The sequence below is a fragment of the Pseudopipra pipra genome, chromosome 12 (genome assembly GCF_036250125.1).
Source record: "Pseudopipra pipra isolate bDixPip1 chromosome 12, bDixPip1.hap1, whole genome shotgun sequence".
In the NCBI taxonomy this organism is placed as follows: domain Eukaryota; kingdom Metazoa; phylum Chordata; class Aves; order Passeriformes; family Pipridae; genus Pseudopipra; species Pseudopipra pipra.
This window is the reverse complement of record NC_087560.1, coordinates 12,772,133-12,893,422: the sequence shown is the minus strand read 5'-3', so window position 1 is coordinate 12,893,422 and position 121,290 is coordinate 12,772,133. Positions and strand designations below refer to the sequence as shown.

The following is a 121,290-nucleotide window of genomic DNA, read 5'->3' as shown; positions in this document are numbered from 1 at the left end:
TCAGAGTTGATGAGAAGGCAAGCCCAGCCCTAAAAAACCCCTTGAGTTTGGCAAAGGCATGTGCTCTGAGGGGATGCGGGAAGCTACAGTATTGTATTTCAGGATGAGGGGAAAAAGAGCAAAGTGTTCCTGAGGAAAGCAGATGATGTGAATGGAAAGGCATGCAGACAGCCCCAACTGTCCATGAGATCAGGGAATGTCTTTTCTCCAAACGCATTTTGCATTTGGATCTTGCCAATGAAACTTTTGGGCAACCGACTGCTATTAAATTCTGGCTTCTGTGTTCATTTTGGAGGTGGTTTTGACTTGAAAAGAGATAATCATAGGCTGAAGGGTAGTTTGTGTGGTGCAGTTTTGACTTTGACAACATAGGGGTGAGAACTTGAGGTGGTTGTGGCAAGAGACTGGAACTACTGAGAGCCCTGAACAGCATCTGAGGAGAGGGATGTGGGAAGAGAGTGGTTTAGCTGCCTCTTGGGCGTACTGAAGAAAAAGGAAACTGAGACCTGGAGACCACAAACAAATCCCAGTCCCAGCTATCCCAGACTGTACCAGGAGAGAGGCTGGGAATTCACAACTCTGATATAGGTTATGAGATAAAGCCAGGACAGGCGACTGGTCTCTTATTGCTCTTCTGTGATGGTTATTTATTGAGCAGCAGTGAGAGATAATGAAGTTCCTTTCCCATTTGAACATTGTTAATTCTACCCATCAAACCTCCTTTGCTATTGAAAATTTAGAGGAATAAAACAAATAATTTTTATGTAGCCAGTTCCCAAAAGCCTCCAAGAGAATGAAAGTTGAACGAGATCTTCTGAGAAATATTTTTTTCTCTTTCTCCTGTGTCTTTGGGGAAATGTGTGATCTGGTGAGCTCCTTATCTGTGCATCTTTATTCTTATTCTCTTCAGAGCTAAAGTCAAACACTCAAAAGGCTGGGTCAAAAGAATTGCAGTAGTGGAGAAAGCAATCTGGCTGAAAATGAAGGATTTAGCAAAATGGGTCTTTTATGCAGCCAGTTTCTACAAAGAGAAAGGTGAGTGCTGTGCCCATTACTGTTCTCCTGACTTAATTTAGTCGGGAGCTGGGATGAGAAAGGAATTTGGCTCTGTGGGTCCATAATGCTCTCCAAGGCTGTCTGACATGGGTAGTTGTGGTTCTTGTGTAAGTAATGCTTTAAAGAATCTACTAAGAAATGTTTAGAAGCGGCACCTGTGAGTTATTTTTGTAGCCCAGAGTTGCTTCAGGAAAGAAATGGATTGCTCCCTGTCTTTACAGTTTGCCTGTGATGGAGCTGAGCACAGAGTTAACAAGCCCTCCTGACAGTAGGGAGATCTTGTTACTTCTCAGAAACTGTGCTCAGTCTCTTGGTGGAACTGAGTCAAAACGAGTGTGGTTCCTACTCTTGGAGGTTGGTGACCTGGGACTTACACAAAGTTACAGTGATGGAAAGGAGTCGTCTGTCATTTCAGATGATGTCTGAGGGCAGACCCAGACTATTAGAATTTCTTTCAACATACGAATTTTAGCTTATTAGCTAATGTCTGGATACATCAAGTGGTTAATAGTTGGGTGTGAATCTGCTCTTAATGCTTTGTATTAAGCAACAACTTAAAACTTGTGAATTAAGATGTCTAGGGAACAAAACTAAATCAAAAAATAATTACAGCAAGTTAGGCCTTCTTAAGAGATGGGAACACTCTCCAACCAAAAATAGGTTATTAAAGGATGGATCATAAGACTGTGGGTAATAGGATCATACATTACAGCAGGCTCCCTTCAAGTGTTTGCCATTGTGCATGGCATGTATCCCTTGGAACAGCATGCAGGTAAAATATGCATCATATCTGGAATGTGTAAGTCATAGATGAGGAATAACAGCTATGAACGATCTCATTCAGTTGGGTGTAATTTTCAGATTATGTTGTTGTTACTCAACATCACAAGACATTTATGACTGGGAGAACCAAAATGAAAATACGGACTTGGAACAAAAAATGGTTCATCATGCCAAATTAAAGTAACTTTTTTGTTTTGTTTGGTTTTGGTTTAGTTTTTTTTGTTAGAGAGCAAGTCATGCATTCCTGCTGTGGATGCTTTGGGGTTTCTGTGCAGGAAATAGGCATCTTGCTGCAGTTCAGAGAGCTGCAGGGAAAATATCTTCAAAGAACATAAACCTTCCAGTATGTCCTATTGCCAAAGGGAATATATATAGGCATGTTGAGTTGAGAAATGGTCTGAAAACCTCTCAAAAAAATCCCTAAAAGTCAGACTGTTGCTCCCTTTATCTCAGCATGAAGTGAGGAAGAAAAGAATTATTTGCTAGGGTGTGGATTAAGAAAAGATTGAAAATGTCTGAGAGATGTTACGATTCCCTTTCTTACATAGATAACATTCCTTAAGAAGTGGTGAGAATGTGACATTAGTCATATAAATTGATGTCTATTGGAAAATGTTCTTCTGTCTCCATTCAAAATTACCTTCAAAAAAGATTTGTGTTCATGTTTTTTACACACCTGGTCTTCATCACAAGGGAGAAGAAATTCCCACCTGCACACAGTCCCCTCCTGAGGTTTTGATTGATGTTTAGGAGCAAACACTATATAAATGATAACCAGTCCTCAAGACCCCAGATTTCCTTTGCTGATGTAAAAAGCACACCTAGGATCCAAATGGAGAAATCATAACCCCCAAACTGACTGGTTGTTTTGGAATTGCCCTTTCTGGAGGGGCAATGAAGCCAGGAACTGGCCTTGAGTTAGTGAGCTGAGAGGTGAAGGGTCTTGGGTGGGACATGTCTGTTTTGCTGTCATAGTCCTGTTCCTTCTGTAGAGCATATTTTGGCCCTATGAAAGGCAGCTTTTGCATGCTTAGAATTTTTTTCATCAGACAAAATAATTTTCCAGGCTTACCCTCTGTGATTTCCAAGGGGTGCTGTAAAACAGTATGCCAAGCCCAATTTAGACAAGAACTATTATCTCTGAGTTTTCTAGCTGATGTGCTTGGTAAGATGGTAGTTAAATTGCACCTGTGGGCTTATTATTCAGCCACACCACAGACCTCACTGTGAGCCTGAGATGAAGCTGCATGAGTAGGATTTTTATTTCACTCTTGTACCTGTTATATATTAGTCTGTTCTGTAAGTCAGTGCTTGATTTGGCACAGATGATCAGCTCTGATTAAAGCTCCAGATGTAGAAGGAAGAGCAAAGTTACCCCTAGATCTTGATTTATCTACTACATGTATCTTCTTATAAAACATTATGGCCTTAAAAATTACCAGGCAGTGTAGGGAAAAGCTGCATTAAGATAATGAGTTTTCTGAGAGATGCAGCTCATGCTTTAGGACTTCACCCATTGCACTGTCATAGCAAACGATGCAAGAAAACTTTCAGTTACTAGTTCAAATAAAATCAGCTCAGCTTGGTGACAAAATAAATCAACCTCAGGCCTCGGGCATATGATGAACAAGAATTCCAGTTGAGACCTCCATTTCTTTCTGATGAGACTGTCAAACATTATTAAAAAATCATGAACACAATTTTTTTCTGTAAACAAAGAACACTTCATTATAATATCTGCCAGCTGATCTTCTATGCCCAGCATATATCAGCAATGAAAATTAAATGCCTTTCCTTGAAAAATAAAATAGAAGGTGGAAGTAACTGAATGTAGGGGGGTTTTTACATACACGGAAGGTCCTGGTTACAAAGCCTGTACATTTATTCTGCTGCAAGCATCTTTTTTAATCAAAATAAATCTCTGTTTCTCAGCTGTTAAGGCAAAAAGCTCTACTCCAGTAAAACTGAGCTCAATTATAACAGTTCATTACAGCAAACAAAAAGCTCAGTTCCCTAGAGAAGAATAACATTAAGAATGACGAGTTGTTTGCTGTTTTATTACCAAGTGTCTGTGAATGGCTCAGTACTGAACAAATTTCTTTTAATTTTTGCTCATATTAGGATTATCTGTCCTTTACTAAAATAGATTTTAGATCTCTGCCACAAATTGAAAGACCAGAAAACAATCCTTCTAGATCTCAGCCTTGTTATTGTAACACAATGTCTTCTAGGGTTTTGAGTTTTTGGTTTTTTAGTGACCTGCAACTTCTTTTGACATTTGAAAATATAATCAGCATTTGTTACTTATTTAGTGCAGCTAAATATTTCAGTATAAAGAAAATACAGAAAAAAACCCTCCTCTCAGTTGAGTGTGAGAGTGTAGCCAACCCAACTGATGGAAATTTTCATGGAAATCCCTTTGCAGACTTTCTCATTCGCTATTCAGCTAAAAAGGGAATCAGAGTTCATTCTGACATTTTCTGAAGAGCCTTTCACACCAGTAATAACAACTTTTCTTTCTTTCTGCTACTCATTCCACACTGATGGATTTTTTTCACCAACTGCCAGGGGAAAAGAGAATTAATTCCTCTCAATGAGTCCCACTGTCTGGGATAATCCGAAGACATAGGACTGAGTTTTCCTCAAGGGTATCCCAAAATCCATTTCCACATCCTATGCCAAATGTTGCTCAAGGGAAAGCCTTCAAAGGCTGGAAGAAGACTTTTCCCTGCCATAGCATCAGTGCACAGATACTGTCCTGAAGCTCTGTAAGTGCTGTAGTTCTCATCCACATCTTTTGCATCAGGAGAGCCACGTTTCATTCCTTCTGCCACAGGACAGCCACACTTCATTCCTCCTACTGCCGCTGTGCTCAGACGTTCACACCGTCTCTCGCACTCACCCACTCACTCTTCAGTGGATTAACAATGACATTCTTCTTGGAAAGAATGTGTTCTCCAGAAGCTCATGACTGCAATGTGTGGCTCTTTATAAATATCAGCATGTTGAATGGTTTTCCTGCATTGCAAAGGGACATTTCCTAATTCTGCAATGGGATACTGCATTTTATCCAGCAGTCGGATGTTTTGTCTGGGTGGATTTTGCAGTGGTTCCAAAAGTTTCTTACAAAGTACCACAAAACCTCCTGCTGTTGCAATTCCACCTCAATGCTAAATCAGAAGAAAACTGTTGCCCTTGCACCAAGTATGAGGAGAGCCCCAGACTTTAGTGGAAGTTGACTCCAGATGGATCCAGGCTACTTTAGGAAGGGCTTCTCTTAATGTTTCACCTTGTTAGCAGTGATTGGGGACACAGGCATATTCAAGGTTGCAAAAGACATAAAAGATTTTAATAGAGTGTTATGTGGGCCTGAATAGAATAGAATTGGTGACAGCTGTTGCAGCCCTATCTCCTCTTTTGTTCCCACTGCAGCTTTCTGTAGCATTGTGTCCTAAGTGTTCAACATCCAGCTTTGCTGTTGGTACATGACAGCTGCTAAATCTGACATGCACACTGATAAAAGCTAAATTTTCCCAGAAAACTGGAAATGCATTTGTAAGTTATTTTTCCTCTTCCAGGTACTTATGCTTATTTTCTTAGGTTTTCAGTGTATGTCAGTAAGTAGCAGAAGTGTGGAATTAGGCAAAGAAGTAAGATGCAGTGTTTTCTGTTTTCAGTGCATTGCTCTACCCACAAATAGTATATTTTAGGAAGCCTTGAAAAATATTTTTCCATTTTCTGCTAGAAGGGTTCTCTTTTATTCAGTTCCCGCCATTTTTAAAAAGGAATCAAAAAAAGTAAGAAACCTCGGGCTATAGTGGAAAAATATTCTTAGTACAAAATGGTTTATAAAAAGAAATGGTATGAAAATACGAGTTGGAGGGGACAAGAAAAGAAAGATAACTAGAAAATATTAAACAAAGGGAAAATTTTAACAACTGAATATGCCAGACATGAAAGCTCTGGCTGCTAGGAATTTTTGGAATGAAGATGCTTGTTTATACAATACCTCAGGACAACTCACCTACTCCCTCACCTCCCTATTCATATGAATAGCTGAGAAGACCTATGAAGGAAAGCAAATTCAAGAGCTGGACACAGCTCTTCTGTGGCACAGAAGCCTTTACCACCACTGATCTAACCCATAAATCTGGGAATTGTTTGTATAATGTTCTAGATAACTGATCTTAACTCCTGTGGTTTGGCGAACCAGGGGAATTAAGTGTACTGCTTTCATGAAGAGTTTATAGGCTTCAGCCTGTGCATGTGAAGATTATTTATAGAGTTAAGTCCAAAAAAGCTGTTTAGTCTGGGAGAAGATGGAAACCAATGGTCAACAGAACAGTGATCAAGACATGATACCTGGGGTAAACAACTTCAAGGGAGTTAAAATAACAATAACTCAATAATCAGTCGGGAAAATGCTATTTTGCAGGCCCCGGGCAGTTACACAGCTGGCTTGCCAAGTCTGAGAGCCTGGAGATCAAAAAGAATATGAATCTTAAAAGGACTGTGTTGGAACTGGAAAGGAGGGAGTGGGCTGTGAGCAACTGCCTGGGGATGAGAGGAAGACTCTGAAAAAGGAAGGGAATGCAGCCGAGCCCAAAGATGGAGATAACTGAACAGACTGGGAAAATGTGGGCTGAAACTCACCCCTGCACAGGGCTTATTTCAGCAGTAGGTGGAAGTAAGTCCTGGTGCACCTGGGCATATTGTAACTAGAGATATCTGATTACCGTAAGGATTTGCACTGATAGTCTTTTGATAGACTTTGGTTTTCAGTGGACGAGGAAGAGGGCAAATTAAAACTGCATTTTGGAGCTGATATTCCCTTACAGTTTGGATTTCATCTTTTTCTGTGCTAATATTTCCCTGCATTAGCCAGACTGTACTTTCTACGCAGTGGAGAAATTTCTTGTCAGTTCTACTTAAAAGGATCTGTAGAGTGCTAATGTCTTTGTTCAGCAAGTAATGTTCATCAAGCTACCACGTGCTTACCAGCTGCAGTAATACCTGGTGTTTCTGTCCACTATTGGCTGGTGGAAAAAGAAAAGTCTTCAAGATATGCTTAAATTCTAAATGAAATAATATATTTCATTCAAATTGTCTGGTAAGTAAGTGCCTTTAGGTTGAACTTTCCTGAAAAACTCATTTTGTTTGAACATGATTGTGACATACTTTGCTTTCCCTTCCATTTTTTCCTCTTTTTCTTTCTTTCTTTCCTCTAACACTGCTCCTGAGCCATACAGGCTAAGACAAGCCATACTCAGCCCTTTGGTAAATTGTAATCATCCACATGCAGCACTTCTCTGCAGTCAACATCACGTCTCCAAACTCATCTCTTGGCAATTATATTCAAAACCAAGAAGGTTTTATACTGAAAACAGAAGATTGTTGAGACAACAGCATGTAAGTACAAGCACTGTCTATGTGGGATGAGAGTTTATGTTTGGAATGACTCTTTTCTCTTTGAAGCCTTGAAAACCTTAATAAATATTTTGGAAGCTGTTTCTCTGGCTGGGGTTTGTTTGAGATTTTTTTGAAATCTCATTGTGCCTGCCTCCCACCCCATCCCACAGATCTGTGTTGTCTATCTGCTATGGCTCGTCAGCCGAAGGCTCCATGGAGCAAGGATTGTCATTATCTTCATGTTTCAGTGAGTTGGCCAACACATGCTACAGAAATATTTGCTCTAAAACAATAACAACAGCTCATCCAAGCGGCATTCACCTAAGTACTGAATTATTGCTTTTGAATTTGGAATTTCTTGTTCAGATCTTCAGGAAAATACTACTTTTTCTGAGAGGAAATCCCTCTGCAGTACCAGAGCCATAGCCCACAGCAGAACAGGGACCATTAGATAGTGACTTCCATGTTGGAGTATGTGCAGTTGGAAAACAAAACCCTAAATATGCTTCTATCCAGTTTGCTGTGCAGTAGCCTACAGACCTTATGGTGTAGTTGGGTCCATTCCCTCTCTCCTCAATAAAATGGATGTTGTGTTACAGGCACAAATCTGCCCCAGTCTGTGCCAATGTGGGCTCAATGTCCAGGTCCACCCACAGACTAGTGTTAGCACGGAGCACTGAGCAATGCAGGAGCTTGGGTTTTTCCATCTCTGCAGAGAACTAGCTTAATGTACCCATTGAAGATAAAGCTGTGCTGCTCAGGGCAGCAGGGGATTATAAAGTCTATCAGAAATACTGTGCCACAGAGTTTTCAGAGTGATGTATTATCCTTGTTCATCTACCTCCTCGAAATTAACATCCACCTGAGCAACTCTCTGCATCTTGGCTAAAGGCCAACCATGTTCTCAGCCCAGGGCAGGGAAAAGGAAGGCTCAGGACTGCTCCCAAGAAACTGCCATCACAATGGAGGCACTGACAGCCTCCTGAAACCCATGGGAATGCCAGGTCTTAAATCGTCACAGATTTACAGCTTTGATTTGTTACTCACCAGGATCCTTGCTGGAAGAAACATGTGGACTTGGAAAAAGTGAGTCTTGAAGGGTGACTTAAAAAAAAGATGGTATTAGTGGTTCTGGCTCTGCATGGTACTCAGAGAGAGCCTACTCTGACCCCCTGCCCAGTGTGCTCAGTGAGTGGGTAGGGCTGGGAGTCGCTCATGAGTGTGATATTTTAATATTCAAATGCCCTGAACCAGCCATAAACCTCAGTGACTTTTCCTCACAAATGAAGACATTTGTGTAGGGGCTGCAGACATGGGAACAGTATCTTTTGCAGCACCAGTGGATGTCAGGTCAGGGGTGTGAGAACTGGGAGCAGCATATCTGGTTTCAGGGAAGTTCACTGTGTTCTATGAATAGTTATTTTCAGGCTTTCTGCTGCAATTTTGCTTTGTCTCCATCTACAGCTCTTGACCGTTTCCCATGAATTCTCTTGCTTTTTTTCTACTCTTATACAGCATAACAGGAGCAAGCATTGTGTTTGGTTTTCAAATGTAACAAATTGTTTGAACTCATCACCTTCTCCCTTGGGAAAAAAGGGATTACAAATAAATAAAGAAACATTTTTAATTATCAAAAGTCCTCAGCATCTCTGACTGATGTCATTTGGAGTCTTCCCATTGACACTGATGTCAGTTATAGCTGGATAAAGGACAGGAAGTTATGCATAATGGTTAAATATACATTTTTTTAAAATCTGTGACTTGTTTAAAAGTGACATAGAACATGAGAGACAGAGATAAGGGTTAAATAAATATCTAAACAGATAAATCAATGCTAATATGCTTAAATAGGTAGGATGAGTTATCAGGAACTTCATAACAGCTTGCTGAAAGTATTTAAGACTCTCAATCCACTTGTAAATGTAATTTCAAATTTTGACAAGAGGAACAATATTGTCTATTACCAGGAGACAGTACCTGAGTAGGATTGGGGTGTTTCTTTCACAGTACCTCACTGAACATAGCACCTTGATATGTATGAAACAAAAATGTCTTCATTTTGATCTATAATTTTACTGTGGGATAGAGGGAAGGTTTTCCTAGCTCCAATAAAATTCTAAAATATCTTTTTACACAGCTATCCAATACCACTCACACTCGCTGAACATCAGGGTAAAATTGTATTTGCTCTGTCTTCTGACAGCTACTCTCAAAGAAGGTACTCACAGAAAGAAATAATTTTCATCCACTTAAACCATTTTGACAATCTGGCTCCCTGTTTTATCCCCAAATTGTTCTAATATGATCCATAGGATACAAATGCAGTGTCTCTGTCTCTGTCCTTGCATTTTCTTCTTCCAGCACATATTCCAGTAATCTTGTGTCATAAATAAATAAATCCAACAATGTATGTTATTACCTCTCACTGTTCTGTGTCTGCTATTCAACATTACTTCATAACCCACTGAGTTTATTAGGGGATTTTTAGAAGGCATTTCTGGAAATGCTGGTCAAATGTAATTCCACTGAACTAAAGAAAATATTTTTTGACTTTGTGCTGTTCTGTGTCACAGCCAAATTCATGTCTGGGTAGATATTATTTCTTACTTTTGCCAGATAAGACAGTGATACAACAATACCACTGTCTCCGCATTCCTCATATTTAGGGATCACTGGTTCAGCAAGCTCTTACTAACATGCTATTAGTTGTCTCTAAGAAACATGTCAGAGGTGAGATAACCATTGCCAGGATTCACTTTTGTGGATCTTAAACTCTTTTTCATTACAAACATGATTGGTGATTAGTCAGAAGTCTTTATTACTGTATTTACCTCCGCATCTTAGGGGGTTCATCTGCTTCTCAGATTTCCTATTTCCATCCAAATGATGGTTTCCCTCATATGAATTGGTATGGAGATGTTCTGTATATCCAAAGTTAAGATTCTTATTTGTCTAGATGGTATTAAATAATTCTTTCTCTGCAGGGAAACTGGATTCATGGACTGCAGCTACTGAAAAATTATTATTGACAATAAACTAATCGAGATCTTATTTCTCACATCACTCTGTTACTCATAAATGGAGCAGACTCAGAGGAAAATTAATTACATTGTCCTAAGCTCTGCAACTACGTTGACAGACACGGTCTTCCTTCGTTAACTCAGAGGGGCAACTCCATCCCCCTCTGCTGCTCTGCCTCTGTAGCCTGGACTCTGTGAAGCTAAAGGTTACTTGTATCAGTCAGACTTTGAAGGCCAAATGTCTTCCTAGCTGCAAGCAGTGTCTTTAATGGAAATGAAGAATGCAAAATGCAAGTCTTGATAGGTAGAATACTTCAATACAGCACATTTAGCAGCCAAATATACTGTGGGTGTTTATGGTGTCGGATCAGAGATGCAAAATTATTGAAGCAAATAAGCTTAACAGTTAATTTACATTATGCTTTTTTAAATGTTTTGTTCAGTTTTGGTGCTTTTTCTGTGGCTCGTTCAGCACAAGTCGTGTGCACTATCTAGAGTTGCTCTCTTGGTGATTTAAATGATATTCAGCACCTCTCATTTTACTGCTCATTAATACTCATTCCTTGCAATGAGAAGGTCTCACATTTGCACACTTCTTTACAGCTCTCACACTAATGAGCACTTGCTCATTATGCAAGAACTGCAGAATTCCATTCAATACTAACATGAGGTAGAGAAGATGCTTTAAGATGTGCAATGTGAGATCCTCACAGATGTAAAACTTTTTTAATAAAAGTAATCTTAAATGGCAAGGTTTTTTACATGGTGCATCAGTTCCATATCATGCCTGTTCATTGCTTCCTCTTGATTTAAAGCTTTGCAAGTACTCAAGCACCATGCTGACAGTGAAAAACTGATGTCATAGGTATCTGTGGGACAATTTGGTTCTCTCAGAACTCCTGGAGGTCCAAAGCAACTGATCCTGCAGACCTACTTGTTCACATGACTGAGGGACTTGGAGGCTAGTGCTTCTAGGAACTCCATTTCCATCCTGCTGCTGTCCACAGGTGAGTGTGAACTTTGGAAGAGCCATATCCCAGCCTGTCATGCTGCAGCTTGGCATTTCATCCTTACATTTTATTTTTAATGAAAATATTTCAGGGCATGTGATCCTGCAAGCACTTGCATTAACCTGCTTTAAAACTGGTCTATGAAGTCTAAGCAATTTTCTGCATCCTATTTCTTCTACTTCAGCACTTACACCTCGTATTCAGAGTAATACCTTGAGTCCAGTGCTCAGCTGACAGTCCAACCCACACCATGAAAGCAGAATCTGGGCATTCATCTACATCTTTGTGACATCTGTATAATTTAAATAACCTCCCACGACCCTTGTGTGAATGCTAGTGTTCATGTAATTACTGACAAAAATTATCTTGCCCATAAACTGGGTGAACTGTGTATAAATCCTTGATGCCAGGGAGTAGGATTCTGAAATGTGAGTTATATTCAGAAGGAATATAAAATGCAGAAGAAATTACTCTTGCCAGAAAAGAGATTGATTCACTGAGTTCTATTTAGCTTTTAATTTATAACAAACTTGCCTAATCTCAGTTTCTGTAGCTTCTGTTAAAATATTAAACAACATTATATCAAGTACATCTCCTGTGACATTAAAGGGAATGGAAAGCTTAGGCACACATTAATTGCATTCCAAAATGTGGCATAGACCTTAATAAACCTAATTTAAAGAACCTTAGAACAATGACATTTATGCTTTAATTAGAGCAAAGGAAAGCTGGGCCACACACTTTTAAACAAACAATTTTTCTTGCGGGACTCAGCCTTTCTGACAAGGTGCACATTTCCCTGCACTGTGCCACACATCAGTCTTCTTCCACAGGCAAAATTGGCTTCCTGGAGGTGGACATTGCCAAACCAAAACACAAGAATGAAAAGCATTATGAGAACCAAGCAGACAGTATAGGCAGCCTTAAAACAAGGCTTTCTCAAAAACCGACTGGACTTTCCCAGGAAAATGAAGTAATTTATTTCTCTTTAAGGAGGACACATTAAAATAACCAGATACGTTCCAAACCCAACAATAACAGTTTAAGATGAAAAATGTTATTTTAATGATCCCTATCACTCTGGTATTCTAATCACAGCACATACGTTTAAAATGGAAAACATCCAAATCTGCAAAGAAACAATTGACATGAGACAAAAACCCCTTTCAAATCAGATAGATTAATAGATCTAATTTATTTTAAAGATATTCACAAACTGTTACAAAAAACAGATTGGTCATAAGACTCTAAGTTGTTACCATATGCATCTCACAGATTCTGTGTTATGTTCCTTATGCTGGCAAACTGACTAATGATTTCAAGACTGTACCCCAGACAAGAACATGACAATTTGTGTGCTCTGCATTAAAGCACTTTGTGCTCTGCAGCAGAATGAAACATAAATTTTTGTGGAAGAATTTAGATGTTCTTTCACAATCTGGTCTGGTAAAAAGGAAATTGTGTAGCAGCTTAATATATATTTAAAACTGACAATCTCTCTGAATGTAGATGAATGATGTAATATGTAAATACTGCACTTGTATTTACTTTCATTTTGCTTTTTTAATCTTTTAATGCTGTAGTCACAATCTCAGTATTTCATTATCTTGCAGGTTTTCACAGCAGATCCTTTGGCTGTTGTTTTTCTGCAATTTGACAGAGTTTGGAGGCACTTGGGACCATTGGATAAGCAGAGCAGCCAGGTAGACTTGTTGAAAATATCAGCAATTTTATTGTTTACTCTGAAACCTAGTGACACTAATTAAAAATGTCAATATTGCCAACAATTCAATAGCATTTTCAATGAAAAGTATGGGTATTTGGAAATACAGCAAAAATATTATTTTTAAAAAGCTGGTCATAAAATAAATTTGCAGTTTCTTAGGGAATTCTAGTATCTCTAGGACTTTCTTCAGTATGAGTTTAAAACCTCTAACTTTTAGGTGGAGGGTTGGTGTGGCAACAATGCATTCAAGCCCAGAAAGCTGTGATGACTTGCTTCATTTAATGGGACAGAAGTATTTGATTCTGACTTTTGCAATTTATCCTATTTTGATTTCTGTACTAAAGTGTTATTATAATATATTGCAAAAGGCTAAGCCAGATACATGAGGATGGTTGACAAAAAACTCAATTTTTTTTTCTGGTTGAAATTAGTGATTTTGATATGCCCGAAAGAAAATTTGTAAGTAAAATCTTTTTTTGGGAAAAAGAAAACAAAAACAAACAAACAAAAAAACCCCCTCAAACCCCATGTTCCAAACTCTGATAAAACTGCAGATTCTGGAAAAAGTTGTTTCACTCAAGAAACATCATCAACCCCTATCTTGGGGCTCATTCAGGCAATTTAGTGCACACAAAGCTAACACTTGCAATCAAGAAGGACAAGCCATACATTTTTAAAAGGGAACTTCATTTTGGAAAACTCCAGAATTGTAACACTGTGGGAAGTCTGTGGCATCAGGCCAAGTACTTGATATTAGCTGTTAATTGGAACTCAAATTCTTACTCTTTTTTGTGAGCATGAAAAGTGATGAACCCAGGGCAGCTATAAGCAGGACTGGATGCTACAGGAATCCCTTAAAACCATTGCTATAAATGGTTACACCTCATTAGCAAGAGGCTCATGCCTAATGTCCAAATCCTGGTAGAACAGAAAGTCAGAGTTCATTTATCTTAGACTTTAACAGCCCCGAGCATTAGCAGAAAGCCCAGGTGGGTAGAGGACATGTTCCTGTGCTCCTCTGAACAAAAATGATGATGCTGATGAGCTATGCAATGGATGTCAGGTGATCTGGGAGTGAATCTCCAGCCCCATGTGATCCCGTGATGAGGCAAAGACATGAATTTATTGAGTATAATTTCTTCTTCCTGGCAGTGAAGACAGGAATAAATGAGCAGTTACGGCTGAGTTCTTCTCCTCTATTTAAATCCTCAGACTTGCCCCTCAGCATCACACTTGAGAATTTAAAAACACTGAATCACACCATTTAATTGTGGGTACTTAAACCTCCATTTGACTGCGGCAGAGTTTTGTTTTTGAAGATACAATACAGAAAACCAGAAAATTTAGAGTTAATCTGTACATAAAAATATGGGGTAAATATAGCATGAGCACCAGAAAAATCATTGGTATTTTAAGAAATTCTTTTTCTTCCCTATTACCACTATGCTGTCATAGCACAATTCAGCAGAGTTGGCCTGGTATGTGTGGCTCTGTGTTCCAAGTGATGGTTAGATGATTAGTAATTCAACATGACCTTGAATTCCATCACCCTCAGACTGGTAATCACACAGCTTATGTCTATTTTGCTATTGCTTTGGGTAAGAGAAGATAGAAGGATTTGCCTTCTTTGTGAATACTTGAGCAGCAGGGGCTAATCTGACTCCATATGGTATTAATAGAACTTCACCTTTTTTTATTTTTTTTTTATTTTATACTATTCGAATAATGTCCAAGAACAGCACTTGATATTAGTCATGGTAGTATGAAAACATTGTGTCAATATTTTTTCCACGAAACATACTGCGAGAAAAGATGCATTTTGCAGCTGCTACTCTTTGGGACACATTCCTACTATTCACTCACCTGTGCTTAGGGGTAAGGCAGCAAGAAGCAAAAAAATACCTCAAACACATACTGAAGAATGTGTTCAATGGGAATAAGAATAATAAACTGTTCTAACTTGGGAAAGCACAGAGTACTCAATCCTATTTTTCATAACTATAGGTCATTTCAAGATGAGATTCTCAAAGGTCTGGTTTGCTCAGGCCTTTTGAAGATCCTAAATTTAGTGGGGTGGCTGAGGGTAAATAGGGGGATGCAGAACTTACCCAATTCACATTTTGGCACTGGACAGTGTCAAAACTGTGCACACATTTCTCATTTCCAGACCGTGACTGTTCCAGAGGTGACTCCACCCACACGATCCAGTTTTCAGGCAGCTGGATCATGACGAGGAAAACTTGCTGTTCTCTATGGAAATCATCTGTTTCAGGCAACAGGAGCAGCAGAGGAAACATTAGACTGCTGCTGAGCATGATTAAAGGCAAATTTAGACAAGGATCAGCTGCGTCCAGCACCACTGCAGGAAGCGCTGCTGGAAGTACTTTCCTATTATCCCATATTGTTACTTATGCTCTGAGTTAACCACATTTCACGCAGCTCCTGCCTGCACTTGCTCAGTGCTCTGGTCTGTCTCCATCATGCACAGTCACTGCCATAGACAGTTGGGATGTAATTGTAACATGGGGGAAAATGTGTAGCCTTGTCCAGACAGATACACCTGCACGGTCTTGACATCCTCCCTCCTTGGGGTTGGGAATCAGCATAATCTCTGTGGTCCTCTATAGCTTCAGTGCACCAAGGGCATTTCTCGAAAATCCTGTTCTCAGATTTTGCCTTCCATCACCGTTCAATACTCTAATTGATAGATGGTAACTTTGAGGTGAAGCACAACGTGCTCAGAATGGGAAATACCTGACAAAACCTGTAAACATCACATTACAAAAAGATAACTCAGGCTCTGAAGAATCAGTTACCAACCCACATTTCTCCTTTTGGTCTCTCTGGCTTTGTCTGTCTTTCTGCCTCACACCAACAGACAGAATAAAATACAGCATGAAAGAGGCAGTATGAAAAGACAGTGTCCTGCTTACACCCCACCAACAAAGCTTTTAAGGTATTTCCTCTCCAAGTTAGCTGTGAGCATGTTGTCCTGGAGTGAATTCCATGGACTCAGGAAAAAATGATGCTCTGGAGTGGCAGCCAGTAAGTGGCTCTTCCAGAAGTGCGAACTGGCGCACAGGGCAAACAGGAGAAGCCCAACATATCATCCCAGCCCTCATCACATTCCATTTTGCAATATGGTGACAATTGTGAAACAGCTAACTACTTTTTGTTCATGTTTTCTTATAAAAAGATGAGCGGGAAAAGGAAGATGGTGGTTTTCCAGCTTCCAAACCCCCACAATTCATTTGCCTAATATTATCTGGGAGTCTTATCTTCAACAAAACTCTGTGCGTGTGAAACACTCAGATACAGTGAATTGAGATAAGATGAGCAGAGTAAAAATGCATTTCAGTCTCTGGATATCCAGGATATTTTGTGACAAATTTCTTCATGATTTTGTCCAGTCCAAAGAAGGTATTTGTTTTGCTTCTTGCTGCCTTACCCCTAAGCACAGGTGAGTGAATAGTAGGAATGTGTCCCAAAGAGTAGCAGCTGCAAAGTGCATCTTTTCTCGCAGTATTTTTCGTGGACAAAATATTGACACAATGTTTTCATACTACCATACACTGTAGGCATTGCTATTCCACAGTCTTTTCTTTATAAGCATTCATCTCAGCTGCCTTGCAGTGCTATTTCCACTGTACCATTATCTCCTACCCCAAAAGATGCAACCACCAAACAGGAATCTGGGTGCCAACTCCATCACTCCACTGTTTAAAATCCTGACACTCAGCCTTCTGTTTGAGAGGATCAATACATGATCTGGCCTGGATGGATAGAAATTAATTGATGTGACATTTTACAATTAATTCACAACACTGGGGTAATGCTAAGAGTGGTTTTAATGATGCAGATGAAACGTTCTACCGCATGAATTCCCCCAGCAGCAGTTTGCTGGAAGCTGCAAGAGTACACCAGAGGGAAGTATAACTCAGCATTTGCCTTGTCTTTACCTTCCTTCCTCAATCATTGCAGAGTTAGTGGACATTGTCAGACACAAAATGCTCAGCCAGGTGGATCTTTGGACTGATTAGTTGTTATGTGTTGGCAACTGTTTTTAATATAAGTATACTACTACACTTTTTTATATGTTAGCAGATACGGTAAAAGAATTTTATTATATTTGAGGTGATCTGGAAGAATGGATAAGAAAGAAAAATTATCTATGGCTGTATATTCATCTGTTCAAGATGGTTGTTCCTTCTTTGTTAATACAAATGTGAGAACTATAAAGCATATGGTAAGGGATGGTCCATCACTTTTAAAGCACACTTTTGCTAATGTAGAAATAAATTATGATGCATTCCATAATTCAGGGATTAGATTTCTGAACATAATTAAGCATGTACTGCCTGGTCTTTGAGACATGGGTACATGTGTTCAGTTTGTCTATTTCAGAAATAAAATCAAGTAGGAATATTTTGTGCAAGCTCTTTAAATAAAAGGGTCTGCTGAGAATTTGCATAAAATCTTACTCATGAAAAGTAAAATGTGTCATAAATCATAATTCAATTTATAAGACAATTAAATGCATGTGTTTCTGTTCTCTTTTATGGTTCTTGGAAATTGTTATCTTGCATAGCTGGAGAAAGAGAGGCTAAAGAAAGCAGAGAAGAATTAGAATAGAATTAGCATTAGAACAGAGGGCAAATATCAGACAGTCACTTCCTTCACATATTTGTTTTTTCTAGCTGTCCTGTGCTCAACTGAAATAGCACAGCATATTTCAAATTCCTCATAATTTCTTATTTTCCTTAGGACACAGATTGCCTCCTATGTCTCACGGGATTCAGATGGTTTTGTTGCAATTAACCGTGAGAGATTTTCTGCCATTTTAGTCTCTGTAGCTTATGATACCAGTAAATCTCTCTGATGAGATAAAGAAAACTCTGTAAAGGGGATAGAATGTTGTTTATGAAACTTATCAAAGTACTCTTCGTAAATTCTCACTGCAAACAAGGCAAAGGCCTCCCTCAAGTTGGCAGCAGTATTTTTATAATATGCCATGTTCTTAAAGTATGCTTTTCAAACTGCATTGCCATAAATGTAAACATGTCCTGGTCCTATTGTATGTTTTATTGTAGGCCCAAGCACATCAATCTTTCGTTGATTACGAATAGATCAATTCTAGAAATATTGTAAAACTAGAAATCATGAACCGAGAAATTAAATGCTTTTGTCAAGATGTGTGGTGTGGATGTTGTATTACTTGAATCTTTATATTTTATTACACTCATAGACTTTGTAATAGAGCAGATGGGGCAGCAGGAATCTGGGAAATCGGCAGTTTGGTCTCACGCTGAGCAGTGAGTGAAAAAGGCCCTTTTCCCTGCAAAAGACCAGCTCTGGTTTTACTGTTCATTTTTACTAAACTGACTAATCTTTTACTCCAGCTACTATCATAGGACTAGTGAGTTGGGGGGATGCCACACAGTGGCAAAATTTTAACAAAAAGTCTTCACCTTCCTGGAGCTACTTGTGATGTGCATGTTTGTTTCAGCAGAATTTAGCTCGGGACCTTATTTCTGAAGGTGGAAAGGGATAAATATGTTCAGGACTCTCTACTGACTTGGAACTCCATTCCTATTTCTTCAACCCAACAGGTCTCATTTGCTTCATGCTTTAAATAATAATATCCCAACCAAAATAGATCACAAACACATCCCTTCAAAAGAAAAAGCTCTTGGTTCAATATAAGATATATTGCATTTTGGAAAAAAAGACTTGACTTGCATAGTTCTTGGTGTCAGTTTGCTGATTCAGGCCCAAGTGCTATTTCTGGGATCTGTCTTTTTGTTCATGTCTTGGGTTTATGTAAGTAGACCAGTATTGTTTATATGGTTTTGGGGTTTTACCCATTTGCTTCACAGAATGATTTCAGGGATATAATTAGGTATGCACTGTGGAAACTATATTCCCAGATGCCCTGTGGTCAGTTCTACCTGAGGTAACCACCAACAGCCTCTATCAGCTTAATGATGTCTATTGTTGGCAGTACTTCTGTCAGAGAGCGAGGTTAATATCAAGAGCGAGGTTAAATAAAATAAAATCTGCTTAGTAAACATTGTGAAGAAAACAGGTTATGTGTTAATGTGCTTGCACCAGCTACTCCTCTCTTAGGCTTTATAATCAAGTTTCAATGTTTAAATTTTGGTTGTTAATACATGGTTAAACTTATACAAACTTTGAAGCAGGTTGAAATGTTAGAGCTGAAGTTAAGAGATAAAAGGTATCTGTCAGGTGTTTGGCTCCCAGTCCAGATTTCTACTAGCATAGGAACACTTGTCTGATCTCGGTTACATTTCTTAGGTAACAGACATCTGCCACAGACATTTCACCTTTAGAAGGGTTTCTGTAATACTCAATGTCATTTTCCCTACAGGAAAACCACGACAGAATTTAACAGCAATAGCTATAGAGAACATCATAGAAATTACATTTCTATACCTCCAGGACCGAATAGACATTAATACAACTTACACATTCCTATCAAGGTCTTTTATTGCATTTTATAGGAAGAATACAATTTTCTCTCACATTATATGGGATAGTTTAAAGAACAAGGTTGTAATTTCCTTAACAAATGCTTTTAAGACCTTCCTATGATAGTTCACATTTTAAATTTTATCATTTTCTCTATAGCTTATTTAGGCAAGTGTGGTCACCCATATGTGACGAAACAAATTAAAAAGGGCACATAATGTTCCAGTTCCAAGTACTTGGGTGGATGGGGTTGCTTAATATACATATATCATACTCTTCCAAAATATCAAAGACTTTTGGATGAATTGAATGCAATATATTAACTCAATTACAATGGAAACACAGATCAAAGAATGTAGCTGGGAGGTCTTATTAAAGTATGAGACTTTATTAAAATGTCACTGGTTTTGATTATACTGTATTAAATTGTCTGAAATTTCATTTCATGTCCCCAGAAAAGAAAATTCTACTAGGGAACTGTAGGTTCAAGGTTTCAGACCTTGTTTTTCAATGTTGCTATTAGAGAGGACTTGTACTGGTAAAAAACACCAAAGATCTTTTTTAAACCATTTTTGACACTGAAGATATGATCTCATTTGCTTCAATTTATTGCCTTTTTCTTTTGTGATTTTTGTTTCTGGACTTTACTCATTCACATCCATCTTGGAAAGACTTCAGTTTTTCAAAGGAAGTAATAACCCCTTTTCTACACTTCGTCTATTAAAAAATATTAGAAATTATTTGTTCATGGCATGGAAAAGTACCACGTCCAAGTATTCCAACTGGCAGGGCAGTGCTGAGCTTTCAAAGGAAAGTTGTTAATGGAGAGCATTTTCAGTGAGCTGCAGTGCTCAACTGATCTATTTCTGCTTCTGAAGCCAACAGCAGAATACACATGTATGCTGAGCACTGCTATCAGTGGTAATAGCCCTCTAAATTGGAAACAATCATTGTAAAGACATCTAACAGACATTCTCCGGTACATAATAACAAGATTGAGGTAAAAATCACTTTTCTTAATTCGTTTACTTTCCTGTTGCTACACATCATGTCAACACTTGTTTGTAATTATATTAAAATGGTGACGCACCCCCTGTTGTGAGGCAGGAACAGTGTAAAGTTTGCATATTGCTGTCTTGCATAACCATCCTATTTTGTGCTTGGTATTGATACAGCACTGTTCAGTCTCTCTGCAAGCGCAAAGGTAAAGTCCAGCACTGTCCCTGCTTTTGTTGTGAGGAGCCCCATTCCACAGGAGTTAGGCTTTCAACGTACATAGCTTGGCATGAAACTTGGAGAAACATGAATTCATCAACTAAATTGATTTCTTGCTTTACTCTGTACATGTTCTTTGCATTACAGTGACAGTAAAACACAGAGCATGCATCTCCACCATGGCTAGAACATGATTTTAAGAGCAGCGATGGTTTCTCTCTCCAGTGACCAACGTTACAGATCTTAACCAGAGGTATGGAAAGGCTCAGGACGAGATAACAAGGAAGCAGTTTATTACAGATAAACAGAGAATAATTCCATTACATTTATGGATTGTTTCAGGGATTCTGAAAGACTCTGCTAATACTGCCTATTAAGATAGAGAAGATGGGGAGGAGAAAAAAATCAATTTGTTTCTTAATCTATTTAAGTGAACAAAGAATTGCGAGTGAAACTGAACAGAGAGAGTCAACAAAGCTCACAGCAAACAAAAAAGAAAAAAAGCTTTATTTTTGCATAATTATGTCTGAACCACAGTAGATTTGACAGAACCTGTTCCATGCTAAGCCCTAAGGTCTTATTTAGGCGGAGCACAACATCAAATACCCTGGCTGTAATGTGCTCTTTCTGGGCTAATCTAATATCTCATGGGATATCACGCATGGGGACAGCACAGGCAGTTGAATGGTTTTGTTGGTTTATATTCAGTCATTGTAGGACTTATCCCATATGTTTGTTGAAAGCTATGATAGCACACTGTCAGATCTGGGGTTTTTTTTGAGGGGGGGGGTGGCTTCCTTATCTCTAAAATAGAAATGAAATAAGAAATATTAGTGCTTTTCTGGCAGGAGAGAGATAAGGTTTAACCCCTAAATACTTGTAAATGCCTTCAGAGGACACTTCAGAAGTGCCTAATGCTATAAGTTATGGTTTTATAAGGCCTTTTACTGTCATTATAGTGTTAGGGGTTTGATCCTTTAACCTTTATGCATGTATGTAACTTGACATAATGGAGGCTCATTGAAAAGCTTTCATGAGCAGCACTAGCCATGCAATCTGAACACCAGATTTGATAGGAACCTAAAGGAATTGAGCTCTGACCCTGCACCAGGGTAAGTCACTCCAAATGTTGCTTTGTTCAAATCACAACGTTTTATCTGAATGGAAATAGCTGTATTTACAGAATTGCTGATATTAACACAGTCTTCCTGTATTAGCAGGGTAAATGCCTCAAGATAAGAATTAAGATTGCCTGCTGAGCATCCAAAACTCTACAGCATCAGGAGGCACTAAAGCAGTTAAGTTGCTCAGAAAAACAGCTCCACATCTGATAGACAAAAGCACAATAAATCAAAGATAAAGTAAACTTTCTAGATAACCAGGAGCGTTTAACGCTATTCTGATTAAACTCCTCCATAGGAAATCAGTAAACACAGCCTCCATGCTTTCCTCATTTTTCTGCCAATTTGCATCTTAATGGATAAACTGGTTCAGGTTACTCATTCAGCAAAGCAAGGGATTGATTTGCAACTTTTCATTTTGAGTGCTCCCATCAACTACTGCAGGGCTGTTCAGGGCAACTGAGCACAGCCATGGGCAGGCATTTAAAGATTAACAGGCCTTTGTGGTATTCTGGGGAGATGACAAAGCCATCAAAATTCATTAATTTTTTTCCAGTATTACACACATGCTGCACGTGACTGCTACAGTTATTACACCAGTGGCTTTTCAGAAATCTTGTGGTTTAAATCTGTGATACTCATTTTTTTTTCCCTTAAAGACCTGAGTTATGAGATTATGAGAAAAATCTCCAATTCCATTGAAAGTGTATTTTTCGTCCTTGTGTTTGCAATGGAAAGGCTTGAAATGTGAGAAGAGTTACAAAGGCTCAGTTGTGCTACTTAGCGTGAATGTGAGTGCAGTGTGACGCAAAATACGGTTTTTAGAGGAATATGATACAATTCATATGCTCCACCTGGAGAGGCATAGAAGGTCTCTGAACTCCTGGATATTTTTTTAAAGAACTCCAGGAGTTATTACACTTTCCTCTGTAATTCCAGGAAATCAGTATTATTAACAAAGAACTAAGATGTTTCTGTACAAGGTGTTGGAGGTGTATGGACTCACAGGGCTCTGTTCCCCTTCCACCTCCCAGAGGACATCGCCACCTCAGGGGTGAAGGGATGTCATTGTCTGGGGACAACAGAGGTGGCAGTGACATTGTCCAACAGCTTCCCTTCTTCACCACTTAAGTGGGTAAGCTCTACCACAATCACTACCCCTCAGTTTTGGGGACAGCAGGAGTGGCCCAAGATTCCCCCTTGGTTTGGGGGGTGGTGGACAGCACCCCTACCTTCCACTCGTTTAGAGGGTGATGGACAGCACCTCACAGCTTGCCTTGGTTTTGAGGGCAGCAGGCAGCACCTCAACATTTCCCCTCAGTTTTGGAGGTGATGGACAGCCCCTCAAACACTTCTTCTTGGTTTTGGGTGCAGCGGGCAGGACCCCAACCTTCCACCTCCGCTTAGATGGTAATGGACAGCACCCACAGCTCGCCTCGGTTCTGGGGTGGTGGGCAGCACCCCAGCCTTCCCCTTCAGTGTCAGAGGTGATGGACAGCACTCCAAGCACCCTCCTTGGTTTTAGGGGTTGTGGGCAGTACCCCGACTTTCACCCTGAGTTTCGGAGGTGATGGAGAGCACACCAACCCTTCCCCTCAGTTTCAGAGGTGATGGACAGCGCCCCACAGCTGCCCCTGGTTTCGGGGGTGTTGCGCAGCCCCCCGCCCTTCCCCTAATTTAGGGTGGTGGGCAGTTCCCCCCACCCCGCGCCCTCACCGCCGCCACCGGCGGCCCCTCCCTCGGGGGAGTTCGCGCCCCGGGGGTCGCGGGTTCGAGCCCCGCCGGAGCCGGGGCCGCTGCGGGGCCGTGTCCCGGGGCGCCCTGGCCGGTTCTTGCGGGGGGTCCCGGGCGGGCACCCGCGGCCCGCGGGCCCAGCGCACATGTGCGGCCGCCCGGCACATGCTCACTGAGCGCGGCGCATGAGCAGAGGCGGCGCGGGGCCATCGGACATCTTGGGCCGCCCCGCTCGGAGCGCGGAGCGGGACCCGGGGCGGGAGGAGCAGCCGCCGCCCCCGCGCCGCCCGGCCCGCCCGCCCCGCCGCCTTCCCCCTCCCGCGCCTCCCCCCCGGGCTGCTCAGAGCATCCCTCCGCCCCTCTTGCATTTGTGTTAATTCTTCTCAGAGACAAGATGGCAACGCCGGCGGCGGTAAACCCTCCCGGTGAGTAGCTGCCGCCTCGCCCCCCAAGTGGCACAACACGCCCCCGCCGCAGGCTCGCACCCGCCCGGCTCGGCGCGGCCCCGCAGCCCTCGGGCCGGGCGGTCCCCGCCGCTCCTCCCGCCGCCCCCGCTGCGGGAGAGCCGGGCCAGGAGCCCCCCAGAGCCGGGAGCCCTGGGCGGGTTCCTCGAGAATGAACAGTTTCGCATAAGCATCGCGGGCACAGGGCAGGAGAGCAGCAGGGTCGGGCAGCGGGGCACCGCGCGGACCTGTGCGTGCCCCGCTACGAGCGGCAGGTTTATTGTCGGGCGTGCGAAGCCAAAACAGGGTGTTGAAACTGACCAAGGGCACCTCGGCGTGTGCCGTGTGTTTATTTGTTTCCCAAAGGATGCAGTAAATATTTTGTGTTAGTGCTACAGTTACTAAGAGAAGAAACTTACAAAAAATTTTCCCTTTGAATTTTTGCGTGAGGGAAGACATTCCCTGACGTTTCGTTATGTGTCTGTAGGATGCAACATCTATTTTGTTGGGTACTTGATGAAATAAAGTGAGTTTGGATGAAATGACATATTTGGATGAAACGACATATTTTGGAGATGTACTTGGGTCAACTTAGTGTGAATCAACAGGTGTCTGACACTAAAAATAAGTGAGACAAGGGATCTTGCACTGAGCTCAATACTAATGAAAAGTGTTGTTATCAAAGGTTGATTCCTGGTTTACTTGTTTTAGTATGTGCTTGCATTGTGTCACTTTTTGGAGAGCCAGGTTCAGTTCTGACAATTAAGGGCTTGCTTGAGTAAATGCCAACTAATGTGTAAAGCCTGTTCATTAGATTAAATCCTTCTGTAGTTGGTAGTGTAGCTGTCATGCTGAAAGTAAATATTGTGATATAAACAATTAATTTGGTTCAGTAAGTGCCAATAAATTAAGCAGGAACTGATATTTGTCAATCAGATTAAGTTTTAATGTCAGAATTCTACATATTAAATAAAAATCAATATTTAATGGAAGGTTATTAAATTAATATTATTTAGTTTCCAGGATACCATGTTGCACATGATAACAGAGAGTTTCACAGTGTGCACTCACAGCTACAATTCAGTGAGTGGTGTTGCAGACAGAGGAGGATACAAATAGCCTTTTTTGACATGGGTTTGGTTTGCCATTCTCCCATCTGCTCCTCCGAGCTACACGCTGAAGGAACAGCCCTGGCTGCTTAGAGGTCAGTGCTGAAACTGCTGAATTATAGCAGAGCCTGGTGCCCCTTTTGCACCAGCCCTCTCCTCTTTCTATTTCTACCTGCCTGCAGCTGAAGCCACAGAAAGATGTGGTTGCAGGAGGTACAGTGTGCATGGATTCCTTAGCCTTGGAGTAGGGCTTTACCATTGTTCCCCTGTGACTGCTTTGGGAAATGAGAGAGCATTATGGGATTATGGAAGAAACTTAAAAAAAAAGAGGGGAAGAAGAGCCAGGTGTGTTGTCTGTGTGCATCTCTGTGCATATGATATGGTGAAAGTTGACTTGCACAGTGTGGTCCTCAAACTCTCTGAAGCACAGATTGATGGTCTGCCGGAAGGATGAGGAAATGTGTTGGTTTCCTGAAGTGAACCAACATCTTCTGTAAGGCTGAGGTTACAGAGCATCATTTCACTCCTCGTCTGCGCAGTTGGGATAGATCTGAGCTGAAAGACAAACTCGCTGGCTGTTAATGATCCTCCCACCTTTTCTGTGTATAAGCATTGTCAGACGCAGCTGTGCATGGACAAAGTCAAAATGAGGGGTTTTTGGGCTGTGAGGGGACCTTTGATCTGTAGCATAGTACTGCATTTGCTCTACCACGGACAGCAGAAGACAGAGCTGTGTGAAATACCTTGATTTGTGCTGTGGTTTTTTCAAGTCATAATTTGTTGCTTCCGCTATTTTTTTGCCTTAACTGTGAAGTGGTGCAGAGAAACAGTCAAAATCTGTAGCGAAATTATTTTAATCCTGCTGTTTTCTCTTGGGGACAGATCCTCAGCTGAAGGACCATGAAAGTAGCCCTGTTAGTGGTAGCGAAGCTGTGCTGCCTTGTGCCAGTTGACTTTCTGATCCGCAGTGTTAGGGGAGCACAATAGAGAGATTAACTTGTTAAGCATCTTTAATGATGATTAGAAATTACAATATGATTAAATTTTTATTAAGCAATTGTCTGGGGTTCTAATAACAGTTGATAATTTAGGCAGGACATTAACTTGCAGCTACCACAATACAAATACATGTGATTTTAGTCATATTCTAGGCAGTGGAATGGGGATTAGGCGAGACAGAAAAGCTGGGTGTTCTGTAACTCTGGAACGTCTTTAAGTGTGGGATCTCTTGGTTCAGAACCATGCACTGCTCTGCAGTAGCATCTTCTCTCTCGCATTAGATGCAGATTTATCCATTTTCCCACTGTTCTTTTTTCAATGGCGAGTTTGAGTTGGAGAAGTTCATGGGAGTGGGGGCAGTTGGCAGCCTCTCCAGGCTGGGGCTCATGGGAACTGCAGTGTCAGGGACTGAAGTGTGGTGGAGGTCACACCACCTCTCTGAGCTTCCTGGGCTGTGTTAGATCTAAACATATAGTTCTTTTTGGTGAAGGTGTTTGTCCATAGCTGCAGCTGGACATTGCACTGACAAAAATGGGGGCTCTGTGAGATAGGCTTCTTCCTCTTCCTTCATGCTTAGCTTTGGGAACAGATCTGGTTAGAAGTACTTTGTTCGTTTGTCGTAATCTGGATGACTGACTGGAGTGTGAAACACAATACAGGTGTGTGGGAAGCTCATCTGCATTGGCACAAAGCATCAGAGTTAATTTATTTCCTCCTGAAATAAGATTGGCATATTAAATGGGATTTAAGAACAAAAAAATTGTGGAGGTGTAACAAGCATTTCATAAATTATTGCTTGCAGCAAAGTAACTTAGTGCCATGTATGTTTTAAATGTGTGTATTTTTGGAATGCAAACTTTGTCCACAACTGTTGCTACTTTGGGGTCAAACTTTGGTTAACTTGTGTGCAGTATGTGACGTGGTGGTTTGTGTATTAGCTAAGTTGGATTGAAAACATAAAACTCTTAATGAATGTAGGACTTTTTTTTTTTTTCCTGAGACATTGCTTGGTCTTGGGTAATGAGTTCCAGTCTGGCTCAGTCCAATGTGTGAGCAGCAACTTTCTGCTGTGGTCAGGTGATGGGAAATGAACTGTTTGTATCCTTTCAGTTCCTCCTGGTGAGGTATCCCTATGGATTGCCAAAATGCCACAAATTCAAAAGTCAAGTTAGGAGAAATCATGAGATTTTTGAGTTGATCTATAGTTACCTTAGAGGGAAGATCCCTTAGGATGCATTTTTGGCTATGTTTTAAGGTTTTGTGAATCCTTAGGGGTATATCCTTATATTTAATTGAAAAAAAATCCCAAGCCTGGGTTGTTCATGTAATCCCTAAAGCTCCTTTTAACATTTTCTTTTTAAGCAGAGAGCCCAAAATCTAAAGGGTATGGAGAACAGCATGTCCTCAAAAGGGCATCTACTAGAGATTGTCTTGAGGTGATGGGACATGAGAAAAAAGAGTTACTGGGGCTTAAGTGTGATCATTACAACCACAGCAGCTCACAAGGGGTACTTCTAGCCAATGGCTAATTCAAGATGTGAAAAAACTGGGGTTGTAACTTGAAGAAAGATGATTAAATAAGCTCTCTTTGCTTCCAGTTTGTAATTTTATGTCATATCAGTGAAAGCTTGTAACTCAGCCCTGCATCTGAGCTCTTGTTCTAGGCAAGTGCACTGGGTTCTGGGAGTTGGTTTTGGTTTGGTTTTGTTTGTTCAGCTTGGGAGTTTAGTGGAGATAAATCATTCTCCTGTTTCAGCCAGACATTCTGAGAACCAAATAATTTGTTACCCAGTTTTACATTTGCACTCAAGTTACTGAGATATTAAGTGCTGTGGATGAATTTTCTTGATGCTACCCATTCCATATTCCCATAAGGAACTGGCTTTCTAAAGCTGACAATCTGGCCATTCTCCAGCTTTCACACAGCTTTGAAAGTGATCATTAAAAAAAAAAAAGGATCTACTTCAGTGTATTAGATTTTGAATTGTCTGTTCAACTCATAGCCCAAAAGTTGTTGTGTTTTATTGTTGCAGTTCTGCCCTTCATTCCAATGCAGCCGATCCAGTAAACCAGGAAATCAGTTTCACAGCATCCTGGGAAGTAAATGGAGTGTTCTAGTGATGGAGGTTTTAATGAGTTCTGATGTTTCTGGGATGCAAAAAAGGAGTCTTCATTCTAAGATAAAGTTGAAAAAAAAGATCTCAAAAATAGAACACTCATTAGCTAATGGGAGGTTTACATTGCAGATCTTTTTGTTCTCTTGTTTTCATAGGGTTTTTTGCTGCAGAGTTGGTCCATAATTCAGTCAAACTATGAGTTGCTAGTGCCTCTTGAATTGTTCTGTGATAATGTTTTGTCCTTCAGGACTGTGTACTGAACATAAACTGTCACTGATGAAATCTCTTTTTTTTTTAATAATTCTAATATATTGGTATAACAAAAGATTTCATTATGGGATATCTCTTCTATCACAGAATAGTTATTTAAAATTTGCATAAGTAGCTTGTGGTTAGTTCCAAATGTTTTTTCCAAGTAGAATAATGTTTCCCCATGCCTCTAATAAAAACGCAAAATAAAAGAGAGATTGCTGATTTCTGTAATACCATATGGTGTTGCTGATTTTTCTTACCAGTAAGGAAAATTGCAACAGAGATTAGGTAGCAAAGGGAAAAAAATAGGCTTTTCAAAGCAGGCAAAATAACTCTGTTGATGTAGTGATTATTGTTATTAAGAGGACAGAAATGGGGCTGTCATTATGAAGATGTATTCAGAGATTATGCTTAAATGGTTGTGAAGATCAGATATGTGTGTCGTTTAGAGTAATTTTGGGGGGCTTACTGCTTCATAACTGACAAGCAAGAATGGAAAATGTGTTAATTCAGTGCTACCTGCAGAAATCACAATGTTATTAAAATATGCAGTAGAAAAGGGAAAGAGAGGTCTTTGAGTTTAAGAGATGGGAATTTAGTTCTTGGATCTTGTAGATCTGTGGAAGATTTTCCAGTCTATCTATAGCAAAGTGTCTTTGGCTGGCCAGCAGTGTCTAGAGATGGATGAATCAGCTCAGGATGAGCTGTTCTGTCTGGCCAGCTCTGTGGAGTGCAGAGATGCTGCCTTGGATGCAGAAGTGTGCACCCACCGACATAAGCTACAGTCTTTTCTGACTGTGAGAGTGTTCTCAGTAAAGGTTATGTGGGAAAGAAATCTCCAAAGACAGAGGTGCTACTTTACTATTCTGTAACATAATCTGTGCAAAAACTTAGATTTGCTGGACGATACAGGCAAAAAATTTGACATTCCAGAAATCGTGGGTGGGCACTTGCTGTACAAACCATTGGTACAGTTTACTTCTTGCTAACAGTATTTTCTTTGTTCAGCTGTAAAGCATTTCCTGTCACCCCATCTGTATCAATCATTCTGTCAAGTGAGGAAAAGAAAAATTTTGTGAAGCTGCCTTTGTACATTTAAGTTACCTTCTGATTATAATCTGAATAAGATAGATGCACATTGTTAGCAAAGCAAAAACTTAAAAAAAATTCTTTGCCTTCCATTGTTTAAAAAAAAATACATGTGAAAATTAATGGATTGAATAAAGCCACGTGGACCAAATATCCACTTTTTGACTGCTCCAGAAAGAACTACTTTGTCACAAAATATTACAGGATTCCAGCAAAATCTGGCCTTTAAAGTGCAGAAATTACGTGGTTTGAAACTGCAAGGAGAAACAGAATTTTTTAGTGAGGGCTGGTTCAAACTTTAGTTTGGGTAGTCAGAATTTCAAATGGATCTCGGTTTTATTGTTTACATGGATTAATGTCTGTAGTCATGCGATCAGCAGTGAATTAGAAGCTGTTTTCAAGATGGATGTAATTTCCATTTTTTTGTACCCAAAGCACGCTGGTCTTCCTTGAGCAAAGCCATCTGCGCAGGGAGAAAGAGAAATCCTTTGTTTTGGATACTCTACATATTGATGAATGTTTCTAAACTTTCTACTTCCTCTCCTTTTTGTCAGCTTTTTTTCCCATTTTGCCTATCTTTAGTATTTCTGTCCTGTGGTTTCAATCCTGCTTTCCACACTTAGGTGCCTCTACCTTTCTCACAGCTCCTGTAAGTACCATATTTTCTCTGTGGAGCTGTGCTGAGCTTTGTATTGACTTCTCAGTCAGTGTTGTTTAAATGTAAATGAATCCTGGCATTCTACTGGTGCTACTCCCAGGTCTTTCAACAGCTTATAAATTCCGATTCCGTTCTGTAGGGAGCGTCTGAAGTTCCCCTTTAGAGAAAAGTGGTACTTTTCTGTTGTAAGTAGCAACTGTGCTGCCTTCTGTGTAACCCAGCAGGTACTGTAAGGTATAATGAGTTGGCTCAAATTAGGAGCCTCTATTAGCTTGCATCTGCCCTAGATGTGTATGTGTTGCTGTTTTGTTCAAGGACAGCTCATAATATTAATTTCAAATGCTTAGATTTGAGCTGCTGCAGGTTTTTCTCATCTGAATGTCAACTGCATGTGACAAATAGAATAATATAAAATAATTATAATTTTTTTCTCTAATCAACCAAAAGGGGTGTTGAATTGTTTAATTACTGGCTTTGCCAGCATGCAGATGGAAAGGCTTTTCAGGTAAGTTGCTCCTACAAAATGCCTGAAATGGATAGTAATTAACAACTGGCTCTTCATTGGTATGTTAATTATGCTGCCATTTGTCCTGGTGCCTGTCGTTCTTTAAATGTTCAGTTACACTGAACTGAAGCGTTCACTTCCTGGCAAACACAGAATGTATCAGAACAGTTTGACTCTCAGATATATGCAAATATTTTATGGGAAGAGGCATGCCAGTAAATCACTGAGCTGCAAAGAACAAAAACAGTGCATATTTGTATTCTTCAGAGGTAAAAGCAAAACCTGTTTCTGAGGAACATGCAGGCCTGATTTTGAAAAATGGTCTCTAGTACTCTACCAATAACAATCCAGAACACAAGTAGGTCATTTTAGGGGCTTGTTACTGCTGGCTCTTTCTATTAGTAAAGGCAGGTGGACAGCTGGGTACTGTTAAACGCCCTTGAAATGCACATGCTTTAAAACTGCAATATCTGGAATGAAAAATCAAACTGGAATAGAAATACTTTTAAAACTTGGGATAAAACTCATTATTTTGAATGCAAGGAGAATTAAAGTAACTTCTTGTGAATAGATCACATTCTCAAATGTTATTTAATTTAGAGTTTAATTCTTTAGAGAATGCAGATTGTCTTCTGTTTTCCAGACAGTACTTTGCAAAGTGCATCCCCAATCTCCATGTACTACTGCAATAAATAACAGGCTGCATCTGATATGCCTCCAAGTCATTCAGTAATGTCCTGGAGAAGGGCAGGCTGCTGAAGTTATGTGGCTGACCAGCATGTGAGTATGAGTCTAGTTAGTATTTTAATTTGCTAAGCTGCCAGATGCAAAGTGGTTAATCTGCCCAAGGCACGGTGACCCTCAGCAGGTGGCAGAAGTCAACCCCTGAAATGAGGTGCTGATTGTAACAGTAGCTGTGGGAAGTGGATTATAGTAATAAAATTAGCTATAAAATGGCACTGTGTGTCACTGCCCTCTGAGTCATGCTTCATCTTTTAATGGACAAAAAATGTTGTTGCTGTTGGTTCTGCAGAGCTAACATGGGCTTGGGTGAGCTGGATTTCCATTGTGTTGTGTCCAGTGGAGTTGTGAGCAAAGTTCCCAGCTCAGTTTTGAGTTCAGCTTTAAAGACTTAAAAGTGCTGTTAGCTAGAAAAGCTTGGTTTGAAATGCTAAATTCTGACATTTGCAGCCACTGAGAGGCAGCTCATTCAGCATCAGTCTGTGGAGGCTTCCCTGTGAGAATTTGGGAAAAGAGAGGCCAGTCCGATGACTACTCCCGTGAGTCATGTTCATGTAATAGTGTTTGGGGACACCAATGGTTTCCTCAGATTTAGTTTTATTTTTTTTAAAGCATTTTTAAGAGATCCACTGGCTTTCTGCATATTGCTGGCTCACCCTGAAAATGCTCTGCACTTTCTGTAATGCGTAGTGTTTTGACCAGTAAAAAACAAGGCTCTCTAATGAAAACTTCCCTTTATTTTAATGAGATTTTTCAGTGGCCTTAGAAATACGATGTCAAATTATTGGAACTATGTAACGAATTAAGGATTTCTGGGGATAAAGTTTCCTCTGCTAATTTTTTTTGTTTTCATAGGCAATGTTTCTGGTTTATGAGAAAAAAAAAGAAAAATAAGTGTAATTTGCTGTGCAATCAGATTTGTGGGAACAGCAATTGCATCTTAGTTGCAGTGTATTTTTGCTTACCAGTGAAAGTTTGAAGTGTGCATTTTCATTGTTGAAATTAAAGTAAACGAACCATTGCTAAGAAAAATACAGGAGTATTTTCAAACTCTTTTGTGAGGACTGGAAAATAAGAATCCTTTCTAACTGCATGAGGTCGTTAAAAAGGTGCACTCAAGTCCTAATAATTAGTCATCACGTCCTTTCTTGCAGACAACTTAGCAGACCAGAGTTTCTGTGAAAATAACTTTGGGGGTATTCAGCCCTTCATTGGCTGTGAAGCACAGTTTATGTGGCAGAGGTATCTGTCTGTCTGCACTGCAGGAGGATTGATGCCTCCTGCCCACTGGGTTCTGACCATCCATGATCCTGAGCAGGCATGAGGTGTTGAGGACGTGTTCTGTTCTGGCTCTGCAATCATAGCAGGGATCTCCAGGAAAGGGGACAGGGGACTGCTGGGATTAAGAATTTCTTAAGTGAACGTTGACCGTCTTTCCTGAGTGCCACGTGTTGAGGCCTACAGAGTCCAAATTTCCCATTTCCAAAACACCTTAAAATGTGTAATGTCTCTGTAGATTCCCTGCCATCTCTGAGTTAAGGTTGGTCCAAGTGGAGCTATTGTGCTGGAACTGGATTCTCACTAAGAACAAAACATTCTAGATCAGACTTGTGCTACATGGAACTACTGTCCAAAAATATCCCATTACAGACATTTTAGAGTTAAGTATAAAATTTCCATTATGGATACTAACAGAATAAGACAACAATGGAGAATTTTCTTCCTTCTTTGTTGATGGTTGTCACTGTGAAGTACTTGGGTGTATACGAGTCTTTGGGTTCCTTGTAGTTTATTCAAGCTTGAGACTTAGATATTGAATGATCACAGCTGTTGGGTTGGTTTTCTTCTAAGTTAAACCTGAGTGTTTCTGGACTTTCTGTACTCTCTGATGTCTTCTTGATAAACCAAATAAACCTCTGCCTTTCTGAGATACAGTAGCCTTTTGTCTAAATATATGTTGATACTCTTTCACTGTTCAGACAAGCTAACCTACATTTCCTGACTCAAGACTTAATCTTACTTTTTTAATGGTCGTCCTTTCTGCTTCAGAACCTTTTGGTTCTGAACTGTAAATGGGACTGAGGCTTATAATGGTCTCTAACATTTTAGTGAAAGCTGCCAGTGCCAGTATCTTTGCTTTTCCCTTTTGTTACTTGTATTTCTCTCTCCGGGTTCCATGCATGTTTTAAAAAAAAAAGGCACGTAAATATATAAGTAATGTTTGAGGTTAGGCAGCTGTAGGATGGCACTGTAAATGAAATCTTAGCACTGGTGTACAAGAGCTCAGTTAAAAGATGGGTGGTTTTACTTGTTGGCATTTTGGTTGAGTAGAATCAGTTGGAGATGTGTGAGTGGGTGGAAAGAACATTAACGTGAAGTTCATGCTGAATTATGTTTTGCTTGAGGAAAACTATTCATTACTCTCATAGCTGGCACATGCCTCTTTATTCCTTCTCTAAAGTAGTATCTGACGGCTTTGATGAAAAGGTTGATATGACATTGAGGAATTGGTTCTGCCTCATCCACTGATGATGTGCGAAAGCCTTTTTGCCCTTGGCAGAACTGAACAAGCCACAGGCACTGTGCCAGTCCTCACTTTGCTCTAGGAGGGGCATACATGTGGTAAATGGTTCAGGGTGTGAGGAGTCTTGGCTCCATCTCTGTTACCTGTGGAGGTTAATGACGTTGTATTTGAGTTCAGCTCCAGCGCTTGTTGTGTCTCCACCTAAGCCCCTCTGTTGGTACTGGTTTTTCAAGATGGTTTTAAGGACAAAATGTTCTTTCATCATTGCTAAATTTAAAATGAATGTGGTGATTATGAATAAGAATTTCAAAGACCAGTAGATTGTCACTGTGCAGGAAAATTCTTGGCTGTTACAAACTGGCTGCATGTCCCCTGTGTGTCACTGGCTGTCTCGTGTCTGAGAACTGAGCAGGGAAAGAAGGCAGGCTGGTGGTACGGGCACAGGACAGGGCTCAGGTTTACTACAGATTTCCTGCTGAACCTCTGACAAGTAACATTTGCATGCCACAGTTAAGTCATGTGATTTTTGTTTCCATTTCTCTTACCTCCAGTTTGCATGTTCTGTTTATAAGACTGTGTATTCTGGGATGCTTTTTTCATTTGTGTCCGTTATAAAATGACATATTTGTGGGAGAGTGTGAAGTGTCTATCCTGGAGCAAGCAGAGAATATTTTCTTTTTCATTGCAATGTCCTAATTGATAATGTTTTAATAATAGGCTTTTATTGCAACCACATTTATGTTGGATTAGCAGAAATTTTTTCTCCCTTTGGGAAGGAGCAGAGATAAAAAAACAGAATATGTAGCTTCTTTCTCACTGGAAACAGCAGTTACTCTGTATTCCAGGCACATGAATAACCATTAATTTGTATTTTCTTTACAGAGTAGATGTGATATTTGGATAGTGTGCTTTTTAAGTGCCTTAGCAGAATATACACATGACGGATAGTTATTTCACTAACTAGCAACGATCCACCTGGCTTTAAAGTATTAATACAGGTTTTACAACTTATTTCTTGTTGTCTTGACTTATGGTTGTTTTCAACACTTGATTTGCCTTTGAAAACGCATTAATTTGTTCTCATCCAGTTACTGTTTGTATTAAGATTGAGAGCAAAATGTACATTGCTTCATACACCAAAGAAAGGATCAAACTATATAAAAAATACAGTTGCACTGAGTTAAAATTCTGATATAGTTTTCGAGTGTTTATTGTGTGTTTGCAAGTTGAATTTGAAAGTAGGAAAATGCATTATATGGGGGTATTTGGTTAGTGGGTTAACTCAAACTGCTCTTTAATTCAAGGCAATGAGCTGTCACTGGAAGTAAATAAATTTCCAGAAATCAAATCATGATTCTTTCTAATGTTGAAATATAAATCATAAAGTATTGGTAGTGATTTCTTGGTAAACGCATTTGGCTGCTACTGGTTGTTTGCTTTGTTGTGCAGGGTCCCCTGTAGTAGCTGGAACCTCATCGCCCAGCTTGGAATTCAGACTAATCTTGTGTGTCCTGTGTACTTGTCTGGGCTGCTCTTCAGTTAGCAAATAGCAAAGCAAAAACCTTAGTTTGGTCAATATTTACAGACCAATAATAAGCTTGTTTTTTAACAAACATCCAGTTTGTTTGCAGTGAGGCTTTTTTCAGTATCATTCTTCACTTCTGTATTTGATATATCCACAGAACTGTCTGTATACTTTTGGGAGCAAGTGGCTTGTAATGGATGTCAAATCATGTTTAATATGAGTATGGTGACATGGAAAAATAATGCTTTGTTGTTTTATGCTTTCTTTGTTTAGTAGTTCACTGGTAGAACATCCAGTGAATTCTTGTATTCTGTACTTCTGAAAAAGCAGTAAGAGCCTGGCTATTACTGATTGCTTATTGAAAGTCCAGCAGAGCCTACCTGAAAACAGCATTTTCTCTCTTATTTTAAGATTGGTAATTTCAGAAAGCAAAGTATAAAATTCAGTATTATAAAAGCTATTCAGGAAATAGCTCTATGAAGAAGTTAATCATTAAAATTTCGAAAATTCATGAGACATTTTTGGGTGTGTAGTAATCCTAAAGTAACACTAAGAAATCTTAGAGTTATGCAGCAGAGCATAGCATTTTGTATTTTCTATATGCCATAATGATGAGCTGTGCTATTTGGAGCATTTTTGTGGGAATAAAAAATTCTAGAATTTAATGGGAAACAAAAAGGCAAATGCAGCTACCTTTGAGTATCCAAAAGCCTGTGAGCTTTTGTTTTGGATTTTGTTGTTGTATTTTGTTTGTTTGGTTTGGTTTGGGTTTTTTGTTGTTGTTGTTGTTATTTGCAGATATGGAAGATATATGCGAAATGAACCAAAAGGCAAAATGTTCTAAAAAGCATTTAGTGAAGGAGCAGTGAAAGGTGGGAAAATCACTAAGACTTACTTTAATTGTAATTTTGTTTATTTGCAGAAAAATTCACAGTTTGGGAAACTCATCTGCAAAGATGAGGGTAGCTGCTAATAAGGGTTGGTATATCAGAACAGTTAAGACTTCAGAAGAAGTTCTGAAGCTTGTCCTTGGCGGGAGGTTGAACTGAACACATCCAGATCACTGAGAGGTGCCAGATGAGCCTTGTGGGAAGACTGCACTTCTCTTTTTGGGTGGCTTTTCGAGGTTCAGTTTGATTTGAATTGAAATTTTCTTATCCACAGCCCTTTTCCCGTGGTCTGAAGGCTGGACTATAGTGTTTCATAAACTGGGCCTGGGATTTGGAGAAGTGATGGCTTGGAGTAATAGATTACACAAGCAGCCTGTTCACTTGTGCATCTTATTTGAGTCATATAAAGTTTTTGAACCTTGTTGCTACTATGGGAAAGTGAGGTTGGCTGTTTTCTCCCATCTTTAGGGGAAAAAAAAATAAAAGAAACGTTAATCAGAAAATATCCTTTGACCTACTGGAAGTTCAGTCAGGGATAAAATGAACTGAATATTTACTATGCTCAGGCTGAGTTTTTGAAATGGAATTAAGTGTGGGATTTTTTTCCCCTGCAATTTTTAGACAGAGAATGCTACCTTAGAAATTGTGAGGAAAGGAAAAAATACTAAACCACACCCTATTTTTAGAATGTGTTTTGTGATGAATAGTTATTTTCTTTTTAAAGTATTTCACATAAATATTCCTATTCTTAGTAATAAATTGGGGTATGGAAACACCTAAAAGGCCCATTAATTATTGTAACATCAAATAAGCATCATTTGCTTGTTGATCAAGCAGAACTGAAGTCATTAGTGCTATCAATAGAATGCTGTTTAATGAAAACAATAGCATTCTGATTACCTAACAGTGCCCAAGGACACTGTAAATATACTGATAATTAAGTATTTGGTGATGCAAGTTGCTGTTCTGAATGAAATTTCAAATTAACATAGGCTTCTGAGGCACTCTTAAAAATCTTTGTAACAAATAACGAAGGCATTTGAAGGACATGAGTAAGTAATTTTCAATGAGTAATTTAAATCAGAGTGGTTTGCATTTTACATCTTTGTCGTTGGGCCATGCTGTTCCTGAGCTTTCTGCAGCTCATGGAGAGTCAGTGTCTTGGTTTCTGTGGGTGAACCACAAAGAGCTCAGGTCTTTGAGCCCAGCTTGGTCAGTGGCTTGCAGGGCAGCTGGTGGGTCACCACCACAGCAGGTGGTGAGTTTGGTGTGATGTAGTTTGACAGTCACCACTTCCTCAGAAATAGGATGTGCACATCTTTCATGGTCTTCCTTAACAGCCCCTCCATGACTTGGCTCACTAAGGTGACGACCAGAGAAGATTCCTCCTGCTCTGTTGCAGGTCAGGTACGACCACTTCTGTCTCGGTCTGGATTCTTGGATTTTCAGATTTTTAAATTTAGGATAAATTTTAGAAATACTTGCACCTGTGAACTTAGACAATGTTTTCTCAATGAAAATCCATTGAGCCAAGTCATGGAATGAATTCATTCACAAAAACATCTCTGCTCATTACTTCAGAAATATCTTGTCAAAGTTCTTCCAATGTGAACCAAAAGTTATAAATACTGCCTTGAATGCTCATGAAATCCCCTGACTTCTACTGTAGTTAACAGAAAATACGGACAAGTGATGTTGGCAATGACTTTCATGTGAATTTTGTGCATTTCTGGGTAGAGAGAAGAAGTAAAATTGTTGAGAGAAGACATTGGATTCCTTGGAAGGTTAGGCTGCCCCTGATCTGCATTTGGTTAAGATCCGGTTTGTTCAGTGTTGTAGGCAGATTTATTACCAATTAGCTTTATTTCTTTGCATATTTATAGCTATTGAGTAAGTTTTATGTAGTTATTAGGACTTTAAAGCACTGTTGTCTTTTTATGATGTAAACTGGAGAACTACAGTATTGATCTTGGTGGTTTCTTTCTTGTGTATTTTAATAGCAGTTTCAAAACAGTTTCCATAAATTAGTAGTTGAACTTGTACATGAACAAAATAGATTTGTGATCAAGCACTGATACTGTTTGAAATCCAAACCAGCTTCTATTGCTGGAAGGTAGTTGCTAGATAGATAGTAAAAAGCCAGACTTCTTGATAGAAAATCGTAGAAATGTTATTTTAAAATAAATAGTTTGAATATGAATGAATAAAAATGAAAGCTTAAATGATGTTGTAGTGCAGATAAACTATCAAGCAGTTACTATTGTTTTTATTTATTTATCATAAAACAGTTGCATAGGATATTATAAAAGGAAATTCGTTTGCAAACATTTTTTACTTATATTTTGAATTATATAACGGAGAGGAAAAAAGACGAGTTTGGAGAAGGACAGATAACAGTGATGGTATAAAACAAATAATGAGTGATCTAGAGCAAGGGCATACTATGGAAAACACTTGATTTGATTGCTAATAAAATAAATTATAGTGGTAATTGGCTAATTTCTTATATTTGTAGAAGAAACACGCTTAAGGAATATTCATATCCACTGCCCATGAAGTAAAAATGTGCTGTCCTGTCCCAGAAGTAAAAATTTTCAATCCCAGCTTGTCTTTTCCAGAACTGGCCAAAAGCAGGTGCTTGAAGGAGTGTAAAATCAGAAGAAGCATGTGTGGTGCTTCCCTTGGGTACCATCCCACCCTCCAGGCATGTGTGACTCGGAGGCTTCTTGAGACAGGCATGACATTTGATTTGTAGAGCTCAGTGAATTTCCTTTCCACAGTTTTGGACAGGCTCTACTAAAACCCATGTAATTTTCTAGCATCCTCAGGTTCCCATTGCAGAGAGTTTGGGGCGTCCAAAGATAGTCGTGGCTGGTCAGAAAGGCTTGGCAAAAATAGTAAGGGTGTGGAAGATATAAAAGGTGACAAGGGGGAAGTTGTGGGACAGTCTGACTGTAGCTGAAACAGTTTCATGTTGCCCTTGAGGAGAGGACTGGCTTGGGGTGACTCCCAAGAGGGGACAAGCAATGCAGTGGGAGAAGGAATCTAGGTTTACTCTTGTGTTTTATCTTTGTAGTCATGAGGGTGGCCAGCAAGGGATGTGACATTGTGCAAGGCAGGAAATGAGGAGTGGTTGGATGAGAGGGTTTATCTTTCTGTATAGACGAAAGTCCAATCTCAGTAAATCTTCAGAATGCAGAGGGAGATGTGACAGAACATGCCCATAACTGAAATTACAGTAAAGCTGATGTACAGTGGTGTGGGTTATTTTTTTTTTTAACTTGCACTTGAACAAATTGAGAGTTATCCAGTATACTCTGTGTTTACTGAGCAGCACTCATTTTACCAGGACCTTTTAACAATTAGTGATAATCTTGTGGGGCAGGGCTATGTGCAAGTGTTTTGCCTAATTCAGTGTTATTATGCCTGGCTTTAGTGTAGCTTCAGCTGGTCTTGCAGCTTCCACTTTACCTCCTGAAGTTTTACTGGATGAAATACAGCAAGTGTTTGTTTCGAAAAGGGAAAAAATTGTCCTGTACATGAATTTCTAATTGAATGCCAGCTAAAACAAGCTAAATGAAACAGCCTTGTTAAATGAAGAATTAATGGACTGAGTGTGATCTGTCTCTGAGAAACTTGAAAAAAAGTCACTGCAGTTTATTATTTTTTCCTGGTGTTTGTTTGCTCAGGCTGGGCGTGTGCTTTCACAGTTTGTGTGAGTTCATTAATGGGTCAGCTTTGGGCACTTCTGCATAACAGAACAGCCATATATGCTGTTTGCTCAGTCTGATGCTAAGTAAAAAGTATGGAAAATAACATTGAATGTTACCTTCTGTTTCTTGCACACAACTTATAATTATGCAGTTATTTTTGGCAAATACAAAATGTCAGAGAAGGAGAGAGAATCACCATTCATTTCAAATGGAAATGATGCATAGGGAGCTTTGTTTTTTGGTAATTTACTTACTACTTTTGCCATGTGTCAGTAATATCAACCAAAATAATGTCAATAAAACCAGGGCAAATTAATGGAAAAGACAATAAAGTGTAGAATTATGTTTTATCAGTGCATGATCATGTTTATAATGGCCGAAGACTGTCAGGTTCACATTCAGACACCTCAAATGGTCCTGCTACTGTTGACTACAGTTTTACTGTGACCCTTCGTGTAAGGACCTGCCTCCCTTCTTTTAATAATGTTTCCATCAATCCTGAAACAGCCTTTCAAAGCCAGATTTTCATCCTCTCTGAAAACCGGCCTCTTACAGTTGCTGCCCTACTTCCCTGCGCAATTTGCATGTTCAGTTTCCCACTTGTGACTATTTATACCTGAGACACTTGCCAAGTGCTGGAGGCTCAGGTTGTGTTTTCAATGTGAGTCTACCCCAGGTCCTTGGAGTTGTTTCTAGCTCACTTTCCCTCATGCATTTCCAGACCTTGGTTGTAGAAGTGCTTTTCTTCTAATTCATTGGTCCATTGTAATCACGGTCCAGACCTGGGCACTCTTCTGTTTGTCACTTCTGTAGTGAGAAAGATTGTCAAATTTTAGAGGCAGGCCAGGTGCTTAAGTTCAGGTGCATCTTCGAGTTCCTTCTGCAGTGCAGGTACAAACCTTGTTTTAATTCTGAGAGCGCTTATTGTTTTCCAAGACTAGAGACATGCTTTCAGGGCAGGAGCCATTTAAGCCTCTTTTTTAACCTTTCCTCCTTGTTTTGAATTCCAGCAACCTCTTTTGAGGGGAATGGTCACAATTTGGCAGGACTTGTCAGCAGTTGGATGTATTGGCTTATTAGAGGGAGTACAGGGAATAGTTCACCTCAGTCAGAGGCTGAATAGGTCAAGAAGAGATAACAAGGAATTATGAATAAGAAGCGGAAAAATAGCCAGAGAAAAATTCAGGGTCATAGGTGCCATGCCATTTGTCAGGAAGATAGGAGGAATGACAAAGCAGCTACCCCTTCCCTTCTTCCCAGCCTAACTTTAGGTAGCAAAGTGCATTTTCTGTCTATGCCTCAAGTTTAATTTTTAGTCTATAGCATTCCCTGCAGTAGGGGCAGAAGTGTGACTCCAGGTCTTCTTCTGGATCATGCTAAAGGCCATCCTGAGTTAATTCAGTTGTATATGGGTTGTTCTTGGTCATGCAGGCACTGAGCATGGATGTGGTCCCCACCCTTTTCTTATGCCCTGATAGCTGTGAAAATTGTTGTGCCTTGACCACAGGATAGATATTAGATATGGATGGATGGAATTACCAGACATGACTGGAATAAACAGAGTGATTGACATGAAAATAGGAAATAAAAATAAGAATATTTTCAAAATAGCATTCAAAATCACATAGTACTGTATGAAATAGTTTTTTTGTTTAAAGACTCATAAGATTGACATTTTTACAACTGGGTTTTTGGGTACCATGGTTTCTGTATCTAGTTTTGAATGCTTCAGAGGACTCTGATTTTCAGTGTCAGCTGCTCATCCTGCAGAGATCTATCTTGCATTGTCCCTCAAGATGAACACTTGAAGCAAGAATTCCCCTAAAGCAGACCAAATCCCTCTTAGTCAAGGTCTATTTCTAATTCTGTGTCTGCATCCCACCTTCTTTTGCACATCCTTGTGGTGGTGTTGAACTATAGGGCACGCAAAAAAGTATGGATTGTACTGAGGTCCCAGGGCTCCATGAATGGGTTGTGTGAATACAGCAGTCAGGTGTGGAGGCACTGTAGAGTGTTTCACCTCTTTGGCTTCTAATCCTGCTCTCCTGGTCTACTGATGGGGCATATGGTAAATATCTCTTAGATTTGTCACTAACTCTGGCATCTCCTCCAGAGTCACAGCAGAAAAGGCAGTGAGCAAGATGACTGGATTTGGCATCTGGAACACCAGTTAGATCACTCTCTTAAATTGCTGGTCCCTGTCTCTGCTGAACAGCCCCTCAACTGAACAGCTTCATCTCCCCCCCTGCACATCTGCTTAACATTCACCTGTGATGCAGACGGATGATAAAGCTCTGATTTTAATTTTAAAAAAGGGAATGTTTCTCTAGTACTGTTCCAGTAACCAACCATATGCCCTAGTTTTTCTTCAAGATCAGGGGTGAGCCCCCCCCACAGCCCCCAAAACGCAGGACATCGTGGTGGAGGGGGAAGTTTTTAATTAATTAGGGTTTATATATTATTCATAAAAGCCCTTCCTATCTTAGTAGCTATTTCCAGAACCTAAATGGTTAAAGTAGAAAATGTTAGTAATTTTGCTGCAAATAAATTGATCAGTATGCAAGACGGTTGTCACCGGCTGAATCATGGTCCACAGTTAAGGTAAACAGATCTGTGATGACATTTTCTGAGCAGAATACCAATGCTGCTACATTTCTTCCCAGAGGTTTCTGACTCTTCTTATATGCGGATAAAATTTCTCTCCTAGAAGGTTTTGTTCACGAGAGAGAAATAGCATCTTTGTAAGAATCTTCCTTAAAGGTGGGATTTCTTATATTTTGTGATTTATTTGTAATCGTGATTCTGTTGAGAGCATGGAAAGGAATGTTTTTGCTTTTCTGCATATCCTGTCGTACAGTAGATCTTTTTGATGGGGAGTCTATTTAAAGTGTCTGGCAATGGAATACAAGTAAAACAGTATTTAACGGAGTTATCAGGAACAATGAAAATGTTTTATTTTTTATATTCTTTGAGAGTGAGCTCTGTTTTATAATCTCTGTAGTTAACACATAAAAGCAATGACTAAATATACAGCTAGATTTCTAGCATTAGTGTTTCTGTGACATATTTTTGACTACATGATGGCTTCATATTTTAATTGGCATATTCTGAAGTAAGATATATGATAAATTTTATTCTTAAATGTCTCTGTGCTAGGCAGAAAATCCCCTTTGCAATTGACTGCAATCAAAACCTTTTAGCTGAGATGCATCCAACTCCCGTATGACTTCAGGGTAATGAAAAATACAGTTTCCAAAGAAGTTTTTGAAATCTGCTTTCTCAGAATATTTAAAAGAACATTTTAAAATCTCCGTGTATGATGCTGTTGATGGGAGAGGGCACGTTTGTAATTCTGTGTTTAGGCTTAGATCCACATTTACTTGGAGGTGATTGACATCTCAGTCATTCTATGGATTAGTGGCTGGAAATCTGTCGCATTTGTATTGATAAAAACAGAATCTCCTTCGTTCAGTCAGATGCTGGTATCTGACTTTAATCCCATTTATTACAGTAGATGCTGAAGGATAAAAGAGCCCTGTGGAGAGCATGCTCAGTAACAGCAAACCTGGAACTGGTCGTTAAAGTCAATGTCAGGGATTCAAAGTCTCTTGGAGTTGGCAGAAGCATTTCTCCAGTAGACTTTGGATTTAAACCTGGCCCTGTCCGTGTCTGGTGTTTGTAGGCAAGGGGAGTATAGTTTGGGTGCTTGAGTTGCTGAAAACAGTGTAGTTAATAGGACCTTTTGTAAGATGGACTTGGAAAGTCTTGTCATGCACGGCGTCTGGTTGTATTTCAAAGCTGCACAGCAAGATGCATGGCTGTGATTTCTGGAGAGAAGCAGAGCAGAGACCATCAGCCCCGGAGCTGTGTGATGCAAACTGTGAAGACATCTGGCCAAAGAGCTGAACTTCTCTGGGGGATGCCTGAGCAGGTCACAACATTTGTGTCAGAGACAAGTTAAGGCTGCATTTCAGGTGGTGGTTCTGGGGTGGGGTTCAAGATTTAAAGTTTGGCCTTAAGAGCCATGGTTTAATACTTCTCTGCCTGAGAAGTCCGGGTTCATCGTGGTGTATTGCACTGTCCAGTAATTCTTGCTGTGATTGTGGTTCTCATGCACTTTCACAGTATCTTTGTGCAGCATTTAGCTTGCTCTTTGTGTTTTGCTTTGTGAAGAGCACAGTAGCTGTTTCTTGTGCAGATCTATGTAACAGAGTTTGAGATGGACATGGATTTTATTGGGAATAAAACCCTGTGTTTTATCCCTGTATTTTTAATATGTATTTGCAGATTGTTTTTCATTTCAAAAAGATCCCTGATTATTTTGGGGGTGACTTACATGTGGCACTGGAGAAAAGTGTAATATCCAAACTTGGAGTGTTCAGCAGTGAAATTAATTCTGGATGGAAATGGAGGGACTAATTCTGCTGCTTTTACATTGAGCACTGACATTGTCCCTGGATTAATGAGGCCCCTCAGAGATCCCCAAGATGAATATAAGTATTAGGGGCAGGATCAGGCCTGCTTCCAGTGGTAAGACAAGAGCTGTAAGGTGTCATCTAACTGGAAGAATTGTAAGTGAAGATCACTGAAGATTGTGAGTGTTGTGTTTTGTTTTAATAGCATTTCTGTGTTTTTTGGCAGATCTCTAGGTAACTCTGTAACCTTCAAAATTAAATATTGTATACATTTTTTTCAGCAAAAAGTAACTTCTATTTGATGCTAAGGAACATCTTTTAAGTAAAGTTATTCAGAACACTGCCTTGATGCTTGCAGATGATTTTCATGAATGTTCAGCTTGACCTTGTTTTACTTTCTGAGAATTATACCCTTGTGCTCATGTTTTAATTTTGGGTAAAGTAAGCAGCACTTGCTTTATTTCTGTTGGAAGAAGGAAGGTCCACTCTTGGAACATTCAATCTCAAAAAGAGAACAGCTTGTTTCATAACTTTTGTTGCGGCTGAAACATTTCTGTGAACATCAGTGTTAACATGTGTCTGGATGTGGGTTTGCTTATATAAGCCTGGAAACATGATCTTTACGATTGTTGACCTAGCATGTCCTTATATATATATATATAAATATCAATATCAATAACCAACTTGACACCCTTCTGCAGTGCTGGACTTTTATGCTAGTTTATGCTCCAGCAGAGTAACTGGGACTGCCCTCAGTTTACGTTGATGTAACTTCACACAATTGCAGGTTACTCTTATGATTTTTTTATGTTGGTTTTTTTAGCTCTGTGTTCAGTTCACACACTACACCTTTTCTTTGTTTTGTTTATGGTAATAGGCTCCCTGGAATGCCTCTCTACTACAGTATTTCTATCTGAGACTCTAATTTATGGGTGTCTTTTTTCATCTCTCTTGTTTTCTTTCCTGAGCAGGCACAGACAGGTAACTTCTCAGGTGCTTGGTCAGAGAAGCAGCTGATGGTTCCATCAGATTTTGCATCTGGCTCTGCCTTCCCAGGTTGGCCCTCATTTCTGAGATAACATGTCAAAGTTTCTACTTTTCTCACCAGCTGTATTTTATAAATGTAAAAATATCATCTTGTCTTTTTTTATATGCTTGTGAACGAGTAGAGATGAAAGTAATTTGAGAAGTAGTTCATATCCATTCCTTGGTCTCCTCAGTTCTTTCAGCCTTCAGCAGAGAACTGGTCCTTTTGTGAGCCAAGTTTTTACAACCAGAATCCATTGCTTACGTTTCTGCGCGACCACCCAACTTCGATAGGGCTTCCAACACCCTGTTGGCTGCAGCTGAGCACTTGGTCACATTGTCATCTCTGTTCTTGAAGTCCTCCTGTGGTGCTCTGGTGTCACTGTATGCCAAGGCTGTGTGTGAGGTGCTTCACTGCTGCTCTGGCTGCCCTCGCTGGGGCAGGTCAGGTTCAGGTTGTTCCCTTCTCTGTGCTGCTGTTGCTCTTGGAGTTGCCTTCTTTGCTGTATTTCCTGCCTGGCTTGAAAGAGACCCAGCCCTCTTGGTTTCTCCATCTGCAGAGCTCTGATTCTGTTGTGTAAGGGAAGAAATTTTGGAAAGTGACTGCACTTCTTAGCAGTGTGTGTCCACCTTCGAGGGTCTCAGGAAAGCTGCAATAGATGACACAAGGGCTGGTGTCTCTTTGACATGGAAACTCTAAAAGTGTCCTACAAACTGATGTATGTGCAGGTTTGTCATACCTTCAGACTGTTGTATAATGGAAAGTCTTCTGATTTGAAGGGCCTGAACCTTTCCTTCCTCTTATCTGAGCTTTCTTGTGGATTAATGAGAGTGGATCCCCTGATTAATTTTTTTTTTGTCGTGTTTATATTTGGGAAATGGAGGTTTTTGAAGACCTCTTTTTAGAGCAGTCAGCACAATGACCTTGGTTTCATTCTCCCAGGACTGTGAAGATGTACGTGAAGGCTATTTGGTGTAAAGAAGTTACTTTTGGTATTGCACTGTTTTCGATGTCCCATTCTATAGAATCAAGATACTTATATAGTAACTCTTTGGCTTATACCCTTTTACATCAATGATCTATTTGTTGCAGAGTGTTTTATTTCAGGTGTTTTTGGACAGTGACATAACTGAGCCTCTGGTTTGGTAGTTTGGCCATTCCTTTAACCTTTTCTTTTTCTTTTTCCTTATACACAGTTTCTGTTTGTCCTTCCTACTTGAAACCTGCTAGCTACCCTTGTCTCTTTTATCTTCATACATGAAAGGCTGAATGTAAGAGCAGAAAAGCAACTCATTCTGCCTATCCACAACCACTCAAACTGCAGAATGCTCAAAATGTATCTGTCTGGGTCTCCCCAAGTTGACAGTGGTGAGAACAAGTGCCCTATAGAAAGAGGTTTGCTCAACCTGTTTTGGATGTACCACCAAGCATGGGAATGCATATGGGAGTGCAAGGGGACTTTGTTTCCTTTTTAGTGATGTGTAAAGTTGCCTTAAATAGTTAACTTTGGCTTTTAGACTTTTAAGAGTAGATTAATCCAGCCTGTTTTTTCATCACCTTTGTTTTAGATTGAGGAAGATGAGGTTACAAGAATTTCTCATCACAGGAACAAAAACGATATTGTTTTTACTCTCTAAAAATACTGCTCAGAGATGATTGAAATTGTTTTACAACTACTACTTTAAAAAAATCTGATCTCCTTGATGATCTATACTGAAATGTGTTTCTGAGTGACAGGGACACTTTGTAGGTAGATTTATTATGGTTTTTACCATCTGCTTTAATAAATGAGCGAGCAGAGCATTTCAAAATGACCTTCAGTTCTGTCCATGAAATGTGAGTTTGAATGTTCTGAATGAATTATGGGCATTAGACTGCTAAGGGTACTTATTCTGGAAATACTGATTTACTGTTGTTTGGATGCTCATGCTTTTATTTGTATGGAAATATGCTAATGTACATTAATGTTGTGTTTCCAGATAGCTGCAGCTTTAGCCACAGTGGGACTTTCTGTGGTGTGGGGTTGTAGGCAGAGATCTCATTGTTTGGCCTTGTAGACTTTGTTAAAAAATATTGCTCTGTTGCTTTTTAGTTGAAGAGGAGTTAATAAAAGTAAATGTACTAGAAGAAATCCATGAAATCAGTGAACAGATAAAATGTTATTATTTGAAATGCATAATATTGCATAATGGATGTATATAAAGTATGGCAGAGATGGAAGTGCTCTCCAGACATAATGAAAGAACATGGATTCCTGTTTCCATAATTGAAGGTATTTTGTACTTATCTGTTGGGAAAAAAAACCAGGATTTTTTAACAGATTTGCTTTCCATTAGTAATTATATTTAGCTATAGCTCCAGATAACTTGCCAAGATTTTTTAAAAAGAAAAGTTGGAAGGAAGATGCATTTTCTTTCAAGATAATTAAATGTTTTGACTGTAGATTTTACCTCCAGAGTGAATAAAGTATATCTGCATTTAAAAGTTATAATTGCTCATATAGTTTATAAGAGTTACATAGAGGAAAAACATGCTTAATCCATGGGATAGAAGGAAAAGTTATAAATATGTTATATTCCACTTTTCTTTTTTGAAGTGTTATTAATAGGTTTTATAAATACTTGCATTAGTGGTATGAAAACCATTGCATAAGGTGAGCTCTTGCTGTTTCTCGGGTCAAAGTTTAGAGGTTTGAGGAGCCCATTAACTTGTGTCTATACCTTGAGCACTGGCAGGGGGATGAATATCAGCCTGGATTTTGGGCTCGGTTCTGCTCTGCAGGACACCACACAGAAGTGCAGGAAACCTTCAAGCCTTCAGAACATAAATAATAAAAACCAGTGTCATCTGATAATTCATCTCTACTCTAAACTCTTGACCTCTCTGGCAAACTGAGAAGGTGGTTTTTTTTTTATTTTTCTTGAGACCCTGGTACCACAATCCACAGCTTCATTTGTCTTGGGAATTCAGCTCTGCATTTCTGTACAGGGCACTTTAACTGTTGCAGAAAGGTTGTTGGCCTTTATCTGACAGCCCCTTGGAGACATAAAATGAGAACCATTAGGTCACTTGAAATACAGAGGTATTGTCTGTGATTGTCTCCCAGGCACTGGTAATGGCTATTGACACAACTGGGCTTCTTGTAAGGGAGCTGTAAATCTGCTGGGTTTTGGTAGGAGAGTTTTATTTTTCCTTTAGAAATAAAATGGAAAACTTTCTCTGTTTATTTTGGAAAGGGCCTTTATCTAATGTTGTCACCATGGGTTTCTCCTCGAAGGTAATGAATTAAATGATTTCCCCCACCTCTTTCCCTACCTCTGCTTTACAGAAATGGCATCAGATATTCCTGGCTCAGTGGCCTTGCCAGTGGCTCCAATGGCAAGTGGACAAGTGAGGATGGCAGGATCCATGCCTTCCAGAGGGGGAAAGCGTCGCTCTGGGTAAGCCATTTCTTTTTTTTTTTTTTTTTTTTTTGAGGTCTGGAACTGGAAATTACTGGTATTGTAAAACTCAAAATGTACCTATATGTATGTGTACATTTAGTATGTAATGTTTTATGTATCTAAATTACATTATGACATTAGTCACTGATGTTTTGTTTTTCTCTTCAAAATATCTGCTCCTTCTGCAAGATCAAACGTGCTGCTGTGTGGCTTCTTGTTTTGCTTGTTTCAAAAGACTTCCAGGTTTGGCAAAGCATCCAGAAATGGAGCTTGGATCCTGTGACTGTTGTAGATGTAATGAATGCATATTGCCTACATCTGCTTAATCCCAAAATGATTTATCATGTGAATAAAAGCAGCAAGTTTGCACATGCAGACTTATCCAACTTCACCTGAAGGTTGCACTTGGACTCTCTTAAATGGAGGCCTGTTTAAAGATGTTTTCTTTATAGTTCCAGGTACAGAAATACCATGAACAGTCCTCCTTCACAAATCATGGATTATGATATTCTGGGTCTCTCTGGAAGTGCAGCACAGTCTGCTGCTGGGAGAAGGGCCTGAAGCAAATTCAGCCCTTACACAAGTGTGGGGGCTCTGCTAAAGAAGAAGGAGGAGCCAGGGAACTTCAGAGGTTGATGTGGTACAGGGATGGTTTTTCCACACCAGATTGCTCTGTGGCAACTCACAGTAATCCTCTGTGTTAGAAGAAAAGTGTAGCAAGAGCTTCAGAAGAGTAGAAAATTCTTCTCTAGTATTACAGTAAACCCCTGTTTTTATCAGTGGTTGATCACATATAATAATGGTCTTTAGGTGATGCTTTCTCAGAGATACCTGATCTGAGACTGCCTTCAAAAGAGATTGATTTGGTCCTGAATAAGACAATGGTAGGGCTTAACAGGGTTGATAGTGGGAGTAAAACCTTCAATGAGGGGCACCTAAGGAAAAGACATTATTCCTTGTGAGGCTGCTCTAGGGATTGTTTGCCAAGGTACATTGCCAGTTTTAGGTGTCTGCTCAAGTAACAGTGCTGGACTCTCAATCTTGGAGTGAATTAACAAGGGAGAAGGTGGTCTGTGCCTCCAAAGGGGAGCTAAGTTGGTGTGACATGAACACTCCGGCTGTTGTTCCGAGGCAGATTCCTTTGAACAGAACAATCTGGAGATCTGCTCACAGTGAGTGTCCTTCCTTTGCTGAGCTAGCTGTATGAAACTGGTCTGAGAGACTTCTGAAATCTGTCTTTTGACAGGCATCACATTTTTATTTTCAAGCTGCTGAATGAAAAAACCTTTTTAAACTTGCACTCAAAAGAGGAAACAAAGCATTAACATATTTTCATTGCTACCTAACATAGATAAGCTTTTGTGCTTTTGAGTTGCAGGATATTTGATCTCGTTTTTGATCATAAACCATGTCAACTGTGAGTACCAGTTTGCAATTTACTGTTGCCAAGGGTTGGTGCTGCTGACTGTGAAATATTCTGATTATATTAAGTACTGACTTGATATTAATTAAAATGCTTTAACTGTTGTGTTTTAAGTATTGTCATCTATTTGCAAGAAGGTGGAGTGAGGGGAGGGTGAGAGGAACATAAAATCAAATTATTTTAAATGTATTTAACATGCAAATTCAGTGAGTCAGTATAGATTTGCTTTTATACCCAGATGGTGGTATTTCATTTGTGCACCACAGCTCTGAACTAATAGCCCTTCTCCAACCCTGAGCTGAGGGTGCATTTTTTTTTTTTTTTTATGCTCAGTGTGTGTGTATTCAGACCTTGAGGGAAAGAATGCCTGCTGTGTCTGATTCCTCCAAGCCTGTCTTTGAACAAAGTTGCAACTAACACTTAGTCCTTTCATTACTGTCCTGGCGATACATCTTTGTACACCTAAATCCTTGGGCATTTTAGAAATGAATGCTTTGTGTCAGACATAAAGGAATGGAGCTGGTGTACACAGCCAGCTTTCCCAGTTTGGGTTATCTCTGAAAATTGTTTCTTTTCTCATAATTGCTGAGGCAAGCTGGCAGAATAATTGCTGTATGGACTTGAATGTAGATTAGTTTAAACTCATTGGCTACCCAGAAGGTTTCTCTGCCGTGTAGGCATTTGGCTTCATTGACAGCTTGGAAAAATATTTTTCCTTTCTATGAATTACACCAACTGCTTTATGGAAAAGAGTGACAGCATAAGATAATGCATTGCAGTGGTCAATGACTACCTTAGACTAATGCACCCTCAGTTCTTTATTTAATGTGTTTTTAATTTAGGCTGTGCTGTGTTAGAGAATAAGGGGCTCTTTCACCTTCCTGGCTTGTCTGTACTTGGGCAGGGAGGGTTTGGGGGTTTTCTGATTATTTGGTTTCAGTTGCATTGTTTTGTTCTGGTCTTTTCTTTGACCCAGAACTATTAAGATCTGGGGAGGAAGAGACCTCAGCCCACCATTGTACCCCCACAATATTTTACTGAACAAAAGGCTGTAGTACAGATCCCCATCTGCCTCTCAGCTGCATCTGCTCCTGACCATTCCTGCCTGTGCCCTTCCTACACTGTATAATCATGGCAAGCATCTTTTGACATTTCCTGGGAATTTTACATAGTAATTTTGTTGTAGTCTTGAAATTCTCTCCCATCTCAATTTTTTAACCTGTGCAGGTCTACCTTGTTGTAGAGTTTTAGGGGGGTTTTGTATGAAAATAATTGAGAATAATTAAATTTTTAACAATATTTTTATCACTGTATTTATGGTACCCACACATCTTTTAAGGAAAATACATTTTAATAAGTACCTCATACATCAGGCCTTTTCACGATTGATGTGAACAGTATGAAAGACAAAAACAAGATTTATGCTGTCTCTTCAAAACAAGAGAGCATAGTGCAGCTCTTTTTAAAGCCTCTTTTTAATGGGAATTTTAAATGAAGATAAAAGATAGTCTTTCTGAATTTTCTGAAATGATGTCATTTGTCTTCTGGGAGGCTGCTTCTACTGTTTTGCTAATGTGCAGTATATTCTATCTAAACAGAAGATCTTATCTGTCAGGGTATGAGGAGGTTGATGGAATATTATTTTTACGTGTTCTGCTGTGTTCTGCTAAAGGTTACAACTGATTCACTGTCTTCCCCTCTGCCTCACTGTAAAGCAGACACGGTGGATCAAGCAGGACATTGGAATCAATGACTTTATACCTGAGATTTATTTTTTTTAATGTTTCAAAAGGGTTTTTTCATTTTGCACAGGGAAATGTGAAATTAGGAAATGTGTTTATTAACAAAGATGGGACAAAGATACATTTTGCTGTTACATTTTTACAAGTATTGATAATTTTAATGAACTTTATGTTCAATATCTGGATTTTTTTATAATATTGCATTTGGAATAAAGTCAAGGGGTTTGGGTAGTTTAACAGAGCAAAGGCATTATTTAAAGATTTAGGGTACAGACTGATAGTGCACCCTAAGCACTCAGGTTATGCCATGATGAGCCCACTGTCGATGTGGGAGTTGTTACCTATGGTATTAACCCATCTAAGGTGAGAAGCTGATATCCAACCATCTTGATAAGTAGGTGTGTTAGTCCCCCTTACTTCTTCAGAGGTGGGGACACAGCGTGGGCAGCAGGATCAAGCCTTTAACTGTCATCAGCTTCTCTGTAATTCTCTGCATTGTATTCCAGAAATCATAAACTAGACTAAATGCAGTAGAGCTAATTTTTGATTTTGGGGGAAAATCCACTCAGCTGGAGTATTTGGCTGGAAGCTAAGAAAATCATAGAATCATATCTACCAAGGCATGAGATCTCAGTGTACTGGAGAGGAAGGAAAAGAGTTACAAAATTCATCTGTCCCATATTAAAGCAGTGTCTCATAAAATCCCTGAAGAAAGGCTTTTCCCCATAGGTGTATATTTTTTCTGCAGCCCTTTCCCTCCTGGTTTGACACTGGAGGTTTCTCTCAATTGTGTTTCAGTGAAGGACCTGCCAGATGTGATGCTTTTGTGAGAGGTTTCAGGTGGAGCCAGCCCAGTGCTGGTCTGATGTGCCCTCCACTTATGGACCAGCAGTTCTCCTGTAACTTTGACTTTCACATTTTCAGTGTGGGCAGAAACACTGCAATTAGAATAACTCAGAAGTTTGTTCTGGAATGTCACCTGCAGGCACGTTATTATATGTGGGGAAGAAGCAGGTAGGTAAGAGGAGACCTTTGGCTAGGCAATAATATGTAAATGTTAAATTGCTGGGAGTATTGTCTGTGGTAAAAGGGGAATTCAGGCTGCTGGTGTCAGCACTGAAGGCCACATTTTGGGTGACAGCAGCAGCTGGGTCCTGGCTTAGCTGCAGCCCCATGACATGGGTGAGGGCACTGGCCACTGGAGGTCGGTGGTGTTCTGCACAAGGCAGCTGAAAGGTCACAGACTTTGGGACCGGATTTGGTGGTAATTAGATGAGCAAAGATGTAATTTGTAATGAAAATGATGATTACATCAAAGTTAAGCAAGTTAAATACACAGCTTTTCTTACGATTCTTTGGGGAAAATGGTTTTCCCTCTGCTTCCTTCAGAAATGAATAATCACTATAACCATCTGGAAAATATTACTGTGACTTTCCTAATATTGTGTCCAATTCCTGTGCTGATTTGCTGCCCTTGTCCCAGTTGTATGGAGATTGCTGTGACTTGGACACATCTTTTATGGGCCAGTCTGTCTTGGTTATCAGAGTTAGGAAGTGAGGCAATACTGCCTAGCTGGCACTTCTCTATGCTGATGTAGTTCTAGAGAGTGTTTTTACATCATTGTTACCACACCCTAAACATAGAAATCTCAACTTGTAATTGGTAGGAATTCTTTTAATACTGAGATAAATGTCATTGTCGCTTTGCAGGGATTTTGCCTTTAATAGGACTTATATGTGTTGTTAATATGAAGAGTGTTACATATGTAATCTGTAATTGTATGAAGTTTTATTACAATGAAATGTTAGAAAGCCTAGAGTGTCAAAGAAATCTGACAAAGTTGTTTGCAAAACAGATCTATGATTTTCTATCTACACAAATTAAAGTGACTAATCAAGATATGTATATCATACTAATGTATTATCTTACTGAAATAAATACACTAATACAATAATTGTATGTGGTAATTTTATGTCACCTTGGTTCTTACTCTAAAGTAGTGGCAGAGTCACCACCTTGTGATTGGGATATATATATTTGTCCATCTCCTTTTAAAGTATAAAAATGTATAAAATGCTTTGGAAATTATTCTATTGCTTAGCTTTGTAGTGGCTTAATATCAGTGAGAAGGAGACAATCACACTGCCTAACATAGGAAACTAATTTAGATGTCTACTTTAGGAAGTTAATCTTCCCAGTCATTCTGTGTGAGAAGTGAAGATAGAGGTTCCTGCTTTTTGTGGCTCCTCGGAGAAGCCAAACTGGAGGGCTGGGATTTGGCCCAAGGAAGAGCTCATCTCTTCTGCTGACTTAAGAAGGAGGTCTGGGACATAAGTCAGCTAATGAACTGCTTCTAGGTCTGGAGAATATGAGCAAGACTGGAATCTGCATTCGTTAACATCTCTAGTCAAAACACAAAACAAACAAGTTTGAGAACCACTGGCTTGAATGTTCATGGCCCCATTGCCTGTGTCTTGATTACTGATTTGGAAATCTTGCTTTCACAGAATGGACTTCGATGATGAAGATGGGGAGGGGCCCAGCAAATTTTCAAGGTGAGCATTTACAGAAGAGTCAGCCAAATCACTGACTTCTCTCAGTGAAGAAAGACAGCTGTCTCACTGTTGATGTTTTAAAGTCAATATGAATATGGTTGCAGAACTTGCCAACAACTTGACCCAAATTCTAGTTACTGTTTTTATCAGCTTCCTCTGCAAATTAGGCATCTCGATAGAAATCTGCCTAATGTAGTTATTGGTTTATAAAGCTGACAGTGTGTGTGTCATAATTTCACTCTGCAGCTATGTCAAATGAAAAAAATTGTGATTTTTAGCTTATATTTCAAATGCTGTAGATGTACTTTGGCTATTTGACATTGCTGAAGTTGTCTTTCTGCCACTGAAAATGGAATTTTATTTCTAATTTATTTCAGATGTTAACTGCTTGTTAAGACAATTTGACAGATCCTAGAGGTGGATTGAGTTTTTTTAAGATTAGTGAGCTTTACATAATGTACCATTAGGCGTAACTGAATAGTAAAAGTTGACAAAATAAATGTTAATTAACGTGGAATATTCTAAGCTAGAAATAAACAGTAAAGCATCATTGTCATTTTCTCACTTTTCCTTTTCATTTCTGGTCACACTGTTTGTGTTTTTTCATCAGAAACCAAGCAGCTGCAGTGAGGGGTGTAGACACTTTGAGGCTTGTAGGTAACTGCTGATTATCCAAATTGTAATTGCAGCTCTCTAGCAGCAGCCATGTTGAAACACAGCTGTCACTGTAGGGTTTAACAGATCTCCCTAGTCAGTCTGAAAGATAAGTGTGCTGAAGATACGCTGTAACACTCTATCGGAATTTACTGGACAAGACCAGCAGCACCCCTGTTGAGCTGATGTCATTTACAGAAAGGCTACTCCAGTCCTTGCTGTTAAAACTGGCGATCTGAGGGCTTACTCCTAATATTTGCTAGAAGATACATGTTAAGGGAACAAGGTTTTTGATGAATAGGACCTGATTCATGCCTGCATAAGCATCAGGGTTTCTAGGCACACTGGTGCACGTGTTGGTCTTTCTCCATTCTGGCTTCAGGTTTTCAAAGTTTGCTGGTGGGTTGAGCCAATAGTTCCATTAGTTTTATTGGAGAGGTATACTGTGATGTGCTTAGACTCAGTTGATTTTAGATTTCAGATCAAAATCTGGTATTTAAATCTGAAATGCTGTACAGACCTCAGATTATCTCTTTTTAGAGAGTACAGAAAAACAGTGCAGAGACAACCCACAGCTATGTTCAGACATCCTCTTCTAGCTGCGCTCTCTCTCTCTTTATGACTTTTCTCTTCTCCAGGGTGCTCACATGACTGATTCCTAGCTTATCTCAGTCAAAACTATTTGGTTAGCAAAGAACTGCTGTTTAAATGTTTAAGCTAACCCAGCTGGCTTTGACTGAAGTGCCTGAAGGAGCATGTGTGCAGAAAGGTCAGCTGGGAGACTGGAAATAAAAAAGCAGTAGTTGGAGGCAATAACATCTTCAGCCCAGTCAGGCAGAGAAGGATGAGTAGAAAAGCCCCAGGCTTGTGGGAGCAGAGGAGTAGTGGTGTAGTACAGTACTCCACGTGAGTTAACACACTTTGCTTCTCAGGGACTGCCAGGTCAGCTCAGGTATCTCTGCATGGCATCTCATCCTCACACGGAGCCGTCTGCATGTGCTTCCCACATGGTGGCATGTGGCCATTCCTCATGGAATCTGTCTTTTTGTTGGAAATTTTTAGTCTCGGCCTGTTCTCTGGGCACAGTCAAGGGGAATAAAGTGGCATTTTCACTTGAATGTTTTGAAGGTGCTGGTGTTAAACGGAACATAAAGACAGCTCAAGTCTTGCTTAAGCTTTGTCTTCAGTGTTTGAGTCTTAATGAGGAAGGAAAATATGAAACTTCATTAGGAACTTAGTTTTAATTCAAGAAAAAAGAAAAAATTCATTATTAGTTTTTTAGAAGAGAAAAACATGCTTATTTAGTCTGTATTGCTTTGTTAGCTAATACATGGGACCTTCGTATGCTGTCTGTTGTAATAAATTACATCATTTTGGAAAGGTGTAATTCTAATACAAAATCTCACTTAAATATTCTTGAGCAGTAATACCCTTACTTTTAGAAAAGACATTACCTTATTTTTGTACTTTCCAAAACCTGCATTTTCTGTTTTGGAACAAGCAATTTGGTTTCTCCAAAAGTAAGAGCTTTTTCAAACAGATGTGTCTTTTTGTAACTGTGCTAGCAAAATCTAATTTCAAATTATTGGAATGTTTTTTAGGAAAGGGAAAGAGGAGCAGCATGTAATTTTTTGCTGAAATGTCACACTGCTGCCTGTCTTTGGGACAATGGTTCAGAAACAGTGAAACCTTGGTCTCACAGGGCAAAAGTCCCATTGGTTTGGATTTCCTCCATAAAAGTGCTGCCAATACACTGCACATACCTGGCTGGGCATCCAACTTCTGTTGATTTGTGTAGGAACAAAGTACCTGTTTACTTCTAGGGATTTAAGCCGGTTTAAATTTCACTTCTATTTACCGAGCAGTTTCACCTGCCTGCCTGACTTTTGCTGGTCTCCACAACAGCCAGTACAGTGTCTTTACCTCCAAAACTTTTTTCTGAAGGCGTCCTTACATAACACATTGCACTTCAGCCGAGTCTCTGCCCTCCCATGTTATCTGTAGACCATCAGTGCCCTCTGCTGAATGGAGTGAGCTGTGGTTGCAAGCTGGAACAGAGACAGCTCGTTCACTTCCAACACAGCAATGAATATTTCATGGGCTGCTGTCGATAAAAGCTCACTGGTGTTTTCTGTAATGGTGCTGGTTGTCGAGTTTCCCAAGCAATCAGTGTATGTCAAAGTGTTTGCATAAATCCACTGAAACATGTCTTCTACTTTTTTAAATATACAAGTGAAGCTTTTTAATCGGCATGGCTTGGAAGTATCATCAGGCTCTGTGTTTTCTTTGCTGTGTCATTCTCATTCCCTTGTTTTTCTTGCTGTTATTTGTAATAGTTTGCAGTTGTGCACCTCTTTGCTTTCTGCTGTGTGTTGACTATAATGCAACATGTGACCCTTGTTGACTGATGTACTATCTCTTGTTTCTAGGTATGATGGTGATCAAATCTCTGGTGATAAGGAAAAGTTTGCAAGGTAGGCGTGTCCTGTAGAGCTTTTCTGCTGAGAGAAAAGAGGGGGATGTTCGTGTCCAAAAATGTCAGTACGTGTGCCTTAGCTTAGAGAGCTGGTTATTTTGTTTTAGGTGGGACGATGATCAAAGGACTGCTGACACAGGTAGGAAAAAGGGAAGTCAAATACGGTTTGCCCCTATTTTTGCTTTATATGATGCCATTCTGACTGATTAAAAGTCAGAATGGATGGCGGATCCAAAAGTGCTTGAAATCAGAAATACAAACCCTAAGTGGTTTTGAATCAGCTCCCTGGTATCCCAGAATTTAACATACATCCAGAATTTCCGTATAAAAACAAGGATAGAAATGACAGAATTAGAACATAATTCTGTATACATGTTTATGAATGCCAGGGTTCCTAGGACACACACTTTCAGAAGAGGATCACAGCTCCTCTTTTTTTTAAGGATTTAAATTTTAACAAGTTTCAAGAAAGTATCAGGGTTTTTGTTTGCTGTCACGGCCAGTAGATTAACATGCTATTACTTTTAGCTTTTATGATCATAAATGAAATGAACTGTTGGGATATTCTTTTCTTCTCGTGAAGTTTTGCAGTCTCTTTGTTTACTCTGTATAATGGTTGTTCTTATAGTTCAGGAGTATTAAAATACTTTAGTGGCAAGACAATGTCATATGTATTTATAAATGTAAAATGTATGTTGAATATGTCCGTTCTTTGTCTCTCTTTCTTGATCACCGCTTCTGTGAAAATGCTGAACTTAGAGCAAGCTTTCATCATGTAAAAATGCTTTTTTTCTTCCCCTTGTCCACATTTACCTGCATGTATGAGCTGACATGTACACAGGTGTGCTGTATGTACGTGTGCACTGTCACACAAGCTACTCTGCTCATGTGTGTGTACATGATCCAACTTCCACATCTGTGCAGACCCACACAAAGGCTGTTAATCAGCCAGGTGAAATGAAAGGTTCACAATTACAGTGTAATAGATAGTGAGGTCAGGCAAGGCTTGGCTGTGATTTACTGAGCAGCCAGGAACTGTCATTGCAGGCACCCACAGCTGGGTTTCCTGAGTATAAGACAGTAAGCACAGGCATCAGTAGGAGTGATAACTCTGCATGTAGCCCCAACAAGGGGTATTTCTGGAGACAGTGCCTCATGCATGTAACACCTGTATGCAGGGGCAGGATACACATTGTAAAGCAGGCCAAGCCCATGCATTCCTCTATTTCAGAAAGCAGCATGCAACAACTCAGATTATTTCCTGCATTTTAAGAAAAGGCTTCATTCTTCAAAGAAGCTAAAAAGTGTGCCAAGCCTATCTTCTGTTTTCATGATCAGTCTTCATAGCAGTCAGCTCTAAAGAACATTCCAGTTTCTTTTAATGTTGTGTTATCACATCAGTCAGTGCTGGTGGACTCTCCAAGCGATCACCTCTCACGTCTTGTTGGATCAGCCAGCGATCCCACAAGAATATGCCATGCTCAGCTCATTGAAATGAGTGGAAGATGCTGCTTTGACAACTGAAGCATCATCTACCTGTTGTGTGCTTATTTAGCTGCCACCTGACAGGTACAGTATAAGAAGAATAAGTGCAAGGCACTGAAGCATTCTAGGTCCACTTGGACCATTTCAGATATATTGGTGTGATTCCTTAATAGTGATCAAACTATGGTGATTTCCAGAAGGGGAAAACTGAACTCCCAGGTCTTTGTTTCTGAAAGATTTTGGTGGCTGTCCATTTTGAGAATTCTCAAATTTGACTCACCACCTCAGTCATATGTTTCCTCAAAAGGATGAGAACATTGGAGCTCAGCCCAATCTGGGCAGCATCAAGTACTGTCATTGTTATTTCCCTGCTGTGCTAGATTGTTTTTGAGCATAAATTCCAGTCTATGTCTGACAAGCCAGATGTTTACTTGCTGTCTTTCATGCTCATTTTATTTATTTATTGGGATTTTTTTTTGTGTGTACTGTTATACCATATATAGTCCCAGTGCTGCAGTCTGATCCTGCAGTCATGTAGTTACTCCCTGCAGGGGTGTGGGATGTTCCAAAGAGTGTTTCAGGACTAGAGATCTGTGTATCATTGAATGGGGTTTTTTTTGTAAGTCGGCACTGACGCTGCTGACCTGATCCAGCTATTAGTGAGAGGTTTCCTCTAAAAGACACCTTTTATAAGCAAATCCAACATCTTGAGCTAGGACTGGAAGCTGAGAGATGCATCTCAAAAAATTTGGGAGTTTGGCTGATGTCAGTTCCTCGTATCTTTCTACTTCATTTTTGTCCTTAAGCCAAAGGAGATTAAGCTGGTTAAGAGATTAAGGTCACAAGCCGATAATTAGAAATATGGGTTCTTTTCACAGCTATGAACAAATCATATTTGTCTGTCTGTGGCCTGGATTTTCTGCCTGTAAACTGGGGGGATAATAGTGGTTTGCTTTGTAAAGGACTCTGCTCTCCTGGGGTGCAATCAGCAGAAGAAGTGCAAAGTATCGTGATTAGTTACCTCCAATTTGAATTCTTACACTGCTCATGTCTCTTTTCTGTTGGTTTGGTGTTTCTTTAAATGTTCAGGGAGAATCATAGTGAAATTGAGAGGCGCAGGAGAAATAAGATGACCCAGTACATCACCGAGCTGTCTGATATGGTGCCCACCTGCAGCGCCTTGGCTCGTAAGCCCGACAAGCTGACAATTCTTCGGATGGCTGTTTCACACATGAAATCAATGAGGGGCACTGGAAACAAATCTACTGATGGAGCTTACAAGCCTTCATTTCTTACAGAACAGGTAGAATTTCAACAAATGTCTGTCTTCTCTGGTGTGAATACAGTCAGTTTTTTGTGACCGTTTGGACTTGATCTTAACTCTGTGACAGATCTTCCTCTTTGAAGAAGCAAATTGGTGTTCTTACTGTTGAGGTCTGTCTGAAAAACAAGGCACTTGCTGCCTCTCAGAAAGGAATTTTCACCACCAGGTCTGAGTTCTTCCCATCCTAACAAAGATTCTCTTAAATAATTAAAAAATGAGTCTGGAAAGACCTGTCTGTCCCTCTGGGGGCTAGAGGAAGGTTAAAAACATTGTTTAGTCTTAACAGTGAAATTCCCAGCAACTGAACTGGGCAGAGATGAATCCCATCTGTACTGGCTGAGGTACTTCCTTGGTTACGTTCTTGATGGAAGAAGGGAGATGCACCCAGTGCTTGAAGGAAAACTGTGTTTAACTGAGTATATTTGAAATTCCTGCCACCTCCATTGTTTTTGAAGTCCTATGGGTGTAATGTGCATTTTTGTGGGCTGAAATGATTTAAGCACTTACACATGTAAGTTATGGCCAGAGGCAATGCTGCTTTCTATTAGAGAGACAGCAGCTGCTGCTGACCTCTCAGTGCTCATGTCTCTAGTTATTCTGGCTTTCCTGAAGTGTGTTTCTGGAGGGACTGTGCCTCCCGGTGGGTTCAGGGCTCTGGGTGCTGCATCTCTGGTGGATGTGTGGGTGTCTCAGGACAGAATCACCCAGGATGATGAGCAAGGGGCCATGTAAAGAAAAGGACAAAGACAGGGTTGCTTCAGATCCTTTGGATCTCTGAGGCTTAATATGCACAGACTGGAAAATGAAAGCAAGAAGTGATACAACCTTCTTGTATTGTGGCTCAGGCCCCTTAATGGAAGAGGAGGCTGGGGATTCCTTCTTTGTTCCCATTGAACTTTCTTTCTTTTATCCAGTGACTGTTTAATTTACAAATGGAGCCCATCCTGAGAAGGGCCAGGGGAAACCAAACTAGAAAGTCTTGTTGGTTTCTTTCCAATTAAATTATTCAGGACATTTAATTAAGGAATGAATTTGCTATATGAGTTAGAGCTGTTCATTTCTTCTGTTTTTACTCTGAAATATCTTTTTTTTTAATATGTATATAATGTTAGATGCCTATCAGGCAATATGCAGTGAGTATTAGTTACTTGATTTTCCTAAAGTGCACCAGATGATCACCAGATGAAAGGCAATAAAGGAAAACAAAGTGTTGTTTGTTACTAAGATTGGCAGTTTGTGCCTTGCTACAAGTTTGGTTGTGTTTTTACATCAGCACTACAGTGCAAATTTCAGTCTAGGTTTTGATCAGCTAATAAGATCGCAAGAAAACAATGTTCTTTGACAGGGACAGATGTTTTATTTAATTCCCTTTTCATGTTGGCATTCTAATCAAATCCTTTCTTTGGAAGGAACTGAAACATCTTATCCTGGAGGCTGCAGATGGGTTCCTGTTTGTAGTTGCAGCTGAGACGGGGAGAGTGATCTACGTATCAGATTCTGTGACTCCTGTGCTGAACCAGCCTCAGTCTGAGTGGTTTGGCAGCACTTTGTATGAGCAGGTTCACCCAGACGACGTGGAAAAGCTGCGAGAGCAACTGTGTACATCTGAAAACTCAATGACAGGTCAGATACGTCTGATGTATGGTTCTGTGTGTTATGGATCCCTGCAGAGTTTTTCCTGATGTTCAGAATGCCTGGTTTAAAAATCTGGTAAAAATGAAATTCAGTAAGATTAAGCTGTTTTCTTGCAGGTCTTGCAGTAATATAAGTCTTCTTTTGCGTGACTGCATTTTGCTCCCTATTTGTTTGACTTCAGTCAAACCACCTTCACATAGCTCTGCGTTCAGACTCCTGGTTTGGAATCTGGATTGTTCTCAGGCTTGGTCTGGAAATCTAGGTTGTTTTCATTCTATCCTCAATGAACTTGTGACTTCTTTACAAATACATGTTTCTTTAGGGCAGTGTTTGATTAGAAATTGAAAATCATACTTCAGACTTTTCCATTTTTGTAAAAGTTTCTTGTGGTTTGCTAACTGGAATCCTGGGGAAAAAATCCAACGTTTGGCAACTGAAAATGTAATGGATTTTAAATGGGAGGCTTGCTCCTATAACAGTGGAGTAAGTTACCTGTAAGTTGATTACCTATCATGTTGCACATAAAACTAAACCATATTCATATATCCACTATAACTCTGGCTTTTACATCGTGCTCAAAGCTGCCAATAGGAAACTACCTCATTTTGAATAGGATATGTGTATGTTATAGCTATGAGAATTAGCTAAATCCTGGTTTAACTCAAACTTGGAAAGGAGGGAACCCAACTTCTCTTTTTATTATCCACATATTATGTTTATAGCTAAAGGAAAAAATCTAGGGGATAATATTTAACAAAATCCTGATCCATGCAAAAGTCACATATTTTCTCTTTGCTTTAGTAGTTAAGAATTCTGACCTGGTTTGCTGGAAGTTTTGTTGTGTTTCATAACTCAAAGAACAGTGATCCACTTCTGAGTGAACCTGCACACTGTTTACAGCTTCCATGTCAAAACAGTGCCAAATTCATGATTTCCTGTGGTTTGAATGTGATGTGGTTTTGGCAGAACTTTCATGTATTCACATTGTAAGCTCAAAGCAAAATTCTGTGGTGAAAATCCAGATGGATCAAAACCAAGTGAACAGTTAGGGAAACCTGTGCAGGGCAAAACATCAGAGTTTCATACCACGAGACTCGCAAAGGAGCACAACCTCTGTTTTTATTCTGTAGCCTGTAATACATCTTAGTGTACGTACCATCTTCCTCCAAGAAGCCTCAGTGAAGTCATGTTTTGACTTCCAGAAGTGCTGAGTTATGAGACTTAACCTGCTCAAACTAGAGGAGGACAAGACAGATGCAGAGCACTTCTGAAAACCCAACTCTGTATTTTTCCAGCCTTAGCTATGTGCTTTTCTTTTACACTAAATTCATCTGTAGCCAGTGGAAAGAGATCAATAGTATTTATAGAGCTAAATCTTTTCCCTGCCTGAGTCTTTTGGAGTTGTCAGATTGACACAGGAGACCTATAAATCTGGTGTACACGGACAGCTGAACATTTTCCCAGTGTGAGGAAAGCAGGGTTGCCTGTTTAACTTTTTGAGTAGTTTTGTTTTAAAGATATGGCTGGTGAAGTACACCGGCTATACTAGTATATATATATAGTAGTAGTTCTGTCAGCCTGTGGAGCATATAGATAAACAGAAAGCTCTAGATTTATTATATTAAACTTGTATTTCCTTGATTCCATAAGGTACCATTAAGTAAGAGAAGCAGTCATCTGTAAGGGCTGTCAGTCCAGCCTCAGTTTGTTTATAAACAGCATGCAGCAGGACTTCAGCATTTTACTCTTGCTCCTTTGAGATACCTTTCTGGGAGGAAGGTGATTCTAGAGTGCATTCAGCCAGTTGCACTTTTCTTCCTGTAACACAGATCATACTGGGAGTAGCTGCTTTGTAACAGGTACTAACTGAAGCATTGTGGTGACCTGAAATAATCTGTGCCTTAGAGACATTTTAAAAGAAGTCAAGTAGGCAAATGCACTTCCTTTAAGTCAGTGTTTATTAAACCATTTAGGCAGCCCCCAGGTTTCCCTGGGCTTTTAAAAGTCGTGTTTCATGCAGAACAAAGGGCAATGGAGAGTTTGAAAGAGATGGAAACCACTAGCCAGTCAGCTGCATTTCATGTCTTTCCTGCTCAAAGTGAAATTCACTTCAGGCAGCAGGAAAATCCTCATCTTTTAGTGACCTCTGGCTGTGGAGGACAGGATCTGCTTAGGGAAAAGATTTTCAAAGGAAAGTGTAACAATATGTTATTATTTTTAATTTTGCTCTCTTCCTCATCTTCTCAGGGTCCATTTTCTCAGCTCTGTAACCTTCTCCTTCAGCCCTTGATCTGGGGAAGCAGTGACAGCATCTTGACAAAGGAGAAACTTCACTTGCCTTGCAGCAGATTGGAGCAGTGTCCTTTGGTTATATTTGTCTTGTTACAAGTGCTGATCATTAGTGCTGTATTGCTGGGATTTTCCCAGCACCTCTTAGCAATCCTGCCCAGAGAAGCCACTGCAGACCCTGAGAACTTGGGAGGCTGCCACTGCCAAAGGGGAGTGACAGAGAACAAGCCTGTGGAGAAAGGAGGCTCCTGCTCACATTTCTGCCCCCAGGAGTAAGACTGGGACTGGGGCTGTGCTCACATGAGCATTTCTTTGGCAGTCACACAGCTTATGCAATCCTCACCTCATCTCACCCTCTCCCTTGGCATTTATGTGGTACTACAATGAGTCACATCAAGGGCCCAGCTAAAAGCTAAACTAAGCTAAAAACCCTTGGTTTTGGTAGAGACAGCTCTCTGGCCCACCTTATCACTGGGGTTCTTGAACTCTGAAGAGTGCTAACACCAAGGAGAAGCGGGAAGTGAATAGTTAAGGAAAAGACAGGACTTCAGGAGCTGTAAAAATTTATGTCAGATTGAAGTGGCTGTTTAACTGTGGCCTCAACCACATAGTGTGTTTGGGGAGTTAATTGCTTGCTCTTTTTTAAACTCTTAGGATTATGGGGAAGGATGCATAGTTTCTATTTCATTTTGTGCCCTTGGAGATTTTATTCCCTGGAAATGGAACAATTGACTGCTTGTTTGTTGTATGTTAATTGCTAACACATTGTAGCAACAGGAAAGCTGAACTGTGAAGTGTGTGCAAGGTTTGAAATGCTCTAGAAAAGAGAGCAGCTGAGGCTTGATGATAGCAACAAATAGTACTCCCAAAGTCTTTACATGCGTCATGTGCCTGATTAATCAGAATGGGGCAGATATGCGAAGTGATAATTCATTTTTCCTCTTTGTTCTTGGAAATACGCAGATGGCAAAACAAATGGCTTCAAATATGGATGAAGATCAGATCCCACAGGAGGATCCGTTAGCAAAGACCTCTTTGCCTTAGGATGCACTGGCGGAGCTTGGTGGATGTTGGGTTCAGATGCAGGCTCAGTCCTGGTGCAAGTGAGAGCCTCTAAACAGACACCAAATCTCTAATGGTGCAGAGAACAGACAGAACTTAGATTGAAGTGCAGAGAAAAAATGTTTTTGAAGAATTCCTCTGCTACATTTACTTGTAAAAAAATGTCTGAGCAAGTACTGTAGTAGACTGTCCTGTTAAAATACAGTGTTCCAGAGCACTTTGCAAGACTGATTTCTACGAATCTAGTTCTCCATAAGCAGCTAATGAAAGAGCAGAGTGATGAATATAGACATCTTTGTATGGTTGCCTGGAAATACTCCCAAGTGATTCCATGATATATCTGAGATGTGGTTGTCAAGGCTGTGAGATCCCTGTTCTTGCACCCAGCATATCCAGTGGTGCAAATGGGAAACAGCCAAGTTTGTTACCTTCAGCTCTGAGGTTATCTTCAATTCTGAGCTCCAGGTAGGACAGCATGTAGAAATTGAGCTATAACATCTGCCTTCAGCCTTACTCTCTATGCTAGGGCAAGGCAGGGAGCAGCATATGCGTGGCACAAAGCCTCCTCAGGACATTTGGGTTCAGAAGGTGTCCTTGCAAACTGCTTCAGCTGAACAGTTAAGAGGTGCTGAAAGTGTGGACCCATGACTGCAAGAAAATTATTAGAACCAGAACTTTACAGCTTTCATTTTCAACTGATTTAAAGATGACTAAGTCACTTCACTTGCTAGCTGAAAAAGATTAATTGAGGTTACTTCTGGACAGAACTTGTATGCCAAGTTTAGTCTTGGCATGATCTTTTATTGCCATATGTTATAAGTGCAAAAAAGTAGAACTTTATGATGGAAATGGTGACTGACCACAGAAAAAACTGAGCTGATAGGTACCTTTTGAGAAGAAAAAAGCATTTTGTGACAATTTGCTGTGGTTTGTGTATGTTATGGAAACATCACTCCATGTTATACAAACAGAGATTTGGATTGGGGAACCTGTCTTGCAGAACCTTCAAATAATGTGTTGTCTTGCAGTGATGATTTCACCACATGCAGTTTTCTGTCCAACTGCAAAGCTCTGTTACCAAGCAGTTTGTAGACACAGCCACAAAATGCAGATGTTGTAGAGTCAAATTGTGTGTAAAAATGAGAGAAATGGTGTTCAACTTGAAAGAGAGCAGTGCCAGAGACCAGTAGCTCACCAGTGGAGAAACAAAGTAAAGCTTTCCACAGCACTGAACAGATGGGAAGTGCTCAACAAATGGTAGATAACCATGTGAAAGAGAAGATTAGGGGTAACTTCTCTCTACAACAGATACTCTTCCTGAAAATCAGCACATGATTTTTATGCTGTGAGCTGCCTTATACTCCCATGTCAGTTTTCCAACTCTGATTTCTGCATGATCTTTCTTAGAAGAGAGGGGGTGGTTCTCATATTGACAGCCAGCCAAGTGAATGCAAATGTGATTTGAACTCTGACTTTCCATGAATTAGAACTCCAGCTGATACAAAGAAGAGCTGGATGAGACTCCTATTTGGCTTCACATGTAAAATTCTCAAAAGAAATTCAAAGACTGACTTGAGGCATGACCAGAAACTCAGCCCTGGCAAATATAATTCTGTCATGCCTTAAATGTCATCATCAGTAACAGTAAAACGTCTAATGGAAAAGTAATATATTATCAAAACAATTAATGAGGTGACTTCTTCACTATATTAGCAAGCCACATTATTAGCTTCTCCACATCCACTTAAAAGTTGGATCAGCCTATTTATTAAAAAAAATGGTAAAAAAGTCTATTCTATTGTAGGCTTTTGTGCCAAAAATTTTATACCAATAATATATTGTCAGAAGCTCTGTCTTTCCCATGTCTTTTGTAGACATTAAGATACTTGTCAAAGATTGATGCTTTTCTACCCAGAGCTCTTAACGCTCCTTGAAAAAAAAAATGGAAAAAAACCCCAAACCCTTTTTTCAGAGAACTGTGTCCTTACTGAGACAGTCAACGAAACAAGGAGCTGTCATAAAGCTCCTTTGGGACTTTGTTCTCTAGCCTTTGGTTCTGAAGAGCACGTTTATCAGAGGTTCATGCGTCAGAAAGGTACTCTGCATGTAAAGGGTGGTTTCAACTGACAGCACTTGATTTCTTTATTATTTTTTTTACTTCTGTCTGTGAGCTCTTTTAAGTACATGAACCCTGAAGAACCATCTGTCTCTGAAATGTGCCCAGCCCAGCAGCTTAGGAAGTAAGAGAACAGAGAATTAAAAGCAGATCTCAGTATTTTCGATTTTAACATCTTAGCGCAGGATAACTGACCCAGTATGATAGTTGCCTTCTGGGCAGGTAGGGAATGAGTTGTATAATATTTTGTTTATAGAGAGATTAATAGCTACTTGTGCTTTATATCCCAGGATAAAACAATGGTTCCTCATCAGCTCTTTTCACGGAATGTCCATGAAGCACCACAGCCTGTAGGATGACGATGAGCAGACATCCAGTAAACAACATGGAGCGAAGCTGGTGGGATGGGGAGGAGAGAAAGTTTCCATAGACATTATATGAGATGTCCTGAATTCTTTTATGTCTCTGCAGAACTGTCTGAGACTTGACTCAATATTTTATGGGATTTTCCACCTACCCACGCACACACGTACCCACATGGCCCCCACTTTATTCCTTAGGAGAGTGGAGGCTGGAGACAGCTGTGCCAGGATTATTGCACCTGCAGTGGAAGGGAATAGAGATTTTGGAAAACAGAAGCTTCAACACTGTAGTTGCCCTGAAAAAAGAGGGAACAATTCCTGAAACATACTGCCATGTATAGAATATATATGAGCGATTGTGAACAGAATATTTCAAGTTTCATTCTGTTTTTACTGTAGAAAAAGCCAGTTTTGGCAAGGCATCTTTTAAGTGTGAAATCTTGGAAGAGATTTGGCTTGTTGTTGACAGCTACCAAATCATCATGTGATACCTGTTTTTCAGTAAAGTTATGTGGTCCCACTGGCATTGCGGAGAGTGAAGAGGATGTTTCAGAGGTGAGACTTTCCACACACACCAGCCCATTGCTGTCCTATTGTTCCAAAGCAAAAAATCTGCCCACATTTTTGTGGACTGTTTGTTCCCATAGCAGGAAAGTCACAGTGCCAGCCACATATGGCCTTTGAACTTGGGCAGTGCCAAGAATAGGAGTTCATGGATTTTCAGCTTTAGTCTGTTCATCTGACAGGTTTCTTAAATGTAGAATGGAGGAAATGAATGTTCTGCTTCCTCAATCCCCATTCTGTTTGCAAGGAAATGCATTAGTGTGGTAAGTACTTAGGAGCAGAAACAGGGAATCTGTGACTGTACAGCATCTTAAGAGTGCCATTCCTGCCCTGTCACACACTAGACAATAACACAGAAATAAGAAAAACCCAGTCTGCTCTCAAAAAATCAGTACTTTCAAATGGTCATATTTTAAATGTATGGTACATTTAATCTCTCAAACATTCCAAGAGAATTTTGTTTTCCTTTGGTTTCTAGGACTGTTTCTGGAGGGAAAAAAAATCCCTAATGTTGGGAGAAGCCAGCTATGTATAAAACAGTTCAAAAAGCAACTCCTACACACACACAGTGACCCAGTGGTATCCCTGGTGCTGACACATTCCATTTGGGTGGAAAGTGCTGGAAGGAAAACCAGTGATAATAAGTTGAATTTTTTTTAAATTACTTTGGTAGTTATAATGGTGGTTTAAAGAGGTCAGTACATGCTTTTACCAAAATAAGGAAGCAGTTTTAGCCTTGTACTCTGAGGCAAACTTATTACACCTGATTAGCATTAGGGAATGCTTTTAGGGTGAATTTTCAGGTGTTTGGACATGCATGTGCAAGTGGGTTTTGCGGTCACTATTTCTTTCAGTCTTCAGTTTCTCACTTGGAAACTGCCACGTACTTTGGTCTGTTGTCACAGATGTTGGACTGGATCATTTTCAGTTGCTGGGTTTCAAGGGTGGTGGGTACTTTTTTAATGTTCAATATTTATTCAACCTGCTCTGTTTATTTAGACACGATGAGATATGTGAAGTTGATGATATTTTTTTTTTACCCCCTTTGAAAAATACCAGTGTTTTACAAATACTTGACCAACTTCTTTGGTTAACACATTGCCAAAAAAGCAGTCCAAGTGTGCATCTTGGAACGTTTTGGCACTGGCCCTGCTTGCAACCTTCTGTAAATCTCAGGTGTTTCTGTTCTTTGATGGCAGCTCCACAGATGCTGGGAGGGTGCAGTATTAGCCTTAACATCTGCCCTGTGGATCAGGAGCTTTTCCTTTAGCCTCATTTGAATGTTGTGTTGTCTCAATGCAGTTAATGTGATGCACTAAAATATTTTATTATTACGTGATGAGTTGTAGCAACAGCCTGGGGAGGCACAGGGAGGAGGAGTGCCTCGTGTGTGTGGTAGTATTCCACCCACTTGCTTCAAAAGGGGAATAATTGTTTTACCCCATGCTGCTGTCATCTCTCTGTCCTTACCTGAGGCTCAACTGTTTCACAATACTGAGAGAGCAGAGGCAGGAATTCCACAGTCTTTGATCCTTCCCTGGCCTTCCACCAGCCTGTTGAGACTCACTTGCTCCTCACTGGTACCCTGCACGGAGCTGCAGGGAGGGAAAAGCCTCCTGTGTGGCAGCGCATAACCGGAGTGGGAACGGGGCCCACTGGCAGTTTTCTGTGGTTTGATCGGTTTTGTTGTAGCGCCTAAAATCTGAACTTATGTCATCAAACATTCTTCTTTGTATTTTCATAGCGTGGAGACTTTTGCATGTGATTTCTAAGTGTCTCGAGTCTTCAGAAAGAGAGTTAAAACTTACAATGATGTTTTGCCTCACAAACCTTATTTTAATTGAGCTAAAGAAGTAACCTATAAAAACAGCCAGACAACATCCTTGGGCCTTTTTCTCCTTTCTCTCTTTTCCTCTCATGTGTTTCAATTTCATTCTGTCCGCAGCAAAACATCTTACAAAGTCATCTTGTGGTCAGTATTTATTTCCTCTAATGGACTATTCCGTGGTGTGTCACCACAGCCAGATTTCAGAACCAGACCATACTAGTGTTTACTAATAAGCATAAATCCCAGTTATTTGAGTTTGATAATGAAGTACAAATAATACGGAATGCCAGGAGCTGAAGCTTTTTTGGCAGAAGGGTTTTTCAGTAAAGCTTCTTGCTGAGCATTCAAGTGAAACAAATAGGTTAATTTAAAAGCTACTTACAACCTTTATATATTGATTTATTATGCAGCTGTGAATGGCAAAAGAATCAATTACGTATTTCAGTGTTATTTTGGATAGCTGTCCTGTCCTGGGAGTATCTGCTGATGGTGCTTTGGAGTTTCTGGGGTTTTACATCCTTTTTCTCGTTACAGACTAGACTGACTGTCTTTTGAGGAGCCATTTGTATCTTGGATCACAGGCAGGCCTTTGTATGATAGTTTTCTCCAGCTCAGTCTTTCCTTCAAAGACATCTGATATGGTATTTGTAACTGAAGTGCTACCCCAGCTGCCCAGCTCATTGAGCCACGAGCTTTGTCGTGTGTATTTGTTTAGGGACTGAGCCTGAAAGTACCTGCAAAGATCAGAGCGTGGCCGAGTCAGGGCTTGTATGAACCTACAGCACAATAAAGCTGCTGCTGCTGCTAAGGTTTAAATGAACTATGCAAAGATGAAAAAAGAAAGGATCATTGCCCCATTTTACAGGTAGGGAACTGGAAACAGAGATAGATGCCCTGTGTTTATGTCTAGGGAGAGCTTCTATATCTAAATGGGCTTCTATAAACTATTTTCATTAGTACACTGATTGTTTCCCATACATAAGGTAACCATTCTCGAGAGTTCAAAATACATTTAGTTCTTAAAATGTTTTATGAGTTGGTTTTTTGGTTGGTTTTTTTTGGTGTTATAACTTAACTTTCAACATATGCTTTGAATTATTTGCTCACTTTTTCAATGTCCAGTTTTTCCAGGTCCATCAGCATGCATGTGATCTGTAACACTATCCCTTCAGATAGTCCCTTAAAATTAACTCAATAGCAAGGCTCAAAAGAGCACATAGTTTCCTTTTTAATTTAATTAAAATGATGCATATTTGCCCAGCACTGTGGAGAATGACACGATGCAGACTGGTTAGTCAAACATGAAGGCAGGCACAGCAGAGACCTTTTGGTCTTGTGAGCTTTTATAATAACAAGTTGTATTAAGCAAACAGCTGTGTAACATGAGGGGTTTCTTATTGAAAAACAAGAGGGGGTGAGAAAGCTTTTCAATTCTCCCTTTGTGGGTCAGTGTCTCCAGTTGGTAAGTAGGGGATAGACAGATATTTAAAAATAGCTGCATTTCTATTGCATTACTACTTCTTTTATTTTTTTTAACTTTGCTGTTGATTGGATCAACTCTTCATTCTATTGTAAGAATGTCATAACTTGACTCTAATGCTTATACAACGCCTTTTGCAATTAGATGATGTAAACCTTAACATATTTAGAGAGGTTCAAATAATCCCCCTGAGAAGCTAGACTAGTGAGGAGACTGAGCTTTGATGGTTTATATTTATAATCATAAAATAGTTTTGGTTGGAAAGGCCTTAAGGATCATCTAGTTCCAACCTCCTTGCCGTGGGCAGGAACATCTTCCACTAGACCAGGTTGCTCAAATCTCTATCCAGCCTGGCCTTGAACACTTCCAGGGATGGGATGTCTGCCCCAGGATAAGACAACCTGTGCCAGGGTTTCACCACCCTCATAGTGAAGAATTTCTTCCTTATATCTAATCTAGACCTGCCTTCCTTTAGCTTAAGAATCAGGAAAGATTTAATTTGCATCAACCATCTCCACATGATAGGAACACGTCCACTGTTGTTTTCATCTCTATCCCCTCACCCCGTGCCATGTCCTGACTTTCCTATAAACCAGAGATTGGAGTTGTGATTGTGGTCTGTAAATGCTGTGATACCAGTAAGTGGTGACTTGTGCTACCAGACACCTTCCAAGCAGAACCCAGGAGCTCCTGCACCACAGGGGAGACAGTCTGGAGAACAGACCCTCTCCACATGTGAATTAAAACTGTACGTACACAAATCCAGAGTATGAAAGAGCAGAGCCTGCTGCCTGTTCCAAGCTCATCTGCTCTGCATCATCCCAATCCCTGGCCACAGTCCCACGTCGTGGTGCTGTGTCTGGTGCTGGGGAAGGAGTGTTGTGGGGAGTGCCAGTGTCTGCACGCTGGGCTTATTTGTGAACGAGATGAGCATCACGAGTTAGCAAATTTGTTCAGGGAAAACAACCTCATCAGGCTCTTAATTTCAAGAACTGTGCATTCTTCATGGCCTCTCAATGTGTTTTAAATGTTCAAGAATTGGTGTCTTTTTTGTCAAAGATTTAAAAGACCATTAACTAATCAGCAAATATGAAGGAGTGGTGTTACAATAAACAACAGGTTTTGGGTGGGCATTGCCTGTGGGATCTGCGCTGTAACCTTGATGTGATCAAGGGAGTCCCACTGTAAAATCAGTGTTGGTTGTAGGTGCACAGGGTAACTGGTGCCAAATATGTGGTTCTGCCCTTAGTCTGTAATTTTAAGTTAGGATGGTCTTAAGCTCGTCTGTTGTTTTGAGCGTTCAGGCTATTTCTATTCCTCATGTGTTTGTTTTCTTTTCAATGAGGGGGCAGAGACATGCAGTTTTTATTGGTACAGTTTTGTTAATATTGTATTGTTTGGTGGATTCACTCCACATATGTGGTGGTGTGATGCTGAAGAGATGCTCTGTTTTCCTGTTTATAGAGGATACTTGGATGCCCTGCAGCCTATTTCCGAGCTCTGGCAGTTGCTCTCAGTCTCACCAACCCTACAGTAAATACCTTGATATTTGTAGGGCAGGGACTTGGGCTTTCAGGACAGAGACTGTGTGCTCCAGTGTGTGTATGTGTGTGGTTGATAGGTCTTTGCATTTATGAGCGTTGCCTTTATGTAAATAATAAACCCTAAAATGCTGAAAGAAAGACTGTCCATGGTTCTTTTGGGGTTTTGAGGGTTTTTTATGTGTATTTTGTCTTATTTGTGTATTGTGAGCTTCTAGAATCTAGTTTATGTAAATGTGAGTTCCTGAAAGCTGTTTGCATTGCAATTGTGATTCTTAATGTATTCTTGTATCATCATCTGTAACTTTTTTTATGTTGGGATCCACAGGGTTGGATGTATATTTATTAAACTTAATAGAGCTTAAAGCAGTTGCTGAGCTGCATTGAACATGAGATAAAATTGTATTCCTTACAGTTTTAAGGCTGTACATTTGTAAAGATTTTTATTTTGTTTTATTGTTGAATTAATGCAGAATAATCGCTCTGTCATAAGCTTATCAAGAGTAATTTAACATAAATTGATCAAATTTAGGCTATTTAATCTTATTGAAGACATTTTCTTCATATATTCATAATGTCTCTGTTGCTTTCAAGAGGGACTCTGTCAGCTGAGCACCTCAGTCGGTGTAAAGCTGAATGTTCAGCTCTAGTCAGTGCACAGGTGTAAACTGATAAATGAAAGCTTAAAAAAGTTTCACCTTGTTTTCTTGAACTTGATTGTTTGTCCCAAGCAGTGACCTGTATCTTGATTCTCTACAAACTGTTTTAGTTGAGAACAGTCATCTTTCAGCTGATCTTTGCTACTAATTTATAAGGACTTAATGTACTAATAGAGCATCACCATAGAAGTCCTTTGTTGTCTGACCCTTCAGTTTGAGGGTGAGCTTGCATTTGAAGCTGTGTTCAGAAGCAACAGTACCTTGACCATCGCTTTGTTTTTATTTTTAATTATTTCCTCTTGTTTTCCTGCATCCCTGTCTTGCTTTTTCCGGTTTTATAGTAAGATAAAGATGTTTTTAGTTTTCATAAGGATTTTTGGGTTCAGTATTCCTGTGTTCTGTTTGTCTTCCTTGAGCAGCCTGTGGAGTATTTTTGATGAGCACAAAGTTATCTTTTGTTATCTTGTCCAAACCAAACTTAGTTTACCCTTTATTTTATTTTGCCTGGAAAGAAATATGTGGACAATCTGGTGGCTGAGAATAATTATGAAATATCTAACTTGTTCTTTGTAAGACAAGACATTATCATCTAGAGAGTGAAATTTGCTGGGTTGCTGAAGATACTGAGGGCAAGGTGAGACTCCATATATTCATTCAGACTGTTTCCTTATCAGGTCCAAGATTCTGTGCAGGACAGCAGTCCATGTACTCATGAGTTAGAGGGAAATGGAAAATTGTATCTTGTACTTTGCCAATAGTATTTTTGTGCACGAGGCCAAAGCAAATTTCATCCCATCTCTGTAAGCTGGGTGTTTCCATGCTGCAAACTGGATGTGAGCACCATATGCCTGTTTTTAGAGGCAGTCATTTCAACTTGCACTGAAATTTTTGCAGAAGAATGTCCTTATGTAGCAACTCTTCCTTCTGGTTACAGACTGAAGGATTCTTAGAACTAGAACTCCAGCAGAGAAAGCATTTGTGGTGGAATTAGGTGTTGAAGTTTATGGGAGTTTCGAATCCACCAAAAAAAAAGAGAAAGAAATGAAAAAAGTAACAAAGAACAGACTGTGTTTGATTACGAGGCTATAAACCTTAGCATGCGGTGCATAAACACGGAGTAACAAATTTTCTAACAGGCTGGTGCTATTGTGTAAAAGTGGATTTGAGCCAAACTCCCAGATTTGAAACCCCATGAACTTCAGTAGGCCTGGGCCAATCCTTGGCTTAGGTTCATCTCAAACACTGCAAGCACAGAAAACGTGTTTGAACATTCACAGTAGCAATTGGAGGTCCAAAAGGGGAAGGTTTGTGCATAATCCGGTCACTGTTTGCACACGTAAGGGATGTATCGGTGCCAGTATGAACATTTGTCCCCCTGATCATCATGAGAGTGGTTTTAGAGCATCTTTGAAAACACCCTGCAGGGAATGTTTCTGGCATGTATCCTCATTCCTTGAATCTGCTACCAACTTACCTCTTTAGAGGGAAGAGTTTTATATGGCCTCTCTAATTTTACCCAAATAATGAATCACTTGCTCATTGTCCTCACCTCTGTGGCCCGCTCTGACAGCCCTTTCCTGTCATGACAGCTGACATCAGGTTCCTGGATCACACAGCAGGTTCCTGCTCTGAGGACAACTGGTTTTATTACAGGTTGAAGCAACACTGCCTTCTGGATGGGGGCTGTAGTGGGGAGATTTCAACAAATTATCAATTATACCCAGACCAACCGTAGAGATTTATGTGCTAGTTTTACAAGCATTGTGCTCATTTGTTTGCTTTCTCCTTTGCAGCAAAGCAAACTCTGGTTTCCTCCAAGTTGTGCAGCTGCTGTAAGTGGCAATAAGACAGCAGTGTCAGTCACAGCAGTGCTCCTGCACTTGCTGTATCCCACGGTTGTGTCTGGAGCTGGAGAGGAGAAAAGTTTAACATGAAAATGAACTACATGCAATTACCAATTTGTGGGGAAGCTCATAAGGAGTCCAGCTGGTGGTGGCACTGGGATGTTAAACTCTTCTACTGAAGAAACTAGAAGAAGAAATTAAAAGAATACACACATGCACTGTTCAGTTAACAGAAGTTGTCAGAGCATCCTGGAATATTTCTTATTAATAAAAATGTAATTGTCAGCTTTAACATCAGATGCACTTCATGTGCATCCTGTGGAGAGCATTTATCATGGAGGATGCAGGAACACAGAGATAAGAATATTTTATGGTTCTGTGACAGAGCTATCATCAGGGCATGCCACCTGCTTGAACTGAACTGCCTTTGTGACGCTGAGATGTGATTTATGCTGTTTTGCTTTACTTAGTCTGTTGATCTATAATTCTCTTTTTGATACAATTTTATCATGTTTCTAGTACCAGATGAGACACAAACTGCTTGTTCTTTGTCAAAATCTGCAGTATATTGTTAGAGCTCTGCAAGGTTAACACATGCATGATGGACTATTGAAACAAGCTGCTGAGAGAGCTTTGTCGTAATATCTGTACACCAAACGTTTCTCTGACTCATACTCCCACATACCCCCTGCAGTGATTTTGTAAGTCAGGGCAAAATTTAGACTTCTGTTTGTTATCTGGTACATATTTCTAAGACATTGCCAAACAAAAAAGCTAAATTTAAAAACTGTCTTTTGTTGTTGGGGGTTCCACACATGCCAAAGGAACACGTGTCAGCAATTCTAGACTTAGTGGCCACGTAATTGTGAAGCATCCTTTTTGGTTTTTTTTAATAGATGTTCTTGGATGATAAAACCAGAGAAATTCCTTTTAGCTGTTTGAGTTACATTTACTGTCACTGTTTTTTGATTATATTAGTGTCTCTGCAAGAATTTATATTGGAATGGAAAAAAAAAGTTCACAGAAAACAACTTTTGTTTATGTGTATGACAAAGTTAGTGTGTCCAAAGAGAAAAATGCTTTTAATTATTTGATTTGACTGGCATGCTTACATGGACAGCCATTGGGTCCTGCACATATATTCTATCTTCTTTTGCTTTGTCATGTATTGCCCTCGCTTGTGAACAGCTTGCCTTCTGCCTGATGATACTTTATTTTTCTAAATTGTGTGATTATTTGAGGTGATGGGGAAGTAGGCTGTGGCTTTGGCTATACAAAATAAGACAGAGAGACAGACTCCAATGCGGGGAAAGGAAGTGTGTTTGAACTTCAGATCCATCCTAACTCATAGGGTCAGCATAACTGAACTGGGAAATATGGTGGTATGATTTCATCCCATCTCACACCTGAATTGTAGACCAGTACTGATATACAGCACAGTGCTCTGAATTGAAGCATCTTTAGGAATTGTTCCCAGACTTGTTAACTTCTTAACCATCCAAGATACACCTTGGAGATACACCAAATGACCTGTTGGCAAGGATGGCTTTTCTCCAGAAGGAGTTATTTGGAGTATACCTTAAGAGTTGCTGCTACCTAGTTCTTTAGCTAAAACATTAATCTTTAAATTATTACGTAATTATTTTATTCTCGTTCATGGATGGAAGCAAATATTTAAGGGTAAAGTAATTCTGAAATTGGTGTTTGGCAGTAGGATTATTTCATAACTTAATTTTTGGACAGAAACTTTTAAGTCAGTCTGGTGAGGAGACTGAATGTATTCTGCATGATTTCTACAGTACAGACAGAGTATGGTATCTTACATTGCTGTAAACTTGGCTAGTTATATAACAGTAAAGATTTAGGCTTATATAGTTTGTTACTGAAAGATACCCACCTTAAGCATGTGGGTTTGCTCATGGTCTGATGTTGTCAGCACTGGTGGCTGTCATTTAATTGCCCAGCAGATGTTGCACTGCATTTCTCTTGCCCACTGTCACTTCTGTGGCTGCCTCCAGCCTTGTAGCATCATGGACCTGGGCCAGTGATTCATTTCTAGTCTGTGCAAGATTTTATACTCATCTGTTATTTGTTATCAACTGAGCTGTAGATACAAAAGTCCATTCTGTTAGATCTTTGGTGATAAACAGAAGGATTCTGGGTGATAACTAGTACCGTGCAGTCACTGATCTGAACCTATCTGTAGTAACCACTGCCTTCTGTTTTGAATGAAAAAATTAATCTGTTACCCCCTGTTTTTTACTAAAGACCTCCCCCAGCTTACCATAGGAGTGCCAGCTCAGTGGTCCCTCTTGACAACTTGGTAGCTGTCTGCACTTTTCAGTGCTGTGCCTCTGGTGTGTGATTCTGAGGTTTGTAGTCAGCAGGGTCTGGACATGGACCTTGCATGGACTCGTGTTTCTGTTTGGTGAGTCAGATCCTCTCACTGGTCCCGCTGAAAATTAACTTCAGAAATACTCTGACTTATCAGGTTTTCATCAGCTATGAAAGGGCCCCGCCACAAGTGATGTATCTCGCTGTCCAGGAGAAAAGTTTGGTCTTACGTGCTTCTCACCATCACAACAGTTCTGGCTGTGTGAGGTGCTGCTGTGATGGGAGCATCTGGATAAGCACAAGCACAGGGAAAGAGAGCAGCTGTCTGGGGAATGATACAAGTTGCTTTATCCACAGTTCTGGTAAAGAGTGGAGCGAATCAAGTCAAAAGCTATGCCTGCTGTCATTGTCTGCCTCCAGACATTTGACTCTGCCTTGGAAGTTGGTCTTGGGCCAATCAAGAGAAGAGCCATCACTGTTGTGACTCAGAGTCAGCCTTGCTGAAATCGTTAGTTAAGCCAGCACATAACTGATCCTCCCCTCTGAGACCAGGATCAAGACTTTTCGTTGGTATTTTTTCCCCTAACTGGGCTAATGGGATTCAGCTTATGAACTTCTTGTTATCTTAGTTTCTAGTAAACGGAATTAAATTTATGCACTGAACACCAGTTGCTCTCCCTGGCATTTCTAGGACGAATCCTGGACTTGAAGACTGGAACAGTAAAGAAAGAGGGTCAGCAGTCCTCAATGAGAATGTGCATGGGATCCAGGCGCTCTTTCATTTGCAGGATGAGGTATGCATTTACCTTGGATTCCATGATTGTTCCAGTCCTGCCTCAGATTGACTGACTTCAGACCTTGCTTAAAAGCCAAAGCTGTAATGACATTCCCATGAAGCATTGCTAGAATGCTTGCTTTTGGAATTGGAGGAAAACTGAAACCTGTCTTCCTTTACCATTAATGACCAAACAGCACCTTGTTTGTGTGTTGTAGTTATTCTTATTAGTGTGGGGTGTAGGATGCTTTTTTCAGAGAACTTCATGACCACTTCACCCCTGGAATGTTAGCCATTGTCTCTTCCAGTTAAGTTGTTTGAATCAGTACTTTAGGAACAAAGCTTTCGCAAGAGTAATGGAAGCCCAACTCTGTGTATTTTTTCAGCAAACCAATAATATTAAAAGAATCTTGAAAATAAACAGGAATTCAGTTGCAAACTAGCCAGCTATGTAGGAATTAACCTAAGCCTGGTATGAATTACCAGATGTCAGCTGGCTGATACTAGATAAATGAGTAATTGTTAGAGGGTTTTTAATTCGCAATTTTCCAACCTCTCCTGCAATGCTTGGGCTTCTTTAAAGATATTTGCCTGCCCAGTGCTTTTCATCGGGGCTCATGAGCACTTCTGTTGTTTTAGGTGCTAACAGGCTAAAATGCCTGTTGCTATTGCAATAAATTTCTGTGTGGTTAAGAGGGGAAAGTACATAATTGCATCTGCAGCCTAAATACAATATATGTGCTGAAAACAGCAAATGCGAAATTCGTCAGAGAGTGAAAAGCACAAAGCAAAATATTTGACATATTAAAGTACAGATACCTATACTTTGGTTTTGTGGTGAATTTTCTTCGTCCTGTGAGGAGACTGAACGTATGGCTCTTGGGCACCATTGTAAGGTGTTTATACACTTTATGCTTGCAAGATCAGACTTCACAGATAGAGCACCTAGAGCACTTTTCCCCCCTTCACTGGGAGGAAAGAAATTCAGTTAGGAAGAGCAGCACTGGGAACTTTGCTGTTTCTTCCTCCAAGCTGCACACACTGATGGTGTTAGGAGGGCTTTTTTGTACACAGAAAACCAGGCCTAATGTCCTGTTTGCAGTTGTTCCCCAGCTTTCGAAACAATTCACATTGCAGTTATTTCCTAGCACCCTGTTTCTGTAAACTCCAGTGCACCAGAGTGATTGTACAAATGCCAATAGCCCCATTGTTTTCTAATTCTAAATCTTATTTTAATTGTTCATTCCATCTCCTTGGCAATGACTGAGAAGAAAAAAAGAAGGGGAACTAAAAAAAACCTTCTGGGAAGAATGAGCCTCAAATAATGTGAACTTTCCTTGTGATTGCTTCTTTCATTGTTATTATTCCTTTTCCCATTGAAAATGAACTGCGTTTACCCTTCAAACTATTTACTCAGCTTCAAATGAATTTTTGAAATTATACAGTTAGGCATGGTTAGAAATATAACAAAATGCACATCAATAAGTGTTAAAGTTTCTTGACAGTGTACATAGTTTGATCTTGCAAACATTAGTTTAATGTCTGTTGACATTGTAGCTGGGCTATGGCAGTCAAAATGCTCTGTCCAGGGGAGCTACTGGAAAACTGAGATTGGTTTGTGTGGGTATTTGGTGTCCTGACTTTTGTTCTTCTCCAGTTTTCACCCTCGTTTTATGATATTTTGGAGAGTGTCTATTCTTTAGCCACCCTTGGAATATCAATTTCAAATAATTTTTAGGTTGAGGGAGTGCAGAAGGGAATCTTTTTCTAGTCTCTTCTATTTTTCTAAAATAGAGAAAATATTTGTAGCATACCTAAAAAGCTCAGCCTGCGGAAGCAGCACATTCTGAGAAAACATGAATCTGCAACTTTTTGTCAGAAATAAGTATCCATTATTGTCTACTTATATATGCTAATAAAGATCTGAAAGTGCATTTTCATCATGTATATTTATATTTATATTTGAGTCCTATAAACTGTTAATTTACTTTTAGGTGTGGAAATGCTCCTCTGGATCATTTACCTCTGAACAGAATAACAACCATGAGAAAAAGATACAGGTACTATTATTTATTTTACCACAAACTTAGTTAGTTACCATTACCTCAGTGGGAAATGGGAGTGCTCATGCTCTCTCCAGGAGTGCTACCTGGACAAACACCTGCATTAGCACACAGCATAAAACAGCCCTGGGGCTGGGGATAGGAGAGCTCACCACCAAATTCAGCTGTGCTGGAGTCGCTGGGCCTTTTTGCAAACAAAATCTTTTTGCACATGTCACTCAAATTCTTTGTCTTAACCAGCTCCATCTCTGAATTAAGCTTCAGTATCTTTCTTGGAGAAATATTATGCAAGACAGGTAAAGCTTGAATAGCAACGTAATGAAGCTGACAGTGCACAGAACTCTAGGTTGACACTTGGTTGTTTCCAACATAACTTACAAATACCTGTAAGTCATTAACTGTCATAGTTTAAAAGCACAAAGCTATTCTGCATGTCAGTCAACATGATATTTTTGTGTTTCTTGTTCATTTAGGAATGGCCTTGGCCCAGTGAAGGAAGGAGAAGCACAGTATGCTGTTGTCCATTGCACTGGCTATATCAAGGCATGGCCACCAGCAGGTGAGTGTCTCTCATGGGAGATGGTGTGCACCACACTGTCAGTGGCACCTGAAAACCTGGCTCAGCTTTCTTTGCTTCTGGAAAAACAGGATGAGTTTTAGTGGGGTCACCAATTAAAGCTCATCTTGATAACAAGAAATCAGTTGTTGTTATTTACTCAGGGCATCCCCATTTTTCCATGTGACACCCTTCTCGATTTCATTGGCACAGAGCAACTGTAGGAATTGTCAGTAATGCAGGATTCCAGCAACTGAGAACAAAAGTTTTCAATCTCATAAACCAACATAAAAATGGTCTGATTTGAAGAAGATGGATGCAAAGCATGTGTACCTCTAGAAAACACCAGCTAATACTTTACACTTAAGTACTGAATTGCAAGCACCTGTGTATGAAAATTTGTAATTACAGTTTAGGCACATGGGTCTTCACAGTGATGGTGTTACTTGAGAATGTTCAGTATTTGTGATAAATTCTGGTTTGAGGCTGTTTTCTTGGGAATAAGTCTTGGCATATTGCTTTGAACTACAGAGAAAAACATTTACCTTCTGGAACTCAATATTACATATGGGAGTATTTACCTTTGAAAAATTCAAAGAGGAGACAGAGGAGCTCATCCAGACATGGTTATGAGCAGGGTTATTTGACCTTGGCGTTTGCAGGAGTTGTAGAGGCTGTTTGCAATGTGACAGTGCTGCTGGCATGAATCAAACCAGGAGCTGTCCTGCCCTTCTGCGGTCGTGTACCACAGCCATAAATCCCATTTATCCAGAGATGATGAGTGCTGAGAGGTGGTTTGTACCAAGTCTTTGCAGTGGGGTGCAAACACCAGCATGCAGATGTGAATTTCTTGTTGGGTTTCTGCTGAATTGCAGTTTGGGAAGCAGAGGAAAACTTCCCCCCTTGTTGCTAATGGGATTTAATAGGAGTGAAAATGTTCCAGTTTCACTTTTATCTCAAAAGAGTGAGAGCACTGTGTGTGTCAAGTGTTCTGAAAATGGCAGGTTTTTTTCTGTTTTGTTTTCTTCCACAAAGAAATTAGCTTTTCTATTGGTAATTCCAAACATAATTGAATTCAACCGTGATATACAGGATGTCTCTTCAGGAATGTGCAGGTCAAATAAGATTTCTTTCAGCTCCTTGCTTAGCTTGAATGAGAAGCTTGCTGCATGTTATGGGATGTTTAAAGAGATCTAGCACTTCAGGGGTGTATGTTGCTAGTGCAGAGCTGCAGATGCATGAACCTGCACTAGATTATGACATTGGCAGCGTGTGCCCTTCAGCCACCATTTCTGCAGGACAGCAGGTATGCAGTGCAGGAGCATGGGATTAAAAGGATCGTCTGGATCTTTGAGTGCCCAGTGGCCAGGTATCAATCACATTGTAAGTTCCAGTTTACGTTAGCGAGATGTTTTCCCTGTCTCCAACTCTTCCAAAACCTCACTGCTTTCCCATGCCTAACAATCTCTTTAATTTTCAGTCCTCATTATTTTATGGGAAGTTTTTATTTCACTGAAGATCAAGTGGGAGTTTTCCTGCCTTGTGTCTCTGTCTCTCTGCAGTGTTCTGGTGCATTTCCAGAAGGAGATCATATCCTGACAGCCTGGACTTAGCACAGATAATCCAGCCCACTTCTTCTACTCTCCATTCTCACAGTGCATTCTCTTTATCCTTGTGACTTTTCTCTGCACTTGTTTGTGTTTTCACTTTCCAAAATGCAGGTCACTCGCACTATACACTATTGTTTCAGATGAGATTGTAGTGGTGTATAATGCAAACAGTATCTCCTGTCTTGACTGGCAGTGTATGATACAGCATCCTTCTCTTCTGTGTAGTGCATCCTGCTGGCATCCTCAGTCATTTGATATATGTACCAGCCTGCCTTCTCCTCAGTTGTCAGCTGCAGATCTTCTTGCTTTGAATTGTGTGATGCTTCAATTAGTAATACCAAGTTCCATCCCATTTCTGTTGCTGTAGCTTATGACTGTTATTAGTCCCCAAGTGCATGCTTATGCATTTAGTAATGTTGGATTTCATCCCATTTCTATTACTCCACTCCTCAAAGTCACATGGTGCTCTCTTATGATATCCCAGTGCTCCTCCACAATGTTAATTTCTCCAAGCTATAGCACAATCCTAAGGGATGTTTTCGATTTTGATGGCCTTGTGTGGAATTTCAGTGGTCTTTTGTGTTACCATCCAGATTTTTAGTCATATTAGTCATGACTGAGTGCCTTTTTCAGGGCACATAATGTTGAAAATTGGGGCCTTTTTCATGAGTGTTTATTTACCCTCCCAGTCTTCCCTACTTTGTGCTGGTGGTCGTCATGCATTCATTGACTTTCAGGGTTGAGTGGGAATATCCATGGGCTGAACTTTTCCCCTATATTTTTAGGTAAATAAGTGGTAACATACTGCATTTCTTCTCTTTTCCTGTGGTAATTCTGATGTGTATAATCTGCAAAGCAAATGAAATAACTGCAGCAGTAATGGAATTTGCTAAGGCCTTTCTACCCTGTAATAAAATTACATTTGTTCAAATCAGTTAGAGAGCAGCAAGCCCTGGCCTTTGCATCATCTCTGGATTCTTTGAAATAAATGGGCTTGTGCTAAATCACTGTTTAAAAATTCATCTGTGGAAAAGATAATTTTCATTTATTTTTCAATTGCCAAGTGGGCACTCTAATATAAACTCCAGATCCTTTTATCTCAAAGCATACAGTGTGGCATGTAATATACAACACAAAACATACTTTCAAAAACAAAATAACAAATATTTGGCAAATGCACTTAATCTGTACTTAACTTTTTTTGTTTAGCACTTGTTATTTTCTCTTTTTGGGTTGAATTGCATTGTCTGTGGCCGATGTGTAATTTTTTTAGTCCCACACTGAATATAACAGTCAGTGGTGATACAGAAATATCAGGAACTGCTCTGTGATCATTATCAGTGTGACAGACTATCAGGTTTGACAGTGTTGCTGCAGTGAAGAGTCTATGCAAATCTGTGAAGTAATCTGGGTACTTCAAATACGTAAAAAAGAATAAGCTACAGACAGCTGGCACCAGTATGGTGGCATATTTTAAGGACTGGGTTTTTTCTGTTATGGCTCAGGTCTGTGGTCAGCATGAAAACATTTTGCACATCTTGCCTGCCTTTGTGGTTTTTCTCACTTTTATGGAGCAGCAAAGCTCAGGTACTTGCAGACTGCCTTTAGCCCCCTTTTCACTGAGAAATGGAAGAGAAAACTCAGGAAGCATCATGCCTCATTCTCTGTTCAGGCTATGTTTGTTAATGGTCCCTTCATTCACCTCCATGGTGCCTGAAAAGAGAAGGGTAAAACTAAGATCAAGTGCAAAACCCAGCATGTGATACCTACATGCTTATATCAGGTAAACTTTGTGTGGAAGTCAAAGGAAAAAGGAGTCAGGTAATCCAGATGGACATTGCAACCAGTTATGTTGCATGTGAGATTGAATAGTGAGAACACAGAGTTGGGTTATTTTGAATGAGGTAGGAGGATCGCTGGTTTGGAACTGGGTGAGCACCAATTCCAGCCTTTGTCCCTTTGTTCCCAGCAAAGCAGCACAGCTAGAACTTGTCATCCTTAGCCTAACAGTACTTCAAATTCATAACCAGTCACAAAACTGAGAAATGCTGACCTTCTCTTGATTGTTCCATTTTCAACCTAGGCAAGATTTGCTTTTCTGCTGTGTTTTTTCCCCTTTGAACATCTCCTTCCTGGAAGGAAATGAGTCTTCTGTGGTCCATATGATATTTTCCTAATAGGTTGTTTTTTTCATGCCATAACAATTGATGGAAAATATTTGGTGTAGAGAGAATATACAGTCTGTCAAGATAATGGTTGTTTTCTGTAAATCAAAGCCAGGACCAGCAGAAAAGCACATAGTGAAGAAAAGGCTTAGATAGATACTTATTTCAAAAGCTTTCAATAAAAAGTCCCAGAATAATGTCAAATTCAGATAATGTTGAAATCTTTTTTTTCTCTTTAGTTAAAAAAGAAACATTTTAATCTTCCAAGTCAGACTTACGGTAACGTTCTTAACCACAGCATGCCGAAGCTGTTAGGTTATTTTTAAAGTTTTGGCCAGCATTGGACATTTGTGCAAAGTACTCCCTTCTTCCAATACAAAACAAAGTAGTTGCCTGAATATTCCTTGCAGTGCCATCATTTTCAAGGCTTTATTTATTTTTTTAAAGAAAGAAGAATTTAGTTTTTATTAGGATTTTCCACAAGATTTTTTCCTTGGTATGCCATAAACATGCACAGCTTTTCTTTTTATGAAAGCCTTTTTCCATTGTTGTGCATGGGAGATAAAGTCACACAGTGCAGTTCCATCCCCAAGCAAGAAACCATCAGAAATGGTTCTGATGGAGACAGACATTAGCAGGGGATTGCTAATGATCTCTGGACACTTAGCTTACATCTTTCTAAAGACTTGTAAATCATTTAATTTTTAGTGTAGTGAAATAAAACCACAAGTCCACTAACACTGTTCTGTGTCTCACAGAGAATATGGGGCAGAAGGGTAGAGAAAAAAAGGCAGAAGATGAAGCTGTTCTGGTGTTGAAGCCAAGTGGAAGCTCTTTGGGAAAACTGAAAAGTTCCTTATGTCCACACAAACACAAGCCATTGCCCTGTGGGAAACTGTTTGCTGGCATAAAGGACACTTGGAAATTAAATATAACCTCTGACGGCACCGCATTCTATTTGTGATGCTCAGTTGCAGGCTTAGCTTTGCAAATTGTTGATATTAACTGGAGCAGGCACAGCACTGTGTTTATTATTCAAGAGGAGCGTGTATTCGGTGTTGAGAAATAAAGTCTCTTGCGGGGTTATGCATAAAGAATGTGAATAACTAATGTATGTTTATGTTGTTGATGTCCCCTAAAGATCAGTTTCATGGCTGCATTCCTCCAAGCTCTTACTTTTTTTAGAGATAATGATGGTACTTGGCGGTGTCCAGGAGCAAAATTACATTATGTTAAGAGCTGGACAAACTGGTATTAAGTGCAGTGCACATATCTTTATTTACCTGTCCATACTGGAGTATGTTCAATAAGAAGTGTGCTAAAGCAAAGTAAATTTCTTCTGCAAATGCATCCTCCCATATAAGCACAGGCACAGTTGAATCGTTGGAACTACCAGCAGAAGAGTAAAGAAAATAATTTCCCTCTATGAAATGCTGCCAGTAATGGCACCTACATTGCAAAGCAGCACACAATCATTTTGTCATATTTTTTCTCTAGGCACTTCAGGGAAGGGTTAGCAGTCCTCCCTGGATCATGTATTGATTAATTCCAGGCAGATTGGTTTTTATTCATAGAGTGTCTTGTGGGATAACCCAACTAATATATTTTCCAATGTGTTATACAGACAGAATGTAATCCACCTTGGGGAGGAAAAAAAAAAAGGGTGAAAATTATAACAACAGCCTCCCTTTGTCAACAGAGTGACGTCAAAAATAATGTTTCTTAGCTAGGTTTAATTTTGGAGATTGTTTATGTTGCTTTGAGTTTATTTGAGTTTATTTGGGCAATAGCAAGCATGGACCAAGTTCCTAAAAATGAAAGCATTGTTGAAAGCTGCAGAAAAAAAAGATTATGCAAAGTGGAAGCCATCCAGCTGTATCTTTGCTGTCCTTTGCAATACTCTGAGCCACTAAGGAAATGACTGAGAAAGCTTTTGAAGTCAAGGGAAAATACTTTAAATTTGTCCTTCTCGAATGAAAAACTCTGTTTAAAAGGGATCTTTTGGTAAAGGTTATCCAACTGCAGTGCCTGGAGTTATTTCCTTGAAACAGCTCTTGTTAGATGGGACAATAATGCTCCTCTGTAAAACTCTTGAGATCCCTTCATAAAATCCTAGTTATCAGTCAGGGGCTGCAAATGAAGCTGTGCCCCCCAGATTCTGAGATTAATCGCAGAACAAGTTTGAATATATATACAAAAACATGAGGGGTTTTCTTTCATACACTGTGTATTTTATTTTATTATATAGCTCAATGAGGACCAAAAATTACCTGTAAAGTGCTATTTGGAAGCTGATTGTCAGATAAGATTCAACTATTTCGATACAAAATAACTTCCTCAGAGATGACTTCAGTTCATTTGGCAGCATTTATAGTCATTTTTCAGAGGTGTCATTTAAGAAAGTGGTGTGTTGTCATCCTCTGCACAGTCCAAAGATTGACTTCCATTGGGAATTATAAATTTAGAGAATAAATTGGCTGTTGTTTTGTAATTGATAGCTGCTTTGCAATTAATTTCATTAATGCTTGTAAGTGCCTCTTAAATGATTCACTGCCTGTTGTGACTGATTTATTTGAAACGCCTTGTGAAAGAGTTTACAAATCACTTAAAATAAGTCAGTGGTTCACTCTTGGAAGTTGTTTTTTCAAGTGCTTTATAGGAAATTGGTATCTCAAAACTGGAGTTGGGAAACAGCCTTTACTAAAGGCTTAGCCAACGAGCAAGTAAACAGTGTTAATCTGGATGTTCCTATTTCTGAAACACTGAGATGGAAAATAGTACACATGTATGTTTTGAAATTACTCCTGTGTTTATAACAGTAACTCCTGTTACACAACTGAAATAAGGACTGTTAGGAAAGCATCCACATTTTTTCAGTCTTTCAGCGTAACAACCCAGATTTAGTCCATTATAGAAAAAAGTAATACCAGCTGTTAAATATGAGCGTAAAATTAGTGATAAATTTAGGCTGTGCCTTGTTTATAAGGCTCATTATAATATATTATTTGCAAAGGAAACTGAACATAGTGTGCATGCACTGACCATTTAAGTGACCCCATGTTTCCAGTAACATGCTGCAGAACCGTACTCACGGAAATCTTACTGTCCATCTCACTGTATAATGGAATTTTAGTATCTGCTTTGTCTTCAGCAGCCAGAATTGCTGCCGTGGGTCCTGTGTATGCATGTGAGGATTGAGCATAACTGAGACAGATCATCTGATCTAAACCCAGAAATAATGACTGAATCCTAGAGAAGAAAATAAAGTTATTTTTTGTGATTTAGAGCATCTAGAACAGTACAGAACCAGGTTAGCAGCATCTATATTTAGCCCAATTTCCTAATTGTAACAATATTTATTATCATTTACTCTAGGAATGACTATACCAGAAGAAGATGCTGATGTTGGACAAGGTAGTAAATATTGCCTCGTGGCAATAGGAAGGCTTCAGGTAATGGCAGTCTTTCCTTATACAAACTATTTCTGAAAGCATGATCACTGTTTTGGTTTAGTTGTAAAAGATTTGTGCAATGTTTTGGTACTGGACTGTAAATTCTAACATGCCTCCAATATATAAAGTGCCTTGATGTCTGTCTGCAGTCAGTCACTTTCAACAGAGCAAATGAAACTGTAGTTTTGGTGCATGTGTGTACTTAGTCCACTAAGAACAGCAGAGATACTTCTGAAGATGGGTGTGTACAGATCTGCCATTCTTTAGGGTGTGTAGGGCTGGGATATTGTAGAAAGTGAGAAACGTGGCTGTACAGGTGCTGCAGATGGTGGGTTAAAGTGGCTCCCAAAGCCCGTGATATGCTCCCTGCCATTTTTCCATTCATTCTCTCTCTCTTTGGCTAATCAACTACTTCAAAAACTGTGATTGCAGTAGGTATTCTGAAAATGGCAAAGATAAGGTAGTCAAGAGGCACTTCAGAAATCACAGCTTTATTCTCAGTGTGTGTTGTGTTGTGCATTCAAATGAGATGTCAGCCGAAGGAACTGGGAGAATAAAATTTTACTTCCTTTTTGTCCAGACAGTTGCAATTGTTGTAGTGTATTTTCTTCCTTTTTTCATTGCTGACAAGAGCTCAGAGCAGCCGTGGTGAATCTCCATCACCGCGGCAGGGAGGCTAATTTTTATCTTCCTGGTCTGGGAATTCTGCCACGGGGGAACGTGTCTGAGCCTCTTGCATGATCTCCTGCACTCATTGCCATCTGCTGGGATGGTATCACTCCTTCAGAGGAGAGGTAGAATGACCTTTCATTACAGCACAGGTGCCAAACCCATCTTACCTGAGGTGAACAACCTGCCAATGTGAGCACTTCGGTAGAGTGGGTCTCCATTGCCATGGCAGAGCTACAGAAGTGTTGCAGGATGGTTTTTAGGTTAATCATGCTTTCATAATCAAGAGTAATATATTCCACTAACAGAGAGAAGGAAGTTATGGGGATTCATATGTTACAGCTGCCAAAGGAAGATGATTTCCAAGAAAATCACATTAATAATGTATGGAGTGTCAAAGCATCTGTTCTGTCAGAAGAGCCATCAGGGTTTGTGAGGGAGGGCAAGAGGAGGCTCTGTGGGTGGGTTAAATCACAGAGGAGTCAAGGTGCTTAAAAACTCTGTTAAAAACTCTGTTAAATTTTGTTCTCTAACAGCAAATAGAAATCTTGCCTACAGTTAACTGGCTAATCAGCTTCAAGGCAGCAAAAAAAAGAGATTTTGCTCATTTTGCATTGGGACCGTAGCCCCAGTAGGATAGAATGGATATGAAATGGCCTGATTGCACAGATTTCATGCAGAGAGCTGGAAATGCATCGTTCTCTCTGGTGAGATTTAGAGGACTGTGTTTTTTCATTATGAGCAGGCACTTGCTGGCCTAACATCCCCTGCCTCAGCCTCTGGAGGACTTCGTTCAGGTTCTGTGGTGTTTTGAGTAAGGTTCACATCACCTGAAATATGGGTGCTTAGTCTGGACAGTCCTGTAGGATATGTCTACAGATAGTGTGTTGGCTTCCTCTAGAGACTGACCTTCCTATCCTAAAACAGGAGGACTGCATTGTTCTCTGAACATTCTTGGTTGACAGAGATAGGAACCAAGATGCCTAATGTGCCTGCAGTGTGAGATGAATCCAGCTGGACTTACATCCTTACTATATCCCTCCTTCTTGGGAATTTCTGGTGTATTTGTTTTTCTCTTGTGCTGTTAAGTATAGATGAGTGTCATGGGATGAGGTATTTGGTCTGCAAACTAGACTAAAGGATGTTCTGTGTTGTTTATCTGCTGTTGTTTTATGTATGACTTCCTTCAGTAGTGAGGAGTGTGCCAACAGATTCTGTTCTTTAGTTACGTAACCAAATTTGACTTGAGGTGACTGTTGTGTGGACTTCCTTGGTCCTAGGTAACCAGCTCTCCAGTGTGCATGGACATGAATGGTATGTCAGTCCCCACTGAGTTCTTGTCTAGGCACAACTCTGACGGAGTCATCACCTTTGTCGACCCAAGGTGCATCAGCGTCATTGGCTACCAGCCCCAGGTCTGTGACCACTGGGAAGGTGGAGAATGTTTAGAGCTAATGAAGAAAATTCCATTTGCAAACATGAAATCTTTGTAGCTGATAATTCATACGTTATGCACTAAATGCTTTTCATTTTTCTTTGCTGTCCACGCCTCTGTAAAATTTTGTTTTCCCCTTTGGTATGTGGGATATCTTTTTATACCTTTAGATCTGATTAGAATTCTAACAGCAAAGTGCTCTAAACCTTGTGCAGCTTTACAGTGAAGACATTTCTGTGATAGAAAGTTAACAGTGCTTGGAGAGAGTTTTAATCCTGTAGACCTTTGCTTCTGCCAATCTATTGAACAGTAAGCAAACATCGTTTATGGCATATATTTTCCTTTAGGCTTACATCTGCTCCTCTGAACAGGAGGCTAGTACAGAACTGAGCAGAATAGTAAATGAATTCCTGACTACCGCCACTCACCCTCAAATAACTCCCAACAGTTGCAATTTAAAGGCAAAAATAATTTCTTGTTCATTTGTTTTTCAATTTATTTTGATTTTAGATAGCCTTATAATAACTATTTTTACAAAAATCAGTGCCATAAAATGAGCTGTAGTAGAGAATGTCAGTCTCTTCAAGGCACCATTCCACAGTTATAAAAGAAGCACTTCAAAATTTTCTGTACATACATATATCTGTGCAACAGTACAAATATAACGTAGGACATGATGCCTGCAAACCTTGTTTGTGTGATTCATCCCTGATTAACTGACTAGTCACATTAAGGGTGGTAGACCTGGATTACTTGCACATCTGCTCATGGATTTGTGTTGTGGTTTGGGTTTTTTACACAGGTTTATGTTTTGTTCTAGGATCTTCTGGGGAAAGATATTCTAGAATTCTGCCATCCTGAAGATCAAAGCCATTTGCGAGAGAGTTTCCAACAGGTGCTGTGTCCTGCTCCTTTTGTTCCACAATTTGTTATTTTTGGTACTATTTTGATTACAGAAGTAGCTCTTATGTTTAGCATCTCAAGGTATTCTGTTATGCAGGAGGAGTGCCAAGATACAAAACAATTTGTTGGTCAGTTTAGAAATTGGTTAAGCTGCATAATAAATGGTAGTTTATTATGCAGCGTGTATTGATAGTATTTTCAGAAAATAAGTCATCTAGTTATATATTTTGTTTTATTCTTGCAAAGAATTGTTTGCTGCGCAGGGTGAGCTGCTTTGGAGATGCCTGTGTAGATCCCTTTATGATAAGTGGTAACCAGAAGTATTTACATTCCAAGATGAGTTGTTGATATGGAAGTAGTTACACCTCTCTGTGATGCTGGACTGTTTTTAACTTAGTTCTCTGCTAGCATAGGTGACGTGCTTCTTCATGTACTTTAATGGACTTACACCACTTTACATCAACAGGTAATTTTGCCCTTTTTCCTGTTAGAAATTGAAGTGTAGAGACAAGTAACAAAAAAAAATACAACATATAGAAAAAGTTAATAATTTGGATTAGTTTTTACCATGGGCCACAATTACATCAGCTTTATCAATGGCATCTATTCCATTGTAGAGCTTTTCTGTTTCAGATTGGTCTGGGCCATGCAGGAGCAGTGCTTTCCCCAAGCTACTCTGCTTGTTGCTGGGCTTTTCAGTGCCTTTGCTGCAACACTAGAACACACAGCACAGGACATTTAACTGATTACTGAGGCTCAGTTATCTAAGTGGTTCCAGATTTTCTGACAACAGGCTTACAGCTCATCCAAGTTTCGTTGGTCCATCTCGTTTTGGATGCTGATATGTATTTTCAGCTGTGAAACATGGATATGAAATGACTTCTAAATAATTCATATAACCAGCTATGTATTCAGGCATGGCATGAAAGAACAGAGCTTGAAGAGCCTCTCTGGGGAAAACAGCTAAATTCTGTTCAGTGTCCATAGAACAGATTGTGAAACTGAAGTTATGGTCTCTACAGAAGCGTTGGAGATAGTGTAAGATATCAGTACTCCTGAACTATTTCTCATCATCCCCTCCTTCAAGCAGGGGCTACCAGTCCCATAGCTGATTGAGTGAGCACTGTGCATCCACTTCAGTGTCCCTTGCACAGACTGAGTTCAAACAGCAGCTGAAGGCTTTTTAAATTCAAGATGTTGGATCACATGCAGAAGCCTGTCAGAGCTCAATGCTTGAAATAGGTCACCACACCCAGACATCTTCTCTGCCCCACCTTGGTTGGGGATATGATGCTGCGGCTGAATCCACTCGAGAGGTACCTGTCACCAGGAGTCAGGTCCTGCTCTCCCTTTTCTCTCCTCCCTGAACTGCTCCCCACCCTTTCTGCTGCCCTGATGCTGGCACAGATGGACTTGCTGGGCAGGCCAAGGGACTAATTGCTTTTGCATGGAACCAGCTTTCAGCTGGTTCAGCTCCCTGAACTGGTGCCCGATCGCATCAGCGGCGCAGGAGCAGTGAGAACACATACGCTGTTTTTCACTGGTGCCCAAATGATTGATTCCACTAATCTATCCAAGAGACAGTGACAGAGAGCTGCTGGATAATAACACACCAAACATCCCTCTCCAGTGAATCCATGCAGTGATTGCCTGGGGCTCAGCAGGGCTGACTAACTAACATTGAGTTAATGACTTGGTCCTCACTCTGTTCGCTGGAAGGGAGATCAGGCCTTGGGGGGCGGGCAGAGTGTCCCTGAACTCAGTTGCTGGGGACTTCCCTGTCACTACTCGCTGTTAGGCATGTGCATAAGTGATTTGCTGGATCATGGACCTGCATGATTTGCTTAAGGTCATAAAAAAAGACAGCAGGAAAAAATGTAATTAGAAATGAAAGCTCCTGTTCACTCAATCTGTGTCCAATCTATGAAAATATTGTGCTGTTTCTTTAGTGGGCAATTGCTTTTTGGGTATATTTTTGTTCAGTACAGTAGCAGTGTGATTAGGGCTGTTACTCCAGTCATGCAATAAAAGACTGAAGTAAACAGTTAAGCTTTGCACCAGGTGGTTTTTATTTCGAAAGAATGTAAGAAAGTAAAGTTAAACATTAGCCTTGAAATTTTTTGTGCTATTTTGTTTGTGTGCACTGTTTTAAGACAGTTCAGAATTTTCCCACCAGCACTCTCTGTACTTTATGTATTATTACAGAATTAGTGTTTGCTTAATCGAGACTTCAGGACAATAGATCACTGCAGTTTGTTTTATTATTGTTTCTTTGGCCTTAGAAATATCTTAATTAAAAAGGTAACTGTGATTTCAAGCTCCTTTTTTTTTCTTTTTTTTTTTTTTTTTTTTTTGACTAAAACCCTCTGTAAACTTGACACTTCTAATTTGCTGACAGTATCAGAACAAGGTTGGTGCATAACACAGGAGGAAGGCAGGGTTTTGCAATTTTTGGTCAATTGCCAGTATCTATATCAGAGCTTTTACTTCCTTGGGAAGATAAATTCATTCATCAGGGTGGGAAAAATCAGGCCAAAATAAGATAGTCTCAAGGCCAAGACCAACAAATAGTATCAAAGGGTCCAGAACACAGCTATTGAATACCCAGTAGGTTACTTTTGGGATTGCACACTTTTATACCAGCTCTGTGGCTTTTACCCTGGGTGTGGTGGTAGAAAATTGCTGATAAAAGAATGTCGCTCAGTGAACTCAAACTACAAAAGCATTACAAAAAACCAATAAAACCAACCAAGCATTTACTTCAGTATGATTTTGAACTTTCCTGGGCTTTGCTAAATCTTTTTGTGTCTTCTATTTGCACTCTTCCCATTTAGTCCTATATCCAGTTGATTAATTTGAAGTGCAAACCTCTGAAAAAACAAGATTGGAGCATTTTTCTTAATCCAGTTTCTTGTCAATAAAGACAGAAGGTAAATAGTAGGATTTCTACTTTTAGAAAACACAGGCTGCAGATAGCTAATAAAAAGTAAATTCCAGGTGTTAAGGATTAAGAATCCACGGAAAGATGTAATATTTATTTGCAGTAGACCTTCCCTTTCCTTCCTTGAGGCACCTCTGAGATAGCTTGGTGGAAAAGCAATAAAATGTAAACGGAGATAGTCCAGGAAAGTGCCAGCTGAATGACTTAAAACCATGAAAATTTTCTTCTGGCTTAAACCAAGATTGTTGGATGACACATGAAATGCGGTTACAGGGCCAGTGTGTGGGGATTGCTTTGAGTGTACTGGAGTTGGCAGCTTCTTAATTCTAACTTGGTGCCCAACTGTTGACTTGAACAAAACTTCAGCTACCAAACCCAGGATTTGAATTGCATGTTGCCAGACACCTGAGTTCTTAGTTACAAACAAATAGACTGTCCATGCAAAGATTTTGCTCTCTTGTGTTCATTCTTACTATTAGAATGGACAGTTGCTTATCAGTCTTCTCTCCATTCAAACACTGGATTGCTCTTTTTTTCTTCTGAAAGTGTTTGTTGTTAGCACTTTGCCATCCTAGAGAGTCTTTTAGTGTGTTTGGTGGGGAGGAACCAACCCCTTACAGTTTCTAAAAAAAAAACCCCAAACAATAAACACCATTGTGTTTAAGCATTGTCCTAAATTTTGATGCTGATGTGTGATTTGGTATATCACATGTATGAATTGTATAGCTAGGTATCCAAGCAGAAAAGCAGTCAGTCAACATCGAAATGGCTTTTCTTGTGGTCTTTTGTTTTAGCTGCAGTGATTGGTTTATGGTTTACCTATAAACATTTAAAAGATCCTCAGTTTGGTTTCTCTCGATAAGTGCTTCACATTAAACATTCTTAAAGTTTCCCTGTTGGGATAGCAGCACGACCTGAATGATTCTCCTGTATTGAATCTGTATTCTTTTTCTAAGCAGGCTGGAAAATGGCATTTTATATGACAAAGTGTGAGGATTTCATTCTGAAGGAAAAAGCTGCAAACACGAATAGGATTTTGCTTATTCTCTCCATCTGCAGATTTCTCCAATCTGTCCTTGGCTCTCTGTAATTCAAGTTTAAAGCATACCAGTTGCTGCTGTTTACTATTCATTTACACAGCAGGTAGCAATCTCCTTTTATTAACCTTTCCAAATGGCTTTGCAGGTGGTGAAACTGAAAGGTCAAGTCCTGTCTGTGATGTATCGTTTTCGCACCAAAAACCGGGAGTGGATGCTGATCAGAACCAGCAGCTTCACGTTTCAGAATCCTTATTCTGATGAGATTGAATACATCATCTGCACCAACACTAACGTAAAGTATGTACCTTTCCAGGTGCTCATGTACATGGTTTTGAAAGAATTGTTAGCATTATTTTTGCTGTAAAGCAGATTTTGATTTTTTTGGTAGCCTGTTTCTAGCTACCTTTGTTTCTGTATAACAGTAAGTCTGTAACAGGGTTTTTCTGCATCATGGGATCTCACAGTGTAGCTGTTTCTCTGTGTCATTATCCTGAGATGCTTCCAGGGCCTGGCTGCACTGGGGGGAAAACGTCACTTATCTGTTATGTCATTAAACAAGCCCATTGATCTCGGTCCAGGCTGCCTTAAACTAGCACAGAGCTTCCAGCAGCAGGCCAGCTGTCCTGATACTGGAGGAAGGTTAGCCTGATTCCTAAGCCAAAAGAAAATTCTGTGTCTATGTTCATTGTGATCATACCATTCTGTAGTCCTGGCATCTTCTGCTTGAGCTGTGTCTACTCTTATGACATAATGAAGCTGGGAAAATTATTTCCTAGTAGACTTGAGTGAGGAGGGTTCCTGGAATTCAGTTTAGGTCTGTGGAATATCCCCAAACATGGGGACAATCCAATCTGTATCTTAAAATGGAAATGAAATCATCCTGTCTTTGCATTACTATTTTCGAAAATCTGTCATTTGGCTTCTTAGGAGGAAGTCATCCTCGGAGTATGATGGAGGTTCATCACTGTGGACTGAGCAGAGATGCTTTTGGAGCCTCCTGAGTTCTCAGCCAGTAACTGCAGAAGTTAATCTGGCCTCAATTGCTTTGTAGTGTGGGGATTTTTTTAATAAATGTTTCTTCTTTCCAGTATGAATTTAATGTATTCCTAAAACTCAGTCTGCTTCTGGTCTGACCAGAGATTTTTTTGCCAAGTTTTCAGCTGTGAGGAAATTACTGGGTTTAAGATCTCAACCTGTTAGACTGTATATCCGAAGTGCTGAACGAGCAGTCTGCTAGTGGAGATGCCTGCTGATTGCTTCGCAGCAAAACCAAACCCCTGGGGCTTTGGCATTTGAGCTTGGAAAGCTAGTGAGTGCCCCTGGGTGTTCCTTGTCCTGCTCCTTTGGACATGGCTCATACCTGAACTGAAAGGGCCGTGCGTTCACTTACATAAAACCCAGCATCACAATTGTTTTGCTCATTTTTTTTCTCTGCATACCCGAAAAGTTGGGCTTAAACAACTGAATAGTTAAGTTCATTGAAAACAGGAAAATGTGTCTTGAAAAGACAGCTAAATATCTTCCTGTCCGCACTGTGCATCAAAAGAGATATTTCTACATTTCTGCTGTCCCGTAATACTTTTCCAAGTAATTTGTATATGCAAAAACAGGCCTGCAAAGTAAAAAAATGACTTCTGAGATTTGTCCCGGGCTGGCTTAATTGTGCTTTGTTCCCAAGAGGCCACAGATGAAAAAGTGGGGCTGGAGACTTATGCTGTGTTGACTCTGGGAATGCTTTTTTCTGAGCCTGCACTACACTGTTCAGCTTGGCACTGCAGCACTCACTGTGAGGAATAGGACAGTGCCAGCTCCTGGCTCTGGTTCCATCTCTCTTGCTAGGTTTGAATAACAACCCAGAAATGCTGACCTAATATGGAAGTTGCCTGCTGCTACTTTGACAGAGGATGTTCCCTCTTTCCTGTCATGTTGAAAATGTTCTGAAATGGGCAAGATACATCCCATTATATGTCTGCTTTTGAATGGTAGAAAGAATGCATTATTCAAACTGGTTTTGTTTTTCGCCCCGTTCTCTCCCAGTTCTCAGACAGATTTCCAAAGAGAACTTACTGTAAAGTACTGATGTTCCTGCCTGTATCTGGTTTTATTTTCTTTTATTTTCACATTTGGGGTCATGTTTTGACTTATGATTTCCTAGCTGCCTTGGGGAGTTGTACGTCACGGTGACTGGTGATTTCCGCCTTCTCACTAAGCTCCTGCTGGGACCTGTGGTTTGACCCCTTGTGCGTGGCCATCCTTACGTGTCACTGGAAGTATCAGATGCTCTGGGTCCAGCAAGGTGCTTCCCATGCAGACCAAGAAGGGCTGCCTGCCTCTGCCCAGCTGAAGGCAGTTCTACACAGAGATGTATTTTGATTTACCTATTACTGTGATAACCTAGGCAGCTCCATAAAATACAGGTTTGAGGCAGTTATAAATTCAGCATGAAATTGTAAAGACAATGTAGCTGAAAGATCTAGGTTTAAATCAGTTGGTCAGTGAACAGCATTTTTGCAAAAGACTGTAGAGGGCAGTGGTGGTTCCAGTTGTGGAGGGATTAATTGATTTTTACTTTTATTTGTTGGCTTGGTTTGGTTGTTTTGTTTCTTCTTTTTTCTCCTTGTTTTTAATAAAGATACTCCTTTGAAGCTTCAAATAGTCAACCTTCCAAGCTTGGTTTTGGTACAGAAGGATAAGGAAACATTAGGTTCAAATGTTCACTTAGTTCCTTGCAAAAAAAGAAAAGAAAACTTCTCTCAGTTTCACTTGGGTGTAGGCATCCAAGAGAAACTTCCTGGAGAATTGGAGCATTTAACGTTTTGCATTTGTGCTGTGTTCGGCTGAAAAGAGAAGTCCCCCATTTGACCACGTCTTCCTGTGTAGTTGGGACTGTTTGATTCCCGAAGAGAAATAATAATTATGATCAGCGTTTATTTAATATACAGATAGAGCAGTGTTTGAATGAAATAATGTCATGGTGACAGATTATGTAATATATTTTATATATATGTATATATCTCTCTCAAAATAAAGAAGAGACATATTTTTCTGACCTTCATATAAATTCTGATGTTTCATTTCTGTAAACCTCAAAATCACACGCTGTGTGAGTTTATGAATCCTGTGAGTGAATTTATGAATCCTTGAGTCCTGAGTCTCAAGACCTTCTGTCTCGGAGTGAGCTGGCACAGGTCCCTGCTGGAGGCAGCCTGCTGGATGAAGCAGCCTGCACTTTGTGGGAGAGATGCTTTCTGTTTCGGATTCTCTGGGCCAAAAAATAGAGCTCAGCTATTCTGATAAAAATCCAGCCTGTGGTAGTGGTGGTAGAGACTTACTTTCTCATGATCTTGTGCCATCTGCAGGCTCCCTGGTCCTGGTGTTAGACAGACCCTTTCACTGGGGTAAGTTGATGCTGTAGGCTAAAAGAGGGAGATACTGACAATTTCTGAAAGAGGATTTTGCAACAGCAGCCCCAAGGCTTTTGCTACTCCACTTTTGTCCCAACCAGATACAGGAAGCATGGGTGCCTCTATTACATAAGAAGAGCTTGGTAGGGATACAGTAGCATTGTTTCTTTCCCACTGTAGAAACTGTTACCTTAAAGTTTTTTAGTTATTGTGATGCCTGGAAAGGGAGCTGGTGACTTCAGTGTTCATAGAAATTAAGTCATCAGAAATCCTCTCCAATGCCAAAAGAGCTTTCACAGCATCTTCACTTTTCCTCCACATAGCTTTACTGAAGTAAATTTGAATTAACTATCAAGGCCTTTAGATTTGCTGAACCATTCCTTGTTCAAGCCAAGAGCTTTCCCAGTTTCATACTGAACATGTAGGTGAGCCAGGAGTTCCTGCAGTACAGACAGAACCCTCTGTTGACCCAGACAGTACCACCTCACTTGCTGTGCTGGGTATCCTGTAGAGCCAGGAAGTTTCTTTTGTTTACTCCTTGAACCTGTGAAACTGAAATTGAAACCAGGGACAGTTTGGGATTTGGTTTCAAAGTGAGAAGACATTCTGAGTTTTGCCCAAACTGGTGCTAATTCCTTGCTTCTGTATCATTTTTACTGTCCAGCAGTTGGGTGACTGAAGAGACCTGCCTGTGTTGGCTGTTCAGTCACAAGGGTGGTGAGATGGCAGGGTCTGAAGCGGCCACCACGGCAGTGCTCAGCTCTCCCTGGTCAGCTGCTCCAGGAATTGCTGCAGTTTCTTCAGGTTTCAAGCATCATTTGAACTATTTATGCTGTAGAAGCCAACAACAGCAGAAGATGCTAACCTGGCTTTGCATTTCAGTCTTAATTAAGTACAGCATAGCTTGCACAGAGTTCAGTAAAGATACACGCAACTGTTTGGTTTTTATAGGAAGTGGATTTGGGAGGTTGTTCCCAAGTTCAGTGCTGTTAACATGATGTGATGTTTATATTGTACTGCAGCTTAATGAGTATTAGAGATGAAAGATGGAGAAGGGCAAAGGAGCACTAGGTTAGAGAAGTGCCTACAAAACAGATGACTAGTAAGTGTGCTGTTTTGTTTGGCTCATTTGTATGTATAGGGCTGAATCAAGAAAACATACTTTATAAGGAACAGAGGAGACCTAATGTGCTGTTTATTGACACACGAACCAAGTTGGTGGTAATAAAAACAAATGAAACAGTGTAATTAGCTTTCACGTTAACAACAGGATTTAATGGGTGTTTATTGTCCACAGGGTGGTATTTAGAAACTTCCCCATAGATTCCCCATGATTAAATTACCTCCCATAGTTCTGTTGGAAAAGTATGCATTTTATGCTTGTGAACAAAGAATGTCTTTGCATTCCAGAGGTAATTTTTAGGAATTTTCTGTTGGCTAAAATAATATGGAAAATCCATGGCTCCCTAATGACCTGGAGGACTGCCTTTTTTTTGCATCTTGCTCCTAGGACAAAAGTGATTCCCTGTATTATGTGTTCTCACACCCCAAGGCTGGCAGAAGGCTTTTTGCCATCGCCTCCGATCTGCTGTTTGTTGCAGGTCACAGATTTTTGTCCAATTTGCCATGGAACCTTGTGGCTGAGCAAAGTGTCTTCTGGAAAAGCATCAAGGGATGGAAAAATCTGTTACTTACTTTGGTAGCTTGTTTGAGCAATTTCACACATTCCTGTCAGTTTGTGCCTAATTTGTCATTTGCTTTTGTCTGCCAGTTTTTCTCTCGGCCCCTTGACATTTGAATCTATATAGTTCAAAATTTAAAGGAAGATTTGGATGAAAATCTAAAATTTAAGCATGTAGCCAAACAGGTATCCCAGTTTTCTGGAGTTTCAAATCCATGATCTTGCTGTTTTGTAAAATCTCATCTATTCCCACCTGTCCCATTATTGTGTCTCCTTGGGGAATACCCACATAGTGTGTAATTCCAGTCTGTTGGGTGATTTTTCCTTCAGAAGGAGGCAAGAAACAGAAACTGTGAGCACTGTCAACTATCATTTGCAAGTATCAAATCCAAGCATTTTGTCAATTCAACTCCAATCTTATCCTAATCTCTGAGCTTTAGCATAATTTGGGGGGTTTATCTTTTTTGCTAACTGAGCAAAGAGCCCAACAGAGATAAGTGTGCTACCAGTGCCAGAGGTAATCTTGTTCATTGGGACCAAGCAACAGAAAGCAACTGTTAATGGAAGGTACAAAACATTTGGATAGCTTTGCAGCTGCTGAGGTGTTTGTCATTAGAGAAGCAGTCTTCCTTGAGAGCTGCAATGCCAGCAAGCATTCTGTTTGTCTCAGGAGGATCAGAGAAGGGGTCTGGTATATTCATTATCAACATGAGAAAGGTGATGAATTAAGAATAGTGAACTCTAAAAGTCTTTATAAGGGGGTTGTGTTCCATCCTCCATTACTTACCCACCTACATTTCTGTGCTATCACAGCAAAATTCTTCCTATGCCTTGTTGCATTCCTGTGGTGGAGGCTTTCTGAACGAGAAAGCTGTAAAAACAGATGAATCTCACAGGAAAGGACTTACTAAATCACCTGAGAGACATTTCACTGGGAGTGTAAAACAGGAGACCATGACTATTCCTTTTTGTATCTTAACTGGGTTTTGTAACAAAGTCATTTTGTCTCCCTTGCAGACAACTTCAGCAACAGCAAGCGGAACTCGAAGTACATCAAAGAGATGGGCTGTCATCCTATGACTTATCTCAGGTGAAATTCTCATGTTTTTCTTTTTGTGCCTCTGATCATTTAAAATTAAAGCAATGGCAGATTTCAGCAAAACTAAAACTACATTGTTACTGTCCCTGAATTGTTTTTGTCAAATACAGTGGAGGGAATTACCTTCCTCTCTGTATCTCAACAGGTGCCTGTTCCAAGTATACCACCTAATGTTCATGAGGGTGGAAAGTCTGTGGAAAAGCCTGATGCTATCTTCTCCCAAGAGAGAGATCCTAGATTTGCTGAGATGTTTGCTGGAATAACTACTTGTAAGTGAATGTCTCTGGTGTTTAATTTTTAATACTATGTTAAGCTTGGTTACATGATGTGGAGCACAGCTTCAAAAGAATGAAAAGAAACTACATCGTGGCAGAGAAATTTGTAAGCAGCAGCAGTCTTGGGGGACATTTCCTGGTATTTGCATTTAGTTGGTGTTTCCCCTAAAAATGATAGGAATAAATTCAAGGAGGGAAGGACAGATTTTATCACCAGAGCTACCTAGTTTTGCTTCCTTTTTCATTTCACAGGAAAACACTTTGAACAGTGTTCACAGATATTAAACATACTGAACAGATCTTGCCATTTCTAAGTATGTGTTTTCTTTCTTAGAAAGCCAGTGTGAGTTCACCTCTTTAAATAGGGATGGATTAAGAAAGTTGCCATATAGTCTTAAGATACTTTCAGAGGCATATGCCTTGAAGTGTAATAATATACTTGTTCTCTGGTCAGTTGAGGCATCTCCAGTCACGTTACCTGTCAAAGAGTCCCTGCTCTTTTTCCCACAACTTTTAAACTTGTTGGCAAGTTCTTCTAAGAGTGATAGGAGTCTCAGGAACAGTAGGTTTTTCTATATTTCTCGAAAATTACTGTGAGGACAGAGTCCTTACTGAGTGCCCTCACCAAAGGATTTCCCAGCCCTGTTCTAAGAGGTAACAGCCAACCTGCCAGTGGGAGAGATGTACCTGACTCAAACTAGCCCAGCCTGTGCTGCCTCTTGCCCTGACAGACAGAAGTCATTGAGAAGACTGGCAGCTGAAGGGGTCATCTGAAATATATCTGTAGGAAACCAGGCTCATTAATTCCACTACTTGTGGAAGAACTCATTGGTTGTTTATTGTTCTTAACTGTCCTCACTGAAAAAGAGAAATTTTTACATTTGTTTTAAATAAATCACTGTGCAAGCGTCACGCAGTGCACAGAGGAAACGACCCACAGGGTTTGACTCCAGGGGTGTTGGGAGATGACCTCACTGTGTTGGTTTCTTATGTCTGGCTTGGCCTTTTCAAATGGAGAAGGCATTGTAACTGCAGGATAGACCTGATACTCTGTCCTCCTGTTGCTAGGACTTCTCTGTTATTCCTGTTCATCCTTGTCTGTCTACTCTAACAGTGAAGTCAACAGCTGAGGCCATAAAAAGGGTCCATTAGAAGGTAGCAAGACTCCAACCCTAAACACCAGAATATGTTTTTCCAAGCAAGAACATACTGCTTTGTGGCTGCCTTGTTGGCTCTTTTTCAGGCAGCTCTCAACTATTTGTGAGGAGGGGTTAGGGTTAAGGGTGTAGCAAGCTGTGAAGTAGCTGGGAGGTTATATTCTTGGAAATGCCATTTCTCTTTTCATTCTTATCAATTTACAGGCTGTGCTTTTTTTGGGACATTCTCCCTGTCTGAATTTCTCATGGAAGCTGTGATCAAGGTCTCCTCTGAATGATAAAAGATAGTTCACAGTTAGACATGAGATACCCTGTCCAAAACCAATATTGACAAGCCTGCATGCTGCCTGCAAGACATTTGCATTATGTTGATACCCGATCTCTTTCTCTGCTCCGTTCTGTAAAAACATGAGTTGACACAGGGAGATTGCTGCCATTATTGCATGTAATGGCCACACATCATTAGAAAACCAGAAGTTGGGAGTGGAAGCCTGGCTTTACTGATTCATGCAAATGCTTTGAAGCCCAGGATGGTGCAGTTTTTAGAGATATTCATTCTAGAAGCAGAAACACTGGTTCTACTGGGAGATGGGCCATCATTGACCAGTACAGGGGTGGAGTTTAGAGAGGAACAGGTAAAACATACACAAAAAAAAGTTTTCAGTGCTGTACCAAAGGTGAGAGCAGAGAACTGCGTGTAAAGTCCTGAGCAGGAATACAGCTGGGGGAGATGTGGCCAGATTCAGAGGCTAAAGAGCATTCAGGGTAACTCAGGAAGGAGAATTAACTGCTTGCGATTAGTCCCCTTTGTCTTGGCCTCATCCTGTGGCACAGACCCTGGTAGCTGCCATGGCAACTCTGCTCCACTTGAGGAATTCCTGTTCATTTAGGGCGCTCTCAATTTTGCTGGTCAGTTGTTCTCAAATATCTAAAGTACCCACAGGATTTTGGCTCAGTCTCTTCCAACCCTGAGAGTTTGGTGTCCCTGCAAAGAGTGACCTTAGAAAATGGGACATCTCATGCAAGAATGACATTACTACATAAAAAGGAAAAATCATCTGCCCTTCTCAGAGAGATCCTGAGCCATTTTCAATTTTTCCTGCTACATACACAACATTCTCTAGATCTTGTCCCCATATCTCCCTGTTTTTTTTGATATGAGAGCGTAGGTTTACAGCCAAAACTCGGTGACTGTGCTGGGCAATATGTAGCTGCCGAGGAATTTTTACAAATTTCTAGATTCCAAAGGAAAAGCAATGGCAGCTTTCATCAGTGGCATGCACACTCCCTCTCCAAGACTCCTGTGAGGTAATTTGAGGTGACTTTTTTCCTTGGGAAGGAAAGCTGGTGTGTGTTGGAGGCCTTTTTCTGAATCACACTCAGAAGGTCTCTAAAAGCTAGTGAAAACTAAAAAATACTTCTGTTACTTGTGAATTGACTGGGCCTTTTGTCCAGGAGAGCATCTTGTGAAATGAGTGGGAATCTGAAAGGATCAAAGGGGAAAATGAGGAGGCAGACTTGATTCCTAGGCCTGTCAGGTGTGTAGCAACAAATGGTTGCAAAACCATCAGCGAGTTGCAGGGTGTTTTGTGCTTGGAGGGAAGGCTAAGAAAGTGAATAAAGGATGGTGGAGCAGACCTGGAAATTATTTTAAGAAAAGTAGTAGTAGTGAGATTTCCCTGGGCTTTGGAATAATCCAGTGCCAACTAATTAAATTAAGGGACCAAATGATGCTGTTCACCCAACCTCGTTTCATTCAATTAGAGATTGATCTCCAGTTGCCACATTAAGAGTAGACTATAAAAGTTAATGGCATCTTCTTTTGTGTGTTATTCACTACACTGATTTGTCTCACATCCCACTGGGATTCTTGCATCCTATTTCATGGCCCCCTCAAGCCACATATAGGACAGCAAAATCCTTGAGAGACCAGTGTTTTGCCTTGCTACGGCTCAGATGTGCACTACGGCTTGTGGCACTCAGGCACCTGTGAGACTGAGATGCAGGTGGGGGCTGCAGGATCACCCAGGTTTCTCAGGTGGTCGCCCTGAGATGTGCCACCAGGCTGCCTAGGAGGTGGGTGCTACTCTCCAGCTATCCCAGGGGAAGCAGATTGTCACCTGGTCAGGAGAGAGGCTTTTTGGCACCATTCCTTGGGTCGTTTAACCCAGCAGGGTGGGGGCCCTCAGCTGCTACCTCAGTGCAAGCAGCCTGTGATAACAGCAGTGGCCCTGGGGGGAGTTTCCTGGTGCCAGAAATGTACCCTCACCTGAGGCCACTCCCAGGTAGCCCCAGAGGTGCACGTGCATCAAACCTTCTTCAGACCACGTTTCATGTGACATTCCTCCATCCCCCTGAGCAGACCTCACATCTTTCTTCCAGAAAACCTTTGTTCCCCTTCCAGTCTGTATCTCGACCTGGGCACCCCTCACTCCCCACTTCATCCAGAGCTGTGCTCTGTCTCACGTTCCTGCTCCTGCCTGTGTGGTCAGGAGCAGCTTTCAGCTTCCAGTGGGTCGGGGCTGTGTGGCCAGAGGGCACGTCCCAGTGCTGTGTTCCAGGCAAACAATGGCATTAATGAGGTATGGCCTGTGAGGAGGGTATGAAGGAGACACAAACCAGCTGTGCCTCTGGTTTCACACTGAATTGTCATACAGCCCTTTTGTGTCATTCCTAATGTGTTCCCCAGGGCTTCTTCATAAAGCTTTAAGAAGGAAAGAAAACTCCCTGCTGCCTATATACATTGCAATTGTCTTTAAATAATTTTTCCTTAATTTTCTCATCCCCTAAATTAATTTTTTTTCCATGCATTGTTTTTCTTTTGTAGCAGATAAAAAAATGATGGCCTCGGCATCCACAGCAGGAAACCAGCAGCTTTACTCACAGGGAAGCCCCTTTCAGCCAGGACACTCTGGAAAGACTTTCAGGTACTTAGTCCAGATCCTGAATGTATCAGTTTCTGTCTGAGAATGGGGGACTGCTCCCCTTCGATCTGATGGAAAAAAAACCAACCTAAGGGTGTTCTTTATGTGAATGAACTTAGCTGTGTCTGCACTTCCCTGCTACGTGGTGTCTCAGCACTTAAGCTGGGTTTACAAGCTGGGGTGATTTGGGTATCTCAGAATTATTGGCTGGTAAGTAGATACTTTTTGCTGTGATCACGTAATTGGAAAAAAGCTAAGAAGCAACAACAAATCCTGAAGGGAAATAAATCTGAGAGGTGGTGGAGCAGGCTCAGAAATCTGAGGAATATTCAACCAAAGTAGGAAGGTGCAAAGATTTGTTTTGCACTCGCAGCTGTCAGTACTCCTGCAGCCTGCCTTGAAGGGCATCAATGTGGATACCTTTCCAAAGGGAGCAGAGGGATGCTGCATCCACAGTCCCAGGTCAGGACTGGGACACAGGCATGAATAGTTTTCTAAGGCAGCTCCCAAATACACATAAGATGGCAGTCTGGCATTTTCCGAGGCATTTTTGAGTTATTCTGTGTGCCTGTCATTTCCAGTCACTTTCTGAGAGTGTGGTAACAGCGATGGTATTTACCTTAGTGCCTTTTGGTATCACTCTGGGATTGTCATACTGGAGTTTCATTCTCCTATTCAGACCAACCAAGGTTGTGGAAGTGAAGAAACAGCCATTCAGAGCCTCTCAATTCCAGGAACTGGAAAACATCTGCAAATGCTGATTTTATTTAAACCAATGTATTCTTAAAGTTATAATTGCTAATAATCTCAGTGGGGAGAAATAAAATCCCCATGCGTGTGTTTTCCAAATTAAAATCAAGAATAACTTGGGGGAATATGACAGTAAATTAAAATGTCTTTTAATTGGATATTGTATATTACCGGATAAGACTTGGCATCTTGGGGTTTGGCATGTGTTTTGTTTGTTTCTTTTGTTAATTCCTGATGTTTAACTATAGCTTTTTTCCTACTACTGTTCTGTTATATCTTACATCAAGCAGTGGCTTGCACTTCTGCCAGCATTTCTACCCTCAATGAACTGTCCTCCTTGAATAATCTCCAGCCTGGCCCATTCAGTTACTGAGCCTGGGCAGCCTCTGGGCACTATTTTGCAGAATCCTGTTTTCAAAGTACATATTCCAGATATAATCCAAGCTCCTTAGATGATGGGACTTGCCAGTCCAGCTGAGAAGGCAGTAGGGCCAGCCCTCCCCAGCAGCTGCTCTGTGCTTCAGCCAGGTTTAGATGGACTTTCTGGTCTATGTTTCCCTCTTTGGAATCTCTGTGATAGTAAAAAATAAAAATTAAAAAAAAAATAGAAAACCCCAACAAAAAATTTCTAAACACACACTTTGCTTTTAGGCAGCTTAAGAAATAACTTAGAATAACAATGGCCATATTCAAATGCCTGCCACGTTTTGCTTACACTCTGGGAGGGATTCTGTCAGCCTTTTCCAAGGATTCTGATTCCAGCTTTCTCTCTGCTCAGTCCTGTTTACTTCTTTTCCCAATCTGCTCCGTTCTTTCTCTGTAAGATTGTGAAAATAAACAATAGGGAAGGGGTTGGAGAAAAGAACAAACTGTTTCAATTGATGCACAAAAGTGGTTTTGTATGCTGTGTCTTCATTTATATTCATTTATGTAGCACATTTAAAGTATTGAATGTTTCTATATATAAAAGCCCATTCACAATGTGTAGTTGTGTAGATTCAGTTGCTCAAGAATTCCATGAAAGTAAAATTAGGAAGCGTAACAGTCCTTCATAGAATTTTATTTATAATTAGGAATTTCTGGGTATTTCTCTGTAGTGAAATTCAGTAATTAGGGAACAGCTAACATATAAACAAGTTCCTTTGGAAATACTTTATTATCCCAAAGTTATTACATTAGTTTGACTTCCTGTCTTGATTATTCTTTTGCCTGGGTATGTAACTGCATGCTCTTCTTTAGCATCAGTTAGTGAAAAAAAGGAGTTAAAAGCCCAGCTTTTAATATATAACACATATTTCTTCATTTCCCAGGCAGGAAACAAATAAAGAAGTACTTATAAGTGTTGTCTTTTGTGCCCATCTTCATTTAGAGTGGCATTTAAGCAAATACTTAAATACTGTTGACTTCAAGCACAAATTTACGATGAAGTACCTGCTTGAATACTCTCTGCAAGGAGGTTTTTTAATGTGTTAAATGCTAAACTAGTATGGGGCTAAGTGTTTATGCACTGTATGTGAGAACAATTTTATTCTTAGAAACCCTTCAAAGAGATTACTGAAGTCTAATTAAAAATAATTTTGCCCACTGTGTCTATTTGAACTGACATTTTAGAATACCAGTATGTTTCATAGTTTTGTGATGGTTTCAAGTAATTTTTTTATCAAGACAGATTGAATAATTCATTTTAATGTTACTGTCAGCATTTTCATATCTGGAATACAGATTGAGAATATGCCCTAAAAATGAGATTTCTGTTCCCTTAGTTCATCTGTGGTACATGTGCCTGGTGTGAACGACATCCAGTCTTCCTCATCAACAGGCCAGAACCTGACACAGATATCTCGCCAGCTCAACCAGAGTCAGGTGGCCTGGACAGGAAACCGGCCACCATTCCCAGGACAGGTATTGATTTAAATGCTTTATTTTCATGGTCAATAAAGATTTGCAATCTCTCTGCTTTTTACAAAAGAATTAGTAAACCCCATTTATAAAGTGAATGTTATTAGTTTGTGGTTGGAGAGGAATCAGTACCTTCCTTCTGTTTCTTGGCAGGTTGTAATAATCTGAGCCAGCTGCCCTGTGTGTAACTGCACTGGATTTTGTGCTGACCTAAAGCCCAGGAAGGTCCTTGTCCTGCAGTTGTTGTATATGTGCACTGGATGAAGTAAAAGAGGACAGATCTTGTGTTTTAGTATTAAGCCTGTGAATTAAATCTTTCTGGGACCAGGACCTTGCACCCAGCAGTGTTACCCACAGTTATCAGGGTCGACAGAAGGAGCACATACAAATCCAGGCATGAATTCAGGGCAGAGGCTGCTCAGCCTGTTACCCTTCCATTAGCACTGCCCAGTGTAGCTCACACTGTGTCGTGTGCTGGAGGAAACAGCACATACCTCCATCAGATGCCTTGTGCTTGTCAACGTTAGCCCAGAAATCACTTCCTGTTCTGTGTAACAATTAAAAAAAAAACCTGTTTGAAACTCTGTTAGAAGACAGATAATATGAAATGGTCAAGTTTGATCTTAATAATGCTGCTCTTAATCACTCTTGACTTCCCATTGTTTGGTAGGCTGGAATGGCATGTTGGGGTGGGCACTAAGTAACTTTTCAGCAACTGAATTGTTTCCACATCAATCTCTGATTCTTCCCAGCCCTCAGTGTGCCATGATTATCTGTCACACCTGGTTAAGGAAATCCTGTCATAACATTAACTTGGTTTTTTTAAATGATATGGAGGGTGCTGAAAATGGCTGAAAGAAATTACTCATCCCTCCTACTGCAAGAATTCTGTTCAAGTCAATGGAATTTGTGTGTGATTATAAGGAAATTGAAATTCATTTATCCATCTTAAATAAAGTAAAATAGACTTAAGCCTTGCAAAAGTGACATGGCATGCTCTCACTGCCATTGTGGAAACCTTTAGAAATGTGCAATTTCTTAGCTTGTAACTGAACTGAAGACTTAATAGCATCTTCCTCGTGTTATATGCCTGTAGGGATCTGTTTTAGTCCCACAGCTTCCCTGCATTTTTCCAAAAATCATAGAATCATTAAGTTTGGAAAAGACTTTTATGATCATCAAGACCAACTGTTAACCCAGCACTCCCAATTCCACCTCTAACCCACGTCCCCAAGTGCCACATCTACACATCTTTTAAACACCTCCAGGGATGGTGACTCAACCTCTTCCTTGGGCAGTGTCTTCCTGTCCCTGACAACCCTTTTGGTGAAGATATTTTTCCTGCTGATAAATGATGGAAAGTGGCTCAGGAGCACTTCTGCCAACTCCCTCAGTGCCCTTGAATGGTCCCATCCAGCCCCATACACAAGACACACTTGTGTGTGTCTGACTGCTGTAGCAGGTCACTGACTTTTTCCCCTTGGATTGTGGGGCTTCATTCTGTTCCCTGTCCCTGTCTTCCAGGCAGGAATAGCTTCACTTTTGTGCATTGATTGCCAGTAACAGTGCACATCATTATAGGCATCCAGAGATGTAGTCACCTTTAATTTCTGTTTGTGAAATTGGTTAGCCAGTGAGTTTTTCTTGGGACTGCTGCACTTGTTCATATTGTGGGAAATAGTTTATAAGCAGATTCTGTCTGTAGCACTATACATTGTTGTAGCACATGACTTTGGATGAGACACTTCACCCCTTTAGTCTTTGTACATGTTGTTTGTGTCTCAAAGCAGCCTGCAGTATTTAATAATTTGTGTAACATTCTTGGAGATCCTATGATGAAGCCACTGTGTAGGTGAAATGACAGCAAGTTGGTTTGTAGTACCCTTGCATTAACTCAGCTGCCCAGTGAAAGTAGTGTTAGACTGTTTCTTCCCATCTCCCAAGGCTGGTGATTCACCCTCCCAAGCCTTTTGCAAGGCAAAATTACTGCTGCCTGTATTTCATAGGCAGGGAGAGAAGGGAGCTCATTAGCTTTGAAACTTCTTTGGCCATTTACTACCAAGCACTGGGAACTCTGGTCATCTGAGAACTGAGTGTATTCTGCAAGATGTTCAGATAACTGTGATTTTACTGTGGCACTGCAAAATCAATACACCTGGAAAATAAAGGTAAATTCTTTATACATGTTCAGTTTGAGATTCATCTTTGTAATAGAGGTGAAGGATATCCTGGTTTTCCATATAGCTCTGATACAGAGTACATGTGAGTTAATCAGCAGGAGAGCTGTAAGTGTTGGTTTACAGTCTGTTGTGTTCCTTCTGCAGCAGTAAGCTGGCTTTGACAGAAATGAAATATGGCTGAGACAGGAAAAACGTGCCTGTTCACATCTACAGAGTTTATTTAGTCTTTGCTTTATGTTGTTAAAAAGTGATTCTGCTGTGCTGTTCCTCAACAATAAAACTTATCCTTTTTTTTACCCTTTATTCCTCAGCAAATTCCATCTCAGTCTGGCAAGGCTCAGTCATCTCCCTTTGGGATTGGAACAAGTCACACCTACCCAGCTGATCCATCGTCATACAGCCCCCTTTCCAGCCCAGCCACCTCTTCTCCAAGTGGGAATGCCTACTCCAGCTTGGCAAACCGAAGTGCAGGGTTTGGTAAGTTTTAAATGATGTAAAACAGAAATGTGCATAAAAATGAAACTCTCCAGTATTAACTTCATTAAAAATCCTCCATCCTGTTCTTTTGGTGGGTCAGTTGGGAAGCCCAGGTGATGAGAGCATTTTGCTTTCTCCTCCTACTGAGTACAGGGAACAAAGCTGACCTGTTTCCTCCACACTGCGTCTGCTCCGCATCCAACACACTTCAGAGTATTGTGGCATTTTATGGCATGAGGGAAGTTTTCTTATTTTTTCCCGGTAAATGCTATCATAAAAGAATCAGAAGTTGCTTACATTACTAGTACAAATCCTCCTTGATTGTGGTCAGCAGGTTCAGTTTCTTTTTACTTCTCAGGAGAACACTTAAGTGGCACAAATTTGCGTTCGGTTCATTTTTCATCTTTTCTGACTGCACGGCAGCATCCTCTTGCACAGAGATGGTGTGTTGGAGTTTGGCTGTAAACAGGATTTGTTTTGTACTGCTACTGACCTAATCAGAGTAGGTGCCATGTTTTGAAATTGTTTTCTTTTCCTATTACATGCTAATTTAATGGCTTTCAGACCATGACCCGGTGCAGAATAATATTCAAGAGTAAAAAATACAATGAATCCATTCATGATAAACACACGTGAATTCCATGAAAAATGTCACTGGCTGGTAATAATGTGCAGTTCCTAAAAGCATAGGTAGCAGTGAGCTAATGTGTGTCATTTTTCCCCTGTCCCTTGGGAACAGAGCTGGTGCAGACCCACTGCAGACCTGTGCCTAGAAAAAGTGAATTGAAAGGGAGCTCTTCCCACAGAGCTTATTTCTGCCTCCATTTCCACCAGGCATTGTACATTTGTTTATGAGACAGACTTGTATTTCAGGCCTAAGCTACTTGGCAAGAACCCTTTCACCTAATGAGAAACATCTCCTGACCTACATCAGCTTGGATGCTATTAATAACAGCCTTCACGGAGACGAATGGCTTCGACCGCCGGCTGGCTGTAACTGCTCTGCTGAAAAGAAGCATCATTTGCTTCACTGAGTTAATTTCAATGTATTGTTCTGAGGGGGAAAAAAAACCAAACACCAAACTTGCAATCTTTCTTTTAAAGGGTAACTTGGACGAATTTTATTTTGGCCCTTAAAATGGCTGCAGGGTTTGTGAGTCAGCTGAATTACTGGTTGTGGTAATGTCAGTAAGGGAAGAGCTGTAATCATCTACTTCTGTGATAGATGGGATAGAAATACATCACTACAGCCTGTTTACTTTCCTGTAAAATGTTCCCTTTATCTATGTTGCATGGCGTAGCTGGTAGCCAAAAGGACTGGATTGAGCAGGTGTTTCTGTATTTTCTGAAGCCATGACTGTGAGTAGTGGCTGATTTGACATGACTGAGTCTGGTTATCAAAGACTTGACATAGCACATGTGTGGAAGTTTGGCACAGGAAATTTGGCACCCTTGGCAGAGGACACTGATGATCAGGACGAAGCAGATATACACAGCTTGATTCTCTACAGTGAGAGGAAAACAGGCAAAAATACTTGGAGTAGTTATAAGAAATCTTACATCTGCTTACATGCTTCTTAGATGGGTAGAGAGCTGTGCACCCACTGCTCTGCAACAATTCAGCCTTTTGAAGAGAGAGAGCATTCAGATGGTGCAGTTTGGTTTTTAAGTGAAATGGCAAATACTCCTTATAGTGATTAAAAAATGTTGGGGGCAGGCTTGAAAATTGTCTTCCTATGCCTGGCTTGTGGTGTCACTGTGCATTCTGCTGTGGGCAATTCACCTGCCAGGTTGTGCAGCCATGGCCCTGAGCTTCGCTCCTGGGTTGGCCCCCACCCTGCAGTCAGGGCTGAAACTCCCTTTCACTTCCACCGCACAGGGCTGGTGTCCCTTGGGATCTTTTCTCCAAGACTTATTTGCAAACCCAGGCACTGATGGATGACGCCTCAAAGCAGGCAGGTGTTTTGGAGGAGCTGCTGTCTGACTTGTGCCCTTTCTCCCCTCCTCCAGCTGAAGGTGGCCAGAGCAGCGGCCAGTTCCAGGGGAGACCTTCCGAAGTCTGGTCGCAGTGGCAGAGCCAACACCACAACCAGCAGAGCAGCGACCAGCACTCGCACCCACAGCCCAGTCAGACCGAGGTGTTCCAGGTGAGGAGAGTTCAGCGAGCCCAGAGTCCCTCTGACAGCCTCTCCCTGCTGAGTTCAGAGCCGTGGCACTCAAGGGTCAGGGTGCAGCAGGGCTTGGGGCCGTTCCCTCCTGCTGGGTGCTGCTCTAGGTCTGCACTGCTGTTAGCTGGCCTGAGCTACTGAGCTGGTTTTGTTTCCTGCCACAGAACAGCATCTTTACTGATTTAAAATGGTATTTCCCCATCTCTTTGCACTCTGCACTTAGGGCTCATGTCTTTTGCAGAGAACCCAAGAAATATTCCCAGGTGTAGTGTCTCTTATCCTGATTCTGGCCTCTAACATCTCAGTCAAGTCCAATTAGACATCAATGTGTTTGTCTTTGATAGTTCAAGCAGGAAAAAGGAGTCTGATACTGTGTAGAAGATAGTGGCCAATAATTTTTTAAGGTTAAACCCAGTCAGATATCAGATAGATGGTAAACAATCCTCTTCAGCTATCTAATTTTGTAATACTACCTATAATTTTGAGCCTTCACTACAGGTGGAGTAGGACTTCATAAGTTAACTAATACCATCACTATCCTTGTATAACTGGTTTTAAATTAGATCAAGAAGACAGTTTCCAAGAAAACAATGCAGATAAATGCAGGAAAGACAGTTTAAGCCCCAAGCAAGGTTTAGAAGTGGGGCACCTCATTATCTTTTAGAAAGTAAATTCACCTGCAAGACCAGGCTCATGCACATTTGCTTGCAGGAACGCTGCAGAAGAGATGTTAGCATGGAAATACTCCTGTGTGAATGAACCATTGCTTCACACAGAAACAAATAACAGCACTACATCTGTCTGCATGCTTTTAGCCCATGACCCAGGCAAGATTAATCTGCTGCATCTCTTTGTGTTAGTGAAGTTTAATTGCTTTGCAAGTACTTTAAACCAAAAGAATATTCAGAGGGATTCCAGTGGAGCTGGAATCCAGTGACGGTGTGGTTTGATGGCCAACAGAGACACTGGGCTCCAAGCAGGGTCTTGCTTGTGTCTCAGACGAGTGCTGTGTCCGAAAAAAATTCTCAATAAATTAGTGGGAAGAAGACCAGAGGAGAAAAGGAGAGCTGGGCTCACCTGCAGACCTCTTGGAGGTGAGTGTGCATTTGGAGGGAATTAGGATAATAACTGGGTGTGATGAGAAACTTGGATGAACTCAGTTCAGAGGCCTCCAAGAAGCTGCTTGGATTGTTTGTGCCCAAAGCCAGCCTTGGGTTAGCTGGACATAAGGAGAGAGGCAGACTTGAGAGGGGACCCTGCTGGATCTGTACCTGAGGAGAAGTCAGCCTGGAGGCCCCAGCAGCAGTAATGCCTTCAGAGATGGAGATATAAACAGATGGGGGCATCTACAACTTCCCTTTGGCTGGGAGAGAATGTGGGAAAACATTAAATAAGTGCAAGTTTTGGTCAGAAAAGGAAGGCCCTCCCTGGCAGCTCAGACACTGCCAGTTGTGTTCACAACCACATCAACAGGGATACTATGAAGACCTCAGATGGATTTTAATCAGTCTTTATTTTGAGGCGACTTCCCAGTGCGCAGCAGCTCTCTGAGTTATTCTTTCACAGAGCAGATCCTGTGAGATTTCTTGTTTGTTTTTTTGGTTTTGTTTTATTGTGAGGATAATGAGCCATCCCTGGCAAGACTTGGCTTTGCAATAAGAGCTTATTATTGTAAGGACTGACAGGAAAAGCAAGCATAAACTCTGGTTTTCCCAGCAAGGGATATCTTTTCCCTGTGGCTTCGGTCTCCGGCTGAGAGGAAAGGTTGAGTATTTTTTGAAGCCTCCTGCAGAGACCTTACTTGGCTCAAGACACGTGGGAGCAATTACCATGAAATCCCATTTCTCCTGAGAAGTTTCTGCTATTTCCTCTGCTTCTGTACAGTCATGAAGGCTGCTTGGGCATCCTGTGAGCTGGGGTGGGTGTCCAGTCTTTAGTGTTCTGCAGAGCACTAATATGTTCGCTTAGAGAGTGCTGGGGAGGAGACCCTGCCCAAACCCACCCTTATACAACAGGAGCTCGAGCCTGTGAGGTGTTTCATACTTCCCATGTAATGAAACCAGAGAGTTTACCTCTCTCCATGTGTGGCTACCCATTCCAAGGGGAGCTTTTCCAGTCTGGAAGGAGTAGGAGGCAGGTCAAGTGTGCCTCATTCAGAGGAGCAATCCAAAACTTCTGCCCTGTCCCACCTCTTGCTCAGAAACACTCCAACAAACCATAAGTAGCACATAAACCTTAGCCTGGCCCCCTGCACAAGTCTGGTTTTCACCTTATTTATCTAAACTTGGCCTTTTCTGGCTTTACACTGAAAAGATGAACAGGAAACAGTTTGTGTCTGCATAATGTGTTAGCAAGTGACACTTCACTTTGATTTTTCCTTATCGTGCAGGACATGCTGCCGATGCCGGGGGATCCGACGCAGGGCACTGGCAATTACAACATTGAAGATTTTGCTGACCTGGGCATGTTTCCACCATTTTCTGAGTAGCTTGCAAAGCAGAAATGGAAGTTCTTCTCCAAGGCCATTTCAGTGTAATTTTGGCGCTGCTTTTTCTGTGTTGCATTTCTGTAGAAGCTACTAAACCAGAAGACGCGTTTCTCATGTTTCAGATAGTGGTGTAGGGCTTGCTCTCTCCTCCTTGGGGTGCATCAGTGCCGACAGAGGAGCTCCAGCACTTGTTAGTGTTCATTGACAGCTCCATTTTTTTTTTTTATTTTATTGTCATCTACCTCAGAGATGAAAAACTTTGCTTGATTTAAAAAAAAAATCTCTGAGTCTTAAATATTTGAATGTGAATGATACCTAATATTTCCTTTGAATGGTAATTTTTAAATAGATAACAAAGTAACAAAGACTAACAGAGAAAAGGTAAGGTCATGTCTTGTTACAGTGCCTACCGCTCAATTTTGATGCCTTGCTTTAAGCTTAAGTTTCTGAAAGCAGACACAATATTCTGTTTTCTTTGATTCTTGTAGTTTTTAGGTCACTTTAAATGTTGAGATTAAGCAACATAATGTAGGCCTCTCTCACCAGAAGATTCAGCTCTGCCTTTTCTAACTTAAACTTGAATGTGTGTACATTTTGGTACTTTATGTATATCTTGTGCTGTATGAAGTGATTTCCTGTACTGGTTTCTTTTGCCTTTACAAAGGGTCCATTCTGGAGTGTACTGAAAAGTTTGATGATGTATGTGACGGATTTGAATATTGTGAGAATCTTCATCACTTCACATAGGTGTTCTTACTTTTAATTCAGGTGGTTCTCTGTTCAGAACAAACATTTACTTACATAAGCTATTAGTCTGGTTTTGCACTGAATTGAGGCCTATAACCTTGTACATTTCTCACTGGCTGCTTTAATTTCTATTCTTGCTTTCTCAAAAAATTGCCTCGTAAAAAATGACTGTAAACACATTGATATTGCATTTTCTATATTAGCTGCATTTCCTTTCTGTGAAGTACTTTTTTATACTGTGAAACCTCACATTTTAACAGTGCAGGGTGGTGGTCTGTTACTAGGAAATCATTCAAGCTCATTTGCTGCAAGCAGTGAGATGGTTTTGTAGTGTATAATTTTTTTAGAGTGAGTTGGTAATAGATATTGATTGGACTATTGTCCACTGCGTACACAGTGATAACTTGAATTTTTGCTTGGATTCCCAAGCAATTGCTTCTGTTAAACCCTTTTAACCCTATTATGTTAAATATGGGATTTTCAGCTTACCAAGTATGTTGAGGACTCTTGACTACTCTGAATGCCATATGCTTTTCTGCAGAGGTAAGTTAATCATCTTCCTCTTCGATGAGTTGCCTACCATATGTCTTCATCAGAGATGTGGTAGGAAGTTTTTTTATTCAGTATTTCATATGCATGGTGAGTTACAAAGGTTGGATTGTAGAGTCGGAATTTTTATCCAGATCATTTCTTCTGGAATGGGAGGAGAAGGAATCGCTCACGAGGACAAGAAACCCCAAGTTCCCACGTGCAGGTTGTTCACGACCTTTGAGGTTGGACAGTGGTAGCCAGCCTTTGCAGAGGAGGAAGGGGACAGCTTCCCTCAGCTTTTACATATTCAAGGGCCATCAGGGACCTTGAAACAGCAACCCCAGGGCACAGTCCCATCCAGAAGATCTCAGTGTGTGCAGTAATTCTTAGACCTCACAGCACTAAGCTCTTCCTTCTCGTAGCCCCTCTTGAATTCTGGGGTGCCTCTGACAGAGGGCACGGTGCACATCACCACAGTCCATCCTGTCAGGATTCTGTCCTGGGAAGCAGGCAGGCCCTGCCCTACAGCCCACTCTGGCCATGCAGGCTTTGGGCTGTGAGCATGGCCCAGGGACACAGCTGTCACAGGTGGCCATGTGGTGGTGTGCCCATCTGACACTGCTTTCCCAGCCTTCTCCAAGATCAGCATGTAGGTTTCAGTATCCAGGAAGAGTCCTTCCTACTATTTCTTTCACTAAATCTGGGACCAATCTCTTACCCTATGAGCAAGTGGGGTTAGGGACTCCTTTTGTAGGAAATTTTTGTATATCTCTAGGTGCAGTACTTGAGAGGCCTCAGATCTCCTGGTCTGTACCCGCCTCACCAAATCACACTGAAAACAAACAAAAAAACCTCATATCTCTTCTCTCCCAGAGATCAGGAAAACACCTTTTTAGGTGAGCAAGCCATGCTCTTACGCACTATTCTTTTAAATACATGGATGTTTATTCTCTCGGAGCCATCTCCCTTTTCCCTCGTGCTGCTGGGATCAGTGAGTGCTCATGGAATTGGACAGGCAAAGCTCTGCTGCCCCAGAGTGAAATTCAGTGATGTCTGTAAGAGGTGCCTGGATGCTGCGCTGGCTGAGCGAGGCACTCAGTGTCTGTACAGGGACTTGAAAGGGGCTGATCACGAGGGAGGGAGCAGTAGGTGAGTAGTTTGTGTCCCTGCACAGAAGATGCTTGACATGATAAATGTAATTTCTTACAAAATTCTTAAAAAATATTTCTCCCTAAAGTGAAAAAATATTGGAAAAAATGCTGTTTCTCTGTCTTATTTTACCCAACAAACTGCTTTAAGTATGTGTAATTTACATTACTTCCTGAATTCAATTTAAAAATGGGGTTTTTAAAGTAATTTTCTTTCTCCTGACCTCAGCAATGGTAACTTCCTCAGCGTATCGTGGTTTTTGTACTACTGGAGAAGGCTTCTCATGTACAGAATTTGGTTGTGCAGTTAGAAGTGCACTGTTAGCAGAATTTGAAGCGCATCTCTTTTTTTGTTGTTGTCTTTAAATACAGTATTATTTTTTTTTAAATTGGTGTACCTGAGGGATCAGAGCATGGACTGCTTCTTACCTTGTGGACTACTCCTGCCTTTCTGGTTGGGAAAGGTGAGGGCTACTCTGTTAAGGGCAGTCTGGACAGTGCCAGGTTTGGGGTTTCCCCGTGAGCCATTATCACCCCCCGTTTCTGTTGTGCCATCCCGAGCCGGTGCTTTATTCTTGGCATCTCCACCCTTCCTCCCCTCCCGTTCCTGGCCATCCCATCTCTGCAGTGCTCTCCCAACCTGTGTGGGAGGCACTGGGTTGCCATTCCCGAGCCAGCGAGGAGGGAGCAATTAATGAGCTTAAAGAGTTTGGCAACTTTGTGCTTCTGACCAAGCAAACGATCAAGTCGAGCCTTCGCTGCCGCCGGGCACCTGCGCTGCCCTCCCTCCGCGCTCTCTCCTGTCCGTGGCTTGCTCCTCTCCAACAGCCACGCCCCAGGTCTTGTGGCTGACAAAGCTGTGTAGCCTTGGCTGTGCTGTATCTTTTTGTCATGTGTTTGGTTACTAAAGCAAACTTACTTATATCCTATAGCTGAAGTTATAAGGTGCATTGGGAATGCTGATGTTTTTATTACGTGCCGTCGGTGTAGCTTTGCTGGCACTCTGGCTTCTAGTTTCCAGAATTTCACAGGTGGTGGATTTCTTGTTTCTTTTGTGTTTTTTTAAGCTGGAAATAAAGCCGTGATTTCTGATCAAACTGTTGCAAACACAGTGTTTCTTGAAACTGAATCTTTTGGGGTTTAAACTAAGGGAGCAAGAAACTAAAAATAGTGATGGTCTGGGTGAGTTATTTCAAGGAGCAGAGATGTAGACTGAGAAGATTTTAGCTATGAAAATATTTATATTCATTTATTCAGACAAGAAATCCTGTTTAACAAGAGGGATTCCATCACATTACTTGTGCAAGTGCTACTGGCAGTACTACAGTGATGCTTTAACCAGATAGTTCCATTTGTAGCTTTGTTGCCTTTTCTTTTCTTTTGAAGTACAGTATGAAACTGTAAATACTTCTTGCAGAACTGCCTTTTTAACTCTTAATTACTTTTGGCACAGTGTTAAATAGTGTTGGATTTACCCAATTGCTATGACATATATTTTTATACATAGGTGTACTCTTTTTTCGAGAATAATACAGCCATTTTGTCATTAATGCCTTATCGGTGTCATACTGCTGTTGCTCTTTGTTTGCAAGGTATCGAGTGGACTAGTTTCTAGTTCAGATATTTTCACTTTTTCTGGCAGTGCTCAAGTTTGGCTTCAGGTGATTTTTGCCAGAGTCCCATTTTTCACAGTTGTTAACTGTGAGAAGAAGAGAATGTAGGCTTGGGTTTGTTGCTGTTAATGGAGCAAAGAAAAGGTGATGGCATCTAATTGTCTTTAAAAGGTCAGTCTTTTCCAGAGTTCATTTCATGAAACTGATGAGTGTGGGCACTGATTACTTTGTGTAGATTAATGGTATTAAAAAAAAAAAAAAGGAGAGAAAAGAAAGAAAAAGAAAACAACTCTAAAAATGGGCTTCTGCCATTGTTAGGCACTTGGTTACATATCTGTTTAAACTCTTCATATTGATGTGAAATTGTGCTGTGGATAAAGTGTATTTTGTACTTCTGAATGTTCTATATTTATGACTAACAAGTACAGAATCAGTTGTGTGTATGTATAACTAATAACTGCCTTTTTAAATTTCATTAAAATAAAAATGTCATGAGCTGTTGTTAATTCCTGTCTTTCTGTAAATAAGTAAGATATACTGTTGGGAATTGTCAAGTAAGAAGTAATCCTGAATTATAAGATTCATGCCAGAAATCAGAAGATGAAGCATTGATCTTTGTCTTTGAAATCTCCTCCTGCACTTTGTGGTTGGGGACAGGATGTTCCCTTTTATCTGTCTTGTAAAGGCTGTCCAGAGGGAGCAAGAGAGGAATGATAGTTTGAGAGCTCAACTGCTAAAAGAAGTTCCAGAAAA

At 40.4% G+C, this 121,290-nt stretch overlaps 1 protein-coding gene across 6 annotated transcripts; it reads left to right on the top strand.

Moving 5' to 3' along the window:
- Positions 1 to 23,537: 23,537 nt before the first annotated feature.
- On the top strand, positions 23,538 to 121,043 carry ARNT2 (aryl hydrocarbon receptor nuclear translocator 2). Of its 6 annotated transcripts, none has more exons than XM_064668953.1 (20): positions 23,538 to 23,988; positions 48,899 to 49,010; positions 54,687 to 54,734; positions 57,818 to 57,862; positions 60,439 to 60,652; positions 62,083 to 62,296; positions 79,079 to 79,181; positions 81,157 to 81,222; positions 81,699 to 81,784; positions 88,932 to 89,008; positions 90,958 to 91,092; positions 91,933 to 92,007; positions 96,142 to 96,293; positions 102,099 to 102,171; positions 102,326 to 102,449; positions 106,440 to 106,539; positions 109,050 to 109,188; positions 111,677 to 111,842; positions 113,853 to 113,989; positions 116,400 to 121,043. In XM_064668953.1, the coding sequence occupies exons 1-20, from the start codon at positions 23,958 to 23,960 to the stop codon at positions 116,496 to 116,498; spliced, it is 2,196 nt and encodes a 731-aa protein (XP_064525023.1). In that variant the 5' UTR covers positions 23,538 to 23,957; the 3' UTR covers positions 116,499 to 121,043. The 6 variants fall into 6 exon arrangements, with proteins under 6 accessions (XP_064525023.1, XP_064525026.1, XP_064525025.1 ...); XM_064668955.1 differs by lacking the exon at positions 23,538 to 23,988 and adding an exon at positions 42,760 to 42,888; XM_064668951.1 differs by lacking the exon at positions 23,538 to 23,988 and adding an exon at positions 47,770 to 47,842 and having other exon boundaries at positions 106,443 to 106,539.
- Positions 121,044 to 121,290: the final 247 nt, after the last annotated feature.

What these genes read in the sequence shown, in the direction of transcription:
- ARNT2 (XM_064668950.1), top strand. Translation starts at nt 47,776, where the DNA reads ATGGCAGAGATGGAAGTGCTCTCCAGACATAATGAAAGAACATGGATT. An exon ending in CTTCATTTCTTACAGAACAG is followed by an intron (nt 60,653 to 62,082) that starts GTAGAATTTCAA and finishes TTTCTTTGGAAG; the next exon opens with GAACTGAAACATCTTATCCT. An exon ending in TCTTTCATTTGCAGGATGAG is followed by an intron (nt 79,182 to 81,156) that starts GTATGCATTTAC and finishes ATTTACTTTTAG; the next exon opens with GTGTGGAAATGCTCCTCTGG.